The sequence below is a fragment of the Juglans microcarpa x Juglans regia genome, chromosome 2S, assembly GCF_004785595.1.
Source record: "Juglans microcarpa x Juglans regia isolate MS1-56 chromosome 2S, Jm3101_v1.0, whole genome shotgun sequence".
NCBI lineage: Eukaryota > Viridiplantae > Streptophyta > Magnoliopsida > Fagales > Juglandaceae > Juglans > Juglans microcarpa x Juglans regia.
Window position 1 is genome coordinate 4,010,480 of NC_054597.1, and position 143,603 is coordinate 4,154,082.

The 143,603-nt window shown below is 34.8% G+C and overlaps 11 protein-coding genes, 2 non-coding genes and 4 pseudogenes across 16 annotated transcripts; 6 read left to right on the forward strand and 11 right to left on the reverse strand.

Annotated features, from left to right (window-relative positions):
• The first annotated feature begins 218 nt into the window (after positions 1–218).
• On the forward strand, positions 219–6,396 carry LOC121252212 (protein SET DOMAIN GROUP 40). Its single transcript, XM_041151741.1, is given in 7 exon segments — positions 219–456; positions 856–1,003; positions 1,105–1,236; positions 1,426–1,566; positions 3,228–3,521; positions 5,723–6,313; positions 6,316–6,396. Coding segments are annotated over 7 exon segments (1,482 nt in total). The 5' UTR covers positions 219–316; the 3' UTR covers positions 6,352–6,396.
• Positions 6,397–8,057: 1,661 nt separating this feature from the next.
• Positions 8,058–8,155, reverse strand: LOC121253717. The gene has a single exon (XR_005938441.1). It is a non-coding gene; the product is annotated as a small nucleolar RNA Z103 (small nucleolar RNA).
• A 132-nt stretch (positions 8,156–8,287) lies between these two features.
• Positions 8,288–8,389, reverse strand: LOC121253716. Its single transcript, XR_005938440.1, has one exon. It is a non-coding gene; the product is annotated as a small nucleolar RNA Z103 (small nucleolar RNA).
• A 4,363-nt stretch (positions 8,390–12,752) lies between these two features.
• LOC121252144 lies at positions 12,753–21,912 on the forward strand (annotated as a pseudogene).
• Positions 21,913–28,312: 6,400 nt separating this feature from the next.
• On the forward strand, positions 28,313–34,201 carry LOC121252254 (ALA-interacting subunit 1-like). 2 transcript variants are annotated; one of them, XM_041151809.1, is made up of 8 exons: positions 28,313–28,483; positions 30,998–31,085; positions 31,176–31,266; positions 31,361–31,477; positions 31,613–31,683; positions 31,987–32,287; positions 32,414–32,703; positions 33,352–34,201. In XM_041151809.1, the coding sequence occupies exons 1-8, from the start codon at positions 28,390–28,392 to the stop codon at positions 33,401–33,403; spliced, it is 1,104 nt and encodes a 367-aa protein (XP_041007743.1). In that variant the 5' UTR covers positions 28,313–28,389; the 3' UTR covers positions 33,404–34,201. The 2 variants fall into 2 exon arrangements, with proteins under 2 accessions (XP_041007743.1, XP_041007744.1); XM_041151810.1 differs by having other exon boundaries at positions 28,314–28,483; positions 30,998–31,056; positions 31,192–31,266.
• A 72-nt stretch (positions 34,202–34,273) lies between these two features.
• Positions 34,274–38,798, reverse strand: LOC121252177 (NAC domain-containing protein 86-like). Of its 2 annotated transcripts, XM_041151677.1 has the most exons (8): positions 38,631–38,798; positions 38,152–38,479; positions 36,902–37,179; positions 36,386–36,730; positions 36,221–36,280; positions 35,819–36,115; positions 35,270–35,357; positions 34,274–35,187 (listed from the first exon to the last, which is right to left on the reverse strand). In XM_041151677.1, the coding sequence occupies exons 2-8, from the start codon at positions 38,306–38,308 to the stop codon at positions 34,472–34,474; spliced, it is 1,941 nt and encodes a 646-aa protein (XP_041007611.1). In that variant the 5' UTR covers positions 38,309–38,479; positions 38,631–38,798; the 3' UTR covers positions 34,274–34,471. The 2 variants fall into 2 exon arrangements, with proteins under 2 accessions (XP_041007611.1, XP_041007610.1); XM_041151676.1 differs by having other exon boundaries at positions 35,819–36,280.
• Positions 38,799–40,950: 2,152 nt separating this feature from the next.
• LOC121252311 (probable glutathione S-transferase) lies at positions 40,951–42,172 on the reverse strand. The gene is made up of 2 exons (XM_041151907.1): positions 41,697–42,172; positions 40,951–41,557 (listed from the first exon to the last, which is right to left on the reverse strand). The coding sequence occupies exons 1-2, from the start codon at positions 42,015–42,017 to the stop codon at positions 41,213–41,215; spliced, it is 666 nt and encodes a 221-aa protein (XP_041007841.1). The 5' UTR covers positions 42,018–42,172; the 3' UTR covers positions 40,951–41,212.
• A 19,035-nt stretch (positions 42,173–61,207) lies between these two features.
• On the forward strand, positions 61,208–63,635 carry LOC121252190 (trans-cinnamate:CoA ligase, peroxisomal-like). The gene is made up of 3 exons (XM_041151708.1): positions 61,208–61,513; positions 61,643–63,290; positions 63,447–63,635. The coding sequence occupies exons 1-2, from the start codon at positions 61,316–61,318 to the stop codon at positions 63,206–63,208; spliced, it is 1,764 nt and encodes a 587-aa protein (XP_041007642.1). The 5' UTR covers positions 61,208–61,315; the 3' UTR covers positions 63,209–63,290; positions 63,447–63,635.
• A 5,788-nt stretch (positions 63,636–69,423) lies between these two features.
• On the reverse strand, positions 69,424–74,909 carry LOC121252319 (ras-related protein RHN1). Its single transcript, XM_041151921.1, has 7 exons — positions 74,687–74,909; positions 74,495–74,572; positions 73,418–73,585; positions 73,161–73,209; positions 72,091–72,164; positions 71,352–71,445; positions 69,424–69,736 (listed from the first exon to the last, which is right to left on the reverse strand). Exons 1-7 carry the CDS (start codon positions 74,723–74,725, stop codon positions 69,636–69,638), a joined length of 603 nt encoding a protein of 200 aa, XP_041007855.1. The 5' UTR covers positions 74,726–74,909; the 3' UTR covers positions 69,424–69,635.
• A 1,655-nt stretch (positions 74,910–76,564) lies between these two features.
• Positions 76,565–82,130, reverse strand: LOC121252213 (probable polyamine oxidase 4). Its single transcript, XM_041151743.1, has 10 exons — positions 81,584–82,130; positions 80,841–80,956; positions 80,642–80,730; positions 80,068–80,181; positions 79,453–79,540; positions 79,237–79,322; positions 79,054–79,156; positions 78,209–78,306; positions 77,128–77,557; positions 76,565–76,933 (listed from the first exon to the last, which is right to left on the reverse strand). Exons 1-10 carry the CDS (start codon positions 81,621–81,623, stop codon positions 76,619–76,621), a joined length of 1,479 nt encoding a protein of 492 aa, XP_041007677.1. The 5' UTR covers positions 81,624–82,130; the 3' UTR covers positions 76,565–76,618.
• Positions 82,131–84,581: 2,451 nt separating this feature from the next.
• Positions 84,582–89,814, reverse strand: LOC121252157 (annotated as a pseudogene).
• A 14,447-nt stretch (positions 89,815–104,261) lies between these two features.
• On the forward strand, positions 104,262–105,145 carry LOC121252339 (microsomal glutathione S-transferase 3). The gene is made up of 3 exons (XM_041151948.1): positions 104,262–104,491; positions 104,611–104,686; positions 104,766–105,145. The coding sequence occupies exons 1-3, from the start codon at positions 104,376–104,378 to the stop codon at positions 105,009–105,011; spliced, it is 438 nt and encodes a 145-aa protein (XP_041007882.1). The 5' UTR covers positions 104,262–104,375; the 3' UTR covers positions 105,012–105,145.
• A 1,056-nt stretch (positions 105,146–106,201) lies between these two features.
• LOC121252314 (CASP-like protein 2A1) lies at positions 106,202–108,601 on the reverse strand. 2 transcript variants are annotated; one of them, XM_041151912.1, is made up of 3 exons: positions 108,210–108,601; positions 106,777–106,894; positions 106,202–106,680 (listed from the first exon to the last, which is right to left on the reverse strand). In XM_041151912.1, exons 1-3 carry the CDS (start codon positions 108,461–108,463, stop codon positions 106,408–106,410), a joined length of 645 nt encoding a protein of 214 aa, XP_041007846.1. In that variant the 5' UTR covers positions 108,464–108,601; the 3' UTR covers positions 106,202–106,407. The 2 variants fall into 2 exon arrangements, with proteins under 2 accessions (XP_041007846.1, XP_041007847.1); XM_041151913.1 differs by having other exon boundaries at positions 108,240–108,568.
• A 5,169-nt stretch (positions 108,602–113,770) lies between these two features.
• On the forward strand, positions 113,771–114,154 carry LOC121252145 (protein SOB FIVE-LIKE 4-like). Its single transcript, XM_041151627.1, has one exon. The coding sequence runs from the start codon at positions 113,771–113,773 to the stop codon at positions 114,152–114,154; it is 384 nt and encodes a 127-aa protein (XP_041007561.1).
• A 3,926-nt stretch (positions 114,155–118,080) lies between these two features.
• LOC121252210 lies at positions 118,081–119,887 on the reverse strand (annotated as a pseudogene).
• A 3,102-nt stretch (positions 119,888–122,989) lies between these two features.
• Positions 122,990–130,608, reverse strand: LOC121252147 (annotated as a pseudogene).
• On the reverse strand, positions 128,855–129,719 carry LOC121252322 (basic leucine zipper 43-like). The gene has a single exon (XM_041151925.1). The coding sequence runs from the start codon at positions 129,592–129,594 to the stop codon at positions 129,004–129,006; it is 591 nt and encodes a 196-aa protein (XP_041007859.1). The 5' UTR covers positions 129,595–129,719; the 3' UTR covers positions 128,855–129,003.
• Positions 130,609–143,603: the final 12,995 nt, after the last annotated feature.

The following is a 143,603-nucleotide window of genomic DNA, read 5'->3' on the forward strand; positions in this document are numbered from 1 at the left end:
TTGTGAAATGTATAAACGCGCGTAATCGTTTGAAAAAAAATAAAGTTTATTATTAAAAAATTAATTTTTTTTTATCTAATTTTATATTTTATTTATTTTTTTTAAAAATAATTATACAATGATGGCACAATTTATAATTATAAATATATTTTTTCGATAAAGAGTAAGAAGTCTTTGATTTAAGGTTAAAATAAAAAAAAAAAAAAAACTCTTCTAAGTCGGAAGCCTGAAGTGTGGAACGAAAACTAGAGTCGGAAAGAGCAAGAGTAGGCGTAGCTGCGCAGGAAGGGGACGACCAAAGAGAGGGACATGAGACATGGAGCAAGAGCAAGACATTAGACTGGAAAGCTTCCTGAAGTGGGCATCAGACCTTGGAATCTCAGACTCGTCAGGATCCCTCCCTTGTGTCTGTCTGGGACATTCTGTCTCCCTCGCTTACTTTCCTCTCGCTGGCGGGTACGTGCGATTTCATTCTCATCTCCTTTCTTCTGCTTAGCCAATTTTCCATCTCTGTTTGGTTTCCGAAAAATTTCCGCAATCTCATGTTCATGTTGCATTCTTCGTGTTCCAATGAATGAAATGCCCAACCCAACTTAACCCATGTAGTTGTATCAGGCGCCGCTGGTGGAGTTAGGTTTATTTGTTGGTTTGTCTGTTTTTCTATTTTTAAACTTTACAGTCAGTTTACCAAATAAATTAATTTAGGATTATGAGCTTATTTTATTTCCCTGTGTTTTTTTGGGTAACCAAACACGGGGTAGGGCAATGGAAAGTTATTAGTATTATTGGTAGAAGTTATTGATCCTCAAAGGTTCTGTCCTATCTTGTCTTCATTTGTTAATGGGAATGCTGCAGTAGAGGTCTGGGTGCTGTGCGTGATCTTAGGAAGGGAGAGCTAATTCTCAGAGTTCCTAAATCCGCTTTGATGACGAGGGAAAGCCTACTGAAGGATGAAAAGCTCTCTGTTGCTGTCAGTAGGCACCCTTCTCTATCCTCGACCCAGGTTTTTTTATATGAATGGGTTCTCATTGGTTTTCAAATACGTAGACCTAGTCAGATACTGATAACTTATGTACTTAATTGTATCCTTAATTTTTAATGCAGATATTGACTGTTTGTTTGCTATATGAAATGGATAAAGGAAAGAGTTCATGGTGGCTCCCTTATCTGATGCACTTGCCCCGCAGCTATGACATATTAGCAACTTTTGGTGAATTCGAGAAGCAAGCTCTGCAAGTTCAGTTTCTGATTGTAGAAATTTAGTTTGTTCATTACTCATTAGGTTAGGTTTTTTTTTTTTTTTGCCTTTACTAATAAAATAAAATCTTCATTAGGTTAGGTTTCATTATCTCTATTTAGGAACTATATCAGATGCTATTGTTCTGTGGTTAAAATTGTTTCTGAAGTATCTTAAATTGTTGCCAGGTATCTGATGCTATCTGGGCTGCAGAAAGGGCCATATCAAAGGCAAGATCAGAACGGAATGAAGCTAATCAATTGATGGCAGAACTTAATCTTAAGCCTCAACTTCTGACCTTTAGGGCATGGTGTTGGGCTGCTGCAACAGTGAGATACTTGGCCCTCTGTTAGACCTGATGCATTCTAGAGTATGTTGTTCATTTTTTAATAAGTAAATGAAAATCTCATTCAATCTTAAGAAGTACTGAAATCCAAGTACACAGGGAGTATAAAATAGATACACTTAAAATATTTTTTTTGATAAGTTAGATACACTTAAAACATTAGAAGGAAAAAAGAAAAGGAAATCCTGATAGCAGGTCTTGTGGAAATAAACTTCAAGCTCATCCACAGATTTCTCACAACCTTCAAAGCACCAATCATTTTGTTCCTCCACACACACCTAAGCATTAAAACACATTGCTCATTGCTATGTAATTATTTTTTCCTGTTTCTTTTTCTTATATGGGACATTTTTCCCTTAGAAAATAATACCATCTTCGTGGCAACAACTCAAGTGAGAACATCCGTAAGTTGGTTAAATTGATTTGGAATAGAACTTCCATTCTATTTACCAAAGAGCTGATGATCCTTTACTGCAACCCTAGAAAATTCATGAGCCATACTGTCAGCCGTTCTTGCTATCCATCTGGTTAACCATTTTGGGTAGTTTTGGGTAGTGCTGCCATTTTGCTCTGATGTTTTGAAAGATGCCAACAATGGGATCGTCCCTAGAGCATAGAGGTGTCCAACTTCGCTATGGCTTGGCAGATGGGTAGAGCATAGTTGGTCTTGTAGTCTTGCACCCCAATGAACCTTTGAATCTGAATGAGATAGTTCCCCTGCAAAGGAGAATCGAGCAGCCTGTTCCATAAGATAGTTTTACACTGAGTTTCCAATTCCTATTATGAACCCAGGTGACATAGTCTTAGTCTCTGTGGCAATGAAATACTTCTTAGTCTCTGTGGCAATGAAATACTAAGGTTTGCCTCTGGGCCTGAAGGATGGCAGTTGAGGTACCCAGGGATCATCCCAAATCATTTTCCTACCAGTCTCAACTGCAAAACCTATCAAGTCAGTCATTTTCGAGATACCATGCCATAACCAAGAAGGATTCCGAGAGCCAGGAGCAACCAGTAACGATGATCATTGAGATACTTTCCCCTCAGGGCTTGAGACCATAATTTATCAGTTAACTCCTCATAGATTATCCAGCCTAACTTTTTGATCAAGGCCCTCTCCAAATCATGTAATCTGTGGAACCCCAAAACCCCAAGAGCATTTGGTTTACAAACTGATTCCCACGATTTGGGAGAGAAATATTGCTTTTACAAAACCCCTCCAGAAATCCCTTAGGCTACTGTCGATCACTGTACAAACTCCTTTGGCAGTAAAAAGGTTGAAATTGAGTATATCAGAATGGATGTTGCTACAGCTTTGAGTGACTAAACATAGTCTGACAATTTATATGCTTTATTTTTTGCGCATGTAAGAAATTTTTTTGAGTCAATAAGCATATCCTAACTGCAGTTGGCCAGTATCTTGCTTGATTGTGTTATATCTGTGGTAATGCTCACGATTCAAATTCTGTTTTGCCTATAAAAAAAATGTTCACCGATTCAATTGTCCCCATCTGTTAATTAATGCATTCATGAGGTGTCTTAGGTTTTTACTTTTGGGCCTTATTTTGAATTTCATGTGTAGTTTCACGTTTTCCTTGTTTATGTTTGTCAGTAATCTAAATATTTTATATCTGACCGTGTTGAAAGATATCCTCAAGGACGTTGCATATACCATGGGATGAAGCTGGATGTTTATGTCCTGTGGGAGACTTATTTAATTATGCTGCACCAGGAGAGGAGACATTTTGTTCCGAAGAAGTAGACAATTTGCTGTGTGCCTCATCCTTTCAGGTCACTTCTCTGTTAAATGGGGACTGTGCACATAAGTTAAATGTGGAGGAATTGGATGCCCATGATCTGAGGTTGACTGATGGTGGGTATGAGGAAGATGTTGCTGCATATTGCTTCTATGCTCGACAAAATTATTTTAAAGGAGAGCAGGTACTACAAAAACTCTACAACACAAATTCATTGTAAATTTTTTTGTTTTATAGCAGTTATTTGCTGGCCTTTATATCATACATTTTCATGAATTTTTACCTTTGGTTTGCTTCTTGCTTCATTTTCCATATCTAAGAACCTAAATTTTGAAGTAACTCGCAGTTTTGTTAGGAAAATTTTATAATATAATTTGCCTGGGTGGTACAGATCAAGCACACAAGTGATATACTTGAGAGGGCCACCATAGATTCAAACAAAAATGAATTAAGAATCTAACTTAAATAAATTCTGAAAGGGAAGGAGAAATGGTAAGATCAGCCATCCATGCTTATAAAGTGCATGCAAAGGCAGCTTTAAGCTCTAGAAATGGATGTCCACACGTTTGCAATGACTAGCAAATTGCTCTCAACTAAAAGCTTGAGAACCTCAAAGAGGGGTAACACTATTCCATGTGAGTAGTCCAATTTCCAAATCTACTATGTTAGCTAAAGAGTGCATCAGAAACACATTCTGGCAAAACCAGGACACTGAACAGCTTGAAAGCCCCAAAGATCCCAACCCGCATGGTTCTCACCAATAGATGCTGGTAGCTTGCTCCCAAGCCTTGCCTTTCATTAGAGTTGCAGCCATGACCAAAAGGAGCCTTAAACCACGAAGCTTAAGCCTTTAATTTGTTTCCCTAGATTCTTCAAGAAGCATGAAGAGCTGCTTCATTAGTTTTAGTTTTTGAACCCCTAGGGGTTGGCTCAAGTGGTAAAGGCCTTAGGCTTGATAGTATGCTCCCCCCTAGGTCTAAGGTTCAAATCCACTTGGGTGCAAACAATCTCTAGGGGCCATCGGACTGGGGGATTTTCCTCTTGACCTGAGTGCACTTGCGGAAAACTCCTTACCGAGGGCCTGTGCACCCTTGAAATTAGTCGGGACGCTGTTTCCGGACATTCGGTGCCAATAAAAAAAAAGTTTTAGTTTTTGTAACCCGTCATGTCCTCATCCATTTAGAAAAATTGCCAGTTGTATGAGCCTCTCCTGTAGAAGCTGTGACTCCAGCCCCATCGCAACATTGCCTATGCAATTCAAATGCATTATGAAACTTAGGGGTGTAAGTTAACCAGCCCAACCGGACCAATAACACTAATGGTCTGGTCTCGGTCCATTAGTTTGCAAAAGTTCGGTTTTCGGTCTAGTCCCGAGTTATGGCTTTTTTTTTTTTTTTTTGGACCGGACCGGACTGAACCAACCGAAATACATATATATATTTAATTATTTTTATATAGTATTTTATATAGTAGTTGTATAACTTAATTATTTAATTTTTATCTAAACTATGATCATTGACCATACATGTTAAATATAATATTAAATATTAACTGATATGCTATTGACAATTAACTAATATATATATATTTTTATAAGTAAGAGTAATAACAATTAACTAATATATTATATGATACATACTCTAGTTTCCTAGTATCTACACCTAATTAAAATATTTTGGTATATTTTTTGTAAGATACCTAAGTTACAAGTATGAAATATCCATGGACCAATTATTCATTAACTATATATAAAATACTAAAATTTTAATATAGGCCATTATGTATTAACTATAATAATTCATATACATACTACTGAGTATTGAGTACTAAGTTAGTAACACATTAACATAATTATACTTAAGTTTATTAATGAGTTAATTAGATAATCCACATTAAAGAGCTCATTTAATTTTAATTTATTATTTTATATAATTGTTATCATTTAATTTATTTGCTAAGAAAAGAAAATGGAAGAAAAATGTTGGGCTTTTTTGTATGTTGGTCCATTTTGCACAGGCCTGGACCGATTTGGACCGATAGATAACAGTCTGGTCTATACGTGTAATTGGTCCAGTCTCGGGGTGGAAAATGGGCGGACTGAAATTTTCGATCCAATCTAAAAATCCCCCCATGGACCGACTAGACCGGACATATTGCACTCCTAACATTGAACGCGGGAGATAGAGTAGATCACATAAGTTGTGGGTTATGATATTTTCTTTATTTTGTTATAAAGTAATGAAACCAGTTATAATCTCTCTCTTTTCTCACCATTATAACGGTGGGATTTCTTAGGCCAAGATCCATGCACCTGTTATGCATATTAACTCTTTTTTTTGGTGCATGAGATAAGAGGGCATTGAAATAGTATTTTATCCTCTGCAGGTTCTTCTATGCTATGGGACTTACACGAATTTGGAGCTTCTTGAACACTACGGGTTTCTTCTAAATGAAAATCCAAATGACAGAGTTTTTATTCCCTTGGAACCTGAAATTTATTCCTCCTGTTCATGGCCGAAGGAGTTGCTGTATATTCATCATAATGGAAAGCCATCTTTTTCCCTGTTGTCTGCTTTGCGATTATGGACAACCCCACCAAGCAAGCGGAGATCTCTGGGACAACTTGCTTATTCTGGTTCTCCACTATCCACAGACAATGAGATACATGTTATGAAATGGATAGCAAATAAATGCAATGAGGTATTGAAGAATTTGCCAACATCAATTGAAGAAGACAGTTTGGTACTAAGTTCCATCAACGAAATTCAAGATCTCCATACCCTTGTGGAGTTAGAGAAGGCAATATCGGCTTCTAGGGGCGAGATCCGGTCATTCTTAGAAGCCAATAAGTTGCAAAATGTAGCAAGTGGTAATAACTCACTTCTATCCAGCAAAGCTAGAAGATCTATGGACAGGTTGAAATTGGCTGTCCAGTGGAGGGCCAGGTACAAGAAAATCCTGCTTGATTGCATTTCTAATTGCATTGCACGGAAACAATTGATTCCCTAACTTGAGAAAATGATTTACCAGTGAAGTTGAAAAAGGCCTAGTTTAACGTTCTTGGTTCTTTTTCCTTGCACATTGTTTAGAATTTTTGATGCAAGGAGCACATTTGGAGTTGAATTATAAAATCAAAACTGGGTAAAGGCTTAACAAATGAAATATAAAATCCGATTGTTTATTTTTTGAACAATGCATCATGCTTAGTAGCCGAATTAAACAATGCAACTTTATATGCCCCATAAATTTTTGAGAAAGTTACAAAATAGACAGGACGTCGTAACAACTAAACTGCCGTAGTCATACAATGACATAAACAAATTGTCTCTTAAAACCCGCCAGTTTCACCTTGAAATACATATCTAAGCCGAATTAGTCCTCTACTCAATGTCAACATCTTCAGTTTTAGAGTTCGTTCTTACAACCTTTTGCTATGATAAATAATAAATAATAAATTACCAGCTTCATATTTTTCATAGATTGAATTTTTGAATAATATAATCCCCAACAATCAAGTTTAGCTTCGTTACACTCATCTCCTGCTACAAATATATAACAATTTTGTGGTTCTTCAACTATCTTTTATTTTTTAAAAATAAAAAATTAATAGTCACTCCAGTTCTTAATTAGATGAATAAAAGATAAATAGTTCTTAAGAAATACTTCATAATCCAAGCACCCCGTGCTTAACATGAGGAAGCCAAGACAAAATAATTCCGAACAAGTTATATTATTAGATTTTGGTTAATGGGCATATCTCATGTGAAATGGTTTAAGCTACATTTTATTGAATTTTGAAAGATGAACAAAAAAACTGAGTTCAAATTTAAAATAATTTATTTATTTTTGCAGTTTTATTGGCACTTTTAAAAAAATCATATCAGAATTTGATTAGATAAAAAAATTACCAATTATAATTATTATTTTGTCTATGAATGATGTTTGAAAAAAAATATTTGAAGATTGAGTATCCAAACTAGCCCAATTTAATTTTCTTAAAAGATTTATTTCAAAACATAATTTGTTTTAATTTTTTTAAAAGCAATTTTAATTATAAATAAATAATTCTGTTAAACTGAATAAGAGTATTTAGTTAGTTTTTAAACGTTTTTAAGTAAAATATTATCTTGTAAAGGAGAATAGAGGATATATTGCAAATTTTTTTGAACGTTTTGAGTGAAAAATTAATAATTAAGAACGATAACAATAAGAATATTGATAAGGTTGCTACCAACTATTATTTATTTTCTATTCTTTTTGTATTTAATTTTTTTTTAATTTTTAATTTTACTTAATAATTAAAGAAGTGAATATTAGTAACCATTTCTCTACACTAACAACAACGCATTTTCTTTTTCTGTTCTTTCTCCAAGTCATCACAACAGAACAGAGTCCCCAATCTCCCTAAAAACGCAAGAGTGAGATTTGATGGCAAGGCAGATCTTGAAGTGTAAATTTATACTCAAACCTTCGAACTAGCAGATGAATATAACTTGCACGAGCAACTCCACCAATGTTAGAGAGCTAACAGAAGCATTTCGATCCCACAACCATAATTACAACCCCCAAAATACAAATTTTAACACGCAACCATAGCATTAACACAGACAAATCTTTTACTCTATGAAATTCATTCGATACTACGTGGAAAATCAACTAAAAAACCATACACAAGTTCATCGGAACGTTTATCATTCGCTTTATCGGAGTTATGACAGAGATGGATCAGAACATCTGGCTTGGTTTCTCAAAAGAGAAACGAAAAATCGCTCAGTTTCATCAGCGTCGATCATCTGGGGAAATTATCATCACTTCCATCTCTCTCATAAATCACACAAATAGACCAAAGCAATTGAACACAAAAACATATAATTTTTTTTGATCGGTAAACAAGCAAAAAAAAAAAAAAACAATTGAACACAAACACATAAACAAAGATGAAAACGAAGAATGGATCAGAAGACTGGCTTGGATTCTCATAGAAAGAGAATTCAGAAAAATAGCACAGTATAATCAGCTTCGATCATTTGGGGAAATAATCATCACCTCCATCTTCACCTATATTTCGATTTCTTTACACTTGTAAAAAAAGTAAGAAGTAAAACATAATTGCTTAAAAATAGAAACCAAATTTATCCAAATCTGCAAGAAAGATTGAGCCACATGAATTTTAAACTCTTATCTCCAAGATTTGCAGAGACGGGGAACAACTATGGGCGTCGACTCATACGCAAGCACCCACTGAGGTTGCAGAGCGCCGGTAATCAGTATATGACGCCATAGATGTTACTTCAAAGAAAAAAGACAAGAAATTATAGCCCTAACCCTAGCGCTCTAACCACCTACTGCAAGCATGGACTCACAGTCACGCCGATTTGGTTGTGTTCGAGAAAGGGTGGTCGAGGTCTATATTTATAGCCGGTCTTCTTCTCTGAAACCCTAATTTCCCATCCGGTTTAAGGATTGAAGGCTGTTGCCCTCACACGTGGACGGTAGTAGATGATCTCCTCTTCTGCTCTCGTTTTTTCTTAGGAAAAATCAAAGCTAAATTATTTTTTAAAAAATAGAGTTTCTTTGGATGTGAAATTTTTTGTAATCAATACGCAGATTTTTTTTAAAGATAATTTATTTATAAAATTTTGCGAATGTGATGGGTTTCAAACTATTTTATAATTTATTTATTTATAAATTTTATAATTTATTTATTTAAACTTAAACTAAAGTGAGGGAAGTCTAGATTACGACTTTACCACAAAAAGATTTATTTATAAGTCTGTTTATTAATTTATTAAACATATTAATTATGTAAAAAATTATCAAATTAACTACCATAAATAAATACTGATGTTTTTGTAACATCCCGTATTTTAGTGTATTTTTATTGAAGGATTATTTTTATTAATTCAAAAATTTATTCTCTTATTTTAAAATTGTTGGATTTTTAGTGGGTTTATTTTTATAATTTTTAAAATTTGCAAAAATTAAATTTGATATGTTTTCTTAATATTTATTATTGTGATGCATTTAAATTGTTCTTTATTTTAAATTAATTGGTTGTTGGATTTAATTATTGTACTTTCATTGTGTCTTTACGTTTAAATTATTTAAATTAAGATGCTGTTTTGAAATAATTTTCGTTGGATCATTTTTGTGACTCAAGATGTGAGGATTGTACCTCATTTCTTTCCCTTCACTTTTCTTTTTCTCCTTTTTCTTTTTCTTTCTTTTATTTTTCTCCATTTCTTTCTCTTCCTTCTCTCTCCCCGCGCGCGAAGTCCCTGCACTCTCCCTGGCCGTCCGTTTTCTCCTCCACCCAGCCCGCCGCCGTGAGCCGCCCTTGACCGACACTGCCCACCACCACAAGTTCCCCTCTCACTGGCCATCATCCCCCACCAATCTCAGCCCCTAACTCACTGTCGTTTCTTCCCACGCACAACACCAAGCCACGGCGCTCTCTTCATTTCAGCGTCGCCGTGCGCTGCTCGTGCCAAGCACCGCCCAGCCCACTAGCTCCCCCACCCTCCGGCGACCTTACCCCTTCAATCTCAGCCTCCCTTGCGTCGCCGTTAGCCACCACGAGCCCCTCAAAGCCACGGCATTCCTTGCGCCGTTGCGCCGCTGTCGCGCCACCTCCGGCCACCATCTCTTCACCACTCTATCCTTGACCTCATAGCAACCCATTGTCCCCAACCCCAGCTTCGATTCGTCACCGGTGAAGCCTATTCTCCATCTCCGATTTCAACATTTTTGGCCTAAAACCAACCTTTGCGCCGCCACCCACGGCAAACCACCACCACCATTGGCTTCACCGACCTCTCTAAGCCTTACCCTATCAATTTCGGTTGGTTTGTCTCCGTTCAAAAATGGGTTTTTGAGACCCACAGCCACAGTGCATTTGGCACTGTTCTGTTGTTGTGTTGCTGTCTCTTGCACCTCCGTGATCTTTCGGAAATTATTATATAGCACTGTAAGTATTTTTTCAAAGAACTATCGTGATTTAAATATATTTTTACACTAACACATATTATTGTGATCTGGTTGGACATGCCGGACTGAGTCCGAGGAGTTCGGGGTCGAATGGATTATGGACGAAGTTATTGTGTGATTGGTTTGCATTGTTGGTTGTTGTGGTGTTGTTTCATGTATATGACATATTTGCACGCATGTTCATGTTTGTAAATGAAAACTGGATTTTCACATGATTGCATACATGTTCATGTGTTTATTTGAAAATTGGATTTTCATGTGAAATGATTTTGAGTGTGTTTGAAACGACTGGATTGACTGGTTTGAGAAAAAGGAAAAGAGACTGTAGGGATGGTGGTAAGCAGGGATTGTGGTATAGTCCCGCCTGTGATTCCTGCCTACAGTGCTCTGATAAATATTCATGACGTGTGATAAGTATTCATTGTGTGTGATAAGTATTTATTGTGTGGAAAGGAACTGTAGGGATGGTGGTAAGCAGGGATGGTGGTAGAGTCCGCCTGTGATTCCCGCTTACGGTGCACGCGGTAGGGATGGTGGTAAGCAAGGATGGTGGTTGTGTCCTGCTTGTGATTCCCGCCTACGGTGCACGCGGTAGGGATGGTGGTAAGTAGGGACGGTGGTAGAGTCCCGCTTGCGATTCCCTCCTATAGTGTCCGATAAATGGTTTGTTTTGTGTGAATCATTTTCTGGGAAAATGACAGACTATGTTTTTGGGCCAAAATGAGATTTTAACGTGTGTTGGAAATAATCGTTTTTGGGGGAAAAACGGTATTTTATGGCTAAGTGGATTTTGTCGTCTGAATGCATGTTGGTTGCATTAATATGTTTTTATTCCGAGAGTTGTTTGGTTTATACTTACCTGTGGTACCATTTTATAGTATTGTAGATTTTGATGTAGATGAGGATGACAAGCCTTAGCTTGGCTCCGTTGGTGGAGTGATCTGGGATTACTCATGTTTATCGAGTTTCATTTTTTATCAATTTATGTATTGTCTTTGTAATATATTTGGGATAACTGTATAACTCTTTAAAGGTAATTTGTTTTGAATATTTGTATTTAAACTTCTGGTACTTAGATGATTTATTTATATTATCCGCTGCGATTTTTATTGTGCATTTTTGCATGTTGCACACACTTGAGCACATTTTGTTGGGATGCGTGACCCGTGTTGTCATCATCCTGACGTCACGATTCCCTTATTTTTGTACGTGGGAGTCGAGGCGTCATAGGTTTGATTTTTTTTTTCATATAACTATAATGATTCCATAATAATCGCATGTTTGCATACAAACTTGTTATCAACGTTCTTTTTAAAAATATATTGTGTTTATTGAGACTTTCAACGGTTAAAATTTATAATTTCTTCAATACATTGAGATTAAGTAAGGTGTTGCCATGGAGATGTATCTTTCCATGCTCTTTCTTATGGTCACAACTTACAACTAGCAGCACATAAGACATAAAAGAAATGATAAAAGTTATCCCAATTGAGAAGCAGTGTCTATTTAGTCAATATTTTTTAACCAGGAATCTCCCAAGCATTAGTAGTGGACTTAATAAAGTTATATTTTTATCAAAGTTTAACTATATTACATAAAAACTCACTGTAGTGGACTTAACAAAGCTACAATATTTTTAACTTTTGATAATTTTCATTAGCTAATTCTGTTAAGTCAAAGTTGCTGGCCAAATATTATTTTGGCATAAAAAGTTCTCTCACTCGTGTGCTATTTGTTTTGCGCGAGCTCACAATTCCAAAAAATTTATCTTTGTCTCAAAAGCACAAATCGCCCAAATCCCAAACTTAACCATAGAAGACAACTAGTCTTCATCAGTCATCATTTCAATGACGTGACATCATCATGTTGGAGTGCTTCAAGTTCTAGTGCTGCAATATTATTATTAGTTGATGTCAATTGTTTCTTTTAAAATCTAATATCAACGTTAGAAAATTAATGTGTACTTTTTTAATAACAAATAATTATTCAAACTACAATTAAAATTAAAATAAATGAAAATGGCAAAATCAATATTTTAATAGAATAGTGATAGATTTGGAGAGTCTATTATTTGGTATTGTTGAAAAATGGCTAGCTAAATTTATAGAAGTGAATTCTCTAACTAAATTTTGGCCAAATTTTATTGAGTCCACTACTAATGCTCCCATAGCTAAATTCTTTTCTTTTCTTATCGTCCCTCCCTCCAATGAGAAATATTCTTTATCTTTCTTCTTTGTCCAGCAATGAACTCTCCACAGGTTCATTTTGTGGTTAGAATCCCAAACATTGACAAAACCCAAAGCAAGCTCCAAAGACGAAAAAAAAAAAGTTAGCCATGAATCGAAATTTTAGTAACCTTTGTAGCCCTATAAATGCAGGACTCCTAGACACCAAGCTTTGAACAAGTTCAGAAACCTTAAGTCTGACTTCTGAAACTTGTTTTCAAATGGCTTCTGCAGCAACCTTAAAGCGCTCAGAGTCGATAGCCGATAACATGCTAGGTGCCTTGAGGCAGAGTAGATACCATATGAAGAAGTGCTTTGCTAAGTACGTTGGAAAGGGAAGAAGGACAATGAGAATTGACCATTTAATGGATGAAATGGCTCAAGTCATAGATGACAAAATGGAAATAACTAGGGTCTTGGAGAGCTTGATTGGCTACATACTGAGTTTCACGCAGGTTAATCTTATTTTTCATTAACATTTAGATTCCGTTGCTAACATACGTGAGACCCAAAAATATGATGGATTTATTGATGTTATATGCCATACATTTGAGATATGCAGGAAGCTGTTGTCATACCACCGCATGTTGCCTTTGCCATAAGACCAAATCCTGGATTTTCAGAATTTGTCAAAGTCAGCTCTGATGATTTATCCGTTGAGGCCATCACTGCTCCAGACTATTTAAAGCTTAAAGAAATGATCTATGATGAAGAATGGTATGTCCTTTCTCTTCTTCTGGTTCTAATTGTTTGCTTGATGTAAGCACCAGCTGAGTTCTATGCTAACAAAAAATATTTTAAACAAGTTGGCTGTTATCCTTCTCTTCATAATGCCACAAGCTGAATTTTGGATTGAGTTTGCAAAACCAAATGCAAGTAGTTTGTTATTCATCCCCATAATCTAGTTGATCTATATCACGTACGTTTTTCTAACTTAACCAGTATTTCATCTCAAATTGTGGCTCAAAGTGTGTATCATAAGTTTGTTTTTCATTTCAGGGCAAAGGATGAAAATGCTCTGGAACTAGATTTTGCAGCACTTGACTTCACTATTCCCCACTTAACACTGCCTTCTTCAATTGGAAATGGGCACAATTTTGTTGCAAAGTTCACGACTTCAAAGCTTAGCTGGAGAGTGGAGAATGCACAACCTCTTGTGGACTACTTACTAAGACTCGATCATCAAGGGGAAGTATGCAAAAAAGGCTGGATTTGATTCACTTGAAAAAAAAAAGGGCTGGTTCTAAATGCTTATAGTAGTAATTCTAAATTTGCAGAAACTTATGATAAATGACAAACTCAATACTGCTTCAAAGCTTCAGATGGTGCTAATAGCAGCTGAAGTGTTCGTGTCAGCACTTCCCAAGGACACTCCACTTGAAAATTTTGAGATAAGGTTATCCATCTAATGCTATATTTTTTAGCAGAATCTGGAAAACGATACTTGATAACGTATTATTTTATTTACTTAACTAAATTAATATTTAAAATAATGCTTTGTTTTTGTCTTCTTTTTCTTTAATCTGACGTGCTTTTTCACAGAGATTTGAATTCAGGCTTGGCATACGGTTCTTAAAGCACTAGCACCGTTCTTCAAAATTTGATGATTTTAACTTTAAAATCCTGACATTAGATTCATTATATACTCAAATGTCAAGTTTTTAGCTACAGTATATTTCTCTTCATCTTTAAATTTAAAGATTCACTATTCACACTCTATAATTATTATTTTATTTATTTAAATTATTGTTTCCTAATTTTGAGCTACAATATATTTAAGTTGGAAAATAATAATTTAAGTATCAAATTAAATTATTAATTAACATATAGTTAGTGTAATTGTAAAATATAAAAAAAATAAATTAAAAATATTATTATTAACAAAATAATATTATATTATTATTTTGATGAATTCAATAGCTAATCTAACGTGGAGTTACAGTTTTGGATTTATGAAACATATGTACTTCTTATTAAATTTTGAAGATGAAAATGTGAATCTAATGAATGCTTACACAGATTTAAGGAATGGGGCTTCGAGAAAGGGTGGGGAGATACAGCACAAAGAGTAAAGGAGACAGTGAGAACATTCTCAGAAGTGCTCCAAGCACCCGATCCATTTCATATGGAGAAGTTATTCAGCAAAATTCCTACGACATTCAATATTGTTATTTTTTCTGCTCAAGGATACTTTGGCCAAGCAGATGTCGTAGGGCTGCCGGAAACAGGAGGGCAGGTACAAGGTTTTGATTTGACATTACAGAAAACCAGTCTTCATGTAGTAATTCACACTAATTAGCAAGTTGGTATTTTCCTAAACAGGTAGTTTACATTCTGGATCAAGTGAAAGCTCTCGAAGAAGAATTACTCCTTAGAATTAAGCAGTAGGGGCTTAGTGTGAAGCCTCAAATTCTTGTGGTGAGTTTCATGAACAGCAGGAACAATTTCCCAACAACGAAGGTTTAAGTTTGGAAGCAAATATTATGTAACGATGTAATTGATAATGACAGGTTACACGACTCATACCCGAGGCACAAGGAACCAAGTGTAACCAGGAACTCGAAGCAGTCATTGGCACCAAGCATTCCAACATTCTTCGGGTGCCTTTTCAGACAGGAGACACGGTCTTCCCCCATTGGGTTTCTCGTTTTGACATTTATCCGTATATTGAGAAGTTCACTCAGGCACGTATTCCATCCCTCTTTGAATCCATGATTCTAGACTTACTACAATGACTTTTTTCTCTTTTTTTTTTTTCTTTTTTTTTTTTTTTTCCCTAATCAATTGGTTGGGGTCTTTTTAATATCGACAGGATGCTACAGCCAAGATCCTTAACTTCATGGAAGGGAAGCCAGATCTTATCATTGGAAATTACACTGATGGGAATTTAGTTGCATCTCTAATGGCTAGTAAACTTGGGATAACACAGGTGCTTTTCCATCACCATTTAATGCTGCTATAGAGTTTATATGTTCATATTTACTAATTTGTCAATTGAAAATCAGGGTACTATTGCGCATGCTTTAGAGAAGACCAAATACGAAAACTCTGATGTCAAATGAAAGGAATTCGACCCTAGGTATCACTTCTCATGCCAATTCATTGCTGATACAATTGCAATGAATGCGTCGGATTTCATCATAGCTAGCACGTACCAGGAAATTGCAGGAAGGTTAGACAATTACCCAACAAAGATGCACATATTCAATATAACTTGGAACCTAAAATATAGGCTTCTGAAAAAAGTAAGATTTGTATGGCTTTATCTAAGAGCACGAGTTTTGAGAATGGTGCGAGATAATCTTTCCGATGTTTCTTATGAATTTGGTTGACTTCTTGCAGTAAAGACAGACCTGGGCAGTATGAAAGCCATGCTGCATTTACGCTCCCAGGGCTTTGTAGAGTTGTTTCAGGCATCAACATCTTTGATCCAAAATTCAACATTGTTGCACCAGGGGCTGATCAATCTCTCTACTTTCCTCACACAGAGAAACAAAGACGGCTCACGATATTTCACCCTGCCATTGAAGAATTACTGTACAGCAAAGAGGAAAACAATGAATACATGTGAGTATTGAAGTTAAATTTGCCTAAATTACATAATTTATTTCTTCTTCTTTTTAAACTTCCATTTGGAAATAGGGGATATCTAGAAGACAGGATGAAACCTATCATCTTCTCGATGGCAAGGTTTGATGCTGTGAAGAACCTAACTGGATTAACAGAGTGGTATGGGAAGAACAAGCTGTTGGAGGAGAAAAACTGATATTCTATTCTAGAGGGAGAGGGAGAGGGAGAGACTATTTCTGAAATTTTTCTAAGTGAATTACTTCTCAAGTGGCTTGCTTTGTGCCAATGCATACATGGGTATTTATAGGCTTGTAGATTCACCTAGCATTTACTCTAATACATGAACTTCCCTAGTACACAAATACCCAAGTACATGAATATCTCAAATACATGAATCTCTAAATACATGAATCTCCAAATACATGAATTACTTCTTTCAAGATGAACCTAGACTTTAGTTCATGAATATACTAAAAAACAACTTTATTTAAGTTTATTATTCAACACCCGCCTTTAAACTTAATTCTTGGTAACTCCGAGTAGCATCCGCAACTTGTTAAAAGTATCATACTTGAGAGACTTCGTAAAAATATCTGCAACTTGATCATGAGTCTTCACAAATTTGACTTGTACTTCATTTTTGACAATGCATTCTCGAAGAGAATGAAATCTTGTATCAATATGCTTGCTTCTATCATGAAAGACCGGATTTTTCGCCAATGCAAGTGCCGACTTGTTATCAATAAAAATCTCTGTGGCATCCTCTTGTGGCATGAGTAGTTCCTTCAATAACCTTCTCAGCCAAATTGCATGACAAACACAAGATGTTGCAGCAACATATTCAGCTTCACATGTGGAGAGCGTTATAATTGGTTGTTTCTTAAAACTCCAAGTAAATGCCGCATTTTCCAAATAAAACACAAAACCAGTAGTGCTCTTCCGATCATCCAAATCTCCGGCCCAATCACTATCACTATACCCCACAAGCTTAAATTCATTAGAAAATGAATAAAGAAGTGCATAATCAATAGTACCTTTTAGATAACGTAGAATCCTCTTAGCCGCTTTGAAATGCATTGTGCTTGGTGACTCCATATATCGGCTAACAAGTCCAACTCCATAAAGTATATCGGGTCTTGTGCAAGTCAAGTATCTCAAACTTCCAACAAGACTCTTGAATATTGTGGGGTCTACCTTCTCTCATTCTTCATGCTTGGACAATTTCGCTCCACATTCAACTGGGGTGTTCACGGATTGACTATCTTCCATCTTGAATCTTTTGAGAATTTCCTTTGCAAAACCTTCTTGAGAGATAAAAATTTCATCCTCCATTTGTTTGATCTCAATGCCAAAATAATAAGACATAAGACCAATATCGGTCATTTCAAATTCTCTTGTCATAGCTTTCTTAAATTCTCCAAACATGCTTGAATTGCTTCCAGTAAAAATTAAATCATCAACATATATGCAAACAAGCAAAATGTCTCCATTTTCACGCACCTTAGCACAGAGTGCATATTCATGCGGGCACTTGGCGAATCCATTTTCCTAAAAATATTTGTCAATTCGACTATTCCATACCCTTGGCGCTTGTTTTAAGCCATATAAGGCTTTCTTTAACTTTAGCACTTTATCTTCTTGCCCTTTGACCACATAACCCATAGGTTGCTCTACATAAACTTCTTCCTCAAGGATTCCATTCAGAAAAGCCGATTTGACATCCATTTGATAAATCCTCCACTTCTTTTGAGCTGCAAGAGAAATAATAATCCGAATCGTCTCTAATCGTGCAACAGGGGCAAAGACTTCTCCATAATCAATACCGGGACGTTGGCTATATCCTTTGGCCATCAATCTCGCCTTGAATCTTTCTACTTCTCCCTTTGCATTCTTCTTTACTTTGAAAACCCACTTCACACCAATGGGCTTTTGTCCCTCTGGTAAAGTCGCCAATTCCCAAGTATCATTCTTCTTGATTGATTTGATCTCCTCATCCATGGCGATTCTCCACATTTTCTCTTGTACCGCTTCTTCAAAACCTATTGATTCACAATCGGCAAAGTGACAAAAAAGAGTTAAATCATCACTTAAATTCTCCGTTACCTCATAAAGATCTTGAAGACTTCTCATTCGGGATTGCCTTTCACTAGAACTTCCTTCATAAGAAGATGATGAAGGAGTACTAGGAATTGTTGGTGATTGAGGAGGTGTCGTGAGTTCTTGTACATCATTTCCTTGATCTTCATCTTCAGGGAAGGGAAAGAAATCATATCTTTCATTTTCTTCATCACTCCAATCCCACGAACCTTCTTCGTCAAATTTCACATCTCTACTAATGACCATCTTCTTAGTGCTTGGATTATAAAGCTTGTAGCCTTTGGATCTTTGATCATAGCCGATGAAGATGTGCTTCTTGCTTTTATCATTAAGCTTGGATCTTTCTTCATCGGGCACATGCACATAGCCAATACTTCCGAAAACTTTCAAATGGGAAACACTTGGCTTTCTTCCACTCCATGCTTCTTGGGGAGTTGAGTTCTCTACACTTCTTGTAGGACAATGGTTTGATAAGTAAACAGCACAATCAACCGCTTCCGCCCAAAACTCTTTAGGCATCATCTTCGTCTTCAACATGCTTCGAGCCATATTGAGAATCGTTCTGTTCTTTCTTTCAACCACCCCATTTTGTTGAGGTGATCTAGGAACTGTCAAAGCCCGACGAATCCCATGTGCTTCACAAAACTCATTAAATTCATTAGATGTAAACTCACCCCCTCTATCTGATCTCAAAGCCTTAATCTCATAACCACTTTGTTTTTCAACAAGTGCTTTGAATTTTTTAAAAACACCAAACACTTCAGATTTTTCTTTCAAAAAATATACCCATGTTTTTCTACTGAAGTCATCAATAAAGAGGAGGAAGTATCGATTTTTACCAAATGAAGAAGGCTTGATCGGTCCACAAACATCCGTATAAACAAGTTGGAGCGGCTCACTTGCTCCTGTAAATGATTCTTTTGAAAAGCTCTTTCGGAATTGTTTGCCAACAAGACACTCTTCGCAAAGTTGATCAGATTGATCAATAGGTGGCAAGCCTTTCACCATCTCCTTTTGAGCCAACAACTTCAATCCACCAAAATTCACATGCCCAAGCCTCAAATGCCAAAGCCAAGACGTATCTTTCACACAAGCTTTGAGGCACTTAGCCACATCAGTTTGAATATCAAGCAAAAACATCCTGTTGCTTGTCATGGACAATTTAGCAATCAAATTCTTCTTGTCATCTCTTAGAAAAAGACTACGATTTTTCATTTCAATCTCATAGTCCTTTTCCAAGAGTTGCCCCAAACTCAAAATGTTACTTTTCATACTTGGAACATAATAAACATTTGACATAAATTGATGGCTCCCATTTTTTAACCGAATTAGAATCGTACATTTCCCTTTGATGGGAACTTTTGACATATCTCCAAAAGTGACGTTCCCGCTCACCGATTCGTCAAGCTCTACAAACTTGCTTTTGTCTCCGCACATATGATTGCTTGACACATTATCAAGATACCACAAATTCGATTTGTTAGTTTCTTCTCCTTTGTAAGCTAGTAGCAAAGTGAGCTCCGCTTCTTCATTTTCAACGTGATTCGCCTTTTCTTCAGCATTGCTAGGAGAACTCCAGCATTCTGAAGCATAGTGGCCATACTTTTGACAATTGTAGCATTTGATTTTAGACTTATCATATTGTCTCCCATTCTGCCTTGAGTAATTTCCTCTTCCACGACCTCTTGAGGATTGACCTCTTTCTTCATGGTTGGTGTTTTGATTGCTTTGTCCGCCTCTTCCTCGTCCTCTTCCTCTTCTTCCTCTTCCTGGTCCATGTCCGCGTCCTCTTCCTCGTTGACTTCTATCATGCTCTCCTTCCTTCTCTTTTACAGAGAGCTTTGTGGCGAGAACCTGCTCAATAGGTTCTTCCTTCTTCTTCTTGAGTCTCTCTTCGTGAGCTTGAAGAGATCCCATGAGTTGATCAACCGTCATCGTCTCCAAGTCTTTTGACTCTTCGATAGCCACCACAATATAATCGAACTTTGAATGCAACGAGCGAAGAATCTTCTCAACCACCCGGACATCCTTCAGCTTTTCTCCATATCTCCTCATTTGATTCACAATGGCCAACAATTTTGAAAAATAATCTGCAATCGTCTCAGATTCTTGCATACGGAGGACTTCGAACTCACCTCGTAGCGTTTGGAGCCGTATCTTCTTCACTTTATCAACTCCTTGATAGGAGTTTTGTAAGATCTCCCATGCTTGCTTGGAAGTAGTGGCATTGGCTACTTTCTCGAACATTGCTTCATCCAAACATTGATGGATGAGCGTGAGAGCTTGTTGGTCATTCTTCTGCAACTTTTGCAGAGCCTCCTTTTGATTAGGACTCAACGAAGCTTCATCTCTAGGCTCCTCATAACCTTTCTCTACGATCTCCCATGCATCTTGAGATCCAAGCAAAACCCTCATTCGAATGCACTAATTCTCATAATTCTTCTTTGTCAAATGCGGAAATTGAAACGGAAACGTTGAGTTGGCCATCTTCAGGATCTAGAAAAGACTGGCGCTCTGATACCAGTTTGTTGGAGGAGAAAAACTGATATTCTATTCTAGAGGGAGAGAGGAGAGACTATTTCTGAAATTTTTCTAAGTGAATTACTTCTCAAGTGGCTTGCTTTGTGCCAATGCATACATGGGTATTTATAGGCTTGTAGATTCACCTAGCATTTACTCTAATACATGAACTTCCCTAGTACACAAATACCCAAGTACATGAATATCTCAAATACATGAATCTCTAAATACATGAATCTCCAAATACATGAATTACTTCTTTCAAGATGAACCTAGACTTTAGTTCATAAATATACTAAAAAACAACTTTATTTAAGTTTATTATTCAACACAAGCGGCTTAGAAATTTGGTTAACCTTGTTGTGGTCGGGGCCTTCTTTAATCCTTCAAAATCAAAGGATAGAGAAGAAATATCTGAAATAAAAAAGATGCACTCATTGATAGAAAAATACGAACTGAAGGGTCAGATGAGATGGATTGCAGCACAAACTGATAGGCAACGCCATGGAGAACTCTATCGCTGTGTTGCTGACACGAATGGAGCATTTGTGCAACCTGCATTGTATGAAGCATTTGGCCTAACAGTCATCGAAGCAATGAACTGTGGATTGCCCACATTTGCAACCAATCAAGGAGGCCCTGCAGAAATAATCGTTGATGGGGTCTCAGGGTTCCATATCAATCCCACCAACGGGGATGAGTCAAGTAACAAAATTGCTGATTTCTTTGAAAAGTGCAATGTGGATGCAACATATTGGAGCAAGTTTTCTGCAGCAGGTTTGCAGCGCATAAATGAATGGTAACCAAAGTACTTCTCACTATTTTCATTCAAATGTATCATTTTCAGTCATCCACTTGCAGATAGGCACCATTTTTCATATATGGACTTTGAAATTGATCTCTCTATAGCTATACCTGGAAGATATATGCAAACAAGGTGTTGAATATGGCGAGCATTTATAGTTTCTGGAGACATTTGAACAAAGAGCAGAAACAGGCAAAGCAAAGATACATCCAAATGTTGTATAATCTCCAATTCAGGAATTTGGTATGTTTTTTATGCTGCTGATACCTTATATTGCTTGGCTATTTCACGTGATAAGTTTCAGGATTTGGTTCATATTCCTTACTTGGCATTAATTTTTACAGGCGAAGAAGGTGCCTATAAAGATTTAGCGGAAGCAGAGCCAAAGCCAAATGTCAAACTACAGCCCTCAAAAAGGCAAGTTACTCAACAAAATTTTAGTGAAAGCTTTGTCAATTTGATTTATAAGAGGTCATATTCACAATACAGTCATTCTTTCAATAGAAGGTGTACCGTCTTGATTCTCTTATTGTTAATTCACAATTGAGATATTTTGAAAAGAAATGATATATATAGTTTTAGAGTGTGTAAATCTTACGTATTCTTTTTTGAAAAATAAGATAAATTTAGAATTTACGTGATATTTACAATCGTGGAGAGCACAAACGCCACACAATCTCTTTGAAAAAAATGAGTAAATACGAGACCCATATAAAAAAAAAAAATTAATTTTTTAATAATAGACTTCATTATTTTTCAAAATGATTACGCTTCGTTTACACACTCCACTACGGTATATAACATCAAGCGGACACAATGCTGACTGCAAAGGTAAATGCTGCGTACTCCCACTCGTTTTCGATTTTGTGCTAAGCCATTTACATAATAATTCAAGTTAATTATTAACTTGTTTTCAGGTTTTTCGGAGACTAAAGTTCTAACAATGGTGTTCGACTGTTCCCTCTCATGTCTTCCTGAAGTTCCGCTATTTAATGTTTCCTTCACATTTATGCATAATAAGTTATTGTGTATGATTTTTTTTTAAACAGTTATTGTGTACTGATTGATAAATGGAGAAACGGATTTCGTGTGTTAAAATATATTGGGATCAATTTCCATACCTATGAAACGCAGTTAATTATTATTTATAAAATGAATTATACTTCTTATTTTGATTTTACCATTTTTAATTAAAAAAACTGATACTAATTTTTCTAGTTATACATAATAAAAGTATATATCTTAAGTAGTTTTCATATTAATAATTTAAATATAGTCACTTAAAATTTATCACATTAATATTGTGACCAAATCTATATTTTTCACAAGTTGTGTCCAAGTTATCGGTAGAAAACGGAAAAAAATAGTAATTATACATGAAGCTAGGTTGAAAGAGGGTTGCATTTGAAAATGTAATTTTTTTGGGGGCATTCGGAGGTGGGTGCAGATGAAAACTATTGATAAAAAATATGATTTCCAAGTCAATCCTAAAATAGTCATACAGACTTTAGGGGTGTAAATCCAAATCGAAAAATCGGTCCGGACCAGATCGGTTTTCTCGGTTTTGAACCGGTCCGGTCCAGGACCGGTTTTTAGAATGTGAAAACCGGCCGGTTCTGGTTGTAGAATTTTTCAAAACGGACCGGACCGGACCGGACCGGTTGATAAAAAATAATATTTGTGTTATTGTATATATAAGTTTTATACAAAATATTATATATATAAGTTTTATATATTATGTATAATTATAAATTTTTATGTGAAATTTTTATATATAATATATATAATTATATATATTCATATATGAAATAATTTCTTATTACAATTTATAAATTATTATATAAAATGTTAATACTAAATCACTAAAAGTTTATAACTAATACTAATATTAAATATATAGTTTATAGCTAATACTAATATATAACTTATTTATACCAATAGTTTAATATTAATACTATTATATAGTCTAATATATTAATAAAAGTATAAAACAGATTTTTTTTTAAATTAGTTTTTTTTTTTTTTTTATAAACAAATTTTTAATGACAAATTGTGAAACTTACATTTTAAAAAAACTGGAAAACCGGACCTGACCGGAAACCGGTAAATTCGGAAGTACCGGTTTAGGAGAGCAACTGGTGTGTAATCGGTTTTGGAAAATACAAAACCGGTACATACCGGTTCGGTCCTAGATTTTGTCCAAAACTGGACCGGATAGGACCGGTTACACCTCTAGTCATACTAGATATAGTTATAGAGTGCGCAAGTACTATGCAATCTTTTTGAAAAAAGTAGAGTATATTATTAAAATATTAGTTTCTTTTAATGTAGATCCCGTATTTATTTACTCTTTATAAAAAAATTACGTAGCATTTGCATACTCCACGACTGCAAATATCATTTCTTATCTTAAAATGAAATCAAAACCCATTTAGTCATCCCAAATGAACGTTTGACCACTAACCATGCTAGGGTAAGGGCTAAGGGTGCCACTCTCCCTCGTCGCCCTAAGCCACAAATGGGCAAACTTTTCAACCCACCGCCCGCCCTTTGCCCGACCAAAGTCTCCTACCCACTTTCTATGGAAATGGGAAGAGGTAGAGATGAGAGGTACCGTGGGCCACGACCAAGCCATGGTCGTGGGCTTCTGTAACCCACGTGGTCGTGGGTTGTAGTTTGTAGAGACTGACAGCTATGGCCATAGATCTTTCAATCACAATCAGTTCGAGTGACCTAAGATCATGGGTTTATAAGAAGAAATCTGGAAAGAATGTGAGGAGGAAGAGGAGAAGGAGAAAAGGAGATGAATAAGAAAGGGAGACTTGACCGGAGATGAAAAGAAGAAGAAGAGGAAGTAAGTGGCAAGTAGGGGTGTAAGATAAACAATTCGAATCAGTAAAACTGACCAGTCTTTTTGGTCAGTCTCGGAATGTGGTTTTTTTCGACCGGATCGGATCAAGATTGACATAATGTATGTATATATATTTAAATATTAAATATTAAAAATTATTTTATATTGTAGTTATATAAATTAATTGTGTAATTTTTATTTAATGGATCACCATTGACCATATATACTAGGGGTGCTACCCGCCCCCTACGGGGCGGGGACACTCCTCCCCTGCCCCCCCCCCCCCCCCCCGCATGGGCGGGGGTTCTTTTTTTTTCCCCGTACCCCGCCCTCGCCAGTACGGGGCGGGGTACCCCGTCCGTTCAACGGGGGCGGGGGTGCACCCCAATCCGTCCGCCCCCCCTAATGGGCCTTAGGCCCAATACATTTTTCTAGGCTTTTTTTGGGCCCAGAATTTATTTTTGGGTATATTTATATATAGATAGAACTATATATTAAATTTCAACTATTAACTACTAAGTTATTACAAACTACAATTTACAATTATACAAATTAAGACTCTAAGAGAACTAATAAACTTAAACTATTACAAACTCATCTAAAAATATTAAATATTACAAATTGTAGCAACATTACACTTAATTGTAAATTAACAATTATAACTCATAACTTTTCAATTTGATCAATTTGGGATGGCGGCGTGGCGCTGTGGACTGTGGAGGGGTGAATTCACTGAGTAATGAATTGTGTCGACTGCTGTGAGATTGAAAATCAAGATCATAAACGTTAATAAGTTATACAACCTTAAAAGTTGAAATATTAATAAGTTACAAATAAAACAAATTAGAATTATAAAGTTATAAAATGAAACAAAAATAAAAAAAATTAAAATACAAAATATTAAAGTACATTTTGAGATGAGATTGGGATTGGGCAATTGGAATTTGAGATGAAGATGAGGCAGATGAGCATAGATCGGTCATTAGGATTGAGCATATGTATAATTGTATATTGAGAATATGAAAGTTAAAATAAAAACAAGCAAAATAATTAGATACTAAAATATGATATAAAATTATAAATAAAAAAAACAAATAAATGAAAAATTGTGCAAACCATGGCAATGGTGGATCCAATATAAAGTCATACTGCATCGGAGGTAGCCGTAGACGTCGTCTCATGTATCACTATAACAATAAAATTTGAAATTAAATTAATGAATACCAATTAAATGAAAATAAATAAATTAATACGAAATTAGAAAATGAAATTAAAATAAATACTAGATCTAGGCTGATCACCACCCTCCTCCTCGACGTCAACCTCCTCATACTCAAGAACATCCGGAACATGAATTGGAGTTCCCTTGATCCAATTCTGCGTGCAAATCAAAGCCTCTATAGTATAGCCCAAATGCTGTAAATGGTTGAAAATGAATGGTGGGTTTGATGGTCCCTTTCTTCATGAGGTATTTGTGATTGCACATTGCTGTCTTATTAAGTAAAATGTGGACTGTGTAGAAATTGGTATTTTTTGGGTATATCCCATCTAGTGGTGGATCCAGAAAATCATTTTAAAGGAGCTGGTGAACTAGTGTTATAAATTATAATAATAAAATATTTTTAGATATTTGTTTCACAATATATATTGTACTATATACACAATACAAAAGGGAATTATAAACATAAGTAACAATACAAAAATAATTTTATTGGTATATATCAATTAGGAATATATGGTGTGCATTTATTTTAGGGTATTTCGATACCCTAAATTAATTTAGGGTTTCGGCTTGGAAGTTTGGAACCTTCATTCCTTGAAACCCCTAAATTATTTTAAGGTATTTACAAAAAATTGAAAAAAATAAACCAATCACGAGTCCACGACAGATTCACATTTCACACAAGAACACTCAACAGTCAACACACAAATCAAGTGAACCACATGCACAATCAAGTCTCCACAGTATACAATTCACAAAATCTCATCCTGCATCTCTGATTACACCCCATCCTTCCTCCAATCTCCATTTCATAAAATAAATTACACAATAAATTATAGGAGATGGGTTTCTTACGGTCTTACCTTCGCGTCTCGGCGACGGAGATGAATTATGACTGATGGAAGGCAACGGCGAAGGCGAGCGACGGACCACAGAGAAAGCAGCGAGTGAGGTTTGAGCGACGGAGCTACTGCTGCGAGACGCTGAGAGAGAGAGAGAGAGAGAGAGAGAGAGAGTGTGTGTGTGTGTGTGTGTGTGTGTGACTAGGAGGGAGGGAGTCACCGAGGGGGGAGGGGATTCTAAACATTGAGGAAACGACGCCATTTCCTCATGGGTATATAAAAAAAAAACAACCCAGGCATGAAACGACGTCGTTTCATGCCTGGGTTATTATTATTTTTATATATATATATATAAAGTGGATAGTAGGGCGGGGCGGGGTATTAATGGGGCAGGGGTTGCCCCTATCCCGCCCCCGCCATGGGGGTCAGATGCGGGCGGGGCCACCCGCCCCCCGCATCTGACGGAAGGGGGGCTCCGCCCCGTTGACCGGGGGCGGAGCTGCCTCGCTGCCCACCCCTAATATATACAATGAAATTATTTTATATTCATTAACCATATACAAAATATTAAAGAGATCACTTAATTTTCATTTTAATAATTTAATTAATTTTTGTATTAATTTTTTTGTCCAAAAAAGAAAAAAGAGGAAAAAAATGTTCATGGACCAAATAGACCGACTGGACTAATAGCTAATAGTCCAGTCCGACAAAAATGATGGATCAAAATTTTCGATCCATAACCACCTCGGACTGAACCGATTACACTCCTAACTGAAAGAGACTCGAGAAGGAAAAAAAATAGGATAAAATTAAGATTCTTTGAAATTTTGAAGAAAAACGTCTTTTTTACTATTTTATATTTTAATTAGAGATTTCATTCATTTTTTTTTACTAATACTTTAATAGAAATCATGCGAAAAAAGAGAGAATGAAAGAAACAATAATAAATAAAAAATAATCTGAAGAACGGCAATTTATTTTATCCAACATAAATAATTATTTTAGCATTTTTTTTTCAAAACGAAGAATGATAAAAAAAAAAAATAAAGGGATGGATAAGCATTTTAGGGTGTGATTAGTTATAATTTTAAGAAGCTAGAAATGTAATAATTTAACATTTTGAATACATGTTGAATGGAATTAGTCAAAGAGAATTAAACCCATAAAATTATAATATCGTGCTTTTTTTCTTTTTAAAGAAAAAAATTAAGGATCATGTTAGTCGGTTTTTCGGCTCTTATCATTTGACATGATCGCTAGTTCATTCCTCATTATTTTTTAAATTATTTTTTAGATACCTAAATAAAATTAAAATGCATTAGCGATTAAACTTACCGGACAAATTAGCATTTTCCAACAATTAAACCTATTTATTACACGTAACAAATCCCAAAAGCATATTTCTTGGATTTTAAACCTGATGGATAAAAATAAAATAAAAACTACATAGACCTACATAATTTTTGTTCCCATAAAACAGCCTTTAACCGTTCTTTCTCCTTGCAACCTCAACTGCCGTTCTTCGTGAATGTAAGAACAGAACAAGAAAAAGAAAACTCCACTCACTATATATAATATAATAATATTATATATACATATATATATATATATATATAAATTTTATTCATTATCTCTATATTGTACATCTCACATAATATTTTTATTTTTATTTTTACTAAATATGTGATTTATAGATAATAATTAGAAGAATTCGAGTAATTTAACAGAAAAAAATAAATACTGTGTGATGATATATGTATCGTTGATTCTTAAAGAAAATTAAAACAACCATTTAACTACCTTTGAATTTTGATATCTTCAAAAAAAATAAAAATAAAAAAAGATATCTCAATCACCGCGTTTTAAAAACTTTTCCATTATTTCTACGCCACATTTCCTTCTTCTCCTCTCTTCTATCTCTGTTTTGGTGGAGATGGCTGCCAAAGGAGCCACGAGCTCGGGAGGAGCTAAAGATGGGACGTTCGATTCATCCTCTTCTTCCAAGAAGAATTCCAAGAAACCCAAATGTGAGTAATGGCTTTTCTTCTTTTCTATTTCATTCTAAAATCTTTCTCCTGTTTTCTTTCATTAGAATGCATGTCGTCCATCAATGTGATTTTTTCAATGTGATTTTGGGTGTTCAATATTTTACAAGTTTCAAATTTTCTATGGCTCCATTGGCATTTCTTTAAGCACATTTTTCTTTATGGGTTTTTATACGTGTTCATTTGTCTGTTTCTTGACTATGTACTGAAATCCACCTTTCTTCATATAACCTAATCAAGAATGTGACCTCTGTATATTCTATTTTTGCCTTTGTAGCTACTCCATTCTAACGTACTAATGGATGACTCAAATCACGTGGCTTATATTTTAAAAAGACTAGTTAATGATACAATTGGAGTCTCGTTGAAGGCTTATAAAGAACAATGATTTTTCCTTCCCAAGAAATGTAGGATCTCATATACCACCTACCCTAACTTATCAGAATGGGGTATCACAATCTCTCCTCTTATATTCCTGACATTCTAGTCAGGCTAGTCTGTTGGAGGTCGCACAGTTCAAGTTTCACATTTCTATTTAGAATAGACTCTGATATCATTTTTAACGTCCAAATGGAAAGCTCAAACCACATAACCTATATTCCAAGAAGACTAGTCAATGATACAATTGAAGCCTCATTAGAATATTATAAAGAGCAAGAACTTCTCATTCTCAAGCAATATGAGATCCTATACTTTTTTTTTTTTGGAGAAGAGGATAGAATCCCAAATTTATTAAAAAAACCCTCACTTTTGATGAAGGAATACCATAGTTACAACCTGACATTTAGAGTTACAAATTCATATAAAAAATACACCCAAGCATCAAACCATAAACTATAAACATAGAAAAAACACCCCACTTATTAACAAACTGACAAAGAAGAAAAAAAAAAACTAAAAACCGTGTAAACCTGCATCTACTTTCTCCTCATATACGGCAAGCCTCCTTTATCCAGTCTTATAAAGCCTCTAGTCTCCCTTGGAAGGTCCGAAATGGAGTAAGATATGATTGTTCTACCTTTAGCACCAAGCTTCACCAGGCTATCGGCAGCAACGTTACACTCTCTGTAAATATGGTTACATGTAATCCGGATATCATCAAGAGAGCTTATAATCTCCTCCCAAAAATCCTCCAGGTACCACAAACCGCATCTCCTATTACTGACCCAACCAGTAATCAATTTGGAATCCATTTCAATCTCAATGGCATCAAAACCCATATTTCGGGCATACCTCAATCCATGATTCAAACCCATTGCCTCAGCATAGTTGTTAGTACAATGTCCAATAGGGAAAGAGAAACCCAATCTCACATCTCCAGCGTGATCCCTTATGACTCCCCCTGCACCTGACGCACCCGGGTTTCCCAAAGAACAACCATCCACATTTAGTTTACACCATCCCTTTTGTGGTCTCTCCCACTTCATAATTTTCCCTGTTTTCTTTGTAGTCTGTGGGATAGGAAGATTTAAAGCCTGCAATATCTCCTCATCCTTTTTACTGAACTTTTCTTGGCCTTTCGTTTTTTGAACCCACCCAGGACAACCAATACTTAATAGAGAGCCATACTGTTTCAATTGATTCTTGAGTGCCTCATTCGAGCTTTGCATCTTCTCTACCATAATCGCCAAGTAACAATAACTAGAAGGATACCAAGGAGCTGCCCTCTGCAAGAGGATATTTTTGCACGTTGAAACCAGCATTCTACCTTTTCTTTCTACGATCTTCCTAACAAAGACGACATTCCTAATTGAGAACAACACCATCTCCAAATTTGTGTAGCAAAGTCACCCATAGCAGGAATATGGTTCTGATCTTCATAAGCACCCAAAGAACAACAGTCACACTTTGAGACAAGATTAATACCAACTCGACGAAGTTTGTCATCCACAGTTAAGCAGCCATGCAAGGCTTTCCACATCAGAACCGACATTTGTTTTGGAAGGGAAGGGTGCCAAATCCATTCCGTCCATTGTACGTGAGGTGCATGAATTCACAGGCAATCCCAGGCACTCTGAGTTGTAAACTTTCCATCCACTTTCAGTGTCCAGATTAGAACATCATCTCCCATTTTTAAGCGCCTAGTTTCTCAAGCAACATCCGTTTTCTCCATACCAACCAACCACTGGAAAAGCTCAACATTCCACCCCTCCCCTGTTTTGCACTCCACCAACGTAAGATAAGGGAGGTCCGTAATCTCTTGTTGATCACACAGTGGTTCCTCTCCCACCCAATGATCCTCCAAAAAAGACAAGTTTCCATTCTTTACACCTACCGTCACTTATCAGAATGGGGTATCACATCCATGCACTGTCAAAATTTCAGATGCTACATTTTGCAGAGAATTGCATTTCAATGGAAAGTTAATCATGCATTTCAAAGCTAAAACTTTTAAACATTGGTCGAATTGCAAGCCAAAAAAATTTATTTTTACGATATCATTATAGACAAGGATGTTCTCTTATGGCGATAAATCTGTTCTTTTCTCTATTGCAGATTCTAGGTTTACGCAACAAGAGCTTCCTGCGTGCAAACCAATTTTAACACCAGGATGGGTATATCATCTTGAGTTTTACTTACACATGTAATTATAATATACTGGAGGTTTTATATTCAAATTCAGATTCTACTGCACTTGGTCATTATCTTCTCTTATCTGCTTTTTCCTTTAAAGTAATTTTTGGTTTCAGGTCATTACAACTTTTATTGTTGTTGGCATTATCTTCATTCCCATTGGCTTTGCTTCCTTATTTGCATCAGAATGGGTAAAGCATTTTCGCCCTTTTAACTTCTCGTGTCTATATTGTTAGTAATGGATTGATATTGAACAGGGAAAACTACACTTTCTTTGAAATGCAGGTTGTGGAAATTGTGGACCGCTATGATGGGGATTGCGTCCCTCATAATTATACGTACAATAAGCTTGCATATATTCAAAATAGTGAAACTAACAAGACATGCATGAAGAGATTGATTGTCAGTCCCAATTCCATCGGCTCTGATGTGTTTGATGTCGCTTAGGCTTTGGTTTTCCTTTACATATTACATCCTTTTGCTTTCCAGCTTGATAATATCTACTTCTAAAATTGGCATTAATTTGAAAATTTTCAGGTTCCAAAGCAAATGAAAAGTCCTGTCTATATCTATTATCAACTTGATAACTTCTATCAGAATCATCGTAGGTATGTTAAAAGTACTTGTAAATCTAGAAAAAAAAGTTATCCCCTTAGTTTTTCATCTTGGTAAGAATGCGGAGGGATGGAGTGGATATACCTAGTTCTTTCTTATTTATTGAAGATGTCTGGCTCCTGCATTGTTAATCTGTTAGCAAATTGCAAGGTTCATAATACCTTGGGACATCAAGATCTGATGATTGCAATCTGTCAGTTTTTTTCCACAAAATTATCATCATGCACCCATACTTTGCTGGCATTTTTTTTCTGAAATATTTTGGAATTTATCGGGGTGTGCTGTATTATTTTCAGATATGTTAAGAGTAGAAGCGATAAACAATTGCGGAGCAGGGCCAGTGAGCGTGATACAAGTTCCTGCAAACCTGAAGCCGTCGGGGGAAATAATTATCCAATTGTTCCTTGTGGCCTCATTGCTTGGAGTTTATTTAATGACACATACGGATTTTCAGTAAAAAACAAGATGCTAGAGGTCAGCAAAAAGAACATAGCATGGAAAAGTGACCGGGAGCATAAATTTGGCTCTGATGTTTATCCAAAAAATTTTCAGAGTGGAGGTTTGATTGGGGGTGCCAAACTAAATGCGAGCATACCTGTAATATATCTTTCTCTACTTCCTAGCTTGTTGCATCTTTACATGCCCCTTCGTCCTTTGTCCCTTCTTTTTATATGCCTTTTTTGTTTTGAGAAGTAATTTTTTTAATGGTTTTGCATTTACCAGTTGAGTGAACAAGAGGATCTTATTGTTTGGATGCGAACTGCGGCCCTGCCAACTTTCAGAAAACTATATGGGAAAATAGAGACAGATCTTGAAGCTAATGATGAAATAACTGTAGTAATACAGAACAATTACAACATCTATAGTTTTGGTGGTAAGAAGAGTCTGGTTCTTTCAACCACGAGCTGGATTGGCGGCAAAAATGATTTCCTGGGTGTAGCATATCTTACTGTTGGTGGACTGTGCTTGTTCTTAGCAATTAGCTTCATATTTTTGTACGTGATCATGCCAAGGTGAGTGACTTTTTCTCTTGCTATAATTTGTTCACCTTTTTTGCTAGGAACATTCTGATTTAGTTTTGTACAATTGAGTTATCTGTAGTTAGAACTGGCGTTCAGATTTCTGTAGGCTGTTGTTCACATGGTTAAATTCCTCCTCCCAAATGTTGCCATTGTCCACTCAGTGTTGATGGACTTTTGATATTTCTCAATCCATATTGACACTCTGTGCCTCTGCACTTCACTGGACTTGGGGGGGTGGCATCGATATTGGAATCATCAATTTCTTTAAACACGTGATGGTTCCCACCAAGATCTAGGTTCCAACACGCGATGGGTCCCACAAACAAGATAACATGTCTTAAAATTCAGATGGTTCTCACTTCTCATAAAGTGTTCATCCTGCCATTTTTTTATTTTTGGATGCTTGACAGTCCTTATTTAGGTTGGATTTGAACCAATCTTTTCCAAGACCCATAACTTGAATATGGCTACTTGCTCTGTGCAATTCGTAATCTAGTCAATGTCAAACTCATATTTCTTCAATTAAAAATTTAAATTGCGGTACCGGTTCAGATACTGATAATTGTATGAAAGGTAACTGATGTTGAAGTCTTGGCCATTCGTAATATGTCTCTTACATTGCGAATGATTTCCATGCAGGCCTCTTGGGGATCCATCCTATTTGTCTTGGAACAGAGGACAGGTGAATTAAACCTTTTAAGATATGCCCTGCCTCTCATGTGCAAATTTCTGTGTCACATTCTTACCAGGCCGAGCCTTATTTATGTTCTGAAGCATTATAACTTAAATGTATAGTACATAGAGCTCTGCTGCTATCAATAATCTTCTTTTCTAAGAAGCAGGGGCATTGTTCTAATTTGGTGCTAGGTTCATGTTGGTTGTAACCCCTTATATTTTTCACAGAACAAGTGAGACTTACAGGCTCCTGCAATGCATATAGTTTGTGGATGATTGATAGACATTCTTCAGCTCTTTAATTTGCTAAAATATGTTGTTGTGTAATTTCCTGTATGAAATAAAGCTTCCATAAGATCTGCTAATACCTACTGAGGTTGAGAGACCGTGAAGATGGGGTTCGAAAGGAAAAAATTTATACACAAATACGTGAGGGAAACAAATAAACTTCTCAAGTTTTGCAGTCAGTCGAGAAAAAGAAGAAGAATGGCATTGGGAAAGTACTTGCCAAGAGTTGAGTTGTGAATTCTTATATTGCATGATCTCCATAAGCTTTGGTTTGTGAGAAAAGCAGAATAAGTTCAAAACAATGGTCATGCATGCATGGTAGCGCGCTGTTGAACTTGATTTTACTTACTTTATCTAATCTCTTTTAATAATGGCTGGATCGAATGGTTGACGTCCGTCACGTCCCTAAGATCTACTGCCTGTTCTCAGCAATAAAAGTACTCATAATTTTTCTCCATTGCAGGTCAACATTTGGTCAAAGACTGTCGGGCACTCATTCGTTCTAATGAAGGAAATCATATGTTGGCTAGCTAGTCTGTATCTCTCTATATATCGTGTATGTGTAAGCGGACACATACATACAATTCTATTAAAAACAAATAATAATAATAATAATATAATCATCAAATTAATCATTTTGAGTCAATAATATATAGAGTACAAGTAGTATAATGAGACGTACGTCATGCCTACAATATGTGGAGAAGGCTGACTTATGCCCACTCAAATAATTAATTAGCAAACTATCGTTAGAAAATGAAAGTAAAGTAGAAAAAAGAAAAGAAAAAAGAGGAAATCAAGCATTGGCATGTATAATGCGGTTAGCCCAGACGGTACAAAGAGCCAAAGAAACGGTGAGGAAAATCTTTGTACTCTTGGAAAAAGCACTCAAACTATTCCCACCTTCCGACGTTTTAATCACCACCGAAACCTCATGTTCATTCTTCCTATGATCATGATCCGCCTCAATTGATCTTGCAGGTGATCTTTTTCTGACATTTCTGTATTTCATATAGTTAGAGCAACCTTTCAGTACTTTCCCAGTTGCAGAAAAGCCATCCACTATCAATTTCTCTTCCTCCATATATCCTCCAACATGATATATGTGCACCAAAGAAAGTGCGACCATACAGATGACAGCCTTGAACTTTCCAAAGAAAGAGTCTTTATTATCTGATCCTATTTGGGAATTATCTGCCTTTTCAATTGAGAACTTGCTCATCATCACTGGGTTTAGGTGGATCTTAACTGTCTGCGAAGGCACTGTTTGGTGAAAGAATGTTTTGGCCACCTGGCGAGTTGAAATGAACATTCCGTGATTGAATCTTACTTCCTCGATGACCTCGAAGCTTGGAGAACCTGAATAATCTTCACGACTCGTGTTTCCATCATCAAGTTGCAAGTTCTCATTTGGTACTGCATCCTCGTTGATGAATTCAAGTGGCTGGAGACTGATCATGTTTATCTCTGTGTCATTGAATTCCTTGCAGCGTTTGTTGTCCCCGCTTTCTCCTGGAGTTAAAAAAGAAAAAATGTTTTGTTCAGAGTATAAAAGACTATCGAAGATCAGAAGCAACATCAATGATTTCGATACCTTGAAACTCAGCATTCTCTTCTCTTCTTCGGAAGCTGCTTGAAATATCGTTTATTGGAACAATCTTGTGTTCTTCCATAACATGACTCTGTCCATAATTTTTTTTTTTCAAAAAATAAACACAAAATACAGTTGTATATGTATGTAAATGCATGGCTTAATGTATATTGGCTAAGATTAAAAAAAAAATGGCTTCTATGTTAAGCACCATTTTATGGGTCTAATGGTGGCAAAGAACTAGTAAATATTTCAGTTACAAAACAATGATTCAAAATGATTTTGGATTCTAGTGCAAAAGCAGGGCTATTATATTCTGTTTGCTTTTGATCAATAGTCAGCAAATTATTACTAATTGCTAGCCAGTCGTACTTTTATATGTTGTTTATTTTTGTGATAAGTTTATCAATTTGCTAAGGAAAAGGTTCATTAAAAAATAATAAGAAAGAAAAAAAATAAGAATGTATTTTGGCTATGCTCTTGGGTTTATGACCAGCTGATTGTGAATTATAAGCTGCCTCCATATATCTATCAAATAAAATATAAAGGTACCTTCTTCAGATCTTTGTTTGACATTCCCACCCATCTTAAGTTCTCTGCAGCCAGCCTCTCTTTCTGAAGATCTTCATGATCCAGATCTCCAATCTGTATTGTCCTAATTGTACTTGAATCTTCCCAGGACTTGTCAATGTATCTCTCATATAAACTCAAGTCACCAGCTTGATTGTGGGTATCTCTGTCAATCAGAAAAGAAAAATCATCATCAGGGGCATAATTTCCACCCCATGTGTCCGGAAGGTTGGATTGATTTATCAGTTCCTGCGAAGCTTGAGCTACAGAAAGGATTTCCTGCAAAATATCAGTTTCATGTGCAGTACTTTCGTGTAAGGGGATTGACTGTGACATTCTGAAGTCACTGAATTCAGCTTGAGAGAAGTGATCACGATCCTTAACCTCCAATGGAGGAAGTGAGAATCGATGCTGCAACCTCGCGCACTCTAATGCTATATCAACCTGCAAAGTGAGATGCCGTGCGGGATTTTATGATGATAGGTAGTAATTCATAAGGATATATCATATATATGAGCAAAATGCATGTCTTATATTAGAAATGTTTACCTTTGATGGAGGGTAAGAAACGGTTTCATAATTTGGAAGTGGTGGAGGTGTGAAGTTAAATGCATCTTCGGATAAGAACTGCATCCATTTCCCATCTGTTCTTGTTCCAGTACTGATATCAAGCTGTGATGACCCAGTTAGCATGCTGGACGAGCAGGAATCATATTGCATTGGATAATTGGAGCTCTCCAAATCTTCACATCTTCCCTCGGAATATAGATCATTAATGCTTGATGAGTGTTCGCTAGTCATGAGTTGATTGGTAGTTATGGGAGGATACTGCTGCTCTTCGATCTTGGGACCAGTTGTACTCTTCTTGAACACACGACAAAGCGCATATGCGTCCTGGAAATAAATATTATTAACAAAAAGGATCGAATTCGGTCAGCAGTTCGATGTCATTGATGTTAAAGTACTTGATGAGAGCATATGAAATAAAAAAAATAAAAAATAAAAAAGACAAAAAAGGAGGAAATACAATATATATAAGCTACTAGCTAGAGCTAGGTTTTGTACCTGCAAGCCTGAAGCAGTTTCACATTCTCTCTCGTCCAGACGGTATTCATGCATAACCCAACCTGTTCGAGCACCGTGAGGAGCTCTCCCTCGGTAGTAAACTAGGGTTTTCTTCATTCCCACAGCACGCATCTGAGAGTTCACTTTTCGATCCTTCCCTGTGGCTTTCCAATATCCAGCTTTTGTTGCCCGATTAGTCCTTGATCCATTGGGATACTTGCGATCCCGTGGACTAAAGAAATACCACTCCAGATCTTTGCTCGGCAATAATGACTTGCCTGCAGTAACGTTTTCAAATATATGTAGAGAGAGCTAGAGATCAGATAGAGCAACTATAACGGAAGTCATTCGATCGGCTTAATTAAAATTATTTTCCAGTTAAGTGGAAATTAAAATTAATTTACATGGAAGAAAATAAAAAACTATTCTACTGATGAAGATCTAATAACTTGGTGAAAACTTAAAGCTAGCTAGTTATACATAAAAATATTCTTATCTTTTACGACGTTCTGTAAACAAGAGGCCGCCGGATCGGAGTTCCGAATTATACTCAAGTTAGTCAAAGTATGCTAGCTAGCTGCTTGAAACTCATCTAATTTCTTGCAGACATGAATGCATTCCTTCCTTTTTCCTATTCTTTTTGGACTTGGGTCGCCCGCAATTTCTCACTACAAATCTTCAAGTACACAACAACTGATCTAAAGGTGGGGGGGACCAATATGCATGCTTTATCTTCCCAATTAGTACTTCCTTTTCTAGCTATTTGACATGAATACGTAAATAAATCAAGGACGTTGAATGAGATTTTTATGTTAAAGTATTATAAGATCTTTGACATGATGTTAATTATAAAGCACTTTAATGAGTTTCAAGTCTTCTTTTAATAAGCAAAAACATGAACCAAAAAGAAATTAATCAAATCCTGTCTGAGGGAAGAGTTCATCATGTGCACATTATATATCATGTTAAAGCTCAATTAAACCAAGGTGGCCGGATCATAGCGAAAATATTTTACAAGTACTTGGCATGGGAAAACCAAGCTGCATGGGAAATATATCACTTTGTGGAATGGCATATATATATGAACTACATCGTGAATAATGATATCAAGATGTTTCCCTTTAAAAAAAAAAACAGAATTCATGATGAAATAGAAAATCAAAGTGAGAAAATTAGAAACTAAAAAGGATCAATTACTGGACTGGCTTGACAGTACAGCTAGCTAGGTCGACATGCAAAAGAATATATACCCGGCAAGTCCCATGGTTCACATTTGTAGAGATCAACTTCAGGGATGACCTCCAATTCAATCTCACGGCCATTAATCTTTCTTTTGAGGTAGTAAGCAACGAGTTCCTCGTCGGTGGGGTGGAACCTAAAACCAGGAGGAAATGAAACTGGAGCCATTTATTGTTTCTACGTACGATGATCACCTGACCTTCTCGAATTACTCCTTCTAGCTAGCAGCTTGTACCAACTTTATATTCTATAAACTGAAAAAGGATGACCAGCCTCGTATTCAAAAACAAGGAGACCAGCCCTTGAAAATCAACTCCTCTACGTACTACAACCCCAGTACTGTCACATACACAAAAAAAAAAAAAAAAAACCTGTAATATTAGTCGTGGAAAATAAAACTTAATGAATTCCGCATGCATATATATATTATATATTAATATAACTAATAAACGCGCACACCAATCGAGATCATGAACAGAGAGAGCTAGACCTTCGATTGGCAGAAGAAGAAGAAGAAGAAGAAGGCCGAGAAGATCCCAAAGTTGATGAGAGAGAAAAAAAAAGGAGCTAACGAGGCCTAGAGGGAGCCGAGATATTGAGAGAAGTAGTGGAATCTGGGTGTTGCTTGGGGTTGATAAGAGGACAAAAAGAAAGAGGAAAAAGCAAATGGGGGAGGCTGCCATCCCCCCCTCCCAACTTGCTTTTGAATTTTTTTGTTTTTTGACATATAAAAAATAATTAACTCGATTCTTGTTATCGTTTTTCTGAAGCTTAATTAATTAATAGCTTATATCTCTCTCTGATCAGTTGTTTTTTTTCTAAAGAACTCTTTCTTTCTCTCCTCTTCTTGACTCTCTGATCTGTCTCTCTCCGCGGATTATTCCATGCTTCGTTCTTGTCCTTTCTTGGATCCACGTGACGTGATGACATTTAATTAATATATTTATTAATACAGATGAATAATACTAAATATATATAGTCATATAACACAAAATAAAATAAAACGAATTTTGACGACGTTTCTAACTCAATCTAAAGAATGTCCCTTTCACATATATAGTCACGGAGACATGCCATTAATTCTAGCTTGATCGAGTAAAAAGTTGGACATAGAGACTAGAGAGGTAAATTGACTCTTATAATAGTCACTAAAAAAAATAGGTCTTTTGCGACGGTTTTCATTTAGTTACAAAAGAAATCGTTGCAAATGGACCTTAATTGCGACGTTTGTCATTTCGTTGTTGAATTCCAGCATCAAGTTCGGAGATGCTGATGAGAAATTCACTGTATAATCTTTTACGAAGACTTTATACCTATTGTGACCGTTTTTGTCGTCGCTTAAACATATTTATTGATAGTATACTAGCAACAATAAACTTTGTGAAAATTATTTTATATGTCTATTTTTCTCACACTTACCTTAAAATTCAGACAAAAATTTATAAATTTAAAGAATCTTGATCTGTACTAAAAATTATTAAAATAACGGAGACACATTGCCTTAATTGAACTCGTAACAAATCGCGAGTTGACACGATAATTACCAAAATTTAGAGGACCATTAGCATAGTTGGATCAAATTCTCTTTAGATTTGTATTCGATTTAAAAATTTTAAGTGAGAAAGATATATAGTAGGCCTTATAATATTTATTAACCATGTAATGTTATGTACAAATTTTGCACCGAAAATAATACTAACTTATTTTATAAGTTTATTCTTCTTTTATTTAAGATTTTGAAGTTTAAAGAAATCTCAACCACTTTTTATTTGTATTTTTCTTTTGTTTAGTTTTTTTTTTTTAGAATGATTTGTTTAGCTTTAATTGGCGGTGGTAATGGTCGTAGGTATCGGGGCCCACCGCCCTTGCATGTGGGGCCAGGTTTAGCCACGTGAAGTAAAGTTCCTACGTGGCAGAGCAGGATCGCTTGGTATGTTTTCTCATCCTTTTCCCCCGTTGATGCCAAACACAAACTCTCTCGCATACTTTTCCTTTCCATCAATCCAGCTTTTGGTGCTTTTCTGGTCTCTGGGTTTAATGCTTTTTGAAGGAATTGATGCTATGTACATGCTTATTATTATTTCATTATACGACGTTCTAAAGACTATATGCATTTGAGTCTTTCCCATCCTAAATTTGTATGATTATCGAATCAGGAACTCATTTGTGTTGTGACAAGATTTTCCTCCTTTTCGTATCTGATAAAAAGAATGGAATAACCAGTAATAGCAGGAAACCTGGATAACAAGAATGATTTAGCAATAAATATGATCAATCTGATCAGATCACTGAAAGTGAAGCCTCCATGCACCCCGTTGTAGGTTTACCCATTACTTTGGGCTATTGAGACATTTACCCAAACACTTGATCTTCATTTGTCTTTGGTTGGTCATATATATCTAGTAATCCTGGTTTGTTGGGCCCCTCTATTGCATCACACTTAGGCCCAAGCCTTAGCACTCTCACGAGTTATTATCAGATAAGGATGGTGACCCGCTTCGATCGAGAACAACCAAAAGATTGTCATTCCCCAAGTTAAATTAACTATGTTTGCAGTCTCCTTTTGTTTTTTCAAAAGCTTATCATATATAACAAAGGAAAGGAAAAGAAAAAGAAAAAGAAAAAGAAAAGCGCATACTTTGTAATTTGGCTGAGACTTGGGTGTGTGTTAAAAATCCTATACTAATGCAATATCACTGAGACATGGTGCATGCGGTACTTCTCGGACGGATCATCGAGACACCACTATATATATATATATATAGTACTAGAAAAGTGATGGAAAAAATTAATTGAAACATGCATGCATATATAACAAGCCTCATTTTCCCTTTGGATCTTATTTAGTATATCACAAACATGCAGCAACAGAAAATCAAGGAAAATGATGATTTTCCCTTATTTATAATCGGCCTCCATATATATTCAAGGAGAACTGGAGGACCTGATTAAGAACAACAGTACTACTGAAGGACAAAAACAACATATGCCAAAGGAGAAAAAGCCAAGGACTCGGATATAAGCACCAGCGCCATGCATATTGCAGTTTGATTTTTCATGATCACTTGCTATTTATTCAATGCCGTGCATTTTCTTCAGCATCAGAACAAATTCATAGATCTTTTCTGGGTCCGGGAGAACTTTGGCCACTGTCTCTCGTTGCATGCACCTCATCATCCAGGCCGAGAATTTGGGACAGTATTCCTCAACCTTGAAGCCCCCAAATGTCTCAAACGCCGAGAACCAACTTGTTAGAGCAATTGCTGTGATATCAAGAAACCCAAAGGAATCACCACCGAAGTAATCCTTCTCCCCAAGGGCTCCCTCTAGCTGCTTCACAACCTCTATGAACTCCTTCTTGGCCACTTCTTGCGCCTCTCCTTTGTTTCTCCATATTTTGCCGCCCGCATCAAATAGCTAATTATTCCCATTCATATATAGAATCAAATGATCACCATTATGAAGTTACATTTATATGCATATTTACTTAAAAATAAATAAAATAAACAAAACATTTACAATGCAATATTAGTTAGAAACCTAGCTATATATATACCTTTTTGTCGATAAAGTCGGCCCAGAACCTTGCATGAGCTCTTTCATATGGACAAGTTGGGAGCAGTGGTTGTGAAGTTGGCCAGACCTCATCGATGTAGGTGACAATGTTGGTGGACTCACATATGGGCTTTCCATCATGCAACAAAACTGGCACCTTCTGGTGAGGGTTTGATTTGAGCAACAGCTCACTCTTTCCCCCAAATAAATCCTCCGCTCTATCTTCACGTTCCACGCCTTTCTCCTCCAATGCAATCTTCACCCGCATGCTGAACGGACTGGCCCAGCAATCCAAAAGAACAACATCTCCTTTAATTGACATCTTTATAAGCTAGCTAGCAGTAGTACTGTGGTCTCTCCCTAATATCTTGATCCTCCTCCTCTTCGATCCTCTTTGTCTGGTGTAGGTAGCAGAATGAACCTCGAGTTTAAATTTATAGAGAGTGAGAAGGTGATCTACATGACCTTCAATGGGGTATTCTTGTTTGGCTCCTCACGGGAAACAATGCTGTTATAACCTGACATCCTGTATGATGTGAAGCTTAGAATGCTTCAACAATTTTTGGAATATCCGCACCAAATCAACAAGAAGCAACAGTTGTCTTTGAGTGCACGGATTATACCGATGGGAGCCGGCACATTGGGAGTAGCTCAAGCTAGCTAGGTTTATGTTCATTTGGAAGAATTAACTGATACAATTGATGAATTAGACAAAGTACGTCGGGTTGAAACTATATGATCAAGTATTTCACAAGATATATATCTCCAATGTTTTAATACTCAAATATGGTAAATTTGGGAGGATTAAGCTAGTTCTGATCTATAATATTTTATTTAAATACTTTTTATAATTTGAAGAGAGATTAATTGACACTACATTCTATAGACTACACGAGTATTAAATATATATTAATGTTACATGTAGGAAGTGTACGAAGCATGAACAGTGACATTATATTGATTATAGCTAGTGAGCCCCACATAATATGTATATATCGATCTTCAAATATTTATAGAAAGTTTTTTGGTTAAAAACTATAATTAAAGAATCTTGATCTTTTTTAGACTATTTTTTTTAGAAGAGAGACGGTACCCCATTATATTAATAACCATCTCTTATGACGAAAGAATATTTTTTACAATCAGTGTAAGAACTTAATTAAATCTCAAAACCAAAGCTCTTATAAAAACCTAATTTGGTTCAAAAAAAAAAAAAACTACTACTTATATATAGTGGCCTCACATGCAGCTAGCGCCGAGTATCAATAAATATATAATTCTGGGGTTAACTGATCATGTGGATTAATTATGGTCCAATTTGTGTCAAGTTGAGTCGTTCATGATGACCTGAAAACTTTACATGTTAATTATATTAAAAAATAATTAACGTTTTTTTAAAATTATAATAATCCCACTATAGGTGATGTATATATTAACAAGAGCTAGCAAAATTCATGTAAATCATATATATATATATATATATATATACCTAATTACATATATAGGCAGGCTAGCGCTTAATTTGATCCCCTTCATGAGTTTTGATGAGTACTGATCTGATCTGCCTAGTCAGCCTCCACTGCCTTTCTATTAATAATGCCTACATAAGCCGATCAAAGAATATCAATCGTTGCGTTTCAAAGGTTGTAGGTTGACACAATTAATGCAAGGGCAAATTAATAAACTAATCCTAATTAAAATTAGACTTTAGCCATAAAACGTGTGAAGCCACGTACTACACGCATGTACTACTGATTCGATGCAACTAATTGCATGCGCAATATTCGTTGACAATACTCCTAGCTAGCTTCATTAATATATAAATCATGTGATCACGGAAAAACCTATATATATATATATATATATATATATATATATCTCAAGTAGTACTATTAAATAATATTAATAAAGGAAGCTGACATTATCACTTGAATAATATTGAAGAAGCGATAGCATCTAGCTTGTCACAACCACCATAATTTTGGACTCTTATGTATGTGAAAACGACATGATCATCATCATGTGTATGAATTAAAGATCAACAACAGTAGTACTAGTACTATATATAGCTATAGATCTATCGATCATCATGTTTGATCAAGTACTATATATATTTCGATTGGTCTCTTGACCCAATTAACTAATTAATTAACCATATATTAATATAATTAATGAAGTAATCATATATGTACTTTCTTGAATTTTTATATATATATATATATGTTTGCATTAATATATGATAAAGTCATTAATGAAGTACTGATCGAGTTAATTGTAAATCATGCATGCATGCTGATCATGATCGATCAATATCCCAGCTTGCAATGCCTCGTAGTCCTATTAATTATAACGCATGCCTTTTATCGTGTCATGTGGAACTGGCCGAATCACATTTTATGTAAGTACGTAATTATTGTGCAAATAGATTGCGCACATATATAAAAGCCATGTTTCGGCCTAGTGCATGGAAATCCTAGCTAGAATTAATGGATGGAAGGCAGCAAATGAGTTACTACCTACTAAGAGGAATTTGTTTCATAAAAAGATTGTTGAGAATCCTCTATGCCCAATCTGCCTTAGAGATGAAGAATCGGTTATACATGCACTTTGGGAATGTCTTGCAGCAAACGATGTATGGGCAAATGGCTTGAGTGGTGTACACAAGTGGAAGAAGGAGGGTGTTGATCTGCTGACATTACGGGAAAGATGATGAAAGTACTCGATAAAGCTAAGTTAGAAGAGGCAGTTGTTATCCTTAGGAAAGTCTGGCTGAGAAGAAACACCTTTGTTTTTTATAACAAACTCGCATGCCCAAGAAGACTGTTATCCACAGCTATTGAGACACTGGAGGAGTTCAAGAAAGAAAACCGAAGGGTTATTACTGAAGAACAGCAGACTGAAGGGCTTGTTAATAAGTCTAAATGGGTTCGACCTGCAGTAGATTTTGTGAAGGTTAATTGGGATGCATCTTTGGACTTGAAGAAGAGGAGAATGGGGATGGGGTTAATCAGTAGAAATGAAAATGGAGAGGCATTGTTTGCTGTGTGAGATAGTAGAAGGAATGTACAGTCTCTGGAAGTTGCAGAAAGCTTAGTTCTATGGAAGGCAATGCAGATTTGTATTGAACTCAATATTCAGAAAGTTATCTTTGAAGGGATGCGAAGGCCGTCATCATGGCTGTGAAAAGTGATGAAGAAATTTTGTCTCTTGTTGGTCCATTGATTAATGATATTAGAAATGTTTTTAAGCATAGGAATGACTGGTTTTTACAGTTCGATTATAGGGAAAAAAAAACTCTGTTGCTCACAATTTTGCTAAGGCCACTTTACACAGCTTAGATCAGGAAAAGTTTGGATAGAAGAAGTTCCAGATTTCTTAGTTAATAGATTGGAATTTGACAGAAGATGTATACATGAAATTCATTTATAATATACTAAGGTTTCTTTCAAAAAAAAAAAATCCTAAATAGGAAGAAATTAATTAGTGGATATATATTGTTAATTGGCGTACCAAACATGTGGAAAATAATTATATTATCATGCTGTTGCTGAAAGGCATCCTTCAATTATTTAGGGTTGGAAATAATTCATATTTAGAACTCCACAAAGGAGGTCAAGATTATTATTTTTTTGTATATATATATATATATATATATTTATATATTTTGGGTTTAAAATCTGTCTTGACCCATCTGACAATATGCAAGCAAGTCCTGGATGCAAAGGCTGGATGGAATCAAGGGCCTATTTACGCTGCCATGCGCAGGGTTGCTGGTTGCGTCACTTGCTTGTGGTGAATAGTTGAATATAAAGTGGCTAGATGTTGGGTAGTTTCCTTTTCAGAGAGAGATTTAAAAATTAGCTATAATAGAATTTGAAAGATTTTGAAGCCTAACAGATCCAATGGAAAGGGAGTGATTTTTTTTCCTAAACAAGCATTTCATTAAGCACAAAACAGACGAAAGATGTACGTGAGAGAATGATGTACGTTAAATTTAGGATTGGCAGACCCGTGATGAACTCGATACGAAATAATAGAATGAGAGTTGTGCATGATAGGATTTGGGTCAATCCAGATTAACTTGGCAAGTTCACGTGTCAGCCCGTAAGACTCGATTATAGATTAATATTTAAAAAAAATTATGTATATATATATATATATATATATGTGTGTGTGTGTGTGTGTGTGTGTGTGTGTGTGTGGATGAACTTAAGGATGCATATCAGTGTGAAGTTGGATATTTTTGTATTTTGAAAAGCAAATAAGTTTCACTATTCGAAGTATATATCTTATGACACATGATATTCTTAGTATTTCTATTTCTTTATTTTTTTTTATATAATTAAAGTTTATAAGAGTATTTAAAATGACTATTCATAAAAAAAACAAATAAACGATAAAAAGATTATTTTCCATCTCTCACGTGAGAAATGATAAAAAAAAAAAAAAAAAAAAAAAAACTCAGCATCATATTTGGTAAGTTAAAAGGCAAATATATAAAGCACTTCAATGCCATAAAGTTCCAAGTAAAAAAAAAAAAAAAAAAAATTTATTGTCAATTTCAATTATTAATTATTAAATACTAATATAGATCAAAGCAGTTGATCTTTTATCGTCCTTGTATAATAATAACTTAAAAGTATATAATATTAAAGAGTTGTTTGGATTGAGAAAAACTCTCATCCTAACTTATTCTATTTCATTTCATCATATTATTATAATTTTTTAAAATTTTCACATAAAATATAATAAACAATTCAATTTTTTTAAATATCAAAATAATAATAATATTAAAAAATAATATTTTAAAAATTTTTATTTAATTTTTTATTTTTATTTAAAATCATCCCATTTCATATCCATTAATGCCAACTCATATCAGTTAGGGTTATCTAAACTTTTTGAAAGTCTCCATTTTGTAACCAAAATTCTAAGTACTTGACTTGAAAAAGCAACACAGTGAAAGATGTAATGAGAATCTCTGTGAGGTAAAACTAGAATTTTTTCACACGTTTTTTTTTTTTCCGATTTCCACACAGTACTTATACGCTGTTGTACCGTACTCCGTACTATTATGCTTATTTTCCAATTATTTTTTTAACCTCTCATAGTAGAAAGAAATGTATATATGTGCGTGATGAATCGAGATTTTCAATTTTTCAGCAATCTGTTAAATAATTTTTATAATTCAAAAAGGGATGAATAAATTTTATAATTAAAAAAAATAAAATATGCAAATTCCAACATAATTGAGGAATTGTCGGATGACTTCCACAAGGTTATGGTGGCTCTGCAAGATCAGCAGATCGAGTAGCCACCATGGGATCAAGAAATTGGTATTTCCATTTTCTTCTATATGTTAAGGAAGTTAATATTATACCGCATGAGTTTGTCTTTTCAATTTGATTCGGTTATATGTTTTATTTTTTAATTTTTTTTATTTAATAGTTAAAAAAATAGTGTATTGATATATATATTTTATTTTAAAGAAAAATGATTTGCACAAATATTAAATAGACAAACTCCACGCAAATTTTTATAAAAAAGTAGACTTCACATTAAAAAATTAAAAAAAAATAATTTTATTAATGGGATCAACTTTTTTATAAAGAGTTTGTATGAGATTTATCTATTTAAAACTTGTACCTAACATTATTTTTTTTAAAAATATTTGAAAGAAAAAAAAAAAAAAAAGTTGCAACTTATACCAGGCTAAGAGCACGCCTAGTGGTGATCAAATTCAAGCCTGGACGGCACAGTGATACAACCCATATCATGTTAAACCCTACACCCAAATTTTTTATATATATGTATAGTTGTCCATTTAATTACTCAAAGAGAAAGAACAGCCATTCCAGAAGCTAATCCTTACTTTCTACATATCTAGGGATTAGCATTACTAAACACTACTCACCATTTTCTAACACTGCAAGTAGGGGTAGTAATATGTGACACGACTCGTTAATCCAATATGAACACGACTCGTTAAAAATTGATTAGGGTTTAGCCTTAATGGATTCGGGTCAAAACGGATTGATCCATTAATACACGATTGCTTAACTGGCCAACTCGTTTTGACTCGTTATAACCCGTTTTGACTCGTTATAACCCGTTATGACCCGTTAAGAAAATTAAAGTTACAATTATACTTTTATACCTAAGAATAAAATTATTGAGATTTTAATTTCGATATTTTTATTATTTAGATTGTAATTTTGAACTTGTAGTTAGTTTTATATTTTTTTTATAGATATTGTGATTTTAACATTTTTATAAAATTATATTAAACTTAACTAGGTCAAACATGTAATTTTAGAACTGTTCAATCTATTTACATAAATGAGTCAAACGGATTGATACGACATGACCCGTTATGTTAATGAGTCGTGTTAAGATTTGAGATTTTGACACGATAAACTTAATGGTTAGGTTAGGATTGATCCATATAATATATTATACATATCTTGATACGATACGAACACGACCTATTAACACGAGTTAACACTCCAACTGCAAGCCGATGGTGGCACTCATCCGTACGTGTTGGTATTTTTTAAATAATTATTAAACGTTTTGAGATTTATTGCTCGAACGTTATTAAGCCTGCTTTTATTCTCTTATATTACTAATAGCCGAATCTCGTGGATAGTAACGTTGGTTTCTCATAACTTTTCTTTACCGTTGCTTTTTACGTTTCATTCTCTCATAATTTGTTAGCATTTTCGTTGGAGAGAGTTTGTCTTTAAGTGATAATACTGTTTTGGATTTCAAGAAGTTTTATTGCTTTAACGGTTTCTTCAACGTTTCTTTAACGGGCTTGTAGTTGTTAATATTGGCTTATTTAGTAAATGTTTTTTTCGTTTACGTCCTTTAATTTCTGGGTCACTTTTTGTCTAATACACATTTATATTAGGGGTGAAAACAGGCGTCGTCGGCGTAATTTTTGGACAAAATCGATGCCGACCGACGTCTGAAAAAATAAAGGAGGCACCGACCGTAACCGGTTGATGGGGAGGAAAAAAACCGATTGAGGCGGTTCTCTGGCGGTTTTCGATCGGTGTCGGTTCTCTAGCAGTTCTCGGTCGGCGTTGGTTCTCTGGTGATTCTACTGAGAGAATAATGAGAGAGATTGAGAGAGAGAGAGTTGCATAGGAGAGAGAGAGAGTTGCAGAGATTGGATTCGGGAGAAGAAGGGGCTGGGGAAGAAGATGACTCATCTCGAAACGACGCCGTTCCACTTAAGTTTAAGTGGAACGACGTCGTTTCAGACTTATTTTTTTTTCTTACGTCCTTAATAAAACGACGTCGTTTGGTTTAATGCTAAACGGCGTCGTTTCCATTATCTGTTGTAATACTTACTTATTTTTTTTTCTTACGTCCTTAATAAAACGACGTCATTTGATTTAATGCTAAACGGCGTCGTTTCCATTATCTGTTGTAATACTTATTAACATAAACAACGTCGTTCCACTTAAACTTAAGTGAAACGACGTCGTTTCGATAAGGGTATATTTAAAAAAAAAAAGATTTTATTATATCGGTCGGTTCAGCGGTCCGGTCCAGCTTCAAACCGAGACCGAACCACTGAACGTCGGTTTCTTCAAATTATCACCGCACGCCGACCGGTTCTCCATCGGTTCCGGTCGGTTCCTTACGCGGCCGGTCGGTCGTATCGGTGGTGACCGGTGGTGTCGATTTCTGTATAGCCCTAATTTATATATATATTAGCAAGGGCAACGTGCGCTGCACGTATGCCCACTTGATAAATATAAAGACAAAATAAAAAAAAAATACAAAATAGTAAATGAGAATGTGAAAAAAAAAAAATTAAACAAAAATTGAACAAAATATATAAAGTGAGTAAAGAAGTATAGATTTTACATACAATTTAATGTCTTAATTATTTAAGTATATAATTACAACAGTGAGAAGTTTAAGAAGAAGAGATTTTGAGTGTTTATGATGTAGTTTGATTTATAAAATGGACAGATAATACGTTGAGTTTATTCTAGCGCAATTGTCCATGTTGATTCATTTATGTGCGCAAGTACATAATCTATTCATTTTCTGAAACTGTACTTACAATATTTACTAAATATGGTAGTTGCTCCTGTAATAATGAAAAAATATAAAGATATAATGCATTAAACATTCTACTTTGCTTGTTTGTTCAAAAATATCAATAGTTGTACACTTCAATATTTCTTTTGCTATCAGTCCAAAGATAACAACCGATATACATTCAGTATCTTCTTCTACTTTTAGATAGAATCGTCAGCTAAAATTAAAGAGAATATTAGTAATTGCATTATTTTAACAATTACTATATAATATTTATCATGTAAAGAATGATCATTTAAAATGATGAGATAAAATGATTTACCGTAGCTATGAGATGCTCATGTTTTTGCAATTATACTACACAAATTTTTCGTTGTAGTCATATCCAGATGCTTTATTACAATTTGCCCGGGACATGTAGTGGAACTTCAAGGTAAAGGAGATGTTGCCCATCTGGGCTGTGGGAGGCCTCCGACACCCCTTGAGATTGACTGCATGCATCGGTAGATCACTATGTATCGTAAATTTTAAATGCAAGTCATCCTGTGAGTTATCTCTTTTATATCAAAGCTCCAACCCCTCCTGAATCTTGCATACTTTATTTATTTATTTACTTATACAAATAAATTTATTAATTATCATTATCCTGCTCACTTCTCAAAAAAAAATTATTGTTATCACTCGAAAATTTGATACTTCAATAAAGAAATGAATTATTATTGATTTTTTTGTCCCTCCCTCTCTCTTCAATGTTTGTGTGCTGAAAAATTAAAAATAACATTTGATTATTTCTACAGACTTTAATTATATATTTTAATACGTCAAATTTATTTTAGAGTATTTATTGTATTATTTGGTATGATTTTTTTATTTTTTGCACTAAATAATTGCTTAAAGTAGGTGAGATTATGCCGTAGAAATGATAGCTCCTGAGAAGTAAGACAACCATGAAGAAATTTTTTTAAAATAAATTTATAAATTTAAATAATAAGTTAAATTTATTATTTAAAAATAAAAAAATATGTATTTATAAATCATTTGGAAATACTTTCCCTCATCTTCTTAAGATGTTATTTAAGTTAACTGGTGGGGTTTTCCACTTCTATTGTATGAAATTATGAATTATCGAATACAATTAAAGGATATCTATATTCCATTTTTTTTTCTTTTATTTTTTTAACGAAAAAAAAAAAGCAAAATCACAATAGTTTCTAATATGAGTTAAAATGAATTAAGTGCAGGAAATAATTAATGTGGGTATGCATGTTTTGAATTAAAATCAAAGTGAAGAATATACGATTTGGAGCAGATATTTTTTTTTTAAATAAAAAATAAAAAAAAAACGAAAATGATTCCAATAGCTCCAGGTCTTCGACTTACCATTCGATAAAATGGGGTAACCAAAAAAATAAATCCAATAAAGTAAGAGTAGTGGTACATCCCGAGGGATGTAACTCGAGAACCCACTGAGAAAGGTAGAAAAAAGTTTTTTTAATTTTTTTATTCATTTTTTTATATTCTTAAATATTTTTTTGAAAATGAAAAAATTCACAATATTACTAAAAAATATTTCTTTAATCACTAATTAAAAAAAATGAATTAGAACAAAAATTCGAGACCCACATTCGGTTAGTTTAGCATTTTTCATAAAGTAATAGATAGGGTGTAATTTAACACTCCTCTATAATGTAATTTTTTTAAAATATAGAGAGATTATTTCAAATGTAACTTTTTTTTTTTTTTTTTTATATTTGATTCCTTATTTTGTATTTTGTTACAGGAATTATGGAGAGGAAATTATTCATCATTATAAACTTTTTAAATTAATTTCTCTCTTTTATTATTGATTTTTTATTAAAAAATATAATATTTAAATAATATGAAGAAAAAATAGATAAATTGATATATAGTATATTGTAAAAATTAATAAATAAAATAAATAAATAAATTTTGATAATATATTTTAAAAGATAGAAAAAAAAATTCATTAAACTGCAAATTTAATTATTTTATTTGATCTATTATTGACATTGGAATAAGAGAAAGATAGATGCATGCAAATTATTTATCTTTATTTGATAAAAAAAAAACTCCTACATTCATTTGCGTTGGATCTGGCTGGGAGGTGGAGGACACCCATGAGAGAGTGAGAGAGCGTGGAGGAGCTGGATGGCTCGGCTGGGCATGGGGTGGCTAGGGGAGGTCTTCGGTGGAAGGAGGAGCTTCTTGTGGTGGTGCAGTGGCTGTGGGAACGGCTGACGGCGATGCTAGGGGAAGAAACCCGTGGGTTTCGTGCGTGGCCTACGGAGAAGTTACGGGCTTCGGGTCAAGGGGAGGAGGAAGGGAGAGGTCAGGGGAGACCCGTGGCGGTGCTCGGTGGAGCTGGAGGCTGACGACGGCGGCGCCACAGGCCGTGTGAAGTGAGGAACCCGAAAGGTTAAAGGGCCTAACATGGGGGAAGAGGGACTGTTGTGAGGGGTTGGGTTGGGTTCGGTGGGATGGTGCTCGCCGGCATGAGGGGAAGCTTCCATGGTGGTCGATGACGACGCTGGTGCAGCACGGCGGCGCAGGGTTGAGGAGGGTGAATCCGTGAGAGAGGGAAGCTATTTCGGGTGGGAGCGAGGCTGTCTTCTAGGGAGGGCTGGGCAAAACGAAAATTTGGGATAGAAGTTGGGAAGAGAAAATGTTAGACGAATATATTGTTCTTGAAGCATTTGCACATTATATATATATATATATATATTTGTGTAGTCTTGCGGTGAGTACTACAGTGGAATACAGTGGAATATACTTGAGAAAAATTGTCACATAGAAAAATAAGTTTATTGAGTGTATATTTTTTAGAGTATTTTCAGATAAAAGAAATGTGCTCTTTTGGTGGAGTTTTGAATTCAACCACTTGTGCAGAGTAAGCTTGAGTCATACGACGACCAATTGGGCTGTTATATCCTGGAGGAGTCAAGTCAAGAAGAGTTATGTTGCATCGGTTAATTTGAGACTTTGTACATCGCATAGGGCTTGAATCTCTTTAAAAAGAATGATATTTTTGTGCCTCAATCCAAACTGGCTTTGTTGTAATTTTAATTTAATTGTAATTTTTATTATATTATTATGAATTTCACCAACAATTTTAAGGAGATTCATCATGGAGCCTACGACTGAAAAATCCACGGAAAGCATTAGAGATCTCAATAAGCTCTTTCGGTTCAAAGGAGCTTATTTCAAGAGATGGAAGTGCAATGTTCTTTTCTATTTAAGTCTTCTCAACGTCTTTTATGTTCTTAATCCAAACTGGCTTCGTTTTAATTTTAATTTAATTATAATTTTTATTATATTATTGTGAATTTCATCAACAATTTTAAGGAGATTCATCATGGAGCCTACGACTGAAAAATCTACGGAAAGTATTGGAGATCTCAACAAGTCCTTCCGGTTCAAGGGAGCTTATTTCAAGAGATGGAAGTGCAATATTCTTTTCTATCTAAGTCTTCTCAACGTCTCTTATGTTCTCACAACAAAGAATCCTAGCAAGATCACTACTGAGAACATAACTGAAGCACAAGTGAAAACCCACGAAGAAAATATTGAATAATATACCAAAGATGAGTATAACTGTCGATGCTATCTTTTAAATTGTCTTGTTGATCAATTTTATAATTACTACAATACTACTTACACCTCTGCAAAGAAAATTTGGAAAGCTTTACAGAGTAAATACGATACTGAAGAAGTCGAAGCGAAGAAATATGCGGCAAGTCGCTTCTTTCGATATCAAATGGTAGATGGAAAATCCGTTGCGGAGCAAGCGCAAGATTTTCAAATGGTTATAGTTGAAGTTAGATCCGAAGGTATTAAGATTGGAGACAATATAATTGTTTGTCGCGTCATTGACAAGCTACCACCTTTATGGAGGCAGTTTCAAAAGTCGATGCGCCATAAACAAAAGGAGACATCTTTGGAGACTTTAATCACAAGTATTCGTATAGAGGAGGAAGCTAGAGGCCAAGATGATTTGGTGTTTCAAAATAGTAATGAGGATTCCATGACAAAGGTAAACTTAATTTCTGAAAATTGTAGCATGCCCAAAGGTCAAAACACAAGAAATAGTTTTTTGAAACTACAAAGAAAATATTTCAAAAAATTTAGTAGACCTCACAAAAAGGGTTTTCAAAACCCAAATGATAAAATCAAGGACCCCTCCACAAAATCAAGCGTGTTTTGTCTGTGGCAAAATTGGGCACTTTACTCGAATTTGTAAGTTCCGAAAGCGAGAAAATAATAATCCTCAAGTTAATATAACTGAGGAGCCGTTTGTAGCAATGGTCACAGACATTAATATGGTTCAATTTGTTGAAGGGTGGTGGACAGATTCTGGTGCCAATAGGCATGTATACTATGATAAAGATTGGTTCAAAAAATTTACTCTATTTGAAGAAGAGAAAACTATTATGCTTGGTGATTCAAGTAAAACTGAGGTTCTTGGGAGTTGTGAGGTTGAGTTGAAATTCACCTCTGGACGTATACTAATGCTAAAAAATGTTCTCTACACACTGTCTATGAGGATGAATTTGATATCGAGTATTTTACTCAACAAAGCAGACTTCAAACAAATTATGAAATTTGATCAATATGTAATTACAAAAAATGGAGTTGGGCTATACTTGTGATGGGATGTCTGAATTGAATATTGAGAATAAAGAATAGTATGTTTCTTTTTATGTGGATTATTTTTTAAATATTTTGGCACACATGCTTATCTATTTCTTAGATATGGAGTAAAAAATAGCAGTTCATTTTTTTCTTATTGGAATAAAGTGATTTTTGAGTGAGGTGTATTTTTTTTTTTTTATGAAAAGAAAGTTTCTTTTTATATCTAAAAATTAGTGGGGGTCAAGTTTTTAGGCAATAATATTTTTTCCTAAATATTTGGCTTCAACGTTTTTTTTTTCTTCAGTTTTTTGAGTTTTTGGAAGTAAAGTCATAAAATGGATATCTCATTGATAATTGTGAACCTTTACGGAAAAACTTTTCCAAGCAAATGGGATGCGTGTAATTTTTTTTTGTTGTCATTTGGTTTGTTTGAAACGTATGGTATTAATTTGAATTTAGTGGCATAACCGAAAGTTTTTAATATTGAGATTTGGTTTCATTATCCTGAGATGAGTTTGGATGCATGTATAATTTTTAGCCGTTTTAAGATTGTATTGATTATCGCTTTAAGCTGCCGTATTTTTCTTAAGTCAATTATGGAGTTGAATTGCTTTGGCTTCAAAAAAGAAGCAAATATATGTTGAGAGATTTATTCCTTTATTGAAAAAATCAATAAATTCATTGTGATAGTACTACCATAATCGGTAGAGTACAAAATCGTTATTATAATGGTAATCCAGATCCTTTAGACAAAAATACAGTACTGTGAGATTTTTTTTTTCTTGATGGTGTTATTAATGTGGATCCACTAAACAAAACTTTGACAAAAGAAATGATCTGGAATGCATCAAGGAGAATGAGATTAACATCTATAAATTCATGAGCCATGTATGAGGATATCCAATCTAGAGACTAGGGATCCTGAAAACTGAGTTCAATAAAAAAAACAAATCATATGATAGTCGTAAAAACTGGATTCAATGAAAAAAATAAATCATATCATATGAGATAAAAAAAAAATCTCAATATATTTAAAATTACTTATTTAATTATTAAGTAAAAAAAAATTTAGCAAGCAATCAAACTGAGCGGTATAGTTGAAGTGGCAGACTAACTTTATTCTTTACTAATTGGGGTAAATGATCATGATGACAAGCTGCATCCCATTCGTTTTGAGCCGTGCTACCACGAGAAATGAGAATGGCTCTGACAAGATAAATTGGTCTTTTTTATTTTTTTATTCATTTTTTTCATATTTTTAAGTATTTAAAAAATATTTTCTTAATTATTAAGTAAAAAAAATATTAAAAAAAAATTATCGGGATCCATCGGTAGGATTAGCTTTTCTCATTACGTTTTGATCTTTTTCTAATGGGCCCATGAAGGTTTCCAGCTCATTACCTAACGAAGAAAAAAGAAGAAAGCTTTTGCTTTTGGATTTAGATAGCTTGCTAAATTGGTTAATTATTTTCAACTGAGATTGGATCGAGCCAAATGATCCTTAATTTATCAGTACTTTTTGCTTGCGGGGGGATTTTTCTACATATGTACAGATATGCCAGGGGGGTTCTGGGTGCCTTTTTCACGGATTCCACGTTTAGTCAAGAATACACATTCGCCTAATTATAATCAGACCACACGTTATAATCGCTCAAGAAAGTAGGTCGAAAGAGTCCTGGCAGCTTGGACCATATCTCTTTCCTAGAACTATATATATACACTAGCAGTTATATAACGTGCAAAGCACGTTTGTCTATTTGTCTAATTAAAAATGATGTGTCCAAAAAAATAATATATTTTTTTAAAAGAAATTAATTAGTTAATAATTTAATGCACAAGAATAGGAAAATAAATTTTAACAAACATCATAATGATAACAAAACGTTACAGTAATATGAGTAATATGAAAATTAAAAAATTTTGAATATTTTAACAATAGTTTTCTTAGCAAAATATATAAATTGTGTAGAATTCAACCACAATACTCAATAACTCAGAAAGTACTGAAAAAATACATAATCTTTTATTTTTATATTGCTCTCATATTTTTTCATCATTAAAGTAAGTTTCTTCTATTTTGAAAACTCTAAAAATATTATAATAGTAGAAAATCATTTTATCTAAATGATTTTAGTTAATTAAGAATATTATGAGATTTAAATTATATTAAAAACTCTAATTATATATATGATTTTACTCTCTTAAAAATATTTAACAAAACTCTATTATTTATTTAATGATAAAAGATTAGTATTTTATAAATTAAAGTTGAATTTATATTTTAATTATCTATTTTAAGTTAGTTTAACTTCCATTGTTGGATCAAATCTGTAGATTAAAGATGAAGGATTGAGATTTATGTGGTGATTTGTGTTATTTTATAAATTAAAGTTGAATTTATATTTTAATTATCTATTTTAAGTTAGTTTAATCTTTACTGTTGGATCAAATCTGTAGATTGAAGATGAAACGTTGTGATTTATGTGATAATTTGTGTGGTGATTTTGTTATTTGTGTGATAATTTTGTGATTTGTGTGATGATTTTTATATTAATTTTATAATTTATGTGGTGATTTGATGATTTTGCTGTGATTTGTGTGATGATTTTGTTGTGATTTGTCAAGGACGCGATGCACGTAGCACCGTTCATACTGTGAGACTGTTCATACTGTAGCACAATGTAGCACTGTTCAGCACTGTTTATACTGTAGCACTGTTCATTTATGTAGTACTGTTTTCTATAGTATGGTTCTGCACTGTTTATTACTGTAGCACTGTGATCGGTAATTTATAGCTACTTTTAAGATAAAGGAGATAAGAGTCGTCCTAGGATGTAGCACGATGATGGTTGATTAAATATTTTTTTTCTTTGATTTTTTTTTTTAATATTTTTAAATATTTAGAAAAAAATTTATAATATCATTAAAAAAATACTTATTTAATCATTAAGTAAAAAAAAAAAATCACAATAGAAATGCTCAACACCCAAAATCGAGACCCAAGCATTTCTCTATATATATATATATATAATTAGGGACGTAATTCGATCAGGTGTAATCAAGGGAAGTTTGATCTAATCTTAAGTAAGATCCAAAAAAAAATTAATTTTTTAAGGATTGATTTATTTTTTTATATTCAAATTAATGTACAAAGCATGCACGCATGTTAGTTTGTTTTATATAATATTAATTATTGTCAAAATATTGTCGTATAATCTAAAGCAGATGTAAAAAACATAGATATTATAATCAGTCGACGTTTGAGGTTACCCGAACCATGTAGTAATCATGACCTCGTTTTGTAGCATTTTTCATCCGTTTTACATGTTTCTAATGAGCGGTACATTTCATTAATTTGATATAAATTATTAAGCAATAATGCTTTTTAAAGGTGATCTAGCATGCATTAATAGTCTTCTCTATCACATCATGTTTATAAAGATCATCAGGTTATTCACGTGGAGGAGCCTTCTTCTCTAGAACATGCTGCCTGACATACACCCGTTTAGGTTTTGTTTTATCATGAATTACTTTCAACTCATTTCAACTCATCGTTTTAATTTTTTTAAATTTTAATATAAAATATAATAAATAATTTAATTTTTTTAAATTTTAAAATAATAATAATATTAAAAAATAATATTCTAATAATATTTTATCATTTCAACTCAACTCCCTTCAACATTCAAACTCACCTTAATCTCAATGTATCGAAAAATTCTATTTATAAATAAGTGTAGATTGATATAAAAATAATAATAATAATAATAATAATAAAATATACTTAATAAAATATTTATATAATATAATTTAATTTAAAAAAATTAAAAAATTAAATATTAAATATTATCATTTAAATAATTTGAAATGTCTACTCTATATACCGCATCGAATATAATAGCTCTTTTATATTTTATATATTAGAACCGAGAGAGAGATATTTACATGTACGGTACAATCACCAGGATATCATTTTGTATTTGCCGAAGGCTTCACGCCTATATAATTAATCACGTGCATTTCGTGTGCCGTTAATTACACAAATAAAAAAAATGCGCCCGCTAGAGTAACGCTTTTCAGTAAAAAATAAAATAAAAATAGAGTAGCAGTTTAACACATGGTTCCGTAGCAGTTTTAAATGTACAAATTTTTTGTAAAGATGTTACAAATGAGTTTTTTTTTTTTTTTAATAATAAAATTTATTTTATAATAAAAAATTTGAATGAAACTTATGTATTTAAGTACTTTAACACATGGTTTCGTAACCAACGAATCAATTGTCGGAGTTCATAGTCCTAGATCGGGAAAAGGGTGGTGTTGTACGTACAGAGGCTGTCATATAGACATGTCCGGTCACATGGTTTGGTTGTTGGTACGTACTATATGTTCCTATTTTTTTTAAGGGTCTTACGAATAACATTAGAAATAATAAAAAAAATTATTTGCAAGTAATTTAGATATTGACGCACCAAATTGTGTTGATAATGTAAGATCAACTTGCCACGTAACTGATCATGTTTACACCAAACAATACATAGTTGTATCTCACTGTTAGATATGAGCAACGCCACTCATTATTTTTGTACGATTATACTCTCATCAATTTATAATATAATATTAAATAGTTAAAAATTATTTATTATATTTTATTTATAAATCTATCATTTTAATATTATATCAAGAGATGATGATAAATAAAAAAATAATAAATAGAATTTGTTTTTGATAAAAATAGATCTTCCTATTAGATATTAATGACGTGTATGCATCGGGGTCGATCAAGATCTTTTAAGGTCGTCTTCTTCAAAAAGAATTATTTTTAGGTCGATCTATTCAAAACAAGGGTATTTTTTAGCCGGCTTCAAACAAAGTACTTCTGGGAAATTACAAGATTATACCCCTATTAATAAATCGTTTTTTTTTTTTTTTATTTCTGCTAGCTAGTTGAATCGACCATATAACTTTTGCCTTTTAACTTTGAACTGTCTAGGCATGGTTCCGTTTGGATTGAGAGACGAGATGATATAAATTGTGATAGTAATAAGATTTTTGAATTAAAATTTGTTAATAATAATAATATATAGTAATAAGATGATCTCAACTCATCTCTCAATACAAATCGACTCTAACTATATATATATGAGCATATATAGAAAGAAAAATAAAGATACAATATATTTCACAATCATATTTTAAAATGAAAGATATTATTGTAAAATATCTTATAAAAATAATATCATTTTATAAAAATACTTTCATTTTATATCATATGTTGTGAAAAATGTTATGTGTTTTATTCTAAATTAGGATTAACGATGATTAATATTTGTGCGTTGACTTTTAATTGGTTTTAGATTACCTGCGCATCTATCAACAGTCGATGTCGGTGAAAGCTAGCTATACTAGTGGTTCGAAACCCTTTTTATGGGAATAACCTCACAGAATATATATAGAATGTGTGGACACGTGCGAAATTGCTTAACCAAACTTAATTAATTAGTTCATGAAACGTAAAATGTGATTCATCATTTTTTTTAAAAAATTATATTAATCCCTCATTTTATATCATCGTTTGCAGTAATGTGCATGATATGACAATTATTTTATATCATATTTTAAGATGAGAAACGATTGATAATTAAGAATATGACGAATAATATTATTAATTGTTTTCAACGTCCTCTGGTCAGTTTAATATTGATCATGTTTGCTTACAAATTAATTAGAACGATATTTTTATTTCAGCAAGCAAGAATTAATATTAATGTATTAATAGGCAAAATTGACATTGGATCGATAAGACATGCATACATTTTGATCAGGAAATTCCGGGTCCTTCCAAAAGTCTTTCTGGTTCTTTAATTGCGTACATTGATCTCCAAGAAAGACCAAGACAATAAAACTATATATATATATATATATATAATGACTGGAATCTATTCATCAGAGAGTTAGATTTATAGATCTAAGTACCCAAACCATTATAATATTATATATTAATATTAATATACAACAAATATTGCATGTGGGATATTTTACCATTATAACTGCATGCATTAATCTTACAGTTCTTAATTCTCTCTAATGAAGTACTGCAACGTCCTTGTCGCGACTAAAGCTGCAATGGCCATTCATTCATTACATCCTTAGACGCGCGCCACGCATGCGGTGATTTTTGTGTTTGTGATCATCGCCCTTTGGGATGTCGTTTTTTAAAGAGATATATATCTGTTCACTAATATGCTGGAATAATATTCTTGCAAGGCGTACTGATCATGACGTAATCAAACAATTATAAATAAATAAAATACCCATTTATAATTGCATGTGTGAGCCGAACCATGCAAATACCAGTAAATTATGCTCAGAAAATTCAGAAAAAAGTAAAAGAGAAAAAAGCCATGCATGCCGAAAAAGGAAAATATAGTGCGATATTGGTGAAGTACTGGGTCCGGGGGAAGGAGTACTCACGCATGCAGCTAGCTAGCGCGCTCAACACAACGTGTAAACCAATTAATTTAGTACAGGACTTGAAAGCTGGGGGTCAACTTTTTGGAAATTAAAAAAGACAAGAAGAGGTCAATAGTCAGGCGTATGTTCAACTTAAGCTAATTCCATAGCAAGTTCCTCGTTAATTTCCGTGAAAGCTTCAAGCATTTTTCCTAATTTCCCTTTAGTCTTCCTCCCAACAATAACAACTGGCCCTACCTCTTGGCTCTTGCCTTTATCGGTGCTATATGCACATGAGTGCACACTGATTTCACGCTATATATTCCCCCTCCCGTTTTGCGATCTTGCACGTCCATCACAACAACACCCCCCCCCCCCCCCCCTCTCTCTCTCTCTCTCTCTCTCTCTCTCTCTCGCCTTCGAGCGTACTAGCAGTTAAGCACCCAAGCATCAACTTCGATGGATCAGTTGCCGAAATGTGGAGCTAATTATACCCCTCTCACCCCTTTAACTTTCTTGAACAGAGCCTCTAAGTTTTATGCCAATCGTACCTCTGTGATATACGAGCGTACCCGCTTCACATGGCGGCAAACCTACGAGCGTTGCTGCCGCCTTGCTTCCTCTCTTCGCGCCCTTAACATACTCAAGAACGATGTTGTAAGTTCGCCTTCCTAGTACTTAATGATTCACTTTTAGATCAGCAAGGACATATGCTGCATATATGTTTATATATTATAATTCGATGTTCAAAGGAGCTGATCTTTTTTGCCCTTAATCTGTGTACAGGTATCTGTGTTGGCTCCTAACATTCCAGCCATGTACGAGATGCATTTTGCAGTGCCTATGGCTGGGGCTGTGCTCAACACCATCAATACCAGGCTTGATGCTAAAACCATAGCCACCATTCTCGGACACTCTGAAGCCAAGGTCTTCTTTGTGGATTGCCAATTCGTGCCGCTGGCACGCGAGGCTCTCCGCTTACTTATGGCTGATTCCAAGCATTCTCTGGGAGCCGAGTCGTCCATCCCCTTGGTGATTGTCATCGATGACATTGACTCACCTACTGGCGTCCGGCTAGGCGAGTTGGAGTATGAGCAACTGGTCCAAAAGGGCAATCCAAGGTACCTTCCTGGCGAGCTCGAGGATGAGTGGGATCCAATTGCTCTGAATTATACGTCAGGAACAACATCTGAACCTAAAGGAGTGGTGTACAGCCACAGAGGTGCCTACCTTAGCACGCTCAGCCTCGTTCTGGGATGGGAAATGGGAAGTGAGCCTGTCTACCTGTGGACACTTCCCATGTTCCATTGCAATGGGTGGACCTTCACTTGGGGCATTGCTGCGCGCGGCGGCACCAACGTGTGCCTGCGCAACGCCACAGCCTCGGACATCTACCGTAGCATTGCCATGCACAAGGTTACACACATGTGTTGCGCGCCCATCATTTTCAACATCCTCCTCCAGGCAGAACCGAAGGAGAAAGGCCAGCAGATCATCACCTCCCCTGTCCAAATACTCACCGGTGGAGCACCCCCGCCGGCAGCTCTGCTTGAAAAAGTAGAGCCACTCGGGTTCCACGTCACGCATGCTTATGGCCTGACGGAGGCAACCGGACCGGCCCTGGTGTGCGAGTGGCAGGAAAAATGGAATCAACTGCCGCGCGACGATCAGGCCAAACTCAAGGCACGTCAAGGTATTAGCATACTGACGCTGGCCGATGTGGATGTGAAGGATTTGAAAACAATGGCCAGTGTGCCCCATGATGGGAAAACTTTGGGGGAGATAGTCCTGCGTGGAAGCAGCATCATGAAGGGCTACTTCAAGGAGCGAAAGGCCACGTTCAAAGCGTTCAAGGATGGCTGGTTCTTAACAGGTGATGTTGGGGTCGTCCATCCAGATGGGTATTTGGAAATCAAGGACAGATCCAAGGACGTGATCATATCTGGAGGCGAAAACATTAGCAGCGTAGAAGTAGAGTCGGTGCTGTATAAGCACCCAAGGGTGCTGGAAGCTGCCGTGGTGGCAATGCCGCACCCTCACTGGGGAGAGAGCCCCTGCGCTTTTGTCGCCCTCAAGAAGAATTTGGCAGGCAGAACCGACGACGTGAGCGAGGCAGAGATCATCTCCTTTTGCAGGAAGAATCTTCCCCATTTCACGGTTCCAAAGAAAGTGGGGTTCTTGGCCGAGCTGCCAAAGAACTCGACAGGAAAGATTCTGAAAAATGAACTGAGGGCTGAAGCAAAGCACCTTGTTGTCTCCGAGAATCATTTAAACGAGTCCAGCCCAGACCATTCTCAAGTACGGGTTCCTCGGTATGGCGACCAGATTCTGCAGGCCTTGTCCCGCCTCTGAAAAATTCAACAAACTCCCAATAAATTAAAGCTGTACACTGTTCTTAATTGCTAATATCTGTATCTAGTTGGAGAGTAATTTTGTTATCTTAATTTTTATCATTTTCACATCATTTCATTTCATGATGTGTTATTAGATAATTAAAAATTATTTATTATATTTTACGCGTAAATTTATTATCTAATCTCATATTATGAGATGATGAAATGATAATAAGAAAAAAAACAATGATAAATAGAAAATAGAGACTTTCCGAGAAATCTTGAAAGAACACGTATAAATATCAAAAACTGCAGTATTGATTTCCAGTTTATTTGTCTACCAAGTTTTTATTCTCCTATTTATGTCTTGGTTTGTACTTCGGAGGAACAAGATGAACTCGATATTCGAGAGTCTTAAATAAAAGATAAAAAAAAAATTACATGAAATAAACTAGATCTATATTATTTCTCGTCCATATAGATATTTTAAATGATATTAAATAAATTATATAAAATGCACTTTATATTTTTATCTTTTTCTCGACTATCTTTTATGAGATCTCTACTAAAACATTTCTCTTTTATGAATTTTGTCTATGGAATCTTTTGTAGGTAAAACAATTCTATATGAAATAATAATAAAATAATTTTGCTATGTATCAACTACTATTCACTCACACACTCCACACCTGATAATTTTTTATTTTTATTTTTTTATAGAGTGTGAAGTGTGTACAGTGAAAGTAGTTGGTGAGAAGAATTTTTCATAGTAAAAATGATTGATTGCCATACATTCTATATATCGTATAAGAGAAATACTTTAGTCACAAAAAGATTATACAAAAATAATTGCACAAATTAATATAATTTGATGTGGTTTATCAGATTATAAAATTATTTTTATTGTAAAATAAATCTGACATATCTATATAAAATGACGTCAATTTGTATAATTACTTTTATAAAATCATGTGTGACTATATAAGTACTCCTCAATCGTATAATAATTGGAGTGGGGGTAATCTGTCTAGTACTACTGCAGACTACCAGCTCAAAGACTATGATATTAGAGTACAATACTCACACAACACATTTCACAATATATATTGTAAAAAAAATGATATATTTGTAAAATAATGTTAGTTTTAGAAGATATTTTACAAAAATATCCATTCTTTAATTTAAAATATTGTTATATAAAGTATTGTGAAAAATGATATTTGTTAATCATTTTTCACGACATTAATGGCCTATCCTAAGCTGATCGCAATGTCGACATGATAGTACTACGGTAGGTTTTTGTGGTTGTGAGTGAAGGAACTTCTGTTTCTCAATTGAGGGCACACACTAATATTGAATGAATGTGCACGATCGTTCAAGATTACAATAATGCCGAGAGACAAGCTGTCACTTTAATTTGATAGGCCAGTTATAATGGCGAAGCCTGTTGAGGTGTTGAAGATGACCAAAGATTTCAACAAAACATATAACAAGACAAAGTACTCATTATTGGTCGAATAGATCATGCAGGCTTTTTCTTTCCACTGTTCAATAATTTTTTTTCAACAAGATTTGAAAAACTATTGAATTCAGATGCATTCATATTGGTTTGATTTAAAAAAAAAAAAAAAAAAACTGAATCAATACAAAAAATAATTTGGTAAGACTGAGAACAAAGGAGACTTTGGACATGAGAACATGAAAGAGATCATCAGGGCTTCTTCTTCTTCTTGTCTTTGACCCCTTCTTTTTCGCTTGTATCTTACGCATTTCATCGCAAATATTTATCTGATCTACGACAAACTGTTGGCCACTACATCAACAGAATGATGCATGTTATACTATACAACCCCCCTTAATCCTAATATTATTGGTGAGGGAAAAGCTTCCTCCTTTGGGTGGTGGGAACAGACAAAAGTATGCATGCTCAACACCCAACTCACCCCATCAGAACCAACAAATATAAAAAGATAGGTTTTGCAAAACAGTTTTATTACTAATCATCATCTCCACACACTATATTATATTTATTTTTAATTTTTTAATTTTATTCTTTCTAAATTAATTAAATTCTTTTACTTATTATTTATACATCACATATTTAATATGAAAAAAAAATAAAAATAAAAAATATGTATAGTGTGTATTATAAAAATAATGAATACAATTTTTGACGTGCTGATTTAACGGCAATTGTTTGTGTTGAGGCAAAGACAAGACTAGCGAGGCGACCCCACCGTTGAACTATTTATTTTGAATTTGAGAGGCTACTTCCGGGACGGAAACGTCGGTCAAGTTCTCAACCCTGTAGGGATAGTTAAGTCATTCTATCTTCTCATAATATGTTCTATAATTTAAATTCATGATATGAGCATCAATTTTTAATTGGTGTGGGATATATGAAAAGAAAAAATATTTTTATCAGTCACTATTTATTATCCTACACTTCACACTTTATGAAAAATATCCTCACATTTTAAGGAAAAAAAAAATTATAGATGTAGAGTGTGAGAATGAATAATGGTTGATATATATCATTACTCATATAAAAATACTATGTGTTGATATTTCAGGACTTAATAATTACTCAATACAAAACATATAATATATATATATATATATATTCCAAACTGTTGATATCTAAAGATTTGATTCATTAGAGAATTTTAACACCTTTCTAAGGGTGTAGTGACCAACATCAGGTTTTGTTATTTAGCACAATGTCTTCATATTTGCAAGACAATATGAAAAGGAGCTTTGCTACACGTACACATATGTTAACCCATCACTTTGTTGTGGAGCCCATTCATCTTTAAAAAAAAAAAAAATCAAAATACCAACTATTTTTTAAAATGATTAATGTGGAATATTGCTTTCACATTAATCATGTGTTGGGTGCAAAGAAGTGAGACTTATATATATATATATATATATATATATATATATATATATATATATAAACACTCCAAACTATGACATTTTAAGATTTGATTTATAGAAAGATTTTACTATCATATCAGCAATATAAAACTTAGGGTGCTGCTACACCCACTGAGAAGGCCAGTTTTTTTTTTTTTTTTTTTTTTTTTGTGATTTATTTTCAAACATTTTTAAAAAATTTTTTTAAAATTTTTTAAAATAAAATAAAAATCACAAATGCATTAAAAAACATTTACTTAATTATTAAAAATAAATGGGTGAGAATACTCGATAAGCCAAGCATTTTCCCACAACTTAAAAGATAATGAAATTCTTATATTTATAATAAGACTATGTGAAAGACATATCATCCGCATTCATTTCATATAAAAGAATTCTCTTATAAATAATTTTTTTTAATATATAAATAAAAAATTATCGTTGAGAGCACCGATAATGCAAACTTCTTCGTACCGATTGGATATTGGTTCCTAGCCTATACGAGTAACGAGAGATAAGGATTAATTAAATTTATTTATTTATTTATTTTCTCTCAACCGAGCAAAAAGTTGTTCATTAATAATACTGTCTACCGAACCTTTCCCCAATTCCCCAACTGCTAGCCAAAATATCTAAAAAAGTAGTTAAATGTGCAATAAAAATCTTGCTCATGTGATCGACAGTGACGCTTAAGAGTGACTTGGAACTACGTACAGCGGCAATGAAGCCCCGAGTCCCGACAACCTAAAGTGGACCTTTTTTAGTGGCGCATATGTCTTGATTGGTTGTTTTCCTCATACATCAATTTTCTGTTTTTTTTTTTTTTTGGTTCTGTTAATGGCCCATATTCATCTTACAAAAAAAAAAAAAAAAAAAAACAATCACAAGGATTCGAGTGATATCTATTATCTACACGTCTGGCTACGAAGATTGTAATCTAGATTCTGAATGATAGACCCCTCGAGCATGAGTCACTTTCTTTCTCTTTTTTTTTTGAACAAGTCAACTGCTTTTATATACATATATATATATATATATATATATATATATGATAAAACCAAAGTAGAAAAAGAAATAAGGAGACAGTAGTGATTAATTATACAGATAGAGAAGATGAGTTTTTTCTATTGTGAAAATTCAACAAAGTAAGTGGTATTTGGATTTGAGGGATGTTGCGAAATGCTTGCATTGCCACTGTCCATTACACTAAATTAGGCGTGCATCGATTATTTAAATATTAAATTTTCCCGACTTTTTATTTTTTGAAAGAGAATAGGTGATGTTTGATATTACTGATGATATGGCTCATGGTCCAATCCTATGCCATGGATGAGTTTGATATTTGCTTCTATGGTGGTACTTGAGTCCATTTCAAGAATTATTTTTTGCAAACACAATCTCTTTGCTTCAATGATAGCCATCAAAGCTGCTGTAGCTTCCCCAAGGTTTGGGCTCACATTGCTAATGAAATCAGTAATTGTAAAGATGATTTCTCCTGAGTCATTCTAGCATACGGATGCTAAGTTGTTGCCCTGATCTTTGACTGCAACGTCGAAGTTGATGACTTGGGTATCTTTCTTCATTTATTTCAATGTGGTTATTTTTTATTAACCAAGCTCCTGAATGTTGTTGGAGGGCTGAGAGTATTGACTCGACAAAAACAGAGGGGGATGAGGTGGTAGCAATATGATTATGCACCTTTTTGTCTTTGAGGAACCAAAGATTGTCCATTGCAATGGTAGCAAAGATTTGGAAAGAATGGTGTTATTCCTCTAGGATTTTGAGGAACTTAGAAGGATTGAGAATGCTTTTGATCCAAATAAAGAAGGGTTGTCTTGCAAAAAAAGTGGTATCATTTGGCCATTTTGAATGTCTCCACAGTACTCTAGAGTAAATACAGGTGAGAAAGAAATGAGAGATTTCTTCTTGTTCAGTATTACAAAGGAGACAGACAATTTGATCATTGGGTTAGTGGAGGTGAGTCGTGTTATTCTTGATTTTTGTCTCCAAAGAGATTCTTCTCTTAATAGTAGCCCATTGATGTTTTCTTTTAAATTAGCGTCCAATGTGCAAGAGGAAGGTTGAGAGTCTTCTTCTTGGAGAGAGGAAATGGTAGACATCAAGGCTTGAAGTTGGGATTGGATGTGACCAAAACAGTTACGGTTTCATTCTCGAAGGGCTTTCTTGGTTGTTTTAAGTTTTTTTGAGAGGATAAAGGAAGAGGTTCCAGTAAAGTGAGAGTTCCAAGCCTATTTGATTGTTTTGAAGATTGACGGATCCCGAATCCAAAATCCTTCAAATTTGAAGGATTTAGGATAACTCTTCTTGTTTGTAGTGTCTAAGAGAATTGGGGCATGACCCAATGAAACACGGTTGAGAGTGGTGATGGTAGCTTGTGGGAAGAGATTGAGCCATGAAATATTAGCTATGCCTTTGTCAAGTCTCTCCTTAATCAAGTGAGGTCCCAATTTATTGTTGGTCCAAGTGAATTTCGAGATAGATGATCAACAAAGTCTAAATTTTCCATGAACAATTTGAGACCCTTTGGTTTAGAAGATTGAGCATTCAAATTACCCCCTAACTTTTCTGACTGTGTAAGGATAGAGTTAAAATTACCTAAAACTAAGATAGGACTAGAGAATGAAGCTGTGACGCTGGTGAGAAGGTCCCAGAATTTTTATTTTTGTTTTGTTTTTGTTTTTTTTTTTCCTTTCTGTATGGGGCAAGACAATAAATCAGATTGAGGAGCCACGTCAAATGGCTTAGATCAGAATACACCAACATAGAGATTAAACTATGAGTTGCAATAATTTTAAGTATATCTTTAAATTTAAAGATGTACTATTCATCTTTAAAAATAATATTTTATTGTAAAAATTATTCCAACTGCTTTGCTTTTCAGTTTTTATTTCCCACAATTTTCAGTTTCCCGAACGCCCTTTTACTTTCATTTTTGTGTTCAGTTTTGAAATATGTAAACAAAGAAATATTATTATTATTTAACATATAGTTAATGTAATTGCAAAATATAAAAAAAATAAATAAAAATATTATTATTAAAAAAATAATATTATATTATTATTTTGACTAATCCAATGTGAGGTTATGACTAAAGATTTCAGATGATATATTTGATAACGTCACTTGTATTTCTTTAAGCAGGCCACACAACATTTACCGTTGGACGTACCTCTAGTTTAAATTTGTTATTTTATTTTATTTTCTAATTTTTTAATATTTTTTAAACATCCTTAATTATTAAAAAATACTCAACTTCATTAATATTCAATTCCTTAATCATTAAGTAAAAAAAAAAAAAAATTAAAATACCAGAGCGGTAATCTTGAGTGGTAACGTAACTAACGTTGAATGAGCTAAGCAGCATTTTCCTTTCTTTTTAAGTGCATCATTAGTCCAGCATACCTGGTTCGGTTAAAAAATACTGTGTAGTTTCAAGAATATGCACGCCAAGCGAACCTAAGAACAGAGAAAATGACAGACCGAGAGAACTGATGTTTGAAAATACTTTATGAACAGCATGATGCAGCTTGGGATCCTTCTGCAGGTCTGTCCACGAGAACCATTCCTGCCGGATTTTGAGCAGGCTGAGCTCTCGGCAATCTTTTAGCTGTATATGGAGAAATTTCAGGGTCATGGGCCACAAGAATCAAAAAAATGAAAAAAAAAAAAAAAAAAAAAAAAAAATACTATAGTTAAACTGAAAAGGCTACCAGATACTAGAACAAAGAAATAATCATTGTATACCCATCATTCAATGATGTTCAAAAGCAAGAAATTCAGATGAATACCAATTTTTAGGCAAGAAACATGCTGATATGCAGCCAAGATCGATGGACCTTGATATGTCTATTACGCTAATGTTTAGCTTATTCATAAGACCCATATTGTGTCTCACAGTCCATCTTTTCCTTATTTCCAGCAACTACGACCAGATATGCGAGCCCTTAATATCCCTCCCAGCCAATTTCACCAATTCCCAAATCTTTTACAAACCTTAACTGTATTTTCCTAGTCCTGGAATCACCCTCTGGTACCCTGCATCAAGCATATAGGCCAAACAACTGACTCCAACCTAAAAAGTACCAACACTAGAGAGTCTGCATTAGTTGTAAGGTTAACTAAATAATGCCTTCAATATGGCGTTGACAAGATGAGAACGAGGACTTTGTTCATTAGTCTGATTAGGAAAGAGAAATGATCAAACAACTACCCCCTTTACAATTTTTCTACAACCTTCCAATAAAATAATATTTTTTGAAATATTTATTTTAGTTTTGATTTAATGTATTTGAAATTTAAAAAAACATTATTTTATTGATAAGTTGTAAATAAAGTGTAGTTGGGTTGTAAAACTTTGTAGTTAGTAAAACTTTGTGCCATGATAACCCACTCCCATCTCATGACTTAAAGAAAACACAAACATAAATATAACAGGATGGAAACAGAAGAACACCCGTTTAGCCACCCTCATGCTCAACAGCAGAAGGAAAGAAAATCTTCCACATTGCCAAGTCTAAAATTTGACTAAAAGTTGAAATTTTGGCTAAAGCCAGAGCTATTGGAGATATTAATCCAAATTGGACTATCCATCCTAAAATCAAAATAATAATATAATATTATGTATTTTAATATTATTTATTTTTTAATATTTTGCAAATACATTCCATATTTAATTAATAATTTAATTTTTACTTAAAATCATTGTTTCCCAACTATTTTTTTCCTCAACCAAATTATCCAACAAATACACTCCAACTAAAGGAAGAGGAAAAAAAAGAAAGGAAAATGGGAACTGAACAGTAGAACTTGAAGAATATTTTTAGACTAAAAAATTGTTTTGGAGATGATCAGTAGAACTCCAAACTTGGAGAATAGTTTGACTTTACTGTAGCTCAAAAGTGGAGCATTGGAGTTTTGACTACTCCAATGCCAGACCACTTTAGTAAAAGTTAGGCAAAATTTAGCCAAATGCCAGTGCTTAAGTGAGCATAAATCTCATTTAAAAGGCAACCCAATTATGAGTTAAGAATTCATTTTATTTTAAAGGGTATCATAAATTTATTCTACTGTTAATACAGAAAGTGGGGCATTTAATGGGATATCAGAGGTTCATTGTGCAAACACTACCATTAAATTAAAAGCACTAAAAAATAAAATAAATTGAAAGAATAAAAATGATGCCAAGATATAGTTTCCAAGTGGTAGCAATCAAAGTACAATACCTATTTCGTAGAAAATGTCATTTACATTGACAGAGGTTTTGGCAGAGGTCTCCATGAAAAAGAGTCCATTTTCCTCGGAATATACACGTGCTTCCTGCAATATCAAGTAGTTGAAGCACAATAAACACATAGCTTCAGCAGATAACAGAGTGCAACACATAGCTTTAAGCAATCTTGTGAATTTGTAGCCTCTCATAGATTTCATTAATGGCACAAATATGAGGTTTGGGGATTCAGGATCTTACAGTTTAGCAGCTAATGAGTCAGAATCTATGATAATTGGGGCTTCATAATGGGAAACTAACAGATCTGATGCAGATCCATGACAGATTTGTTCGGTTGATTTTGGAGTTTGGAAATTAGTGTGAGCTAATAATAGGAGTTCAGACAACGCTTTTCAATAAGTAATTGAAGAATTAAAAACTGCAAAATGCGCAACCAAGTACACAAGAAGTATACAAGATGAACACTTAACTAGAAACAGAAATACTGGAGTTCAGAGAAGGTAATTTGAATAGAGGAAAAAAAAAAGGTGAAATCAGGCTTTTGTTAGAAAAGAAATGCAATAAGTTGTCGTTGCTCTGTTTTTCAAATAAAAAATAAAAAATTATCCGCAATGAGCTGACATGGTATACTCCCCCAAGTTGGAGCACAAACAAAAAAGGAAAATTAAAGAAAATAAGGTGTAAAGAAAGAGATTCCACACAGTAAAACTGTAAAATAGAAAAGTAGTACTCACTTCGGCTGTCACTTTCCTCTTATCTTCCAAATCAGCTTTATTCCCAGCAAAAGCCATAACCATAGTAGGATTTCCTGTAACAACTCCAAAATGAGTGCATAGTCATACTTGCAATTAGTAATTAAGAAAATCTAACCCATTTTCATCGGACATAATGATGGAAACAATATTCTGCCGGCAGCTGGTTAGTTGGGCTCGACTATGTTTGAGGTCTATGAAATGGAGGTATTGACATTTTCAGAAATCATTGCAAATTTGAATAGGTTGAGGCCCTTACAAGGCATATTGATATTTTCAAAAGTAACAAAAAAAAATTGGGCAGACAAAGGACCATATAATGTATGAATTAGTATTTGATATTTTAAGAAGCCAATTAAACAAAAATATGAAAACAGAAAATTTTGTTTGATGTGTGAGGGATCATTCTCTTGGGTATGATGTTCAAGAACCCTAATGAGAACTATTTCTCTCTTCCCATTCTGGTGACAGTGCTGTTAGTCTTGTGGACGAAAGAATCACGTTGCTCAATTTTCTTTTGCTCAAACTTAACATTACTTATCCAATATTTTAGAGCTCAGAAGGATCGCATATATTAGTATAGCCATTGTTTTATCTAAAAAAGTTGTTTCACACTATATTTCACATTAGTTTACTAACAATATTGAGAGTTCTTATTCTTCCTTTCATGTTCCCTATTTTAAGAAAGAAGGGGTGTCAGAATGCCTTACGTTTCAATAAGGGGTTATTTAGGTATTCGCCAACCAAGGTTATTTTTTTCACAATAAAGCTAATGTATATGGGTATACAGAGTAGATGACATATAGATTTTAGAAAGAATATATAGTTAATGTTCACAACCACAAAACAAGTACGATTCCCGTATTAGAGAGGCAGGCTATAGTCAGAATATTAAAAGCATGGTGCAATATAATGAAGAAACTTCCAGAGATAACAAAACAAGAACAAATGAATAATCAGGAAGAGAAAACACATTCCCTCGTCCCTTTTCTTTTACTTTAGAAATTCATTTTTTCTCAAATTATGCAAGTTCAACCTTAACTAGTAAGCACCTTGCTTCTGAAGTTCTTGCACCCACTTCTTAGCCTGTCCAAATGACTCCTATAATTCAGAAGAAAAAAATATTTAATCAACAAAGCCCGAGTAGGAAGATAGAAAAAAAAATTAAAATGAAAACCCTGCCCACAAATGCTTTGATCATATGCAACCAAATCCTCAGCAAAATTAATCAGAATAGCTTGCTTTCATGTCGCACATGCGCAGTTCATGCACATGTATTCTTGTAAATAAATAGGGAAAGACATCATACACTGCTGGTGATATCATAGACAATGATGGCAGCAGCAGCACCTCTGTAATACATGGGAGCCAAGCTATGGTACCTCTCTTGTCCTGCTGTGTCCCATATCTCAAACTTCACCGTTGCATCATTCACTGCCAGCGTTTGCGAAAAGAATGCAGCTCCTATAGTTGATTCCTATCGTAAACATTTTGTAACCACCAAAAAAATTGAGAAATTGAAACAAAAAAAATCAATGGACACAAAAGTGCTCCGCCCATTGTTTCATCATAAGGTATTGTCTGGAAAACTCATAGCAAATTATTTTCCTTAATATCAATCCATAAAGTTGGAAAGGGTGTCGCCTCAGCACCAAAACATGGGCAGCCATATAAGCCTCAACTGAATGGGTCACTAGGAGCTAGATTTGGTTACCCATGTCAGATAAATAACTGCCTGTAGTGTTATGCAAGTTAAGACTGTAAAAAATTAAAACGCAGGTGAGTTTGGCATCTCTCTCTCTCTCCCCTCCTCAATTGTGGTTCTCAAGGGTTCATTTATGATCCCCCTAGTTCTTAGAGTTTGAAAAACATCTTCCCTTGGAAAGGCCAATATAATATTTTCTAATATTGAACATGTTTTTCCCACGGCATTATCTTAGCCTCTGAAAAGGAGTAGAACCTTGACCAGGCAATTGTGTGGATGAGCAAGCCAAGGAACTGAGGTTAGAAGCTGAGAAAGTGATGTCAATACTCGTACGGATTGTAGAATGCAACATGCCTATTATGACGAGAACTCGAAAGTAGCATATTTATCATACCATCTTCTTTTTCTTTCATTGTTTCTTTAATTTTTTTTCGTTTTTAGATTTTTGTCGAAACAACCGGGGCCGACATCCTGCTTGTTTAGATAAATTCATGATCACAGCTCTATTAAATCTATACATCTCTAGTGTATCCTCCCACAGAAAATATGTTCAACCGAAACACAGACCCTTTACTGTATTACTGAATCAGAATCGGAATATATATACATAAATGTATGTGTGTGTGTGTGTGTGTATATATATATATAATCACTAAAACGTAAGGGAAGAAGAAGAAGAACCTGGAATTCTAGGAATTGACCCTTGACAAAGCGCAAGACGAGGCTGGACTTCCCGGCGCCCATGTCGCCAAGCAGAACCTGATAATGAGATCAGGATCAGTATCCTATACGTTTCTCCAAAAAAAAAAAAAAAAAAAAAAAGAGGAAAGCGAAGAACTTGAACCACAGAGAGGAAAAGGAAATTGCACTGACCAGCTTGGCATTGAGATTGTTATGTCCAGTCGTGGCCATGGAGTGGAATTGCAGAGATCGAAATTAACGAGAATACGAAGCTAATAAATATAGAACAGAGCGATTAAAGAAGAGAGCTTTTTGAGTCGAAGAATTGCCGATTAAAAAAAAAAAAAAAAACACAACGAAATTATCAGTCCAAAGAAAGAAAGAAAAAGGCAAAGTGGTTCTTTCTACCGTACGTGTTTTGCCTTCCGCTTATTGCCGTTTTCCTTTTGACGCGACAACGCGTGCGTCACGACTCACGGTCACCCCCGCTGCTCGCCTCTTTGGATGGCTTCTTCTTCTTTTTCTTTATTATTATTATTTTTTTATGCATCTATAATTTGTTTACAATTTTTTTTATAATTTGTTTTATAAATAACTAATACAAATATAATATTTTATTAAAATAATATTCAATTTTATAAAACTACCATTTATTTAATATAAAATTGTAAAAACTTATAGATTAATCATTTTCCTTTAAAAATAAACTTTATTTTGTAAGAGTCTCCAAACAGGTCATCTAATTTAATAAATTACACCTAAAAAAGAGTAACAAATTACTCTAATAATTTAATAAAAGTATATGTTGCCTTTAGTTATCATCAAAGTCTATCAGAGTTGATTCAAATTGTACTCCAATATTTTTTATTTTTATTTTCTTTATTATATAGTAAAAATAAAAAAAGAATTCGTCTCTTGGACGATTATGTTAGTAAAGGTTGGGCATTCTATTTTTATGAAAAGTGAAATCGAGTCTCTGTTTAGATAAAGCGTTATCTTTTGGATATTTATCTTTAGAAAGTATCAGTAGTAGTGAAATTCAGATCAGTTTAGTAGCATACTGGTGGAGTTCTAAATAATTAATATAGAGATATCATTATATGTATCCGTTCATAAATGTAAATTTTTTTTTGAAATGAATAAATGAATGATGTGATTTCATAAACGAATGATGTATCCGACTGGACCATCTAAAAAGTAAAAACTGGTCGGCAAGGCCGGGCCACCCATAGAGCCATCATTTTCATTTGTTTCTTTTTGGTTTTTACAATTTATTTTTTTCTAAACTAAGGTTATTTGGATAAAGTATTTTTTGACATTTCATTCGGTTCCCAAGTTTTATTAGATTTAACTTGTAATGAAAACATATAACTGCGAATTTGAAAAAAAAAAAAAAAAAAACTGATAATTTGGATACGAATTGTTGACTTCCATCGTTTGTGGTGTAATTAGAAAAAGAAAATATATATATATATATATATATATATATATATACATACAACCATTTTCACAACTATTTACATAATTTTATTCTTTATTTTATAAAATTGATATCTTTTACAAAAATATCTTCAATTTAAAACATAATTTTATAAATAGTTGTAAAAAAAATTGTAAAAAATAACATCGTTTTTTTTCTTTCACTTCTTTGTATTAATAATGAAAGCATTTTGACGGGTCTTGTTTCTTTTTGGGCTAAAATAATGGAATTGAACCACTCATAATTGCTTTGGATCAAAATAAACAATGGAACTGAATATGCTTGAATTGCTTTGGATGTTGATACGTACGAGTGTATCCTGTCAGAAACTTGTGTTCTTTTTCTCAAACAAATCTATTTTTGGGAAAACAAAAAAAAAAAAAAAATGATTTTATGGACTTAATTCTGATAATTTTTCTAAACAAAAAGGAGGGGAGATGGCCACCATTGGACTTTGGAGTGGCCTCAGTCTCATCCTTCTCTTGAGACGTGAGATAACCAAAACGCTTAAACGCTTATCATTTATAAATATTCATAAAAGAAATTAATGACGACCCCTGTCGCCACAGAAAGCTATGTTTCCTGTAGCGTTTTGAAGAAGACTTAAACAAATTTTCATTTCTTAGATATGTCAACTGCAGATACTACATTCTCGAGATCTGGAGAGGAATTGCATCTTTCAGAATTTCATTCCTAAGAGAAACTAATTGGAGCTTCTCCATGTCACCAAGTTTTTTTAAAAGATGCATCTGACAGTTTTCAGCAGCCATGACTCCAGCTGAGTAAGCTCCATGGACAGATCCCTGATTTTCCACACTAACTGCTTCTCCAGCAAAGAAAAGATTACCCATGGGTGCTCGAAGCCTCTCGTAGACATCTTCAGATTTTCCAACCAAGTCATACGAGTAACAACCAAGAGAGTTTGGGTCTGTTCCCCAACGAGACACGAGATACTGAACCTGTTGACAAGAACCAATCAGACCTTAGCACAAGGACATTGGTATTTAATCATCAACTTCAGTAAACCATTGTAACTTCTCAGCCCTCCAATATAATATTGTTGCCAGACCATATATTTCATTGAGAGAGTAATAGGCAGAGCAAAGACAAATTTCCTGGAAGAAAAACGGACACATGAAGATACTGAACTTACCGGCTCAGTTGCATCAGGAAACATTTTCTTGAGTTGTGACATCGCAAAATTTGCAGTAGACTCATCAGACAGCTTCTCAAGATCGTATGCAAACCTTCCAGCAGCCATGTAGACAAGGACTGGATGGCCTGTTGCCTTGTGAAGATTGAGAAAATAACCACACGCATATGAACTGGGTGCAACAGTGCCCAGAAATTCTACATTTGGCCAAAAAACTTTATCAAATTGCAGGGCAATCTTATTTTCATTTCCTACACCAAGATCAGAAATAGCAGAAAGCTTCCAGTCAGGCAATTTTGGCTCAAATTCAATCAATTTGGCTTTGAGAACCCCAATGGGTACTGTTAAAATAGCAGCATCTGCAACAAAGATCCTCCCATCCTCAACTGTGACCATCACCTTATTACACCCGTTGGATATCTTTGTAACCCTACATAGAAAGATTTATAAAGCACCATAAAACAACCCATTTTTCTTATTCACGTTCACTATGCTATGAATAATAAGAATCTTAGTTCAAAACAGCATGAAAGCTGCACACGGGATAGCCATAGAATTAACCAAAGGTAAGTGAAAGCAGGGGGAAAAGCATAAAAAATCTGAGCTAAAAACTTCATAAATATGTTTTTCACCTAAGGAATTCCAAGCACATGTTGTCGGTTTAGTTAGCTTAGTTAGTAAACTCTCCTGGCATCATACCAACAACCAAGGAGTAGTCCAATATGGAGTTTAAGGGGAGGGAAACAACATCCTCCCATTGTATAACCCGTAAACTTAAGGGGCGTCCAATGTGATTGTGAAGAGGAACGAATTCCTCCTTTTTCTTTTATAAGAATAGGAAACCAATTCCAGGATTCCTCCTTGCTTCATTATTTCCGTCCAACCATCCTGATTGCAGTAGGTTCATTTTTTTTACCAGTTTTATTAATGGGAATGGGCATAGCCCAAGTACATGGGACATTCCCCATTTTGTTTTTGCTTTTCTTGATTTTTTTTTTTTTTTTTTTTTTTTGTGCATAATTTTCAATTTATCGTGTATGAATGAATGCACTTGAGTCATCTAGGAAATTAGAAGCAATACCGGTGATTCAAACGTATATCAATATCTTTTGCAAGAGCCTTTATTACAGGATCATAACCTTGCACCATAAGCCCATGACCACCAGAAAGAACATGCTCCTGTACATTGAGGAATGTCTTGATCATGTAAGTAATAATATTTTTTTGATCATGTAAGTAATAATAGTTTTTTGATCATGTAAGCAATAATTTGAAGGAGAAGTAACTTAAAACTAGAGATTACTAGTCAGCACGTGGCCCAACACAAATTCCATCAAATTGACATAGATGTATGTTGGTATTAGCGTAAATTTAATTGATATTAGTATCCAAGAATATTTTTCTTTAACTTGGCAACTGATGCCAAAGCCAGTCAAACATAAAGAAAGGCTTGTACAGATACAATGAAATGTCTTGAACACATTGTTGATTTTTTGTGGAGAAAATCTTTACAACTGCTTGGAGCAGATTGAACATATGATCAAGCTGTTTAACAGTAGTTGGCTAATTTGATAAGCCTATCTCTAACTCACTCCCCCAAAAAGAGAACCCTATGTCTAATAGTTTACAAAGACAGCAATTTTAGGAAGATTGTTGCAAAGATATTCTTCGACTCATTTTCTTCGTTCTAACTTAAAGGATGGAGACTTCAAGAGTGACCTAAAAAGTCACCTATTTTAGTTTTCAGTGGCAGACAGATTTGAAATGGGTAACCATACTCCATGATCATATCCTGTGCAGCCTTGGGGATGTTTGACAATTGCTGTCTAATTAGGAAGTTCTTTAGTTTCTTATAATCACCAACACTTCAAATCATTATCTCCGCCAAAAAACTATTAACTGAGAAAGATTAGAAACAACACTTGCCTGATCCCAGCTTTTTAAAGATATCATGTCAGCATCTGCTGCAAACCAAGCTTCCATTCTACATATGTACCATTGCAACACTTCATGGGCAAGTCCTTTTTGTCTACAGAAAAATGGAAGTTCCATGAGTGATGTTAACAGATTCAGAGCAAGTTGTGACAATGATATGCCCTGCTTCCATACCTTAAATCGGGAAGTCTATCCAACACAATTGAAATTGCTTGAAGAACAGACAGGTCATCAGTATGCTCATCTCTTACTTTCCCTATCTAGAAGTGTAAACAAAGAGCTAAAGACTATGTAAAATGCCAGGAGCAGAACACAGTCACAAGAAAAGAAAGTTCAAGACGAAAACATGAAAAAAAATGACGAAAAATAGGTTTCTGATCTCTGTTCTACCTCTTCTAGAATTCTCTTAAATGTTTCTCCAACTTCAATGACTATATGTTGAGGAACTTGATGGCCATCCACATCATAGAGCATATAGCTGAAAGAAAAAAATCCAGATCTTCAAGACAATAGTTCAGAATGAAAACAAAAGAAACATTAATTATGAAAAGAAATACTGTGGTTTCATGGGCTACATGATAGAACTATGTTCAATGCAAGAATTGAAACAGAAGGTTGTGTTGATCTGCAGCCTTTCTGATGACACTGTAAAAACCTTTTAACGTTCTTTTACTTTTATATGTTTGTTTATTCGTCTCTCCATAATAAACATAACCACATAGTTACTAACGTCATGAGGATGATTTTTCTAAGCCAGTAATTTATCTGGGCTCAGAACGTGTAATTTATCTGGGCTCAGAACGTGTAAAGCATTTGCAGCATTGATAAAAAGATAAAAAGGAGAGCATCATTTATGACAGCATCAATCAACGAGTATCGAAGGCTGTAAAACGGATTATGATGGCCAATAAGCATTAGGACACAGCAGACGTGCATTGTGCCATTTATGGGTGCACATATACTGTCAGATGCAAAGTATAATAGAAATGCTAAGGAAATTATTACCTTTCTAAATCATGGTCGTACAACACAGAGTTATCACCACTTGTACGGTACATTGTAAGCCCTAGACCACGTATCAGTGGAGCTAAGGGATTCTCATTGCAAACACCATGTAGCCTGAAAAACATTCATAAAGGAATTGATAAGGCACTTGTCTTGTAATTCTTTCAATGCATATATAATGTATGCACACTACAAAATGTAAGTGATGGAACCCACAACTTTGGAGACGGAAAATTCTGTAACTGAAAATTCTTATAATGAGAATCCTACTATTTGAGATCAAGCGTTGGCTGAGGGTAGAATTCAAAGAAAACTCATTTGTGGACTATGGATAATGGAATCAAATCCAGAAGCGGGGAATTGATGGTAAAGCTGATACCAGTATGCAGAGATAGCGCATGAACCATGGATAATAGAGCAAATAAACTGGATAGTGTGCCACAAGAACTAAAAGCATTGTGAACTTATGGATAAAGACACCATTTAATTTTCATTGCATAACCAACGAATCCACTTGTATTTACAACATCCAGAGTTTGGAAAGGGATCCACAAAAAATAATAAGTGAACTTACCATGATGCTCCCATATCTACTGGACAACCAAATGAGTAGTCTGTATGAATACGTCCGCCAAGTCTATCCCTTGATTCTAGCAAGATCACCTGAAAAAAAATATTGACGATATTAAGAAATTGCAGAAAGCAAGACAGAGTCTTGCCTACCTAACGCTTCTAGTAAAGAAAAAAAGATATAATGCATTACATATGATCACCTTAAATGATGCATCATTGAGGATATGTGCAGCAGCTACACCCGATATACCACCACCAATGATTATAACTGAAGGTATTGAACCCTGTTGCCTCTGAATATGGGAGGCAAATGTGCCTAGTCATCATACACATGCATATCAGCATTTATCAAGCACGGATAAAATTAATACAAGATGAAAAGAGATACCCTGACTTAATTAGAATAAATTCTGACTTAATTATTTCAGTTAAAAGATACACCCTCTTTCCGCTCTGTCTTTTTCTACACAAGAATTAAAATTAAATAATTAAAGAGAACTGTTAATATTGTAACATGCTTAAGCAAGAAGAACGAATCTAGATTTTTTTTTTGCATTCAATAGACAATTGGCACCCAGAGACAAATCACATTAAATACAAGAACAAGGTTATATTTTTCATTGCAATCATGCCAATTTAAACAAAAAAAAAAGAAGCAAATCAGCGCACTTTTTTTAATAGTTTATCATCTAACCAGGCCATTCTTTCACATTTATTAACAATAAATCTAGGTGATTAAGAGATATTTCTATTGTTAATTGAGTCAGAATAACGAGTTGGACAAGTTTTGTTGTAAATATGTAATGTGCAAGGGAACTACATGCACTACATCGTTGGACTATTTGGACCAAATAGAAATTAAATATATATATATAAATATATATATAAAAATATATATATATATATATATATATATATAATATCTTCTAGGGAATATACTGACCGTCTAGCAGATTGGTGGAGAATAATTCCTTGGATTCCATAGAGAGAGAGAGAGAGAGAGAGAGAGAGAGAGAGAGAGAGGAGAAGAAGAAGAAGAAGAAGAAGGGTGATTCTCAGAGACGAGAAAGGAAGACGCGAAAGAGAAATCCGAATCTGAATTTGCTAGGAACGTTGACAAAGCGAGCGATTATAATGATTTATTTGAAGGGTGTATAGGAATCAAGAAATTAGAAACAAACTGGAAAGAATGATAGAGAATGAAGATGAGAAGGCCGGCAATGAAGCGGCTCAGATTGGAAGAACAACGTAGCTTGTCAAACCAGCTCATAGGATCGAAGTGTTGGGCGTCGATTGCATAGATGAATATCGTATGATCTTCTCCCCCAGTTTATCTCGCTCTCTCTCTATCTTCGTCGTAAAAAAGAAAAAGAAAAACCAGAGATCCCTCGCGCCTCGCTTCGCGTCGCTCGCTCAATCTGGCTGCCCGAAAGAAATAGTTATAGAGCGGTAGCAATGGCCGTGGAGAATGACTATTTTCTAGTTATAAAAATATTTGTATATACATATATATATATATATATATATATAATATAAACAAAGGATTCCTAATTTTCCTGTGCCGTCGTGGGGTAGGTCGGTGGGCTCGGTTCGGTCCGTGTTCTAAGGTTTTTGATTTTGCTTCCTCTCCTTTTGAATCGATGGACTTTGTTGCGTGTTGCCTTGGGATTATTAGGGGATAGTTTTGGTGTCTTTAGATCTCATCTTATCTTATTTTTTTAAAATGTACTGAAAAAAAACATTTTATAATTTCAAATATTAACTTTTTCATATAATCATCACTTAATCATTATAATTTTTTCCTACATTTAAATAAAATACAAAAAATAATTTAATTTTTTCAAATCTCAAAATAAAAATTATATTAAAAAGTTATATTCTAACAATATTTTTTATTCAACTTTTTCACTATTATTTTTTAAAATCCAATATAATACCTAACTCAAACAATTTCACTACAATTTAAAAAAAAAAAATCTCACTACTATTTATACACTATCTCATTACTATTTACAAAATTTTCATTTTATCAGCAAGAACATCAACATTAGGTAAAATAGAGTAATGCTAAATATATGATGGAGTATTTAAGGAGTTTTTAAATCATCTAAGATTATTTACCATATACGTATAATTTTTTTATAACTCATTCCACCTAACGTTAAATATATTATGTCAAATTATATTAATTTATATGTTTTTTTTTAGTTGTAACACTTTTCTTATTTTATAATTTTGCATGAAATAAATGATAATTTTATAATATTAAAATTTATATTTAGATTGTAAATAACGTATTATATTAAGTCATTACATCAAGTCATATTAATTTTTAAATTTATTTTTATGAGATCGGCTCAAGAATTTCTCATAGAATAATTATTTATAATTATTATAAGTGAATCATAATTTTTTTTTTTTAAAGTGAATCATAAAATTGTAGTGCAAGTAGGATGTTATGTTGGTATTAAAATACCAAATAAATAGTTGTATCCGCAAATTCAGGTAATAACTCTAAAAACATCTGAATACATATCTATCTATGGCCATGGGTGGGACCACGCGATTGCTGGTTATGCGCTGGTTAGGGGCCCCGCGCTACGTTGCATCCGTCAGGCCATTAAACTTTTATAAAGACATAAAGAGACGAGACGAACCAACCCAACAGAGTATAATATAAAGTATATACTGACAAAAGAGTACCAGCACCGCAAGTTTTTCAATTCGAGTAATGTTACAGGCTTTAAATTTATAAAATTTGCAAAAAATCTTTGTAAAAATGATTAAAAAATAAAATTTACATTTTTTTTTTATGATGGGATATTTCTTTTTTTTAAAAAAGAGTTTGCACGAAATTTATAGATTTAGATTTTGTATATATCATTTCTTATTAGCATTGTATTATCTTAATGTACTAATAACTTTTATGTATATTAATTGTACCTGAAATCTTCTTGAGATTAAATCCAACCTTTTTATGATTTTATTTTACGATACGTTCGTCTTGCATCCATCTTAAATTTCATATTAAATTACTTAAGAATCTCTTGTCCCAATATTTTTTTATTTTTTATTTTTTATTTTTTATTTTTATAAGCATCTCATATCTCTATCAAGAGGCAAGTTACGAAGGGGGGGTTGGCGAGGTTGGTCTGTCAACATATGCCCATCTCGCCAGCTCATTGCTGCATGCGCGCCTACAGTTACTATGTACCCTTGGTGCATAAATGCGTGACACTATGACCTTCCTGTGATGACATGTATTGATATTACAACAATATATATATATATATAGATATTCTTTATTTCTGATTTGGTCAACACATCCCATGAGTGCATCTCTTGTAGGAGAAAAAAACAAACCAAACTTCTTTCATATCTTTGCATTAAATTATTAAATTTTGAAAGTACCTTTCAGATAAATTTCCAGTCAACCACTCAAACTGCTTATTTTGACTCATTTTACTCTACTATTTCATGGAAATTTCTGAAGGTGCTATATAGCATATTCCAACACTTTTTAATGATCTACAACTGCTGGCAGCAATCAAATATCATAACTGGACTTTATCATATTAAATACGAATAAATAAATATGAGAAAAATATTATTTTTCATTCTAAATTGTATCATCTTTAGTCGCACATGGCTTTATGAAGTGAGATGATAAAATAAAGATGAAAAATAACATTTCTCAAATAAATGAACAGATAGAATCGAGTGCCCCAATTCGCAGTCGCCTGCCTGGCTGTGACTTGTAGGAAGGAAGCTGCGCGCTTATATATATATGTCCATCGCATTTTCCTGATAGTTACACAAGGAACATATATATATATACACACGACAACTTATGGTTACTAGTAGAGATGTCTTTGAAATACATACATTCAAAATAAAAAAATAAAAAAAAAAATTTCAGAAATATATATAATTTTCTTTTAATGAGATTTACTCGTGTTCATCCATCTTACCTCATCTGCCGCTGTGCCAACCTTGCCAATTATTCTTCAATCTTCACTTTAGACTTGAAACGGTTTCTAGCATTCATTTGCGTAATAGTAAGTAAAAAGCAGCCCAAGCCCAAGCCAATATATTAATATTTTTTTATACTAGTTGATTTGGCAAGCTTTTACGTCACTTGTGTTTGATGCGTAAAAAAGGACTTGCAAATAAATATATTTTTGAGGAGAAATTGCCTTTGTTTAGCAAAAGTGAAATGATTTTTACAAATTTTAAATAAAAAAGTTTCGTATAAGTCTTTGTAAAAAGAGTTTTACTATGTACAAGTAAGTTTGCATATCAATCTGCGTATTAATATTGTTGTCTTCATATTCTAAATTCAAATTAGTACTGTTTTTAATAAAATCTACTTTCTGACCAATCATATTGAATGAATGCGCGTATTAGTGCGCATAATCGTTTATAATTAGATTTTTCTTTGTAAAAATGTAGGTCACACTTTACAAAAGTGTTAAAAAAAATCATTCTTTTTAATGGAATCTTTTTTTTTTTTTACAAAAGCTTATGCGAAACTTGTACATTTAAAACTTGTACGTAGCAATTACTCTTAATAAATAAAAAATTGAACTTAACAAGACTTGTGGCAGTGTTTCACTCACCCATAAGTTGATGCTGTTGATGTTTCTGGCTCCTCCCTTAAACTGAGCAACGATAATGGTCTTGAGAGGTACAACGCAGCATCGGGTTCAGCACAGCTACTACTTGGGTCAAGAGGCCATCTCATTGGAACAATCAAATTCCTTTAGCAAAACCAATTAAAGTGGTTAGAGGTGGGATCAGATTTGGAACATCTAGCTACTTTAGTCCGGTTCTATGCTTAATTCTGTTATATTTTGAAAGCAGATTCAGGTAAATTCATACCCCAAAACACATCTGTGTTTGCAGCGTTGCATCTTATCCTCTGTATAACTACTAAACAAGATGTCAACGTGGTTGGTAGCTTTAGTACATCAGATAGTGGCAAAACATCCAAAACCTTCATAACCTGAATGTAATTTGAGTCCTCCTTGATTATATCTACTGTCCAAAGCAGATACAGGCGCCGTTGCCCTTTGATCTTGTAAGTCTCTAATAGTTGAGAAGACCTCCCATGAAGGGCGATGGGGTCTCTCACCAATTGAGGCTGACGCCAACCACTTGCAAGCTTTGTCAACATAGAAACCACTTCCTTGCATATCTCTGCATTTCTTATTCTCGCCATAGATCTTCCAAAAGCATTGTTGAAGCAAACCTATATTTCAATTAAGGAACTAGTAATCTCACCATATATGTTCATATCAACTCAACCCCATTACAATGTCGAAATTCCAAGTGTTTATAAAGTCATATTTCCAGTTTTTGCTTCTGACATTAGTAGGCTTTCATGATGATAAGAGTAATACTAGTCTTTATTCTGAGATTGTTATCTCCATTCACACCAGCTGATCATGGTGTGCTATTTAAGTGACTTCAACTGGTGTGATTGGAGATAACAATCTCAGAATAAAGACATGGGATGTACCTTCCATGTAGCCTCTCTGAACAACAGAGTGTCGTTATGGAGTAAAGTATCAAACTGGCCAAGCTCCACCAGTGAGGCAATAATAGCCTGAGCCAAGCTCTTGTCCTCATCTGCCTTATGGAAACACTCCCGTTCTTTGGCATCAAGGACTAGTTTCTTCCAAACAGAGCCACTGTTGAGTAAAGTAAACTCATCTCCCAATATCCAAAGGCAATACCATTGTATATAAGACAGGTAGTAATTACCTTGCACGTGTCAGTGCCACATTTGCTCTTTGTCGATTGGAAAGGAAACCTACTGATCCATTCCCATTACATCTAACAGTAGAAATAATAATCACATCTTGCTCACCTCCTTGGAATCCATCCACAGTGCGAGCACTCACAGAGAAGCCACTATCAGAATGTTTTTTGTATTTTCTGATTTGCTCTTCAATCGCATAAACTTGAGCCTTATATGGTGATATGACTCCTATACTAACAGGATTACTTGTGTCAAGGAATCCTGCGGAAGAAACGGGAAAGATATAAAGGGATTCATATAATACTTTTCTGGCAGCAATACCTCTTTTCTTTTATGAATAAAAACCTCCATTAATAGGAAAAAAAGAAGAAGAAAAACTTACGTTTAAAAAGCTTGGAAACCATCTCAGTGACCACGGCAGCCTCAACCATATTCTTCGAGCTGAAACTGCCGCCACGTTCCTCCTTACCATGAGCTATACTTATAAAAGAGTAGGAGCTGTACATTTTGCCCTGAAGGAAGCGCTTCTCGTAGCTTCTTTGTTTAACATTTTGAGCATCCGAAATCTGGCCGTCATAGAACTCCCTATTTGGAAATAAGCTGATGGATGGATGCATCCTGTACTGGATATCAAGAAGGAGCCTGTGGTGCCCCAACATGACCAATCTTTCGAACAAACTCCTTCCAAAGTTAGCCTTCTCGGATATCTAAAAAAGTGCAAGTTCAGAAGTTGTTAAATAAAGTGGTATCATATGTTCATGATCGGTTGCAAACACGAAGGAACTAAGGATGAAGAAATAAAAACCTTGCTTTTAACCATAGCAGGGAGCTGCCTCTCATCCCCTACGAGAATTGCATGACGCAGACCAGGTAGCTGTAAAGGAATGGCTGATTCACATTCCTTAAGTTGAGCAGCTTCATCGATGAGTAAATATTCCAATGGCTCATTTACCTTTCTGTTTAATTTGCAAGAGCTTGATGCAGTACAGAACACCAGGCACGCATTTTCCAAGCAAAAATATTTTATGGCATATTTTCCTACTAAATTTGGTAAAATGAATGTCAGACGAAGAGATCTCAGTAACTGCAGGCACTCTTTTCTCATGGTACTCCAAATTGTAAAACAACCCACACTGCTTCCAGTGTCTTTGATATCATTGAGAACTTGTTTTAACCCTTCATTGGCTACATGGGCACCGCTCAACGTAGATTCAAGAGATTTGAGCAAGCCCAGAGCTCTAATCATGTTCTTCGCTACCTCTAACTGGATTAGAGAAGTTGGCAAGTGAGTATATAAATTAACCATGCAAAGCTCCAGTGACTCACAAATTGAAATGAATGTATTCTTAAAATACTCCTCAAATGTCCACGGAACATCACCATCCTTTAATAGATTGCTGTCACTCTCCTCCTTTTTGAGCTTATCATCGTCCCCATTTTCATCATTCTTTATGTTTTCCAAGTATGTATTGTACCGTGATTCAGGATCATCGAGCAAAGATATCATTGATTCTAAGGAATTTTTCCATCCAGTCGCTGGAAGAAAGCAATTCACAAGCATATCAACACGATGGTCAAGAAACACATCAAGAAGATCATCGTGTTTGCCAATCTTCATCCGCTTATTATTCCCAAATAAAAGTATATCCCCAAGCCCATATGAGTCATTCTCTGGCGTCTGCATCTCCCTAACCAACCTCAGCAACCGTTTTGTGACCTCCAGAACTGCAATGTTAGTTGGAGCACATGTTAATGTTCTGTACTACATTTTAAGGAGGGAAAATAGTATGAAACCAATGGTCTTTGTTTTCCCGGTCCCTGGAGGGCCCCATATCAATTTGACAGTATTCTGATGATAGCAGTTTCTCATATCAATACAACTCAAAACCGCGGCTGTTTGAGAGTCATTTAGATTATAAGAACTGTTTACATCCCGTAGATAAGAAGGAACAAGACTGCATTTTCCTTCAAAAAAGCAACTAATACAATTTTCATCCTGTAAGTATAAAATGGATTGGAAAACCCAAGTCAGTGAGTTGGCTTGTCACTCGCGAACAGCAAGAAATACAAATACTACTTAAATTGACAAAGCTGACAATTTTCATCCTGCAAGATCTACAAACATAAAAATTATTCGATATGTATGGTGTGTGACAGTGAAGAGCAAAATGAGTTATAATTCTTACAGCTGAATTCGCTTGCAGCACTTTCTCAATAAGGTTACCCCCATCCAGCTCCGGGTCCAGTGCTCTCCATATGCGTTCATTTGTAATCATGTTCATAAGATAAACTGCAAGAAGTGTTTCTTTCTTGTTCTTTTTCGAGTCTAGTTCTATCAAAATGGGCTTTGATGCCAGTATTTCGATCTTACCCAAATTTTCATCATCAAAATTCTCTTCATCAGAATCTTCTTCTTTTGCCCCATGAACATAACCAATAAGATAGAATCTTCCGGGCCTGTTCAAATCATCAATGCTCATAGGTCTAACATCTGTCAAGGCAATAAGATCACCAACTTCGGGAACATATTTTCCTACATCTTCCTCAGCATTGGCAATCTTCTTCAATGTGATTTCGTAAAACAAGTGTTTGGGAGGTTTAAAATCTTTGGATGTTTCAACAGCATCTATTTCACGAGTAGGTGCTTGAAACAGGGTTGTCATGTTTGAAAACAAATCAGCATGCGTTTCCTCAAGTAATGGATAAATGAATGACTTCTTGTAATCTTCCACCGATAAGAATGTCTCTGGGATCCTTTCCACCTGTCATTGAATGTGTCACACTACTTATGAGTGGAAATGTGTTCTAGTTTCCTATCAATTTCATGTCAAATCTCAATAATGCAGGAGGATAAATTACAATAAACCAACTCTCTGCCATGGTAGGAAAGCACTTCAACCAAACCATATATTCCGATGAATCAAACAATATTTATAGATGAGCATTCTTAATTTCTTAAACGCCATGGCAAATCAACTCTTAGATGGAGGACTGACAAATCCTCAATGATGCCTGACGACGTGTATCTAGGAATTAGGATAGATGAGTATGCCCATAATCTTGTAATAATAAAATATGTATTCCAATAAAATAAGCTTATCCTGGGCATGTATGATTTATAAGATGACTATTTACATGGAAAGAAGAACACAAACCTGGTTTCTGTAGATATCTTTATTGATAACATCCTTGAGAGACCATGAGAAAACTATGTCTAATAAGCTTCTGCCATCAAGTTCTTCCTTCTTGAAAAGTTTCTTCTCCATTTCTTCTTGGTGACTTCTGTATCGCCAGTCAATTTGCTAAAAGACAGTGCTCATCATCGTTCAATGCATGCATGGCAATTTAAGCCTGTAGGAAGACAGAGAGGCTTTTTTTGTAAGCAACATTGCATAAATTTAAAAAATACAAATAAATATATACATACATACATATACATATACATATATATAAGAATAAAATTACTCTGCCCTCCACTTTTGACCACTCCACATGACCTCTGGTCAAATTTTTTTTTTTTTTTTTTTACTTAGTGATTAAGAAAGTGATTTTAAGTATATTGATATATTTTTTTATTTTTTAAAAATATTTAAATATATGAAAAAAATGTTAAGAAGAAGAAGAACAAAAAAAAAAAAAAAAAGTCAAGAGTGGCGACAGAGTAATCCCACAGAGGGCTGAGCACCGACAGTTTCGGAGTCGGAGGGCCCAACCTCCGACTCCGACTCCGACATGTAGAGAATCCGACTCCGATCCGACTCCGACTTGTCGGATCGGAGTCGGATTTTTTAACTTTTTTTTAAAATTTTTTTTGAACTTCATATTTGACCCACTTTAAAAAAAAATTATGGTCTTTCAAATTTCAATTTTCTCAAAATTACAATCCAAACTTATTAAATTTTTGATTATAATAAAAAATACAACTAAATAAAACAAGTAACATACTAACATACATTCAAAAAATAAAAAGAAAGTCATATTTTTACATATACTCCCATCGTCCATGATTCCATATCCACATCCAACTAATCACTACACTAAACAAAGACACCGTATACGAAATGAAGATTAAAAAAAAAGCACCGTATAGTTACTATAGTATACTATTATAATTACTATAAATCTATTTTTAATTATATTATATATATGATATATATTATTATATATGAATATTAAAAAAAAAAGGCACTGTATATGAAATGAAGATTCAAAATATAGTATTACTATTTTATATATAATATAGTATTAATATATTATACTATTAGTCTATTACTATATCTTATAGTATAATTACTAATACTATAGTATCATGCTATTAGTATGTTAGTGATTTAATATTATATATATTAAATCTCTAATCTCTTATACTTGATATATATATTAATATATATAAATATTAGTAATACACTAATAGTATTAGTATATTAATATTAGTATTAGTTATACTAGTAGTGACATTAGTTATACTAATAGTTATATTAGTATTAGTTATTATTAATACTATATATTATACTAATAGTGATATTAATACTATATATAGTTATAATGATTAGTATAACTACATTAGTTTTAGTTATAGTGATTTAACATAACTATATTAGTATAAGTTATAGTGAATCAGTGATTTAGTGTAGGTATAATACTATAAGTTATAACTATAGTCTATAATAATATTAGTATAAATATTAGTATTAGTTAAAGTGGATTACTAATAGTATTAGTATTAGACCATAAATCTAATTAATATACTAATGTATATTAGTATTACTAATATATTTATCAAAAGGAATATGTTGAGAATTTATTAAGTCAAAAAATATAATTAATACAAGATATTGTTATATAAAATTTATATGAATAATACTTTAGTTATTATTCATTAGTATTATATGTTATTCTAAATTTATAGATTAGTGTTTATCCATTAGTATTACATGTTGATGTTATTATGCATCTTAGTGTTTATAGTATATTATATATACATTAGTATTACATGTTATTATATTTATACATTAGTAATTTAGTGTTACAACTTACATGTAACATGGTAGTAATATTATAAATTTGTAATAGTATGATATTTACATATAGTCATATACTAAACTATTATTATTTATTAGTCAATTTAGTCTATATATTATAGTATAAATATATTATTTAACTAGTATATTATTGAATTTAACTAACTATATAAGATATAGTTGTATAAAATTTAAATGATTAATATATAGAAAAACACATATTTTTTATAAAATATGTATAAAATCGGAGGCGGAGTCGGAGGACCAAGTCGGAGGTGGAGGCGGATTGTCAGAGGCGGATCGGAGCGGAGTCGGAGTCGGTTCTTCAATGACTCTAACTCCGACTCCGACTCTGACTTCCAATAGGGAAAAAACTCCGACTCCGACTCCGACTTATCGGAGTCGGAGCGGACTCGGAGAGGAGCCGGAGCGAAGTCGGATTCGGAGTCAGATTGTCAAATTTTTGCTCAGCCCTAATCCCACTCTACATATAAATAGCAAAAGGTGGGCGTCCCGACTCCCGACAAACGCTTCGTTACAACATAGGGAGAGAAGACTTGCCACTGAAGGAAACAGGCAGAAAAAAGTTACCCAGATCATCTATAAAAAAGTCCGGTGCATCCTTAAGTAAAGATCATCTATTAATGGAGACGAACATCGGACATGTGAAGGACGTACAAAAGGATGCCCAAAGCGAGAAAAGGAGATGCTTTAATTAAAAAGACTTTGACGACAAAGGAATCGAAAAGAACTATTTGTAAACGACACAGTATTTCACTTTATGAACCGTTCAAAACTTCAACTTCAACATCAACTTCAACTCCCTGGTTCATCCGTACGTACGCCTAACATGCACTGCTGATTTACCCGGTTGCCGTTAAAAAACAACATTTTCGTCCTATATATATGAGATGATATTAGAATCAAATGGAGAGTAGTGCAGAAGAAAAGGAAAGGGTAGTCAGGATGTAACTTGTAAAAATACATAAACAGAGAATAAACTTAGGCGTTGTTTGTTTTCACAAATCATCTCATCTCATCTTACTTCATTGTTACAACTTTTTCAAATCTCTATACAAATAAAATAAACAATTCAATTTTTTTAAATTTTAAAATAAAAATAATATTAAAAAATATATTCTAACAATATTTTATTAATTTTTTAACTTTAATCTCAACTCATCTCATCTCATCTCTAAAAACAAACGAGACCTTAGAATGCAAGCAAGAATAAAAGACAACAAGAAGAGATTCTTAAACCTAGGATTTGATTTTCCTATGTCTGTGGTTTTGGGTGACTAGATCTTACCACTTTTTTACTTAATCATTAAGTTAAAAAAAAAAATTAAAATAGATTTCGGTAGAAATCTTCAATGGGCATAGTGTTTTCCAAAGAAATAAATTTGAAACTCGTACTTTCTGGTAAACGAAAAAGGTGCTGCAGGTACATATATACATGGAAGCTTGTTGGAAAGACCATTAATAGATCATACTTGTTAGATTTTTTGTACTTTTTTCTTTTTTCTTCTCTCAGCAAAATCCATTAATCCTCTGTTCCTCCTCTTGGTTACCTTTTTCATTTATTAATTGATTTATCCCCCTGATCTGATCTCACCTTATTATAAATAAGTTAGATTCAGACCTGCTTGTTTCTTCATGTACTCATCTAGAACCTTGAGACATCGTCGTTGTCGTCGTCGTCTTTGTTTCCAGTTTCCTTCTATTTTGATCCCAAGTAAAAGGATGTTCTATCACACTCATGAGTCCATAATTTGTGATGTCCGATCGACAATATTAGTACAGCGGCGAAAACAAGATTAATAACGACACTTTCAACGGACAAACTCTTGACAATTTGGCGTGTTCCGCTAGAAATAAAAGATAAAGAAGTGGAGTTCGCTTTAGAATTATATTCTTTATTCGCATTTTTTGATAAAATGAGGTGAAATTAAAATTAAAAAATTGAATAAAATATTATTAAAATATATTTTTTAATATTATTTTTATTTTATAATTTAAAAAAATTAAATTATTTATTTTATTTTATATAAAAATTTAAAAAAACTATAATAATTAAATAGAATTAAATGAGAGATTCTTAAAATTTGGAATTTTGTTGTTGAAAGCAAACGAGGCAAGTATGCATGGAATAATGCAAGAAAAATTCCTTACCCAGAGAGAGATCGAGATCGTTTTCGTTAGAATTATTCCTAAAAGAGTATTCAGGAAAGACGCTAGCAAGTACGCGTATGTTCGCAAGCTGGGCATGAATATTTAAAGTGTACGTTTAGATGTTGAATTGAGATGATAAAATATTATTTTTTAATATTATTATTATTTAAAAGTTTAAAAAAATTAAATTATTTATTATATTTTATATTAAAATTTTAAAAAATTATAATAAAAAATTGAGATAAATTAAAATAGATTTAAGAACAAGTGAAGGCTAAACCTTGTCATGACCAAACGCGCGATCGAAAACAAACAAGGAGGAGAAATTGCTGTCTACTAGTGTAGTTTTTTTTCCATTAAAGTTGATATTTTTTCAATTATGTACGTCTTTGAAGCCAAACATTTCTGAACTGGACTATACCCATTACCAAAAAAAATGGCTTAATTATGAGACAAAAATGGTTATAAATAATCAAATATCCTTTGAATAATCGATTCGTCTCCATCTTCAAAGATTGTTTTTTTTCTCTTTTCAGAGAGATGATCTGACGGTTAGTAATTCATGATGATCTAATGAAAACTTCATTCAAATCTAAACAAATAATAATGAAGCGTATTATTTTGTACATATAAGAGTGCAATGTACGTACAACTTTTCAGTTTAGATTCGAAATTATTAGAATTATCAATTTAGACACTAAACTTCCATTTTTTAACCCTCAATCATGGACTCGTGAGAAAGATAGAGAACTCACAATGAGTTTGTAAAACCCATTTTTATGTAAAATTTAAAGAAAAATAGCTTGAAACTACTTCCAACGGATCATTTATTTTCAAATGTATTTTACATTTTACTATAGTGTTCAGTTAAATGTAGAGTGAACTACTTACAAATGTAAAAATATTTTATTTATTTATTGTCTTTTCATATACTTTATCTCTCACAATAATTTCTCTCTCTTTGTACTTTTTTTTCAACAAATTATTAAATAATATAATCTAAAAAAAATAGATAAACTAATGTATAGTATATTATAAAAGTTAATATGTAAAATAAAAATAAATAAATTTTGATGATGTATTTTAAAAAATAAGATATATAAATCATTGAGACTTCTCTCTTTTTTTTAAAAAGAAAAATAAAATACTTTGCTTTTGTTTTATTTTATTATCTAACATGAGAGTCTTGTACACCTGAATATAAGCTAGCACGATTGAGGTCACGTGTCAAACTATTTTATAATGTCCCGGTTGCAATTGGTTATATTTTAAATGATAGACATGAAATGACTATTTTTAACAAAGAGTAACGTGACATGGAAAACGTTTGAAGCTGGAAATTAACCACACTCACGTAGCCCTCATCCCAAAAATTAAAAACCTAAATACTGTCCATTAATTCAAACTCATTAGTCTCTCCAATGTTTATTATAAAATAATTTTAAAAATATTAATTATTTCAAAAATCATCTAACTCCATCAAATAGCTTTTGTACTAGGAAGGGTGGTTTATGAGAATAGCATCATTGCACAAGAACTTTTCCACCGTCTCAAAAGAAAAAAAAAAAAAAGGAAAACAAGGTCTAATGGTTATCAAAATTGACATGAAAAAAGACATTTGATTTTATGGAATGGTAGTTCTTAATTAAGATTCTCACATGTCTAAGATTTCATTCTACTTGGATCAATTGGATAAAGAAGTGTATCTCTACTTTTACTTTCTCTATTGTTATTATTAGATGGAGGGGTGCCCACGTGGGGCTGACCCTCTCCTGCTTGTAACGCATGTAACGCATGGCTTAAAGCCATGCGTTACTGCCGTTCCATGACACAATTGAAGGCTGGCCTTTAAGGCCAGCCGTGCATAGGAGAACTATATATAGTCCTCCTCAATTGTGTTTTTAGCACTATCTGAAAAGTAGAAAAAGAATCTATCTCTTTTTGTTCTCTCTTGATAAAATACTTAGGCTATAGATTTGTTAAGTGTTACTCTAGTTCCATACTACGAAGTACACTTTCGCCACTAAGAGGAAACGCTTGGAGTTTATCAATCTGGAAAAACTTGTGGAGTAATTCTTTAAGCTGAGTTTGAGGTATTTTTCCGCTGTGCATTCTAACATTGGTATCAGAGCTATTTTTTAAATTGCTTCCAGTTTATAATATTTTCTCGCTTATGCTTAAGATTTGTATGGTGTTTTTTTTATCCGCTTTTTTTTTATCTGTTTAAAAAAAAATGCGCACCAGGTGGTGCTGCGAGCACCAACGCAGTGGTGCTGCTCGCACCACAGCGGTGCAGCGCGCACCAGCGAGGTGCATCGCGCACCAGCGAGGTGCAGCGCGCACCACCGCGGTGCAGCGCGCACCAGCGAGGTGCAGCGCGCACCACCGCGGTGCAGCGCGCACCAGAGAGGTGTTGCGCGCACCACGGAGGTGCAGCGGCGTGCTGCTGTGGAACAGCTACTGTTCACGTGAACAGTAGCCGATGGAGGAAGAAGATGACCATTAGGTCATTTGACTTCCATGGGCTTGGGCCTCACGGCCCAGCTCAAACGTTTTTTTTTTTTTTTTTTTTTTTTTTTTTTCTGATGACACGGGCTGGGCTTGGCCCAATTTGTTTTTGGGCCATTCGGCCCTTCAGTGTTCAATAAAATAAAAAAATAAAAAAAACTGGGCAATTTTTTTTTAATCCAACTTTATCAAGCCCATTTTTTTTTTAACAGAAAATAAAAGGAGGGGATGAAATTTGCATGACTTAATATATGCTAAGATATATTGTTATATTACATGTGATTTTTTATTTAATGTTTTAGATTAAATTTGATCACATGTGAATATATTGTTATATTCATGCTATTTTTTTATTCCATTATTTTAAATTACATGTGATCTTTTATTTAATTTGTTATATTAAATGTGATTACATGTATATGTGAATTGAACATGTGGATATGTGATTATTTTATCATTTATGAATGTTAGGCTTGAATGTTTATACATTAGTCTTTATTGATAAAATAGAAAAATTTCCACGAAATAGTCTTAGTTAGAATTGTCAGTGTAAATGATAGACTGAAAAAAAATTGCAGTGACCCCAGTAAGAACTGTAAATGCACTGTATAGCCAAAAGACCACAGTGACCCCAGTAAGAACTGTAAATGCACTGATGCAACAAGAAAAATAGACTGTAATGGTCTTATATGAACCATCTTTATAGACTGGCCCAACAGGTTACTGTGGTTGGAGTAGCTGTCCTTGTAGACTGGCCTAAAAGGTTACTGCAATTTTAGTAGGTTATGTCTTTACATGTGACTAGGACTAGATGACTACTTAAGATAGTGGGAGTATGGTTGAGATTTATGATTAATTCTCCCATATTTTTTTTTTGAATTTGCGCGGGAATTAGGTTAGAAATTTAATAATTGGATATTGTGGCGCAAGAGATGATTATGAAGTCTAGCGATTTTTCGATCTTGAGACATGTCTAAATTATTTTTTTTCTAACTTGGATGGACGCGGCAGATTTCTTAGGTGCGTGTGTAATATCCCTTCTTTGCGTATTGTAGTGAAATGGCATCCAAGAGTATAGTTGCCAATTTAAACAAAGGGGAGAAATTGGATGGGGAGAACTACAACATTTGGCATCGCAAGATCCAATATGTTTTAGATGAGCAAGAGGTCTTGGAGGCCTTATCTCACTCCCTTACTGAGCCCGGGGAAAGGACCTCGGAAAAACACAAAATAGATCAACTAGCCTATACTCAATGGGCTAAGAAAAGTCAGTGCGCACGTATAATAATGTTAAGCAGCATGCACAATGATCTAATGTGTGAGTTCGAGATCTATGACACTGCCCAAAGCATGTGGGAAGCTTTGAAGTTGAAGTTTGGTGGAACTTCAGCCACTAGGTTGCGTGGGTTAACCATGAGGTTTGACTCCTATAAGATCCACTCTGACCACATGATGAAGCAGCATCTTAGGGCTATATCAACCATGATTCACGAACTTAAGTCGGCAGGAAACAACCTGACTGATGAACAGCAAGTCCAGGCAGTGATAAGATCACTGCCAAATTCTTGGGAGAATATGAGCCAGAACCTGACGCATAACGAGAATATCAAAGACTTTGATGATGTCTTGCGTCACTTGGAATTGGAGGCTGAGCGCTTAGAGGCTGCTAAGCCCAATCATACGGCCTATGTGGCTGATTCTGGTTCGCGTAAGGCATCAAGGCCTAAACGCAAGAAGTCCAAGAATGGTGTAGCTGCTGGACAAATTAAGAAGGTGTCAGGAACTTCTCAGCGCAGCAAGAGGGGCAAGCGCGGGAAGAACAAGTCAAAATTAGAGTGCTTCAACTGTGGAAAGAATGGCCACTTCGCTCGTGACTGCACTGAGCCGAAGAAGGTACACTCTGACTTTTCTCGCATTATTTTTGTAACTAGCCATGTGATGGTTGCTCACTCCTATCCTGTGTGGACCGTTAATTCAGGAGCGACCGAACACATAGCGCGAGATAGAGTCGAATTTGTGGAGTATCGCCGGATTCCAGCTAGGAGCCGTGATATCAAGGTGGGGAATGGAGCTAGCGTGGAGGTACTGGGACTTGGTACCTACAAGCTGGACTTGCGGGGTGGCCGCACTCTTTTCCTTCACAATGTGCTATACGCTCCCGAGATCCGACGAAACTTACTTTCTGTAGTCACTCTATTAAGACTTGGTTTTCGTATTGTATTTGAAAACAATTATGTTTCCTTTTATTTGGGTCATGTGTTTTATGGTAATGTTTTTCTACAAGACGGTTTTATGATATTGAATTTAGATTATTCAAATATAAATGAGTCAATTGCTTTTCTTTTTACATCTGATAATTTGGATTCATATAAATGGCATGCTAGGCTTGGCCATATAGGGCAAGATAGAATGATTAGGTTAGCTAGAGAAGGCCTTATAGGCAATCTCGCTAAGGTCATCTTGCCCACATGTGAACATTGTCTAATGGGAAAAGCTAAGAGAAAACCGTTTGGAAAAGCTACTAGGGCATCTTTTCCACTGCAATTAGTACACTCTGACATCTGTGGTCCAATGAGTGTGAGGGCAAGATACGGAAGTGTCTACTTCATCACATTTATAGATGATTTTTCACGTTACAGTCATGTCTACTTAATCTCCCATAAGTCTGAAGCATTGGAATGCTTTAGGCGATATCTAAGAATGATTGAGAATCAGTTAGATAAGAGTTTAAAAGCTCTAAGAACTGACCGAGGACGAGAATATCTCTCTGAGCAATTTAAAAGGCTCTGTGATGAAAAAGGAATCAAAAGACAGTTGACGATGCCAAATACGCCGAAGCAAAATGGCATGGCGGAAAGGAGAAATTGAACACTGCTTGAGATGGTTAGGTCAATAATGGTGCAAGCAAACCTACCAATTTCTTTTTGGGGGGATGCACTTTTGACTGCTGCCTACATTCTTAACCGAGTGCCCTCCAAATCAGTAACTTCCACCCCATATGAACTATGGACCGGCGAGAAACCCAGTTTGAGTAACTTGAGGCCATGGGGTTCAACGAGTTTTGTTCACAATATTTCTCATAAGTATGGGAAGTTAGGCCCTAGAGGGAAGAAGTGTATCTTTATAAGGTACTCAGAACACTCTAAAGGGTATTTATTAATAGGTGAACAATCTGATAGAAGTGTGACTGAGATTGAGTCACGAGATGTGGATTTCATTGAAGATGAGTTTCCAAGTAGAGGTGAGGTTGATAGGAGTTTAGAACTTCATGAGATTGTGGAACAAGAGGAAAGTGCTCCAAGAAATTTAGTTGAGAATGAGGAAGAAATTCTTCAAGCTTCTACAAATTATTTGAATCCGAGCGGGAGCACATTACTTGTCAATCAATCACAACAACCTCAGCCGCGTAGAAGCACACATGAAAGTATTCCCCGTCGTCGTTTTGAGATTGAAGGGGAAGCTTTTATGGTAGCTCCGCATGATGATGACGAGCCTAGGACAATTTATGAGGCTCTCTCATCGTCTACTAAAGATGAGTGGATGAAAGCTCTTAATGATGAGATTGAGTCTATGAAAACTAACCAGGTCTGGGATCTGGTTGATCTACCAATAAGGCGTAAGACTATTGGGAACAAATGGGTTCTTAAGGTCAAACGCAAGTCGGATGGATCAATAGATAAGTACAAAGCTTGCTTAGTGGCGAAAGGATATACCCAACAGGAAGGTATAGACTATGAGGAGACTTTTTCACTAGTGGTGAGGTTTGCCTCAATTCGCCTGATTCTAGCTATAGTAGCAAACATGGATTTGGAACTCTACCAGATGGACGTTAAGACAGCATTTCTCAATGGAGAACTAGATGAGGAGATCTATATGGATCAACCAACTGGTTTTGTGGTCAAAGGTCATGAGGGCAAAATGTGCAAGCTCAAATGACCTATATATGGCCTAAAGCAATCATCTGGACAATGGTACCTCAGATTCCATCGAGCCATTCTCTCGAATGGGTTTACGATGATCACAGAGGATCATTGTATTTATGTCAAAAGGTCTAAGAAGAGTTTCATTATGTTGTCATTATATGTTGACGACATACTACTAGCTGGAAATAATAAAGGGTTGATAGTCGCCACAAAAGAGTGGTTATCCTTCAATTTTGAGATGAAGGATATGGGTAAGGCAGAATACATTCTGGGAGTTAAGATCTACAGAGATCGCTCAAAGAGACTTTTATGTTTGTCTCAACAGACTTACATAAAGGAAGTCCTCGAGCGCTTCCTAATGAATGGATGTAAACCCATTGACACCCCTGTTGCAAGGAGCGAGAACTTATCTAAAGTGATGTGTCCTAAGACTTAAAAAGAAAATGAAAAGATGGCCCGTGTCCCTTATGCTAATGATGTGGGTAGTCTGATGTACGTAATGATGTGTACTCGACCTGACATATGCTATGAAGTTGGCTTAGTGAGTAGATTCCAATCAAACCCCGAACTAGCTCACTGGAAAGCGGTCAAAAGGATTATGCGATATCTCAAGGGAACTGCGGACTATGTGCTGTGCTATCAGGGTTCAGATTTGCAGCTAAAAGGTTACAGTGATGCCGATTAGGGCAGCGACCTAGATGAGCGCAAATCAACCACTGTGTATGTCTTTCTGCTCAACCAAGGCGCCATTACATGGAGCAGCAAGAAACAACCCTGTATAGCTTTATCCACCATGGAGGCAGAATACATAGCTTGTTCTGCAGCAGTTCAAGAAGCTGTTTGGTTACGGAGGTTTCTCAAGCATTTAGACATTGGCACGGATACATCAGATACAGTGACAATATTCTGCAATAGCATGGTAGCTGTCGCATATGCTAAGGACTCAAAGTATCATGGAAGAACCAAACACATAGATATCAGATATCACTACATCAGAGACATGATAGCGCAAAAGGAAGTGGTTCTGAAACATCTTTCTACGAGTCGCATGGTTGCTGATCCCTTAACGAAACCTATAGCAAAAGATGTCTTCGAGGCTCATGTTAGGAATCTAGGACTGCGTAGACTATAAATGTAATTTGTGTTTCAAATGACATAAAGATGTAACATTTCCTTTGGGATATTAATATAATATGATTCAGTTCTTGTCTTTATCGTATTGTTTTTAATACACACACAAGATATGTCAACAGGCTTAGATCGGCTCACTCACAAGAGCGATCGCCTCTAGCGCTTAAGTAGCGAGTAGAGATGAGACATTGTGTCCCTAGGTACTTGTCCACAGGGATAAGTTGGTTGACACAAAGTTATGTCGCCTTAATGGGAGCTAAGATGAGGTCCATTGATAGGACTATGCATAGGTTACCCTACCATCTATGTAGCCTATAGTAAGCTAGATGCGAGTTCCTCTTTGACGCCTTGGAGACGTGCAAATTGAGGAATTCGGGTTAGACGCTTAAGGAGCGGCTAGACTGAAATCTGTACGGTGTTGACATAGACATATGCTCTTTGAGAAAGAGAAATCCACCGTAGCATGTGTTTCATACTATATGTGCTTATAAGACCATATGAGTAAGTGAGTAAAATGTTTCCCTCTTTCTCACTGTGTGAGTCTCATTTCTTAAAAAATGTTCTTTACTTTTAACTATATCACGAGATGAAGGTTGTGATGTTTGCTACTTTGGTATGATGTCTATGGCCACGATTGATACGGTCTAAAGAGGCATTGTTGGGAAAGCAGTTCGACCAAAGTTGAGTGATATGAGTGTAAAGGGAAAACTGTTCAATATCATATCTTCGATAGTGTTTGCTGACGTCATACAAATGACGCTACATCTCGGTAGCGGCTAAAGGTTGTGAACACATTAAAATATTTGGAGGTAGTCAAGCATTGTTCTGAGTTTTTAAATTCAAGAGGGTTTGAAAATGCTTGATCTTGATGCGATCGAATAAGTCTAGGACATGACCAGACACGTTAGGGATGTTACTATGCTGGTCTTCTCTGGGAGAGATTTGGTATATGTACTCCCTCCTTTCTACAGATGTGCTTGGTGGTCGCACGGCCTATTTATTTGTATGAACAAGATTGAGAACATTAGAGAGATGTTGACCTGGGGTTATGCACACCGTGTGCCAGTGGGAGATATTAGATGGAGGGGCGCCCACGTGGGGCTGACCCCCTCCTGCTTGTAACGCATGGCTTTAAGCCATGCGTTACTTGTAACACATGTAACACATGGCTTAAAGCCATGCATTACTGCCGTTCCATGACACAATTGAAGGCTGGCCTTTAAGGCCAGCCATGCATAGGAGGACACTTTCGCCACTAAGAGGAAAGTGTCCTGAAAAGTAAAAAAAGACTCTCTCTTTTTGTTCTCTCTTGATAAAATACTTAGACTGTGGATTTGTTAAGTGTTACTCTAGTTCCATACTACTAAGTACACTTTCGCTACTAAGAGGAAACGCTTAGAGTTTATCAATCTGGAAAAACTTGTGGAGCAATTCTTTAAGCTGAGTTTGAGGTATTTTTCCACTGTGCATTCTAACAGTTATCAATAGAGTCCCTAAATGTTTCTTTCATCCCTCAAGAGGTATGAGACAAGGAGACGCATTGTCCCCTATCCTGTTTATTATTGGCATTGGAGTTCTTTCTCTTTAATTGCTAAAGAAGAAAGCCTAGGTCTCTTAAATGGTATTAATATCAGTAGAATTGGACCTACTCTAACACACTTACTCTTTGCTCATGATTGGGTCCTCCTTGGAAAAGCCACTACACAAAATGTCCAATCCTTTCAGAAATGCATAGAAAAATATTCAAGTCTGGATATAAAGTTCATTTTGGAAAATCCCCAATTTAATTCAGCTAGAATACTATTCCTCAAGAAAAAAGATACACAAAAATTATGTTAGGTATCAAATATGCCAATTCTATAATTAAATATCTAGGAATCCATATTGCTTTCACCACCTCAAGAATGACCTACTTTGATGAGATTCGGGAAAAAATAACTAAAAAACTTGCTAGGTGAAAAGCAAAACTCATTTCTCAAGCGGGTAAGAGTGTTATTCCATCCTACATCATGTCAACCATATGGATCTCCAATCTATTTCAAAAAACATTGATAGGTCCTTTATGAAATTTTGGTGGAGATTCAATCCAAACAAATATCACAATTTCACACAAAAATCTTAGAAATCAATATGTCAATCAAAATCTATGGGAGATCTTGGATTAAGGTTGACTTCAAACTTTAACAAAGCTCTCTTTTGCAAGCTAAGTTGGCATATGATAAATGGGAGCAAATTCATTTTGAAGACAACCCTTGAGCACAAGTATCTAAAAAACCTCTTTGGTGATTGAATAATTAAGCCTATAATTAGAAACACAAGAATGCTTCTACAATCTTTTGATGGTTGGAGCATTCGAAAAATACATTAAGATCACAATCGATGTGCGCATTATATTGCGCAATGAGCTACTTCAAATTGTATTTATGGAAGCATACCCCTTATTTCTATCCCTCAATGTCTTTTAGATTTTCACAGTGGAAAAGATCCACCTGAAGTAGTCTGTAACTATGGTAGTTAAACGGCTACCTGCTACAATTTCAATTTCAATGCAGTAATGTGCGCAATCTTTAAAAAAAAGTGAGATCTATTATTAAAAAAATATTTTTTAACCTGAGTTTTATATACATTTATTTTTTCAAAGAAAGTACGCGTGAATTCTAAGATTGTAAATATTATTTCTCTTTAACAAAAATGGAAAACCTATGATACATTGAAAAATCCATAAGTTCAATAAGTACTAAATTGATATTTAGCCCTTGAATTAATTTGTTATGCGCACAACTAATTGGAAAAATAGAACATGGATTTGAATTTGTTAGTGTTTAGAGCGGAAGATAGACAAACACAAATAGTAGCCATCACAATATTTATAATTGATTGAATTTTTTTTTGGATAATATTAAATATTTAATAAATGCTAAATAATAATCTCTCACATTTTAAATTTTAGAAGTAAAAGATGTTTATTTATTGGCTTAGTTGGAGAAAATGTGGGCGAACCGAATCAACTAGAAAGTACACTACTCGCATTCGTAACGTGGAGGCCAACAGAGAGAGAAATGAGAAGCCCATTCATACATATCCACACACACAGTTGTCGGTCATTTAAAACTCGATCCTCATTTCGATCCTATCAATACTCGCATAAAGAAAGTGAAAACCGAATAGAAATACCATCATCATCGTCGTCCTCGTAACCTCGGATCGGAAGAGAAAATGGGCCAAGTGGATTTGGTGCTGCCTAAGGAGTATGGCTATGTGGCCATCGTTCTCATTCTCTACTGCCTTGTCAATTTCTGGATGGCTGGCCAAGTTGGCAAGGCTCGAAAAAGGTCCCCCCTTCCTCAGTCCTCTATTCTGATGGCGTTTTTGTTCCTCCCAATCTTTAATTCTGTATGTATATTTTATTAAATGAAGAGAAAATTTTCTATTTTGTTGCGATTGTCAACAGGTTCAACGTGCCATATCCTACCCTCTACGCTCTAGAATCTGATAACAAAGATGCAAAGTTTTTCAACTGTGTTCAGGTTTTGGTCCTTCCCCATTTTTTTTTGGGAGTAATTTCCGTACCCTCATATAATGAATTCTTGCGTGTTGTGCATGCAGAGAGGGCATCAGAACTCGCTGGAGATGATGCCCATGTTTTTCATGCTGATGATGCTGGGAGGGATGAGGCATCCTTGCACATGTGCGGCGCTTGGTTTACTCTACACCGTATCTCGCGTTTTCTACTTCAAAGGCTACGCCACGGGCGATCCCCAGAAGCGTCTCACGGTCGGGAAATATGGCTTCTTGGCCTTGTTGGGGCTTATGGTCTCCACTGTTTCATTTGGGGTCAGTCTTCTTCTTTGATCGATTTGCCTTTTGCTTTCTGTAACTACCGGTGCTTGGTTTCGTATGTTGGGTGTTGAATGAGTGACCAGTGTGTTTGAGTTTCAAAGGTTTTAGGCTTCTCTGTGGGTAATCTGACGGTAATCTGTTTTAAATACGCTTCCGAATTACTTCATAGTTGCTAAATTTTCTTCTTTTTCTTTTTTCTTTACAATGACTAAGAGTGTATTTGGATGTTGACGTGAGTTGAGTTGAGATGATAAAATATTGTTAGAATATTATTTTTTAATATTATTATTATTTTGAGATTTGAAAAAGTTGAATTATTTATTATATTTTGTGTTGAAATTTGAAAAAATTGTAATGATGAGTGGAGAATAATTGGAGATCCTAACAAAGCCTAAATCTCATTAGCCAAAAAAAGAAAGAACAATAAGACTAATGGGGTTTAGCCAATCAGTTAATTGTTACAACAATTTTGATACTTCCAAAGAGAAATTGCATATCCAAACAATTTGGTAAATTATAGTTTTAGCTGAATCGCCAACAATGTTAGGCCAAGTCGCTTTTGATCCACAAACAATTCACCCCAAATTACTTTTGACCCAAGCAAAGGTCATTTATATGAATGATAAGGAGAGATCGCTGCTTGGCCGTGGAGGGATTAATGATTCTCTGGCGGCGTCGTTTGTATTTGAAAAACTCTAATCATCACCATAGCACACACTAGACATGATTTTTTTATTTTTGTTTTTATTTTTTTCTTATCAAATATGTAGTGTATGGATAGAAGAATTCATTTAATTTAGTAAGAATTAAAACTAATAATAAAAAAATCAAGTGTGACGTCTAATATAAGAATGATAAGTAAACTGACCATCTGTATTTACGACGGTTTCCGTTGACAAAATTGTTTCGGAGAGATGGTAAGTGAAATATTGGTTAGATCGGTTTCTGATTGTTGATGTCAATATTTGCTCTCAAAATTTTCCAAGGATCTTTTTCCCATTAACATGGAAAAGACTTTAATTTGGCCGTCATGCACATATCTGGGATCAAGATCAAACGTTAATGGTTCGAGTTCCAATTAACTTGCCATCGTTCAACTGATAAAGATTACTTCTCCAAGCCCTCGAATCTCTTCATTTATATATATGTGCATTACTACATGACAAAGGTTTGACATCTCTATAATTCGTCCCGCATGAAGCTGAAAAAAGAAAGTTTCTGATTTGTAAGTGGCCTGAGATTTTTAGACCAGTCCCATGCATGTTAAGCAAGCAACATCGTACAAAAATACAGCAACAGTGCAATTATAAAGATCACAACCAAGCAGGTCCAATGCTATCAAGCATGTATTTATTACGCCCAGGATGTCAAAGTTAGGTGCATGCAACTGAAAGAACACAATTCTAGGTCAGCCTTGGAAGGCAGCAAGGTCAATGCCCTTGGTGGGGTTGACCGCAGGTGCATCAAATTTGCTGAAAAGTTTATAGGATGAAATGAGTGAAAGCACTGCATAGCAAGCCACTACGACGAATGTGATCACTACGGATGCTGTCGCCTTAAGACAGAACCCGCCAAAAGAACCACAAGCTGCACTCCAGGTAACGACTGCATCTCCCTTGTATGCCAGGAATAACAACTCCAATGACACGGCTCCAGCAGCCAGAATTGCGTAGGTGAGCACCTAGCCGCATTAACAGAGACAAATATCTCAATGCTGGTTCTTGCTTAATTTGTAGTGTTTTTTTTAAGTCTATTAAGTTTTTGAAAATCAACTAACCTGATCAAGGAAGAAGAAAGTCCAAGCGCTGGACATGGTGGAGGGGCGAGGCATGGCTACAATGATGGCTGAAAGAAGAGAATAGCCGGCACATATTCCATTGGCGTGTACCAAATACCTGCATAATGATGATTTTCATCGTCTATTAATTTTTGAAAAGAGATATATGAATCCTAATCTGGATTCCAAGTTTCCATGGGGGAGATATATTTACGGATATACTGCCAGGCCATATTTGAAAAATGTAAATGTCTACAAGACTACAACATAAAAATATACTTGAAAGAAAAATTAAGAGAAATGTTGTTCTTCATATGAGAAATGTTGATCTTCATATGCCACATCTTAAGTAATTGACCATTTAAGTGGTAGATATATGAAGTCGTTTAAAATGTGTTATATCACTATAGTGACCGAAGACGATAAAATCTAGAGTAAGGCCTGGTTTAGATAGAGAGATGCTTCTATCTCAACTATCTTATCTCATATTAATATTCAAACACCACAAACATAAACATTTTTCAATTTTAAATATTCAACTTTTTCATCTAATCATTACTTAATTATTACAACTTTCTTAAACTTCTAAACAAAACACAAAAAATAATACAATTTTTTCAAAATCCAAAACAAAAATAATATTCTAACAATATTTTAATTTTATAATATTTTTATTTAACTTTTTATTTTTCCTTGCCCAAAATCCCAAAAAACATTTTAAATCAAACAATTTCTAACTCATTTCATCTCAACTCAAATGTCTCACTACTATTCACAAATTATATCAACTTATCTCATCTCAACTCACTATCTAAATCAGCAATCAACTTCATAATGCAATTGCATTCAAGTGAATGAACAACTGAATTTATCTGCTAGAGCTATACTTGTTGCTTCCTTCCATGGCAATCTAAAAGCATCTCAGCAAATTAGCAATGGTGATGGTGATTGCTACAGGTGATGGTCCAGTATTTTTTTTTTACTGGAGGGGATAGTTTTTATGTCATATATAATAACAGTAGTCACTAATTTAACATAGCAGTTCCGTATATTTAGTCAATAGACCAAAAGGGAAGAAAAGCATAAATAGAAAGCTGATATATTTCAGTATTTGCAAAACAGAGTCGGGCCAAAATCAAATGTCATGATATCAATATGATCGAGCATAAGAATTTGTACCAAGTGTATCGAAAATCCGTTCCATTCTTGTTTGTTGGTTTAGTTTCATTTGTAGATTATTATGCAGATAGATTTGAGCTTTCTTTATGGCAATCTACTTAACGCCACAAATGTTCTTCAGTGTTCATCCGTCCATGGGATTTCAGTTTTCAAGAACATATTACCAGCAATACTTTAAAGCACTAACCCAAAGAAGAAATGTTCATAGAAACAATTACTAGGGAATGGGAAAAAGATATATAGTTGTTAGTTACTTGTCTATGAAATTGCAGCAGAAAGAACACCTGAATGCTCCAAGGTCGGAGTAAGAAATGGAACCGAAATCGTTGGTCTGAGAGTTCTTAAGCATGACTACGAGTGCCGCAACGCACAGACCCACGGGGACAAGACGCAGCAAGGTCTCTGCAGTGCGCATGGCGCTGCTGACGCTTCCTTCCTCCTCATACTCCTTCTCATCTCTTGGCCCCATGACCTCCATAGGAGACGTAGCTCGCTTCTCCGCCAACATTTTTGTTCTCTCCTCTCTTTTGGGGTCTTGTTTTGTTTTGTTTTTGGTGTACTCGATCGGCTAAGCAGGAGGTGGATCAAGTTCCTCTATTACTCATTTAATGGAGCCTGCAGCATGGTTGTTGAGCATTCAATGTCATCAAGGCAGCCCACGCTTTCCCAAGTGATAACACAGGATCAAGTTCGTGCATCTCTCTTGCCCAGAAATAGAATATAGATGAACAAAAAAGAAGTGATAGATGTAATTATATTTTTACATATAATTTTACTTATAAAATTTATTTTTTTAATTTTTTTAAAATTTAAAATTTTATAATTTTTAACCTATCATTAACTGACATACAGAGAAGTAAATATTTTATAAATTTTTTTAAAATACATTTAATATTTTTTAAACAAAAATAATACGTAAATTATATCCTCTCCCATTTCTCTCTATTTCTCTTTTTAAAGAAAAAATTCTTGGCAAGCAAAGTAGTATTAAAAGTAGGTTTTAAAGTGGGTTTTCACCAAGTTTTCTCTCCCAGCCGTTCTCTCCATTGCCACTCTCAGAAAGTATTTTTGTTCACCGAGGGGACGAGGGTTGATGCTTTGGCTCCACCCACCTCCCCTCCTCGCCTTTATTTCTGTTTATCTATATTTTTTCTTTTTTTCTTTTTAGTTTTCCAGTAGCACCATTCATCTTTGTCGATCTGTTGCTTTCCGGAGACCTAGGGTGGACACGCTCCCCTTCTTTATCTTCTCCAGGTGCCGATCGTCAATCTGGCGGAAGGAATCCGCTCATCCGTGCAGCGCGTTCGCCTCATGCGCGGCTTATGCTGTGCGTGATCCTCACGTGCCGTCACGCCTTGGAGAACACTCTGCCAACACGCGCGGCAATTTCGGGATCTTCGGCTTCGGATCTTCCAGATTTGACTGTTCCTTTCACTCTAGCTGTGGCGCGTAGCCTGCACTCGCCGCCACTGCTAGTAACACCCCTTCGCCGGCAATTTGACAGAATTTTTGGTTGCTACACTATGTTCCCGCTTTCCCTAACCAAGGATCAAGTGAAAATGGATGTGATAGTTCCTTCCAGTCAATCCAGACCAACACGTTGCAGCACACCCCTATATACTGCAGTTTTATAGTCTGTTTATCAGACTATTTAAAAATCGTCACCAAGCAGTCTCCCCTCGTGGGAATTGGGTGGAGTCAATCTTTTGACTCCGATCACCCACTTTGTTTTGTTATTTTTGTGTTGTAATGTGTGTTGGCTTTGAGAAGACTATAGGGAACTCCCACTCCACTAAACTTGTATCTTGTATTCGTTAGTTTATCTATAAATACTTAACTTGTCGAGAAAAAAAAAAGTAGTATTAAAAATACGTAAAATATTAAGTTTTGCCAACTTAAAATAAAATAAAATTGACTCGTTGACCCGATCTGAATGCTCTTTGGGTCCAAGGCCCAAGAGAAGGGCAATACTTTTTCTTTTTTGTTGCAATATCAAAAAGTAGTAGTCGGCAAGACAGCCCAAATAAAAGGCCCATAGAAGGAGAGTTGGAAGAACTGAAGAAGAGCATGAATAGTGCGGGACTTAAGGAAAATTGTATTTATAATTATAATTTTATTTAAATCACAATGTGTGCCGTGTCAATTATTAATATATTGAAAAGAAAAGTTTTATTTATTATTTTCACATTACACATCACACAAAACTTTTTTTTTTTTTACCAAATGTGTGGTGTATAGATGATGAGTAGGTTAATTTAATTAGTTTTAAAAATAAAATTAAAAAATAAATGTATTTTGTGGGGATGATGAGTATTAGAGATGGGCACCATGCGGGTAGCGCCATAATGAGTAGCAAAGCTCTATTGAAAATTATATATAAAATTTATAATTCGAATTAAAAAAGAAAAAATTGATAAATTGGATCTTTTATTCAATATGTATAATATTTATAAAATCATATAATACTAATACAAAATAAGATCCAGATAGGAATGTATTTCGAGAATAGAAAATTGGGAAAAGAAGAAAATTACGCAGGAGGAACGTGGAGAATGAAGGGTGTATAGAAATTTGTAACCATGAAAAAGACATGTACGGAGGAACATTATAAGAGATGGTCATATGTTTATACTTTATAAAAGGAAAGGGATAGTACTGTTTTGGACGTGTTATATACACCGTTCACCAAAACGATCAATTTGCAACAGAGAATGATGATGGCCTGGTGTGTTTGATGTACTTTCGATATTTAAGTTAGTAAATACATAAATCGAGATGCTACGAAAGTATTAGGAAAAGAATTACTTGGGATTACCATCTTTCACCTGATATATAGACGTGAACTTTAGTGATAAGTATTGGATATCAATTCAACCTCTTAACTGACATAGATATCGATTAAGTATTATCTAGCGAATGGTGAACTCATCCCTTCCAAACAATATGGCGAGTTTCCTGTTGTTCCCTTGGACTAACCATCCTATCTTATCAATTTGGCAGTCACAACATCAAATTATGTTGCAACTAACTCTCCACGATCTTGGTCTAATATTCCACGAGCCTCTTCATTAGGCCTGGACTTATTAGGATGAGAAAAATTCCTCCAATTACTCTACTAATTTTTGTCTCACGGATGTAGCGAAAATTAAATAAGTAGAAAGGACTATCATTCTCCTTGGGTGGGAATTTAATAAGTACCCCGCTTGACGATTCATATTCCTAGGGTTTGGAAATTTTGATACCTACCTCGCTTGACGGCACATGTTCCTATATCTTGGAAAAATGTAACGGCTCCACCATCCTTGTTCTGTCACATCATTAAATCGTGTAATGATGCCATTGTCAGCCTACTAGTCTTCTCACTCAAGTGCGTAATTGTCGCACTATTTCCCCTTTATAACCATCCCTTTCCTTATCTCTTTTTTTTTTTTCCTCTTTCTTTCGTATTCTATCTTGCATTTTACAATCTTCCCATGTTCCCAAATTTTCTTTATTCTTCTTCTGAAACCCTAGCCTTCATTACTTTATGATTCTGCAAGTTAGTAAGAATGGCCCAACCGAAGTACACATCATTGGAAATATTTTATACCACGCACTAATTATATGACATAATTTCATTTGTAAGATTCAAATTAAACTATACCACGTGGATTGTGATTGGTGAGTGATGTAAAAATTTTCAAATAGAATTAACCGAAGTATACATCATTGGAAAGATTTTACACCACGCACCAACTACACGACATAATTTAATTTGTAAGATTCAAATTAAACTATACCACATGGATTGTGATTGGTGAGTGATGTAAAAGTTTAATACAATTACTAAAAAAAAAAAGAGAGATTCTTGTATATATTCACACTGAAAAAAAAATGGATAAAAGAAAAAGGAAGAGACGTACCGTAGAAAAAGAGAAAAAATATGAGGAATATTTGAGAGTTTCTTGTGTTCACATCTATATTTATATAATTTTAAAGCATATTTCTTATATTTATTTAACCACTTCATTATTTTTATTTTATGATCATAATAAATCTAGTTGATTTTCTTATATTAAGATTTTATAAAAATAGGTTTGAAAATGAAAGGATTCCACCAATATTCATGATTAATTAGTAATTCAATACAGAAGAAAAAATTTTCATCTTATAATTTTACTTCCTGATTTCATTAGTCCCTCTAGCTTCTCACCATTTAACTCTTCATTCATTTTATTATTTATTTTTTAATAAATAAAAAAATATTATTCATGATCTTATTATAGTTAGTGGTTCTTCAATCCTTATCTCGTTGGTTTGATCTTCATCTCTCAACTCTTTTAATTTGAGCTCTTTGTATTTTCAACAATTAATTTTGATTTTTTTTTTTTTTTTTTGAGATAGAGAAATTGTCATTCTTGAAGAGTAAAAATTATAAAAATATTATTGTATTTTACACTGTTTAGAGTATAATTAGTTTTAGATAATTATTAATGCATGCATGAAACTATCGCAGCCGCAGCGCATTTTCCGGCTGACCGACCAGTTTTTAGTAGAATAACCGGCCTACGATTGTGGCAGATCATGCAGACATAATTTGTCAAATCACATTAAATTTATATTATATCGTAATCGCTGAGATGAGATTTTTTAGTAAAATTTAAATAAAATATTATTATAATATTTTATATTTTATATTTTATATAAAAATTTAAAATATTATAAAAATTATATAATATAAGATGAGATGAAATAGTTTGATTTTAACCTAACTAATTCTAGAATGACAGATTATAAAATCTTATCTAAAATGATGAGTAGAAAAAGGAAGAATGTTTAAAATGGGAAAAATGTTTAAAATCTTAGGTTTTGTTTGGATACATAACTCTTTTCAATTCATCTCAACTTATCATTATAATTTTTTTAAATTTTATCATAAAATATAATAAATAATTTAATTTTTTTAAATCTTAAAATAATAATAATAAATAATATTTTAATAATATTTTTTCAATTTAATTCAACACAATATCTAAACGTAATCTTATACTGCGAGGATATGCTTTCACAGCAAGCCTTCATCCCTCCGACAAGGATCACCAAAAGATATATTTTCCTCTGATTTGTTGTTTTTTCACTTTTCCGGATCTAAATAGCCAAAATGATTAGCCACAGGCAAAACATTAGCCCTCATGTTTGAATGCTTTACAGTACGTATCAAGTGGTCAGAGAAGAACTTTTTTAAGTGGGAAACAACCCAAATCGAGCTGTGAGCAGGCAAGAACTAGCTTGTCAAATGTCCATCCCCTTTGTGTCTTGTTTTTAAGAATCGGAATTTTCTGTATCACCACAGCTTCCATCAAAAGGAGATCGAGTGGCTACTGGGGAAAACATACGAAGAATTCCGCCAACACGTGGAACTTATGTATTGATAATAAAATAGGGAAGATGAACTTTTCCTTTTGGTGGGAGGCCGGAAGAACAACATTAATGGAAATGCAGGATCCATTCATATTTTACACGCGCCAAAAAAAAAAACAGAGAGATTGAAGTTAAAACCAGAACTATATATTAAACTACTGAAAAGCTATAACTTGTAGCCTATATTAAAATACGACTATTAAGATTATGTGACGCCATTGTGTGTGTGTGTGTATAAGGAGACGGATGTAGTCTGCTGGTTGAGTTCACTTGGGCTGGTTTAAGGTCTCACTATGGAACTGTGACACATGTGACCCTCTCTCTCGCTCTCTCTCTCTCATCCTCCCTTCTCTCTAGCATCTTGATTGTCTATATCAAGACCATTAATTTCTTCCACCTCTTCGTTCCCTCAATAATGGAGTCCTACAAAGACCTTTTGGGTGCAGGACGTACTAGCAGCAGTGAATCTGGGTGGACAATGTACATTGCCTCCCCTTATATGGAAGAAGAAGATGCTGAACGCAGTGATAATCATGATGGTGATCATCATGACAAGCATCAAATCAGAATTAACCGGAAGCATGTCAAGAAAGAAGATGATGACAGTGATGATTCTTTGACTTCTGATGCTTCGTCTGTTCCAAGTTATCGTCGCCATACCCATTCTCGCGGTCAAGTTAGTCATGGCACATCTCGTTCTAAACCAGACAAAAGTTATAATGAAAACTGCATTTTTTCTTTAGGCAAGGATGCAGAAAAGCAGGCGAAGAAACGTGTTGGAAGTAGTACTAAGAAGTAATGAAAAATGGCGTTGACGACAATGTTGCTGCTCTTAGTTTTGCTCCCGAGTAGTGTAAGGTTTACTGAGAATGGAACTGTATTGCTATAATTTCTTTGTATCTGTTTTGTTTCCTTTTTTTTTTTTTTTTTGGCTGTTTTAGTCAGTTCTTATCTTCATTCTTGCAGTATGAATCATCAACGTAAATACTGGTGAGACGAGCGAGCATGTAAACAAACGAAAGAACATATGAATTAAAAAAACTACTCATTTTCTAGCGATTGTCAGCTTAGGCTACGATTTTCCTCAGTGCAAGAAAAATTACTTCATTTTCCTCAGTAAATAAGATCAGGTTGGAGGTCTGTACTACAACATGCATGTTGTAGTATCTAGAATTATTGTTGGTGTTCGAATGAGTTGGCTGGAACGATTTCCAAATTTCCAATCGAGTTGAACGAAAATAATAATGTTTTTTGGAGCACAAAATTGTTGATACTATTGCCACTTGTTTATTGAGGCAATATATAATGAACAAAACAAAGCATGTATATATGTTGGCAGTGCTGAAAAAAAAAAAACTAAAAGTACAAAGTGGTTCATTGAATGTTGGTGTTGATTGAGGTGAATATATAATATATATCCGAATCAATTCACAAAAAAGATAACAATTTTCTAGCAAAAGTTTCCAATGATGCTGCATCGTGCACCCATGTGTTTGTATGTTTGTTGAGATGTATCATGTAAGGGTATTAAGCTATGAACCAACAGGGTTTGTTGTGCTGGAAAGAGGAAAGATATATACACAAAGACAAATGCCAACTACGAGAAGCATAAGCATTTGCAGTGACACAAAGAAAGGGGTGCAAGGGCAACAGCAAGGCAACCACAAAGTACATGATGTACATGAGTATCCAAATCATTGCTAGAAATACTTGATAGAACAGTTAATCTGAAAAAGTTGTATTCCACTCCCAATATATAGCTAAAAATGAAAAAGAAACGGCATACTACTTTTGATGTGAAACGCACAACTGAAGAAGAAATGACTGAAGAAATAAGTCAAAAAATTAGGTTTCAGATTTATGGATTTCTTGCCTTCTCTGAAGTCTGATCAGCTGATCCGTGGTAACGCTCTCATCTACTTATGCAATCAGATCATATGGCTTTATAACATTTATGATGTATGCTTTCTCTGAAGTTTGATCAAAAGGCTCGTCTGCCCTTTTGTGCATTACAACCAATAGAACTAAAAAAAAAAAACAATCAATTTTGTTATTGAAATCATCATCGAGAAGTTACTTTTTTTTTTTTAATTTAATCTTTTATTTGATAGTTTCCTGATCATTCTAGATGGGGGTAAGAATAGGTGCTTCTTGAGGTACAAAACACTTTTTTTTAATTAATTAATTTATTTATATTAAGCATTCAAAACTTTTCAGCACAATACCAACAGAGGGAAATTTGAATGAAAAATAAGAAAATAATAATAATACAGTACAATGCAAACAAAACGTTATGATTGATGCATCAACGTGTAATTATAACTAGACTTGGATAGCAAGATACGACAGGTTTGTTGAAGAATCCTGAATTAAAACCAAGTTAAGGAACAATCAAGATATAGAAAAGACACATTTTTCACACTACAATTTGAGCGGTAGTTGAACGTTAAGATGAGTTGAGATGAAATAAGATAAACTATCTCAACATCCAAACGGGTCGTACTCTTTGCTTGCATCCTAAGCTACCAAACTTTACACATTAAACATTCTAGTTATCACTGATTGTCAAATAGCATCTGGTTTTAAGATCCAACCGTCAAGATTGTGCCATGCAGTCTATTTTTTCCTGCTCAGGCTTGGATGAAGGTTGCTATTTGAAAAAAAAAAAAAAGTACTTTTACACCTGTTAGGATTGTGAAGAGTAATTTTTTCTTAAACATATTTCAAATTAATGAGAAAGGAACATTTCTATGCCCTTCCATACTACCCTATTACTTAGGGTACTTTTACCATAAGACCCAAGAGACACAACAATTATCCAGTGCCTTCCTCTGATTTAGTAAGCTAGGCAACCATCTAGCAAATTCATTCACACTGGTGTGAAGGAATATAAAAGAATGAGGGTGAGGAATGTCTAGTAGTGATGAGTTATCAATAGGTTGTGTAACATAACGATTTAGAGAGAGAAGAATATGCAGCAATGTAGTGACATGAACAGTAAATGAACAGTGCAAAAGGTGTATCAATTTTTCTCCCCATGTTTTCGTCTGAATCCCACCATTGTCCTATGCAGCAAGAGAAGAATAGCACTGCGAATATACATAAGAAACTCTTTATGATCCTTCATGTTGAAACATTAAAGAGAAAATGTCTTGTCCCAAAGTGAAAGACACCTTTTATTTTTTAATAAGTGAAAAACAGTCAAAGAGGAAAGATATATACAAAAAGACAAATGCCAACTACGAGAATTAGCAGCAGAAGCATTTGCAGTGACACAAAGCAAGGGGTGCAAGGGCAACAGCAAGGCAACCACAAGGTACATGTTGTACATGAGTATCAATCCAAATCATTGCTAGAAATACTTGATAGAACAGTTAATCTGAAAAAGTTGTATTCCACTCCCAACATATAGCTAAAAATGAAAAAGAAACGGCAGACTACTTTGATGTGAAACGCACAACTAAAGAAGAAATAGGTCAAAAAATTAGGTTTCAGATTTATGGATTTCTTGCCTTCTCTAAAGTCTGATCAACTCCATGGTAACGCTCTCATCTGCTTATGCAATCAAATCATATGGTTTTATAACATCTATGATGTATGCTTTCTCTGAAGTTTGATCAAAAGGCTCGTCTGCCCTTTTGTGCATTACAACTAATAGAACTAAAAAAAAAAAATCAATTTTGTTATTGAAATCATCATCGAGAAGTTACTTTTTTTTTTTTTAATTTAATCTTTTATTTGATAGTTTCCTGATCATTCTGGATGGGGGTAAAAATAGGTGCTTCTTGAGAGGTACAAACATTTTTCTTTCTTTCTTTTTTATTTTATTTCTTTTATAGTAAGCATTCAAAACTTTTTAGCACAATACCAACAGAGGGAAATTTGAATGAAAAATTAGAAAAAATAATACAGTACAATGCAAACAAAACGTTATGATTGATGCATCAACATGTAATTATAACTGGACTTGGATTGCAAGATACGACAGGTTTGTTGAAGAATCCTGAATTAAAACCAAGTTAAGGAACAATCAAGATATGGGAAAGACAAATTTTTTACGCTACAATTTGAGCGGTGTTTGAACGTTAAGATGAATTGAGATAGAATGAGATAAACTATCTCAACATCCAAACGGGTCGTACTCTTTGCTTGCATCCTAAGCTACCAAACTTTACACATTAAACATTCTAGTTATCACTGATTGTCAAATAGCATCTGATTTTAAGATCCAATCGTCAAGATTGTGCCATGCAGTCTATTTTTTTCTGCCTAGACTTGGATGAAGGTTGCTATTTGAAAAAAAAAATGTACTTTTATACCTGTTAGGATTGTGAAGAGTAATTTTTTCTTAAACATATTTCAAATAAATGAGAAAGGACATTTCTATGCCCTTCCATACTACCCTATTACTTAGGGTACTTTTACCATAAGACGCAAGAGACATAGCAGTTATCCAGTGCCTTCCTCTGATTTAGTAAGCTAGGCAACCATCTAGCAAATTCATTCACACTAGTGTAAAGGAATATAAAATAATGAGGGTGAGGAATCTTTAATAGCGATGAGTTATCAATAGGTTGTGTAACATAACGATTCAGAGAGAGAAGAATATGCAGCAGAGTAATGACATGAACAGTAAATAAACAGTGCAAAAGGTGTATCAATTTTTCTCCCCATGTTTTCGTCTGAATCCCACCATTGTCCTATGCAGCAAGAGAAGAATAGCACTGCTAATATACATAAGAAACTCTTTATGATCCTTCATGCTGAAACATTAAAGAGAAAATGTCTTGTCCCAAAGTGAAAGACACCTTTTATTTTTTAATAAGTGAAAAACAGTCAAAGACATCTTCTTAAACTAGAAAATGCTCGAAATTGGATCATTTTGAAAGGAAAAAGGGGGGCAAGATCTGCCACAACCACAATAAACAACACAAATTGACTTCAAGTGATCAAAAAAGATAAAACCAAATAAATTTCATCCAATATAGTTGGTGTCGGCTTTGCCTAGTAGAGTCTGGAGCAGAAATTATTGATACTATTTTGAATTTTGACTAAGCAGAATATTACCAAAATTCAACTCTGACTGTTTGGCAAGCTTGAACCATTCAGTATGGAAAGATCCCTCCACATCAATCATTTCATATGTATGGGCACCAAAATAGTCTTTTTGAGCTTGAACCAGGTTAGCTAGCAATCTGTCCCTTCTATAAAAGTCAAAATAAGCAAGACTAGAGGACATACCCAGGGTGCTAATACCTAAGTTGATAGCAAGGCAAACCATTCTTCGCCAAGTGGACTGTCTCTCAATGATTTCCTTTGCTAACTCTGGATCCACGAGAAGGTTCGCCAGATCAAGGTTCCTATCATATGCCTTCTTAATTCTGTCCAGGAATGCTCGGATGATGCAACCCCCTTCCAAATCCTAGCCAATTCCCCCAACTTCAGGTCACACCCCTTCTTAATACCTTTTGCATGAATTAGATTCATCCCCTTTGCATAACTACATATCTTGGATGCATAAAGAGCTTGCCTTACATCATCAATCAACTTCTTCTTGTCTACTACTTAGGCAATATATCACCAAATCCATCTGATCTGAAGACTTTGGCAGCTTCAACCCTTTCTTTCTTTAACTCACTAAGGAACCTTGCCTCCAAAGAGGATGCAATTGTGGGAGCTGCAACTAATAGATCAGTAGCTTGTTGTACAGTCCATTTGCCAGTACCCTTCAAGCCGGTTTTGTCCAACACCTTGTCAACCAAATGTCCCTCACCCTTATCATCCTTGATTCCAAATATATTTGCAGTTATTTCAATCAAGAAGCTTAGAAGTCCCCCTTGTTCCAATTTGAGAAAACACTCTGTAGTTCTTCATTTGATAACTTTTCAACAGATTTTAGTACATCATCATAAGCCACTACAATCAGCTGCATATCACCACATTCAATTCCATTATGAATCATCTTTACAAAATTTTCAGATCCACCTTTTCCAATGTAAGTCACACATGGGTCACTATCTGGAACTTGAGTTGCCACTTTAAGAAGAATGCCTTCAATGTACTTGTAAGCCTCGAAGGACCCTTCAGGCATGAAAGATGGTCCATGTCGAGCACCATCCTCACCACTTGAAACTCTCATTTTGAGGTACAGTAAACCCAATTCAGCCATGGCTTTCTCTCTCCTCTCGGTATTCTCATACCACTCATGACCACCATCAATTATACAATCACCTTTCTCCAAGTGAGCAGAGAGAGTCTTTATGCTTTGGTCAATAGGTGGCCCAACCTTTGCTAGCATAATGATGATACTGGATTTCTAAATTGAGTGCACAAAAGATTCAGGATTATGGAAACCAAACAGAGGAAGATCTCCTTCCTTTTTAGTTTGCTTAACAGTCTCATCAACTTTTGAGGTAGTTAAATTGTACACAAAAATTGTAAAGCCTTTTTCAGCAATGTTGAGAGCCAGATTTTGGCCCATGACGGCCAGACTAGCAAGGCCTATTCTTGTAGGCTTGGAAGGTGCAACCATTTTTTCTCCTGCCTAGCATTCAATTTTATCAATGAGACACAAGCCAAAAGTTGTCGTTTAAACAAAAGGTGATCCAAAAGCCTTAGAGATTTTTTTACAAAAAAGGGATATTACATTTTGCACTCTAAACTACCATACTTCTTTCAATTTGCATAAACTACCCAAACTGACAATTTAAACTCTAAAGTTTGAACACCATATGTTGGGAATTTACACCCTCGGTCAAGATTTGACCGTAATGTAATGCCATGTGTCTATTCTCCATGTTCTTAATTGTAGTGCAAACTACCAAAATTTGGAAGTTTAGGGTCCAAATGAGTAGTTTTGGCTGTTTAGAATACAAATTTAAGAAACGATGGTACTTCATGGGTGCAGAATTTGATTCCCAAAAAATGTTGGGATGCTTTGTTCAAAGCTTTAAATGATCAAAATTCATGAAAAATAAAACGCCACAAGTTTACACAAGTAACCAATAAAGGAGTCTTCCAACAAAAACCACATAAAGAATAGAACTACCTTCAAGTAATCCGTAAAGCAAGTTTGTTTTTCTTTTTAAAGTAACAAGCAAGCTGAGTGTACGGTAAAAAGGAAAACAAATATCTGTCGAGTCCCAAAGGAAGAAAAGATGATACCTTTGTATAGTCAAATTCCTTTTTCTTAAAAACTTGATTCTCACAGCAGATTCAACCTATCATTGATTATCATTCAACTAAAGTAAAATTGAGAACAAGTCCTCTACTAATTTGATCAGAAAAACACGACCACGATCTAAAACTCATTGATCACAAAAAGTATTGGTGATGAGTTAAATCGAAACCCATAAAAAAACAGAGATGAAGAAGAATATCCGAGTAATTGTCAAGAATAAAAGTATACATTTCTCAAAATTGATCGATCCATTAGAGTAAATCAAAGAGTTTGAGGAAACATAAATCCCACAAATTTGTGTCTTCTAACAGCACATACACTTTATACAAACCAGTTTCACTAGTAAACAGTAAGCTTGTATTTTCCCGATAACTTCTCCTCAAATAGATCATCAAGTTATACCACACAAAACTTTAATCAGATCCCAAAAGATCAAGAAAAAATCTATTCATCATCCCAATTCTTATCATCCTTCCAGCGGATGTTGATGTGGCATTAAACAATAGGTTCACAAGTAAAATATAATAAATAATTTTCAATCACCTAATACCACATTATAAGATGATGAAAAGATGATAGAAGTTGGAATGATGAGTAGCATTACTCAAAGATCAAATATTCCGTACCTGAGGTTTATCTTCTCCGGTTGATGGAACTGAATGACCTTTAGGAAAAATTAACCAAAACTCTACAAATCAAAGATCTGGGTTGCATGGAGAGCAAACTAAATCGGTAGTACATATTACAGTACCAACTACTAATTATATCAGCGTAAGCGGTACCAGTACATCTCTTGATGTGGGTCAGATTTGACCACCTGTTGCTATTGGAGGGTGTGGAAGTATCTACAATGATCTTACGTCTGTGACTTTGTCATGTCTATGCTGACTTGACAAAATCAAGGGTCTAGAATATTTCGACTTTTAGGCTGTTCAATTTAAACAATGTAACTTCTTTTAAAAAAAAAAAAATTTATATATTTACACTAATGGATATTAAAAGTTTCATGTGGATATACAAGAGATACTAGTCATTTTCAACGAATAGGATAAATGAGTTGGTATTAAAATAAAAATAAAAATATTCTATTTTTAATTTGTATAAATCTCGTGTGTATTTTTTTTTAAATTACCCTTAAAATAATAATTTCAATTTTGAATCATAAAATAATACTAATATACCCACTTATCAATCGAGACGACCCAAGTACCATATTTCTTTTGTTTTTCGATAGAGAATACGAACTAACATCAGAAATATATATATAAGAAGCTGCCATCCGCTTCCCTGTCTATTTTTTTCTTGATAATTAGGCATGAAAAATGTTTTGCAATGTCGAAATGGTTCATTGTGAACAAGATCAGAGAGATGACCTAGGTCCCTTTCCTCCTGCCATTCTTTTCAGCTAAAGTTGAATCCGACCGAGCAGAACGTTTATTCAATGGAGACTGCCTTCGATTCGAAGTTGGATTTTCAAGTCAAATATAAAACATTATACGTTGTTAAAGAGGAAAATGGAGAGAGAATTTTCACACTACTCCAACCAAACACGTTAATATCTGGTCATGTCTTCTATTTTAGTTTGTAATTTTTCAAACCATGTTCTATGATTTATTAAAACTTAAACATAATCAATCTTACCATCATTATATTCTGTTTTGATTTTGGACTACCAGACTCCTTTCCCCTTGAAATTTTTGGAAGGAATGATGGTGATTTTAATGATAATGGTAACATTACTAATGACGAAAAGGGAATGGATAACCACTATAAGTCCATAATGACGAAGATAAGCATGTCTTGGCTATTATAGAACAAAAACTCTATGTACAGTCACTTTTGTGTATTATTTGTGCACTTCACTAATCTGATTGACTGCATTATATTTTTAATATAAAATAATTTTTTTGACCAATCATGTCAATAAAATATACAAAGAGTATGTAAAAGTGACTGTATGTAACAGAACCATCATAAAATGGCTATATTCTACTTCATTAATTTTGCCTCAACTAGAAAATAAAAAAAGATTCTAAATTGGTTTGTTAAGCATTAATGCAGGGAAGATTAGCCAGGTAAAACAGGCAACAATTTCTCTTTTAGCACTTCATTAAGAAAACCTTTTTCTTTAAGCAGAGGAGTCAAAATCTGAAGATACTATTTTCCATATCAAGCATAATCTTCTTCAGACATGTAGCCATGCTCTAATTAACTAAACAATTGGTTAAAAAATTTTCATCATAAGAATCATAGTGTATATAATCCAATCTGGTTCATTACATTTCATGCTTCGCAGTTTACTACTAACAGAACATCAGAAACCAAAAATTTTGGGTAGAACATTCATCATTGAATAAAAAATAAAGAAAATATCGTTGAGCTTCACCCTGAAGATTAACCTATATAGGATAGAACTGGCAAGAGAAATTACCCACAATGGACACTAGCTGGAATTCATTCGTCATTATACCTGATTGACAGAGCAGTTCTATCATTGTCCACATACTAGGTCCATAAATTCTTATATTGGTTCATAGTAATGTCAAGCCAAGGTTTCAAGTTGCCATTGTAATGAATAACGGCTGCATCGTTTATCTCATCCATGCTAATGCTGGGATTGTAGCCAAGTCCTAGCACGTGCCAGGATTTGTTCAATGACTTTGTTGTAGAGTAGAAGGTGATCAAGCCAAAAGGAAGAGTACCTAACTTCCATAAGGTGCGATCTTCATTCTGATCACAGAACACAACAATGACTCAACAATTATACTAATATACAAGTGTAAAACTGATTTGCAAGTGAGTCACAAATGACGAGTGACACGATTGAGACATTCTAAATAAAACAACATGTCAATTAATGACAAGATACAAAGAAGTCTGATTGGAAGAAATTATTCACTCACCAAGTTCTACCAATAATGGTACTAGTCTGTGCATTTCTCACGTCTCCAAGAATAAAGATAAAATATGTTCATCCCATAAGCCCAAGCACAAGCCTTAGGATTGAACCTCTCCATAAGTAAAGGATGTGAGAAATTCAAATAATGGGCAAAGCAATGAAAAGACCCAAAGGAAGTCTCAACAGCCCCATTTACTTTCCCATCCAAATCAATTTTCCATAGCCCTGTCAAGTCCTTCTACCATAACATCATCATCCAAAAATAGAATTTTGTGCAATTTCGGATACATCTCTAGCAAATAAAAGCGAAGGTGATTCAACATTGACAAGTACTTTGGGTTCCTGAACTTCATGTTATTAGCATCCTTGGTAGCATTCTCTGCCTGGTTCTCAAAGTAAAATCTTTGCAACTTTGCTGACTCCAATTGCCTCAGTACTGGCACATATGATGAAGTCAAGAAAGAATAATCCTCTACTGCCTTCACCTCCACATGGGCGCCTCCATCCACTGGTCTCATCCTAAACCATACCTTCATTGCAGCAAGATTCATCTTGTCAATAACAACATGAAACACATGCTTCTAAGGCTCCTATGCATTCTTTACCACAGATCTCACAACCACGGATACTGCAATAACATTATCAGAAAATATAGCAAAATGATACAAACTTGGATCCTCAAACTCAGGCTTGGGCTCCTCATCCCTACACTTCTCTAGATGATACAAATGATACAAACTTGGATCCTCATCTTTGGAATTGACTTTGCAGCAATCAAGCTCGCAAATGCCCCATTCTTCTTTGCCTTAATAAGCAACTCACTAACTGCAAAGATGGTATCGTTCAACTTCTGAATCTTCAATTGTATCATAATTTTCTTTCGCCTCTACAATCATGGACCGAGCAATCTTAACTCTACTCTTCACTTCCTTCTCATTCTGCCTCAAAACATCCTTGTCCATTGGACCCTCCGACTCAAACAATGATGTCCGGTAAGTGGGCTTCATTTGAAGATCTAAGAAATTCTATTCTAGATTATCAAACATCCTCAGTTGCCTAGAAATCTCAAGCTTAAGCTTCCTCGCAAATGCTGGATACGCATTCACAAGCGTAATGTGATCACTCACTTGCTTATATATTAAATCCAATCTCGTTTTGAGTGGGTCGGATTTCAATGCCAAGAATGTTCGATGCACACATGCATTCCTAGTAGTCGACAATGTCTCATGCATTCAACATTCAATACGGTCAAGTGGGCCTCGTCTAAACGCAAAATTGTTATCTGGGTCTTGTCTAATTGCAAAAATCATTATCTTGTTTTTGCAAAAATTTATTCGCTCGAATGTGCAAATTGTTAGATGGGTTTCCTTGATAACAATATTACTATCTGGGTTTAGCTTGATTGAGAAAATTATCAAGTGGGGTTTTTCTACAACAACGAAATCCATTACTGTGGTACTACTCTCAAATGTGAGCGAAAAAATAAAAAAGAGTGAAAATGGAAAGGAAGCGACTTACAAAATTGTGGTGAGGAGTGGAGGGATTGGTGGTTAGGAGCACGGAGAACGTGGCGATGAAGAGAAGGGAGAACATGGCGGAGATGAAGATCCAGTACGAGAAGAAGCTCTGGAGGCTCAAACCACTGAGACCCGATCCCCCTTCGCCCTGGCTTCCTTGGAAAGTTGACCGCCATTGGATCGAAGAAGATCTCTCTTTGAGTGCCAATCAAAATGATATCTATAAAGTTACACCAAGTGTCGCTGACGAAGCGATAGATCTGGATTTTGAAAGAGAGTGTGTAAAAGAGATCGAAGAGGAAGCAGAAAGATCTAAATAAGTCTATGTATGTGCGTATCAATTTGGGTGGTTTTTTAACTTTGATGGGATATGGGAAAGAGATTGGTAAATAAAGAATTATAAGGGCGGGGAATGGCACCTTCAGGAGCTTCGACTTTGCTACAATTCAGTTACAGACACCAGATTTTTTGTACTTGTACGATGTTTTATTGTTGACATTCATTGGGGGTCAGTCCTTGAGTAATTTGCTTTTTATTTTCTCATGGTAAAATAAAAGTCCAATTGGATCTTTTGATGGGAAGATTTATATCTAGTTTGTAAAACATATTTTGTTCATGTTTACAAGAGAATATTTTGATCAACTATTTTATTTTATTTTGATCAAAATTGGTGTACAACTTATGACATTGATGGTGTACTCATACAAATTTTTTAGGAACAAAAATATTTCACATAAGTAAATCTATAAATTCAAGCGTCTTGACGTGATACATTAGATTATGTAATTATTTTTATTATAGATTTAACTTATCATATAAAATCATGTCAATTTGTAAATTTAATTTTTTAAAATCTTTTTGTGATATTACACCCAAGTCCAATCAAACAAACAAACTATTGATATAAATATGATAGAAGTCATGCAACGTATAAATAAGATTGTGAATATGGGTGGCATTTGACAATTTCTGTTTACGGATAGTATTTGTGTCGTGTTAAGTCATGAGTATTATTTAAACTCAAGTATGACCCATTTAATTAAATGGGTGGACCCTAAAAACTTAACACGAGTCAACGTAACTAACAGATGACACGATACGATTTGCGTAACCATTTAATAATTAACTTTTATTAGATTAATCTGGACATGACATATTTATAAAATAAAATTACATACTGACAACAAAATGTTTAATAGTTTGAGATATTAAGACTGTGTTTGGATTTTGAGTTGCGCTGAGCTGAGTTGAACTGAACTGAGCTCAGTTCTTTATGAATAATAGTGAGTTGAGTAGTGGATAGAGTTATGTGTGACCCATCTAAAATGAGTTTAAAGTGTTTAGATGTTAAAATGAGTTTAGATATATTTATGAGAATTTGTAAAATTGATGGGACCCATGACTGTTTACTGGCAGTGCTTCTCCCCCATCGCGCCAACCTGTAGTGATATTAAAAAAAGAAAAAAGACTTGTGCTAGCTGGAAGAAAGAAATGAGAGAGAGAGAGAGAGAGTTGATAGCTTGTCAGAGAGAGAGAGAGATGATGCTTATCAGCAGAGAGAGTTACAGAAAAAAAAAATAAAGCAGCGAGATCAGCTATTGTCAGTCCATCTACAGGAACAAAACTCACCGAATTCATGTATGAAAGCAATTCACTTGGTTGTTCGGTTGGTTGAAGGAGTTTAAAGTGGAAGGAACTCAGCTAAGTTTGGTTTGGGAACCAAACGCAATCTAAGTAGTCAAATACTAATATTAATATTATATATTCTCAACAACAACAAAAGACATATAGGAGTAAACATTTATAAAATTTGAAAATAGAATTTATTCATATTATATGGATTGATTGCGAGTTGACTCGCAGTTGATCAATTTATTAATTGTATCTTATTGAGGCAATTTGTTTTGACCAAAACTCATTTATATCAAATTCAAACTCACTTATTTCTTATCGAATGCACAAGTCGTGTCATATATTCTCATACCTGATACCCTTTTTCAAATACACCCTTCGCATTCATCATTAGTCATGGGCTTAAGAAATGACAACTACACGGTTTCCCTTCTAGTACGTATACCCATTAGCATTCTATTTTGTTACCAAGTGCTTGTCACTTATCCAGGATACTTTCCTAAAATTCAGAGAGCACTAAGGTCGATCTTGGGGGGGATTTATAATCTTCTTTGCCTTTTAATTTTTTATTTTTTAAAAAAGAAAAAGAGTTAGGGCCACCTGTTCAATCGTAACTCCTATCTCAAATTTATTAAAGGCCCTCACTTATGACGGAAGAAAATCGTGAAAACATCCGCATACACTTGAGGAGTAAACAAAAAGACCCCAACCCAAGTGTAGAAACATTATTCGAGCAACTTAGCTGATTTGAAGGAACAACCTGACCCTCAGCTAAAGAATAAACAATGGATCAACAACGTAAATTATAAGGAAGTACCCAACTATCCGTACGCACTAAACCCCGAAGTCTCCCTGGACCAATTTCTTTGCCTTTTAATTGTCATTAATATAATCTTCAATCCGATCTTTATTTCGGGCTTATTTCCTTGAACTTCTCTAATGGGCTATATTGTTTATTTCCACTCGAGCTTTGAGTGGATGGAAATGGTCACATTAGTCGGACTGTTGATATTTCACGAATCAGTTTTCAGAAGCCTCCAGTTTTTTACAAAATATCGATTTGTGAAATCCTTTTTCACTGACTGTAACAATGTAATTAATTATTGTGCCGTTGTAATAACTAAACTTTACTGATTCTACTTTATCTATGTTAAAAATTTCCAGATAATTAGCATAAACAGAAGATCTACAGAAGTGAGTTGGTTTTGGGTTATATAGTATATACCACTTCGCAATCACCAAAAACTAACCCACAAAATTGAGGGGAGAGAGAGAGAGAGAGAGAGAGAGATTTTGATGTGTAGTCTCGTGAATCTGTTCATCCCCTGATGAGACAAGAATGCGAAATGCACTATGCCACTATCAGACAATTAACTCCAGTCATCAGCAAGAAGTGTCAGGGGGTTCAAGTCAACGTCCCTTAAGCAAGGCTGGGGTCATCGAGCCTGGTTAAGACCCAATATCTAACATCTCCCACTTACATTCTTACTCAGTGGACATGACATAACCGCACATCTCTCTACTATTAATCCTTGATTCTGTTCATCATAAAGCATCTTGTTATGCAGCCAAACTACCATGACAACATCTTTAAAGCATCTTGTTATGCACTACACTCGCATGATTGTATCAGGCTAACCATCTTTGTTCTACCCTGACATCTCCTTTTAACATTTCACACAAATTTTGAAATGTACTACAACATCAGAAATGATAGGGATCTGCAATGAACAAGATCGCTATATTAATAATAAATAAATAAAGTACCAAACAGTATTGGGACTTGAGTGGATAGTTTTTCCAAAATATTTTTCATTTTATAGTAATTTTTGTTTTATTTACCAACACCCACTCCACCACCTTTATTTCTCTGTCATGTCCAACTTCCCCAACACCAAAAGCCAGTGGTTCCTCTCTCGTACACCGACAAAATTAATGCCATATTTTTTTCAACAACAATGCGTGGAATTTGTTTTAGTTCTACTCAAATGCTTTTCACATGCTAGCTGCATATCCATCTTTAATGGTTCCAGTTTCAGATGATCATCATCAGTCCATCTTCGATGTTTCTTGAAATAATTTCTAGGAAAGTATCATGTTAGCATCTCTGTTTGGTTTCCAAACAGGTGTGCAAACTACTGCAGCCGCAGGCAATATTATGCTCAGATTTTTAGCTGTATGAGCAGCTTTAATTAATTTTTATATGGCGATGGAAAACAAGACTCAAGTCTGTTTAAATTTGTAAAGAAGCTCGGACGACCAATATGAGACTCAATTAAAATGCTCAAAACATGTTATTGTAAATTTTGGGCAATCTGTATGGCTTAATTGAAAGGCAAAACTGGTTAACTTCCATACAAATTTAACAGAAGAACCAAAACGAGAAAGAGGATAATAGTAAAACTTCTCATCCATCTTAATTAACCAAGCAGATCCATAGAACTTGAGATGGACTGGTTCGAGGACTCAGCTCTGAGGTAAGTTGTGTTGCAGGGAACATCTTCTAGGTCTCTTAAAGTAGGGAAAGAGGTTTTGAGTTCCATGTCAGTGAGCATTTGGCGAAGTCCTGAAGTTTCCGCTTTGAGCCGAGCATTTTCTTGAAGCACCCGGTCCTGGCACTCGGAGATATGATTCAGCTTATCTAGGAGCTGATGGTTTTCAGTCCGGAGCCAAACCACCTGCGACCAGAGCTCGTCTAGGTGCTTCTGCTTGCGCATGCGTGAACGGCGCGCTGACTCTCTATTAGATATCATCCTTCTCTGTTTCCTCTCGTTGATAAGACTCAGTTGTTGCTCATCAGCTTCATCAGAAGTTGAATTACTGCTGAAAGATGATGATTGTGGATTGAATTCTTGAGCTTGAGGGAACTGGAAATTGTATAATGGGCTAGGGAATTGGTTAAGTTGAAGTGCAGCGGGCGTGCAACTCGGAGACATGCTGAAGTGAGGTGGGTATGGAGCTGGGTTTGAAGAGGCTAGATAATGGAGGGCTGAAACCTCACAAGACTGCATGGCTAAGAACCTTGTTTTAAAAAAAAAAAATTGCAGGGTCTATTTGGAGGGGAAGGTGAAGAAGATATTGTTTTACAATGTTAAAGGGGCCGAAGGAAAGCGTGAGGAGAGCCTGCGTTTTATAGGATGGAATATTGGCCCCCCACTCTGAGCTACTGTGTGGGAAGTTTCTTAAATCTCAGACCATTGCAATATCATGCAGGCCATGATCATCCTTTCACGAGGCATTGACATTGATCATGTGGCATAGATCAAAGAATAGTGGCATTACATTGATGTATGCAGTATGCATGACCCTCTGCAATGATCCATATGTCATGTTAGTGTTTACATGTACCATGCGTTCCATGACGCCAATATAAAAACAAATTAAGGCACTTCGATTGTAATTGTGGATAATCATTTTGAGATCAAAGATATGCTTGCATCAGAGAGAGAAACAAGCAGTTTTATTGTGGGGAGTACAATTATTCTGATGAGATAATGTTTTGGCAAAATAAATTAGCTAGGGCAGGAGAGGAGAGAAATGTAGTTCAAGAGATCAAATATCTACAATAGATCACATATTTTGTCATCTTCATGAGTTATTTTAGTCGATACGACGGATTTTAAGTGACTTTCTGTTTAAGTAATCGATATATAAAACCATTCGAAATGTGTTATATCAATAAGTATAACAGATCATGACACATATTTTAGAAAAATACACATAACATGCATGGTTTTTTTAACACTTCCAACTCACAGCCAATAGGTCTACGTGACAAGTGAGGAATGGAAGGAGGATGTTGGGGGAATGGCAAGCTCTGTGCTATATCCGTAACTACGAAATATTATTATATGGGTTTGATGACTCATCCACCACTTCTATGAGGCTCTGTAATCCATAATCAAAGGACTTGATCACCCTGATTTCCTCTCTCTCTCTCTCTCTCTCTCTCTCTCATACTTAGGTACTAATCATAGTCGAAGGGGGGCTGCTAATGAGTGTTGTACTTGTATAGAAATTGCCATAAATTAATGTTAAGCAAGTTCATTGTGAGCCCCACAGTTATTCTTTCTTGCAGGAATGGGTAACGTATGATGAAAACAAGAATGGCCAATATTAATGCCCTGTAATTTTTTTATTTTGTCAAATTGTGAAGTAGGATGAAAGTGAAATGGGAGATGACGTGAACCTTTACCAGATATATGTCAATTTCTGATCAGGCTCAATTTGGCAATATGCAGATAGCTATTCTAGAGAAAAATCATTGTTTCTTAAAAACAAAATGGCCATCACCACCAAGAACAGTGAAATATTGAAATTGGGATCCATTCAGTTTTTGTATTCAGATGAATATGTACTTTGAAAAGCCAGTTTCCACGAACAAGACTTTCATTAGAACACTCGTTTGGCTGGGGAACCTGGGAATATTAACACCACAATCCAATATCCTATCAGAATCAAAAGAGGGCTCAATACAAATTCAACGCCTTTACAAAAAAAGCAAATTGCCGTTTACATCACAACAGAGGTAAATTAAACAGCCCCATCTACTATCAAACAACCCTTTATCTCTCTTGGGAGATCTTCAAACAACAGGAACTCCCAAGAAGTACTGCCCCTTACCCTCATCTTCGCTTAACAGTCTGCAATTTGATTTATTTTTCTATATATGTGCCCCTCAACTTTACATTTAAGCCTCTACAACAAGCCAAAAACGTACTGATCCAAAAAGTCAAACAACGACCAATGCATGTTCTGAACCTTTCCAGACAGTCAGTTAGCAATCACCAAGGAATCAGGCTCCACTTCAACATCAGCAAAATGAAATCTGCAACATATATAGGTTCAGGTTTCAGCCCTCCAATAAATATAGCACACAATTCATCCCCGTCGTGAGTATCAAATCCGTAGCTAGAGGAAAAAGTTGCCATTAATCTACCACCAGAATCCCTTAGAATACCTCAATCCAAGCCTGCTTTAGGTCTGAGCCAGCTAAATAAAGTTATTGCATCATAAAAGAATTCATATCCACTTTGGAGACCTTTAGCATAAGCTCAGCAGAAAAGGAGTTGCTCGATTGATCCTATGAGTTGATAGTAAAACACAAACGATGCCGAGTGGCCAAATTGTGCAAGTGGTGGCTCCTTGTTTGTCCAAGTTGTGCTATTTTAATCAAGAGTGGCCAGTAATGTTGATCTCAATGTCACTTCTGTTAGGTTATTTTAAAGATCTATGTAGTACGTACGACAATGACAAATGCTAACCATAATTAAGCTTTTGTAACCATAGCTTGCACCATGAAATTCAAGTGAACTCGATCGCTATCAATCTGGTTTAATTACTTATGTAATTCAGTCAGTTCAGTGGTACACCGGCCAAAAGCATATAAATCCATGAACCTTGGTTGAGTTTTGGTAGAGCTGCTTTATTCATTCATAAACATGGAGAGGAATAACTGTGGTCTTGGCCATTCAACTTGGTGTCACTGAGTAGAAAAATCTTTCTATATGGTGGTGGGAATGGAAAGAGAGAAAATGGGTGTACTTTGAAATGCAGTCTTCCACTAATGAAAAGCTTTCTAATGCATCCAGAGCCAAAACCCTAGTGATGATGCAAATGCTCTCTCTCTCTCTCTTTCTCTCTCTCTCTCTCTCTCTCTCTCTCTCCACCTGTTGTAGGGTCTGGTTGAGTGGACTGAATGGTCAACATTATCATTAGACAGATTTGGACTCTCTTTCTTTCTTGTCTTGTGATTGTTTTTTTCTGGCGCTCTTTTCTTCTTTTTTTTTTTTTTTTTTTTTTCCCTCCATTTTCATAAATTTCTTTTTGCTTGTGGTTCGAATCTTCGAAACCTACGCCATTCCTTCCCCGTTACTTGTACTTGTGGTCAATATTGTAATAGAGAAGTGCCACAAGCTGAAACGAAAACTCACAAATGATATAATTTCATATGACATGTTATATCTACTTTATATTATAAAAGTATTTCTCATTGCGAATAACAGGACATTCCAAGCTTATAATTCATGACCCCTGCCATTAGATGCAGACTAAAGTTAGAAGCCCGAAGTTCCAACACTTAACCCACTTGCATATCTTATCAGAATAAGATTGCCTGCAATTACTTGTTTTACTATTATATTTAACATTACAAAAACCACAATGGTAATTAGTAAATATCCTATTTTCTTTCATATTATGTATAAATAATTTCAACAATTACAAGGATTCTGATCCTATAATTTACCCTTCATAGCCCTTCTCCATCACTGTCATCCATGATAATGAAAATTATAGTTTTGGAAAAGTAGATACCTTAGCAAGGGGCAGTGCCCTGGAAAAAGGTCGGCGTCGTGCAAGAAGGAAAATTTGATTGAACTACTTCCCTTTCCGTACAAAACAACCCTCCAACAAAAATAAAAAAGGAAAAAGAAAAAAGAAAACCAGAACAACGATTTCAACAAATAATGCAGAGAAGGCCAGGGTTATGAGAAAAACAGGGGCGCATGATTCATGTGACCCATGGGGGCCCTTGCTAACCATGGCGCGTGGGTGCTCAGTGCACCACCTTCTAACCCTATTGCTCAGTCTGTCAGCTTAGCCTCCAAGATTCTCTCTCTCTCTCTCTCTCTCTCTCTCTCTAGGACTAGGGTTTCCCTCTATCTAGCACAACTTTTATGTTTTGAAGGCTTTTTCTGCTTCCCCCACCCATTAAGGGAGCTGGCATTTTTATGAAGTTGTTCTGATCACTTGGTATATCATGCGTACGCGTGCACCCCACTAAGGCAACCTTAATTAATTTTCGATAATTGCGAATACAATATACTTGTGAGGAGATGAAGGTCTCATTATCCAATGAATCATATGATTAAGGGTTGATTAAGGTTTGTTAAAATCAGGATTATGACGACACCCTTGTACTTTTATTGTAAATGTAGATCATAATCAATGGAACAGCTAATAGTTTATATATGGGAAATGAATGGTTAAATATTGTAGATCATACATGCATGCAGATGGTAAAAATATTAGCAGGTTAATTTATATGCGACATGTTTCCATCTTATTCTATATACCATCTGCATGCATGTATGAATATGCATGATCAGAGGAGCAAACAACAATGTCGATGAGATCATGATGATGCATGGGTCGATGTTGAGCTAGCATTTTGCTAATTCTTACTAGAACAGTAATTAACAGAACTGACAGCTTATAGATCATCATCTACTTGAAATAAATTAATTTGACATGCGTGCATGCAGCACGACTTTGCATTTTAATATATATAATTATGCATTAAATATTTCGTAGGGTTTGTGATATTCTGATATATATGAATAATGGTCAGTCGATCAAAACCTTCTCCCAACAAGCGAAGCTTGTGCATGCATATAAATTATTAGATCTTGCTTCTTACTTTTTCTAATTATGAGATCATAAGGTCTAGCAAATTATATAGACCCCAAATTAAAGATAATCGAGCCTTAATTAATTCTTTACCACTTTAATTGGCCGGGGAGCTGGGGGTGATGGCCCGGGTGAGTTTAATTAATCACTTAGTTTTTCTCTCTGCATATATATTGATGATCATCAGATGATCTCATCAAAAGCTGGCTTCCATCGATCATTTCTCGGCCTTTTACTAGCTAATACTGTGTTGTTTATGCAAATAAAATCTCTTTCTCAGCCAAATGATCGCGAGCAGGCCAAAGGTCTAAAGGGAGAACGAAGTACGTTAGTACGGTGGTGGGGCTTTTTTTTTTTTTTTTTTTGAGCAAGTTGGCTACTTTTATATATTGGTACACTGGAAATAAAAGTTAGTGGTTTCTTAATACAGATATGGAAGGTAGGTCTTTCCCGCTGTGAAAATTCAACAAAGAGGGCGGTAGTAGTAACTTTAGGATATTGCAGTAGGCTTGTGTTGCCACTGCGGCCTACTGCGCCAAGTTATGCGATTATTTGATTGATGAATTTTCTTGACATTCCATTCTTTGAAAAAAAAAAAAAAAAAAGATAGTGATTGATGTCACTGATAATTGGAGTTACTGCCCGGTCCTTTGCATTGGATGGCAGGTTGGAAATTGCTTCAATGATGGTGGGGAATCTTACCAGCTCATGAGAGGTTCGATGATTCGATCCCCTGCATGCAGTACTGGGCCTTGGTGCCCTAAAAATAATTGCCTTTGATGCAGTGCATATATATCTGCATTATTTATATATATAATCGTATAAGGTACTGCTAATGCATTAATTTTAGAGCGTAAATTAAAAGCAACCCGCATTTATAGATCGAAAAACTGCTCTGCTTACGTACGTACTTAACGTAAGTTCTTGATCCACTAACATTAATTAATGTAGATAATAGAGGTACTATTGATCAATTATTCTAAGCAAACTAGCTAGGGTTAATTATAACAATTCATCATGTCCTCACCATTTTTAATCATGTTGTTACTGCTGCTGCTAGTTGTCTAGTGATCATGTCTATGGTGATCTTAGATTATATACCCTAAAAAACAATTCCTGGAAAGAAGAAATATAAACCTTTTTGTCATGTTTTAATTAGTAAGTATAATATGCAATCCATATAGTCTGCATTTGTATAATGATAGATATATAGGTGGTGGCGCATATTATTTAGAGTAAGAATAATACAATTTCGGATGCAGAGAAACGTGCAGTTGATCTCTGCTTAATTAATTAATATATATGGAGTACTTAACATGAGGTCATGATCGAGTTCTCGATCCACTAACTTAAATGTGTATAGTACTAAAGTTGTTGGCCAAATTGCATGCCCTCGATCGTCCTTGTTGCTGTTGCATGCTAGCTAGCTAGTAATTGCCTTGTGGCAATTCTGTCGATCGATATCCAGCGCGCAGTTGCTGCATGCTTAGGCGTATTTGCAATTTCATCGTTTAGGCCTAACTCATGATCATGACTTCGATGATAATTAATGTTGTAGCCAAATAGATCGATCTAAGCTGCTTGCAAGTTTCAAATGCGATCTCAAGATCATTTCAAACAACGTTAAGTTATACCTCATGAAGTGCGTGCTTCATCCAATATTAATAAAGGATTAAGCACTTTCTTAAAACCACCCAACCTTGTTTAATTTAAATTAGTGTAACAAAAAGATAATGAGCTATTAGCTAACATATTCAATAGCAAAGCAACACAAATATTAAAGGATAGTGAACTAATCTTCCAGTAGTTAATTTATTAGGTAGGTAGATGTTTGCCCAACATGAGATAAACAAAAGGATTGACATGAGTTTAGTATCATAATTTGTATTTTTTAAGAATATACTTTTTCGGACTGCTATCTGACAAAAATATTTGGCATAATTACTTCTTTTTCTGTTTTTGTCACGCTCTTTTGGATTCCAGCTTTTGGAAAAGCTGTAAGGCTATTCATTAGGGAAAGTCTTTTTTTCAATGGCTTTGTTCAATTTATCTTGCTTGGCGCACTACAACATATTTGTTCATTTTCCACGAGTTTTTTTTTTTTTTTTTCAAGATCTATGCTGGTGACAAATACTTAGCTAATGCTACGTCCATCAGGTAAAAAATGGGCCTTTTGTGGCGAGATCACATCCGACAAGTAAAAATTCGTAGCTAAAAACAAATTTTTTGTAGTGAGAAAAAATCTCCGCAAATAAACCCGCCGGACACAACATTGAAATCACAACCTTATTAGCTTTTGCGGCGAGTATGAACCGCTCCAATAAGTTTGAAGATAAAATTACTTGCTTTTCCCCTTCTTTAATTTATTGGTAAGATTAAGAATGGATGCATGATCTTAATCCCCTTTTAAAGCCTAATTAAAGTTCTTATGTCTAATATCAATAATGATGTGCTCAACTCTTTACATATCTTAGACTTATTGTTCAGACTAAAAACCTTATTCTTGTCAAATGAATTCCACCTCCCTTGGATATTCTCAACCTTAATATTGATCATGCTTCAAAAGGTAATCCTGAGTTAGCTGGCTGTGGTGGTGTTCTACGTTCCAATACTTATTCTATCATTACTAGTTTCTCTTGCTTTTTGGATGTGGGTATTAACACGTTTGCAGAATTGTATATATGAATGATAGCGAAAATATAATTAATTTCACCTTATAGATCATGTCAAGGATCAATATATTTGTTGAGAAGTGCTACAACAACAAATAAATTATACAAAAATAAATACACAAACTGATATGGTTTTATACAATACATTAGATGATCTACTTTACGATAAAAATAATTTTGCAATCTAACATATCATATCAAGTCACGTCTGTTTTGAATTTACTTTTATTTATTTATTTATTTATCTTATAGGAAATTGAAAATTTTATTTTTATGAGATCTCTTTATGGTTAAAACAATAATTTTTAATTTTTTTTTTTAACCAATGGCCACTAACGTATATTTTGTATTAAAAAAAAGATAATCATGAGTGCGTAATAAGTAAAAGCAAAAGAGGAACTTTCTTTGGTGAATATTTTTTTTTAAAAGCATAAAGATGAAGTAATATTTATCTTGGAGGGTGAACTTTTGTGGAAAAAGGGAAACACCAAACCTTACGAATTACAATTAATAGATAGGATTGTGTATAACTAATCTATACCTCTCGAACATCCTCTAGATAGCCATTATCTATAAATTTCAAAAAAAAAAAAAAAAAATCACAAGGAAAAAAAACGTTGCATAGGTTCAAGAAAAGGAGGGGGCAATAATGCAATGTACGTGAGAGCTGTAACCTGTTAGGGTTTATGTAGGGCTAAGTTGGGTTGGCTGAATGGAACTATCAATTATTGCAAATAATTTAGGCACTCAAAAACAAACAAACCCAAAGACCACATGAGCACATGACCAAGTTGTCACCAATATTGCCACATTTTCCTTCCCACAATTTTCAGTCTCAAAATGATTGAAGTAATAATGATCATCAATTAGGTCCCACATACGTAAATAAATAAATCTCTTTCGAATCAGATGGGTTTGGGGAGTCTGCAGAAAAATGTCATGAGGGCCACATACATACATAATCGAAAATCTAGAGAGGGAGTGAGTGCTTTGTTTGATTGCCTTCGTGGACGCTGTGAGCCATTATATATATATATATATATATATATATATAAAGAACTCCCTCCAATAATGAAAATGACAACTTTGTTTCTTTGTATTTTTGTGCTTTTTGTAATGTGTATCATCAGTGACGTTGAAACAGATGGAGAAGTGGGTGGATTAACTCTGTCATGTAGAGTGATCATGGGAGAGGCTAAAAAGAAATATTACTGAAGGGGTTTTCTCTTCTTTAAATGGGATTAGAGACAAACCCGACCCGGATGCAAGCAATCTGATCAGTTCCATGCGCCATTATTCCTAATCGGATTGTATATCTTCTTCTTCTTTTTTTTAATCCAATAATATTAGTGATTTTAATTTATTGATTAACTTGAGAACGTTTAATATGCAATGGTAAGATGTGAATAGTGGGGCCGAACATCACCCATGTACTTAGCAATTTTGTAGCAAAAAGAATAGGGAACAAGATAAAGCATATTGCCTAGAGATCAGAGGCTAGGAGTTAGGATGGCCAAAGAAATGGGAAGATGTTGGGGGGCATGTATTGATCCGACAATGTTTACTGGGGTGACATGAGAATATTACACGAATACGACAATTTCAAAGATATCAAATATTGGAGTAGTCAAGTTGCTGGTAATTAAGACCCCGTTTGAAACTTTGGCCCAGAAAACATCTCATCTCATCTCATCTCATCTAATCATTACAACTTTTCCAACTTTTCCAAATAAAATAAACATTTTAACTTTTTCAAAATCCAAAACAAAAATAATATTAAAAAATATATTCTAATAATACTTTATTCAAATTTTTAACTTTAACCTCAACTCATCTTATCTATGAAAACAAACGAGGCCTTAGACTAAATTGAAATCAATTCAGTTCAGTCTAATTTTAAGTTGAGTTTAACATCCAAGCACTCAACTCTCAAATCACTAAACTCATATCAACTCAAAACCTCTTCATACACAAGACTCACAACCTTTTTCAACTCAACAACTCTTTACACTCAGGATATACAACATTTTCAACTTCTCATAAATACATCTAAATATACAAATTCATCTTAGGTGAGTCCCACAAAACTCACTCTACCATCTCAACTCACTACTATTCATAAATAACTCAACTCAATTCAGTTCAACATGCAAACGGAACCTAAAATGCCCACCATTCATGCAAGATAACATGAACAAAAATGGCTGAACATCATCATCCATGCATCATGCATGCTTTTTGAATGGGTGGAAAGGAGTACTACATGCTCATCTAAATATATGCAAGTTATATATATATATGTATGTATGTATATATAGAAAAAATTTTTATTTATTTGTTAGGATGGATGAAATCTTCATCAAATCTATAGATTTCACTACTACCATGACCCGCCCGCCATTGATATATAATATTGACCTTCCTCCATTTCACTCCCCCCATTACTCCAAATTAATAATTACTTGCTAAGTTGATCCACTCCATATAATCACTTGTTTAGTAATGGCCTGGGGACCAAATTCCTTTTAATTTGTACCCCCATTCTCCTTTTGTAACTTTGAAATTATCAGTTTATTGACAATTATATCATTCCAAACCAGAAAGTTCTACATAAATATATAATCTCTCAAGAAAAGAACTTCTTAAACGAGCCGTGTTCATGATCCCTCCCAAAATGTGGACTGCCGTACTATTGAGTCGAGGAGGATGAGAGAGTCACTGACCTAAAGTAATGCAGTTCATATGTAATAAATAGCATCGTTGACGTTCCTGTATGGGAACATTTGGAGATTCAATCAAACGATTGCTCAGCTATACAATTGAATTGAGCCTCTCAACAAAATCTGCAGCTTACTATAAAGAGCCGTTTTAGTCTTTTATACCCTCCCAAACGTCCTTAAGTATCCTCTTAGGCAAACACGTGCAGGGGCTAAGCTGATGAGCCATTTGCCTGGTGCTTGACCGTTGAACTGGGATCCTCACTAAATGGTTTGAAGTGTCCCGCCTCTGTACATGTATATATTAGTCTCCATTACTGATTGTTGTCTAGCTCTTACTTTTCTTAGGACTCTAAGCAAAAGCCCTTGATCTACTATTAGCAGCTAAAGGAAGGAAGGATGCTTACTGTTTTTTTTTTTTCAAAGAAAAAAAAAGAAAGAAAGGGGGTCGATTTAGGCTCCTTCCCTTCCATTGTATAGCTGGGCTAGCTACTATGAGCCCTCAATCCCACGCATCTAACCGGCTCGTGTGGTTCGCTGGTTCCACTTATCAATTTTCCTTTTCTTTCATTAGTTTTGAGATTTCAAAATCTCCAAGTGCAAGACTCGAAAAAGAAAGTGGCTCTCAGACTCATCAACAGACGCAGCTGACTGATATCTCAGAGTTAAGAACGAGTTCTTTTGCTCGCCCCTATCTCTAAAGAAGCGTAAGCACTTCACCCGATAGGGGATGGTATTCATTCACTTGCATTCCTACCGATCCAAAAAAAAAAAAAATCATTCACTTGCACTCCTGCTAACACTACAAAAAGCTCCAGTCTCAACACCCCTACTACTGCTGTGCAACCTTTTAACCATCCTCTTAATATCCCATGATTTGGCATGAATGGATTATTTGACAAGTAATACATAACAAAGAATTTTTCAATCATTTAATACCACATTACCACATCATGGGACAATAAGGGGATGATAAACAAAGGGATGCTAAGTTCCTATATATATATATATATAAATGTAAGTTCAGTTCCATCCCAATCTCGATGTCTCAACACAAAAGACCTATTTCATGTGGAGACACTAAAATACTCAATGGCAGTGACAACAAGAAGGATATAAATACTTCTTGTAATAGAAAAACGCTAAGAAACCAACAGAAATTTTTTTAAATGTATGAAACCAACAGAAAACTGTGTCATTTAGAATAAAAATGGTAACCCATATTTCTTTTTTTTTATATATATAGTTAATAAGAGATTTTATTCCAAGTAAATAGGCATAGCCCAAGTACACAGGATGTATACAAGTGAGTAGACCTAAATACAAGCTAAAGCAAAAACAATACTAAAATAAAACATGACAAATGTTCCCATCCCTACAAGATTCTTCACCCAAAAACTTAAAAAGTGCTAAAGAAAAAATCCCTAAACTCCCCTATAAAACGTTCACAATCTTCAAAACACCTCTCATTTCTTTCAAGCCATAAGCACCAAAACAAACATAAGGGAATCATCCTCCACACTGCTGCACTGCCTCTACATCCCCTGAACCTTAATAAAGCCATTTTTGTTCATGTTATCTTGCATGCTTCGAACATCAGTCCGCTAATCATGTTGCATTAAGTTTGATTTGAATCGTAGGCATTTTAGGCCCCATTTGGATGTTGAATTGAATTGAGATAAGTCAAGTTCTTTATGAATAATAGTGAGATGAGATAGTGGAGTGAGTTTTTTGGGGCCCGCCTAAGATGAGTTTAGATGTGTTTGGATGTTAACATGAGTTTAGATGTCTTTGTGGGAAGTTGAAAAAGGTTGTGGGTAACGTGTGTAAATAGGTGTTGAGGTGAAAAAGGTTGTGGGTCCCATGATGAATCTGTGGTTAAATCTTCTTACACATAAAACACCAATCAACCACAAAAATACCTCTCTTCCTCGCATTATCTGTGGTTAGTATTTTTCCAGGAGACGCCAACCAACAGAAAAAAGTAACCTTACTAGGCACCTTTGCCCTCCAAATACATTTCCAGGGATAGTCTTTAACTCCCTGACTAATTAAAGCCTTATAAAAAGATTTTACAGTAAATCTGGAGTTATTTGTTTGCAACCACAGCAGGTTTTCCTCTCTATTCTGATCAATTTTCATATCATATAATCTTCCCAAAAATTCAGAAATCTCGTCCACTTCCCAATCCTGCACATCTCTATTAAAATCTACATTCCACTGAAATCTTATAAGACTCAGCCACCCCTTTATCTCTAGCAATCCTAAATAAATTAGGATAAATGTACTTAAGAGCTGAATCCCCGCACCAAGTATCATGCCAAAAGTAAATATTTGCCCCGTCCCCACTTTAAAATTTAAGTTTTTAACAAAGTCCCCCCATACTTGCCGGATGGACTTCCACAAGCCCACCCCATACACCCATTTAACTTCATTTGTGCGCTCCCCCACATTCTCCCATATTTAAAATCCACAATTTGTCTCCATAATGCATTACTCTCAAAATGCTACCTCCAAAGCCATTTTCCAAGTAGAGCTCTATTGAAAAACTTTAAATTTCTCACACCCAAACCTCCACATGAAACCGGTTGACAAACCTAAATTCCAACTCACCAAATTAAATTTTCTTTCCTCCCCACAACCATTATACAAGAAATTCTGAAAAATCCTCTATTTTTTTTTTTGCAACTGTAACATATGGGTCCAAATTTAGGGTTTAAAACTAGTATTATTTTCTTTATTATTTATTTATTTTACTTTTATTATCACCTTAGGAAATATGCTAACACATAGATTAAATAAGTGATTCCTTCCCTATCAAAACCTTCGTATAGTTTATCCATTAGGTTCCCATATTAGATTTGATTCCTAGTTTGAGACTAACTCCAACTCAAACTCCTCAAAATCCTCTCAGAATCTGTATCCTCGTAGGAATAGGTTCCTAAAATCTAGGCAACTTCAAATTATAGCCAATCTTCTGAAGACTCATGCCACTCCCCTCCCCATCGTCTATAAAATCCCACGAAAGCCCTCTGTTTTATACACACAAAAATACAAAGAACTCACTTTCGCATAAGCCGTATATACTCTGCCCAGCCACCGCCGACCACCCTAGGACGTCAGAGCACTACCCCGGCTGCCCAGAAATTGCCTACAGCCCAACCCAGTTGAACCCACTCCTTTCCGGTAAGTCCCCGCGGGATCTCTCTCTCTTCCCATGATGTTCACTTCTACTTCTCGGTCTAACTCTCTCTCTCTTGCATCGCACCACTGCCCAAAGGACCCAATCACGTCGCCGGTCGCTTCCAACCACCCCAGAGCCGCCGTCACCTCAGCCTCCTTCTCTCGGTAAGCTATCGCACGACTCCCTCCCACATTTACGAGCTCTCTACGTTAGCCTTGTGCTTTCCAGAGGAAGCTTCTCCTTTTTAATCTAGAATGGGCCTTGGGCCTTAAGCCCCATTCAACCAAATGCCTCCTTAAAATTCTAAGTGGACTGTTTTCCCCAATTGGCCTTGGGCCTTCAGATATTTTAATACAGTTATTAAGTTTTTTTTTTTTTAAGGATATGTTATGGGTTTTGAATAATATTAATATGTAGTAATTTTAATTGAATATGTATTATATTGTTTGTACGGTATGATTTTTAAGTAGTTAGAATGCTAGACAAGTTCACTAATAAATTAGTAACATCTAGTACCTCGTATAGGTAACGCGCTACAAGTTGGAAATCAGGAAGCAGCGCTAAGAGGTAAATAGTATGATCATATAAATGCATGCGTACTATGAACATTATTGTTATGTATGAAAATATGATGTGCCAAGTCAAGGTTAGATTCCTTTTACGATCTTTGATGAAATTAGGGGTGTACAGGAACCGACCAAACCGGCCGCAACCGACTGGAACCTACTGCCAAAGTCAGGAACCAGACAGAACCAGTGAAGAACCGGCCGGAGTGCGGCAGATATTTGCTTAAACCGAAGTTTTCCAATTCGGTCTCGGTTCGACCCAGTGAAAAACCGATGAACTAGCCGACCAGTTCTGCTATTTTTTTTTTTTTTCATTTTATACCTATATAAAAAATGACGCCGTTTCACTTAAATGAGTGAAACAACATCATTTTAATTCCCCTAGTTGGAAAAAAAAAAAAAAGCAAATGATGTCGTTTCATGATTAGGTTAAGATCCCCCTTCCCCCTTCTCATTCTCATTTCTCTGCAC

What these genes read in the sequence shown, in the direction of transcription:
- LOC121252254 (XM_041151809.1), top strand. Translation starts at nt 28,390, where the DNA reads ATGGCTGCCAAAGGAGCCACGAGCTCGGGAGGAGCTAAAGATGGGACG. An exon ending in GAATTCCAAGAAACCCAAAT is followed by an intron (nt 28,484 to 30,997) that starts GTGAGTAATGGC and finishes TCTCTATTGCAG; the next exon opens with ATTCTAGGTTTACGCAACAA. An exon ending in CCTTATTTGCATCAGAATGG is followed by an intron (nt 31,267 to 31,360) that starts GTAAAGCATTTT and finishes TTTGAAATGCAG; the next exon opens with GTTGTGGAAATTGTGGACCG.
- LOC121252177 (XM_041151676.1), bottom strand. Translation starts at nt 38,308, where the DNA reads ATGGCTCCAGTTTCATTTCCTCCTGGTTTTAGGTTCCACCCCACCGAC. An exon ending in TTTCTTACCCTCCATCAAAG is followed by an intron (nt 36,281 to 36,385) that starts GTAAACATTTCT and finishes CTCACTTTGCAG; the next exon opens with GTTGATATAGCATTAGAGTG. An exon ending in AGAGAATGCTGAGTTTCAAG is followed by an intron (nt 35,188 to 35,269) that starts GTATCGAAATCA and finishes TTTTAACTCCAG; the next exon opens with GAGAAAGCGGGGACAACAAA.
- LOC121252311 (XM_041151907.1), bottom strand. Translation starts at nt 42,017, where the DNA reads ATGTCAATTAAAGGAGATGTTGTTCTTTTGGATTGCTGGGCCAGTCCG. An exon ending in CCGACTTTATCGACAAAAAG is followed by an intron (nt 41,558 to 41,696) that starts GTATATATATAG and finishes GGGAATAATTAG; the next exon opens with CTATTTGATGCGGGCGGCAA.
- LOC121252190 (XM_041151708.1), top strand. Translation starts at nt 61,316, where the DNA reads ATGGATCAGTTGCCGAAATGTGGAGCTAATTATACCCCTCTCACCCCT. An exon ending in ACATACTCAAGAACGATGTT is followed by an intron (nt 61,514 to 61,642) that starts GTAAGTTCGCCT and finishes ATCTGTGTACAG; the next exon opens with GTATCTGTGTTGGCTCCTAA.
- LOC121252319 (XM_041151921.1), bottom strand. Translation starts at nt 74,725, where the DNA reads ATGGCCACGACTGGACATAACAATCTCAATGCCAAGCTG. An exon ending in GTCAATTCCTAGAATTCCAG is followed by an intron (nt 73,586 to 74,494) that starts GTTCTTCTTCTT and finishes TGTTTACGATAG; the next exon opens with GAATCAACTATAGGAGCTGC. An exon ending in GCAAGAACTTCAGAAGCAAG is followed by an intron (nt 72,165 to 73,160) that starts GTGCTTACTAGT and finishes GAGTTGTTACAG; the next exon opens with GAAATCCTACTATGGTTATG.
- LOC121252213 (XM_041151743.1), bottom strand. Translation starts at nt 81,623, where the DNA reads ATGGAATCCAAGGAATTATTCTCCACCAATCTGCTAGACG. An exon ending in TACGACCATGATTTAGAAAG is followed by an intron (nt 79,541 to 80,067) that starts GTAATAATTTCC and finishes TTTTTCTTTCAG; the next exon opens with CTATATGCTCTATGATGTGG. An exon ending in GATAGACTTCCCGATTTAAG is followed by an intron (nt 79,157 to 79,236) that starts GTATGGAAGCAG and finishes ATTTTTCTGTAG; the next exon opens with ACAAAAAGGACTTGCCCATG.
- LOC121252339 (XM_041151948.1), top strand. Translation starts at nt 104,376, where the DNA reads ATGGGCCAAGTGGATTTGGTGCTGCCTAAGGAGTATGGCTATGTGGCC. An exon ending in GTTGGCAAGGCTCGAAAAAG is followed by an intron (nt 104,492 to 104,610) that starts GTCCCCCCTTCC and finishes GATTGTCAACAG; the next exon opens with GTTCAACGTGCCATATCCTA. An exon ending in AGTTTTTCAACTGTGTTCAG is followed by an intron (nt 104,687 to 104,765) that starts GTTTTGGTCCTT and finishes TTGTGCATGCAG; the next exon opens with AGAGGGCATCAGAACTCGCT.
- LOC121252314 (XM_041151912.1), bottom strand. Translation starts at nt 108,463, where the DNA reads ATGTTGGCGGAGAAGCGAGCTACGTCTCCTATGGAGGTCATGGGGCCA. An exon ending in TGCTGCAATTTCATAGACAA is followed by an intron (nt 106,895 to 108,209) that starts GTAACTAACAAC and finishes ATCATTATGCAG; the next exon opens with GTATTTGGTACACGCCAATG. An exon ending in CTTTCTTCTTCCTTGATCAG is followed by an intron (nt 106,681 to 106,776) that starts GTTAGTTGATTT and finishes TAATGCGGCTAG; the next exon opens with GTGCTCACCTACGCAATTCT.
- LOC121252145 (XM_041151627.1), top strand. Translation starts at nt 113,771, where the DNA reads ATGGAGTCCTACAAAGACCTTTTGGGTGCAGGACGTACTAGCAGCAGT.
- LOC121252322 (XM_041151925.1), bottom strand. Translation starts at nt 129,594, where the DNA reads ATGCAGTCTTGTGAGGTTTCAGCCCTCCATTATCTAGCCTCTTCAAAC.